Source organism: Protomyctophum parallelum, assembly GCF_964188405.1.
Source record: "Protomyctophum parallelum genome assembly, chromosome: 12".
Lineage (NCBI taxonomy): Eukaryota > Metazoa > Chordata > Actinopteri > Myctophiformes > Myctophidae > Protomyctophum > Protomyctophum parallelum.
The window spans coordinates 37,657,041-37,801,219 of record NC_139712.1 but is presented as its reverse complement, the minus strand read 5'-3'; the positions used below and the strand labels follow the sequence as shown (position 1 = coordinate 37,801,219).

General features: G+C 43.5%; 5 protein-coding genes across 12 annotated transcripts in view; 3 read left to right on the top strand and 2 right to left on the bottom strand.

Moving 5' to 3' along the window:
- The window catches only part of gramd1c (GRAM domain containing 1c), a 14,371-nt gene extending 8,225 nt beyond the window's left edge, over nt 1–6,146 (top strand). For all 3 annotated transcript variants that reach the window (XM_083777878.1, XM_083777877.1, XM_083777876.1), the window contains exons 11-18: nt 72–190; nt 314–456; nt 2,585–2,688; nt 3,145–3,315; nt 3,789–3,855; nt 4,037–4,156; nt 5,585–5,690; nt 6,013–6,146. In XM_083777878.1, the coding sequence (XP_083634004.1) occupies nt 72–190; nt 314–456; nt 2,585–2,688; nt 3,145–3,315; nt 3,789–3,855; nt 4,037–4,156; nt 5,585–5,690; nt 6,013–6,078 (896 nt within the window). In that variant the 3' untranslated portion in view covers nt 6,079–6,146. The remainder of the gene's footprint in view (nt 1–71; nt 191–313; nt 457–2,584; nt 2,689–3,144; nt 3,316–3,788; nt 3,856–4,036; nt 4,157–5,584; nt 5,691–6,012) is intronic.
- A 44,889-nt stretch (nt 6,147–51,035) lies between these two features.
- Nucleotides 51,036–60,170, top strand: zdhhc23b (zDHHC palmitoyltransferase 23b). 4 transcript variants are annotated; one of them, XM_083778188.1, is made up of 7 exons: nt 51,036–51,345; nt 52,073–52,286; nt 52,638–53,333; nt 54,631–54,798; nt 55,924–56,206; nt 57,234–57,316; nt 60,033–60,170. In XM_083778188.1, the coding sequence occupies exons 2-7, from the start codon at nt 52,147–52,149 to the stop codon at nt 60,055–60,057; spliced, it is 1,395 nt and encodes a 464-aa protein (XP_083634314.1). In that variant the 5' UTR covers nt 51,036–51,345; nt 52,073–52,146; the 3' UTR covers nt 60,058–60,170. The 4 variants fall into 4 exon arrangements, with proteins under 4 accessions (XP_083634314.1, XP_083634317.1, XP_083634316.1 ...); XM_083778191.1 differs by having other exon boundaries at nt 51,037–51,345; nt 55,924–56,114; nt 60,025–60,129; XM_083778190.1 differs by lacking the exon at nt 60,033–60,170 and having other exon boundaries at nt 51,037–51,345; nt 55,924–56,150; nt 57,237–57,567.
- Nucleotides 60,171–69,906: 9,736 nt separating this feature from the next.
- On the bottom strand, nt 69,907–73,405 carry ccdc191 (coiled-coil domain containing 191; the record flags this gene model as incomplete). The annotated part of the gene is made up of 4 exons (XM_083777781.1): nt 69,907–70,096; nt 70,234–70,363; nt 72,553–72,591; nt 73,328–73,405. The coding sequence occupies 4 exons, from the start codon at nt 73,403–73,405 to the stop codon at nt 69,924–69,926; spliced, it is 420 nt and encodes a 139-aa protein (XP_083633907.1). The 3' UTR covers nt 69,907–69,923.
- Nucleotides 73,406–73,960: 555 nt separating this feature from the next.
- On the top strand, nt 73,961–91,192 carry qtrt2 (queuine tRNA-ribosyltransferase accessory subunit 2). Of its 3 annotated transcripts, XR_014570068.1 has the most exons (10): nt 73,961–73,993; nt 74,577–74,787; nt 75,454–75,509; nt 79,327–79,403; nt 81,010–81,219; nt 81,848–82,047; nt 82,831–83,000; nt 89,489–89,600; nt 90,135–90,603; nt 90,710–91,192. XR_014570068.1 is itself a non-coding variant. In XM_083778611.1 (9 exons), exons 2-9 carry the CDS (start codon nt 74,585–74,587, stop codon nt 90,385–90,387), a joined length of 1,263 nt encoding a protein of 420 aa, XP_083634737.1. In that variant the 5' UTR covers nt 73,961–73,993; nt 74,577–74,584; the 3' UTR covers nt 90,388–91,192. The 3 variants fall into 3 exon arrangements, 2 of the variants coding, with proteins under 2 accessions (XP_083634737.1, XP_083634736.1); XM_083778611.1 differs by having other exon boundaries at nt 82,831–82,982; nt 90,135–91,192; XM_083778610.1 differs by having other exon boundaries at nt 90,135–91,192.
- A 27,763-nt stretch (nt 91,193–118,955) lies between these two features.
- Nucleotides 118,956–136,234, bottom strand: drd3 (dopamine receptor D3; the record flags this gene model as incomplete). The annotated part of the gene is made up of 7 exons (XM_083778054.1): nt 118,956–120,944; nt 124,161–124,533; nt 125,072–125,119; nt 127,110–127,297; nt 130,839–130,975; nt 134,426–134,538; nt 135,941–136,234. 7 exons carry the CDS (start codon nt 136,232–136,234, stop codon nt 120,748–120,750), a joined length of 1,350 nt encoding a protein of 449 aa, XP_083634180.1. The 3' UTR covers nt 118,956–120,747.
- Between the last annotated feature and the right edge of the window lie 7,945 nt (nt 136,235–144,179).

Sequence of the window (144,179 nt, the reverse complement as noted above, 5' to 3'; positions counted from 1 at the left end):
ATCATATTATGTTTATGTATAATATGATATGTTATGTATGGTTCATAATTTTTTCATGTACTTGTTATCAGATGCAAGCTTTAATCCATGGCAAAGAGAGGCCTCTGGAAACATGAAGAGGAGTCTAAATTACACTATAACGATCAGCAATCCTCTGATTGGGAAGTTCTCCACAGCTACTGAAAACCAGGTATGGTTACTTCACTTTGAATATGGTAGCTCTAGTTAAATGGACAATAAAGTTGTTTGAGTACATTTGAATACATTTGTGGCTCGCTCCATGTATATTTAAACTCCACCTATCTACTCTCAGACCTTGTACAAAGAGTCCAGGGAGGGTCAGTATTACCTTGTGGATGCTGAAGTGTACACCCATGATGTTCCCTACCACGACTACTTCTACACTCAAAATCGCTACTGCATCATGCGCAACTCAAAGCGCAAGTGTCGACTCAGGTAACGCAGTGCTTTGGATGTATTTGTAATTGTAATGTGTTGTCAATTAACTTAAGTAATATATTACTTTCAGTAATATTATTACTTTTGTCCAGTAATATGTAACTTAACCCATTTCACATTCACTTTGAAAGAATATATATTCAAAGATTTGCGCCACATTTTTACGATTTTTCAAAAATAGCAGACCTACAAGCTCGTAGCGCGCCACTCGGTGGCGCGCTATGAGCTTGTAGATCTGCTATTTTTCAATAGCTAAATTATAACGTAATGTTTAAAACACCAAAAGGGGTGCCCGCCCAAAATGGGTTAACTAGTTACTTTCACATTTTGAGTAATAATATTACATTTACTTTTTTCCAAAAGTAATATGCACCGAAAGGGAAATTCTTAGCGAAACCGAATACCGAATATAGGAAACAGTTGGCCGAAAACCGAATTCCGAATATGATTAATATTATACATCTTTTTCCTACCATTGCTGTCATGGACGTACCTTAAAGCTACCTGATTTATGGCAAAATAAATGGTTATGGCAAAACTTAACTTAATTAATAATCACTATTATGGGTCCATAAAACATGTATTCAGCCCTTTTGAATGCATTAATTGCATACACTATTCGATGATATATTTTAGGGCCGAAACCGAATAGGTCAAAAATGCATTTTTAGCCATTTTCTGCCGAACATTTTCTGCGGCCGAATATTCGGTGCATTACTAGTTAAAATATTATGTTTGTACAGAGTAAGTAAAGAATAAATAATCTCTCAATCACCTTGTAATGACTGTGACACAGTCCTGTAGCTGAAAGGTCAGAAGGTCAGTCCTTGCAACCACAATGTTTCCAGCCAGACAGGTCTAGTCCAGAATGCCACTATATACTTTGTTGTACAACAAATAGCGAAAATAGTTGACCTGAAGCTTGTAGATGTTTGGAAAATGTGAAAGATTTAGAAAGCTTTTGCCTATAATGCCATGTTGAGTGGTTATCACTTAACATACCTACACCCGCACAGTATAATTGGTATGAAGTGTAACTGAATATCGCTGTTTTAGTATCCCCACTTAACCCATTAAGACCTGAGTTTGATTCTACAAATGTTATGTTATGTTTATGGCAAAACTTAACTTAAATAATAATCACTGTTATGGATCCATAAAACATTTATTCTGCTCTTGAGAATGCATTAATTGCATACACTATTCAGTGATATATTTTCTGCTTATTTATAAACCGAATAGGCCGAAAAAGCATTTTTTGCTATTTTCTGCCAATGTCTTTCTGCGGACGAATATTTGGTGCATCACTAATTATTACTATTTTCACGAGCCTTGGTGGAACTGTGGGTTTGAGTGTTTATTCATAATGGTAGACTGGGTTGTGGTGGAGTTGCTTTGCAGACTGCTGATCCGCTCTAGATCTAGACTCTAGAGCGGATAGGGAAACAATGCACACTCGGTACGTCGTACAGTATATGTGTGAAGTATCGGATGCAGCCTTAAACCGTCCGGAACGCGGAACAACAACCTAAACTAGTGTGTGTAACTCGTTAGACTGCACTGTTAGAGAGAAGAGACGTAAACAAAATAAACATGGAGGTGGAGGAGACAGAGACACCGGCACAGCAAAGCGTTATAACATTCAATACTTGGAAGTATTCGCATTATTTTGAGTATATGTCCGCGATCAAGACGAGATGAACATTATTGTCCGCTGCAAGTTGTGCATAGTGAAGAAGCTATATTCCACGTCGAAAAAATCTACTTCAAATATGTGTACAAATGGACCCATCATCATGTGTACACTATACAGTACACTTCTTAGAGTTAAATAAACACTGCAGAATAGGGGAGGGGGGACTGCTAATGTTGAAAATGCAAAGTAAGACTTTTGGGGACAAAATATGCAGTTACTGGGGGTGAGAGAAAAAAGTAATAAGTAACTAGTTACTTTTCTCAGGGAGTAATAAGTAGTATAACTTTATTACTTAAAAAAAAGTAATAAGTAGTATATTACTGTTTAAGTAATATTTTGACAACACTTGTATTCCGTTGTTGCCTTTTCGAATTGTGTTGTACAAAATGTATGTAATTCTAACAGGAGCTTATCTTGTGCCGCTGTTAGGGTCTATACAGATGTGAAGTACAAGAAACAGCCATGGGGTCTGATCAAGTCCTTTATCACTAAGAACTCTTGGAGTGGACTAGAGGATTATTTTAGGCACCTGGGTGAGTAATGAGATTTGTTCCAATGTTTTACTAATTCATTGTCTTCTTGCTTCAGATAGTGGTTCTGCTGCATTTGCCAACAAGGAGATTATATTGGACAGTTTTGCCCACCTCAGCTCAGAGCACTTCCTAATGTCTATATATGAGCAGAGCAAGCACTTGTCCAAGCAAGCAACTTTGATCCATCATGATTATTTTATATGGTTTCCTTGCTGTTTAATGATCCATTAAATACACATTTCACAGTCCTGTGTTGTGAAATGTGTGCCTGAGGGAGGTCTTTGGGACCTTGAAAGCAAAGGGCTTATTCTTTCCCCTTTATGACTCTGGCCTTTTATCTGACTGACTCCTATGCCTCACCTTGTGATGCAAGGGTACTGAAACCGTGCCACCTGTCCTTGATGCCATGATACTGACTCTGTTGTACCCCCTGTGCATGTGATGCAATGGTAACAGAATCTGAACTACTGGAGGAGGAAGCAGAGATGAACCAAGGGGGTGGAGACTCTGGGAAGATGGGTGGGCTACGGAGGAGGAGGCGGACTTACAGCAGGACGACCCAGGAGCACATGATGCCCACTAAGCAGTATGGGCCAGACTTGGAACAACGCAGAGAGGCAAACATTGGTACAGTGATTATTTAACGCTTCTCTGTTTACATGTATATCAGCGTTCGGGTGCGACGGGTGATCCTCTAATGCCATATATAGTAAAGGGATGGGCAACCCTACCGGACTTGATATCTACTTCTCCATTTCTAAGGCAGTCAAATTATTATTGGATGTTTTTCTTCTGGGTTTTTCAAATTACTCTGTGATAGACCAAAATGCCCCTAGAGATTGAGCGGTCAATCTTAAAGACATGGTTGATTGCCAACCCCTGAACTAGTACGAAATGGATGATAAGTGTCAGTTTATTGCAAATGGTGAATATATTATTTACAACAAAACTGGAAATGTACCAATTTGGTTTCCTTTTCATACACTCAGTTATATGCAAACATCGTTTTGCTAATTGACTGATGACTACAATTAAACAAACATGACTTAAATGGTGCAATACATCCTTAACTGACCCGATTTGGACTTTTTGTGTTACAGGCCCTATAGAAATGAAAGGCCCATGCTGGTGGAACATCACTACCATAGTGGCTGGGATGAGTGTCGTGTAAGTCAACAGCCTGCTAATGCCAATTATTTCTTTTTTTTGGTTAGTTTTAATATGCTAATTAGAAAATATTGCACATAAGAACTTCATTACAATAATAATAAACTTTTCTTCAGCCAATTGGTAGCCAATACCAGCTTGTGTATTTAAAACCAGTGCTTCCTCTCTTTTTTCCCCACAGCCTGCTGATTCTGACACTGCTTAATCTGGGTTTATTCGTCAAGCTCGGGGCAATGGAAGACGTGGCTCACCGCATGTACCTGACCACCAAGCACCGACTAAGGGAGAAGCATGACGCTAGGTCAGTTTATCTCACTGCCGCTTGCATTGACATCGGATTCTGAATTGGTTCCGATGCAAATAATTGTGCCACCATAACAGTACTGCCCCACATACTCACTAATGCTCATTATAAGATGGCACAACGTCTACTCTGCTGGACTATGGATAGTTCAGAAACCTGACTACCAATGACATCATTGATGGAAATTCCAAGCTAATAGAAAATACCTCCCCTCTCTTCTGGAAAGTTAGCATGCTGAAATAGAAGCCACTGTTCTGGCATTAATAAAAAGTTTGAAATCCTTTTTGAAATAACCAAACCTGCCTACCAATGATTTGGAGACTGGTTTCTAACTGTTCACAGCCCATCTCTGAGACACAGAGCAAGTAGACAAAAACAGTGCCATCTTAAGGCCAGTCCACACCAATGCAACTCCTTCCAGCTGCAACTCCTGGAGTTGCATTGGTGTGTATTGGTCTTTATAATGAACAATAGTGAGGCACAACTATATGAAAACCAGGTTTAAAATGGGTGAAGTGGTCCTTTAATCTCTGATGCCATCTTCTCTGCTGTAGAAAGACAAATCTGATTCAGGTAATTCGTAGTAATCATGGTCACCTGAGTGCAGGGAAGAGCAGTGAGGTTGTTCTGTGGTATTTTGAACAGCATAATTAAAGAAAGCTCTTGATCTTATGACTCAGATGTTGAAACGGCCACTTTTAAAGAGGCTTGTCAACCTCAGCATGTGGCTATATGTAAGTGACTTGTATGTGACATAATCACCCATGATATTCATTCAGATCTTCCCTTCTCACTGCCCTACACGGCCCTCTGTTAAATGCACTATATTGCTCTTCTTTAAACACTCATTTCCTGCCTATAAATACCTCTTTTACCTTATTCATTACATTATGATATAATAATGTGATGATTTCATATGGATTACTAAGATAAATTAGAGACCTTTGACAGATGCCTGTTAACGGTAACTGTTGAGAGACTGTACTTGCTGTAGATTCACTGTATTGTACATGTATTCATCCAGATACTCACTGTTGAAGATCTGTTGACACTTGACAAACATTTTCATATTCACTGTTGATGTGCTGTAAATTATTGCCGTAATTATTTATAATGTATATTCATTGTTAGACATCATCTGGTACTCATTTGTAGCCTTTGCATATTCATCTGTATATCATTGACTGGCTACATTCATTCATTGGCAATATATTCATATACTATAGTAATAATGTAAGTAATAAGCTCTGTACATATGTATTCATATTGTACATAATGTTCACTCATTCATAGACCCAGTGTTTGGTTTTGACCCTTCCCTGTATCTCTCCTGTGTTTAATTTGTATTTCTGTTGCTACTATGACACCTGAAGTCCCCTCAGGGATCAATATCTTGTGATCATAATTCCATCTCTCCATCCATAGCCTAGCCTCGGAGTATGTGCAGAGAGAGCCCCATGTACACAGGACCAGAGAAGAGACGGAACTATTAAAAGCTGTCCTCCAGGACTCCATTAACCTTTTAGAACAGGTGAGTCTGACACGACATCACTAAGATTAATCAAAAGCATTTGTCCATACTGATTTTTTATTTGGGATATTTTCTCCCTTTTAATTTTTTATTGCATCAGACAAGGTGAAATAAAGCTCAAAGCTGTGTACCAAAATTCAGCGTTAATTTAAGCCTTTATGGGTCCATTTCTACACTTTGATATTTAAACTGGATTATGTATGAATTTCTAGCATATTCATACATAGTCAGACAATACAATTCTTCACTTTTCTAGGCTGCTTGTCCAATTAGGAAATCAGTAGCTTCTTTTTGCCAAGTCTCTCTCCTCCTTTTCCAACAGCTCCGAAGTTCTCTGGTGTTGCTGCAGGAGAACTTTATGACCAACAGATCAGCAACATTGCAGTGACGGTACCCGCTCGGCCACCTGGTGACCACTATTGAACAACACCCATCAGCCTTGTAACGGTGACATCTTTTATACCTAGGGATGTTGCCATGGCGGTGTGCCTCCAGACAGACTGTGTTGTTAATGGGTCCCGGGGTATTTTGGTATGTGGTGGGGTGTAGGTGAAAGTTATCGTGTGGAACGGTGGGTTTAATTTTCTGTTGCCAGCTCTTTTGCTGGCTTGTTCTTCACTCTCATCTTGAATGGTTGTGCTGCATTATTCCACCGAATTCAAAGGATACTATAAACCTGTACCAGAGACTTTTTTAATATTCTCATGAAAGTGTGCCATATGGCCCATTTACCATTGATTTGTCATCACCTACCCAGAGTGTAGTATGGTTAAGAAATGGCATGCAGACATGAGTCACATTTTATTTTTTTAAATGGCTTTGATGTTTTAAAGTGTTTATTTTATTTTGTATTTTATTTACATAAGGAATAATTTGCCATGGGTTTTTGTCATTAAATTTCTCAAAATATTTAACTCAGAAATGTGAGCTAGTATGCACAGTTTGCATGTGGATTTTTTCACTCGATGGTAGAATTGCACATTTATTATATTTATACTGTTACTATCACCGTTGGGGCATTTTCTTGTGTATTCTGTCGTGTACATTCGTTTGCAATAAAAGCGAATCTTTTTGCAGCCTGTTTTTGTGTTTTAGTTTCGTGAATAGGATTATCTGAGACGAGGTCTATAACTGTTCCGTGTATTTTACGGCCATTTGAATTCTAATTTCGTATTTGACAAACAGTATTCAGAATACGGTTTGGTGTTCTGAAAGCTGTTTGTCAAATATATAAATGGTGAATTTAAACATAGAATATGGTTCGTTTTCTGAATACTGTTTAGAAATTGTTCATTAAAAACTTAGAAATAGGTATTTAAAACGAAAATATAACCCGATTCTAGATTTTCGTTGGCGTCGTTCGAAACAGAATTAAGAATTCATTCAACTCACAGCACATCTCATTCAAGAAACTGAACTTTCAGATCTGCCATTTTTGCCATCCAAATGCGTTATATGGTTAAATGGGCCCTAAGAGATGCAGAAATTAACTAGAAAAAGTGCCCTTCTGGGCACAGGTCTCCACCAGGATGGGAATGTAGGACATTGCAGCTTGCCTTCATCTGGTGGTTGGATAAAAGGGCAACAAAAGTAAACTAGGGAGTAGGCATACAAAGTTATCCACAGATCCGTGCAGTTAGAGGTAAAAACACTTTTCGGCCAGTTATAGCGCCACCTTGAGGCTGAGTTGAAATTGTTCATGTGGCATTTCTTCCTCGGCCTAGTGGGAATGTGCGTGCAGAATTTCACGGAAATCACGCGATGTGTTCATGATTTGCAGCATTTTGTTTGAAACTGAGCACTCCTGTGAACTTTGGAAGCCAATCTTAACCAATCAGGATGGAGTCTGAGAAATCTGAAAGACCCGTTTCGTTGAATGGCTCTAGAGAGACTGTGTACCAATTTGCGCGATGTTTGGACAAAATCTGTAGGTGTACTGTGCAAAAACTTGTTTTGCACAAAGCGGCCTCCTGGTGGCGCTATAACAGGCCGTTCTGGAAAGTTTGGGGCAGAGGTTCATCGTTGGCATCCAGGGAGTGTGTGTGCAAAATTTGGCATCGACCGGGTTAACGGTGGCCGAGATTAGCTGCTCACCGACACACACACGGACGGACACACGGACGGACACACGGACGGACGGACGGAGTGCAAAACATACTCTCCCCCCATGCCTTCGGCCTGGTGGAGACAATAACAATAGGCCTATAGCCTACAATAGCACAGACTGAGGGGGTCCGGGGAACCCATGCAGTACCTACCTGTCAGTTGCTGCAGGTGTCCGGGGACCCCCCAGTAGGCCTACCTACCTGTCAGTTGCTGGTGTGCGGGGACCCCCGTTAGGCTACTGGCTGGGGGTCCCAGAGATAGAAATGCCACTAAATGGGGGTCCGCAGTCTAATGCATGTCAAACTAGCCCTAACCATAACCTCACAAAAACAAGCAAGCAAGATGGTGCACTCCATTGTTGTTGACATCATCAGCTAGCAACCCAATGCTAATGTGAGTAGCACCTCGATCAAAAGCACTAAAAAAGACCATTGCGCCGTGAATCTACGCCAATGGCGTTGGGCCAGACTAACGCCAATGACGCAAATTCACGCTAATGGCGGGCCTGAGTTAAAATACTGACTAGATATTAGATACAGTAATAGTGATCAAATCAGATTTTAAACTGGACTATATCATTCATTTCACTTCATATTTTATACAAAACCGTAATTCAAAACACACTTTAAGTACCGTGCTGAGGATAGTTTGTTAATGTAATCCAACACATTAATTATTACTTGATGCAAGTAGATCATAATTGTGAAAGCAACTTTTCTAACCGTATTCACTCTCAACAGCAAAGATATATTTTGAGGTAGACTTACCTTTCTCAGGTAACAGTTGACATATACCGTATTACTCTATTGGTATATGTACATTGAAACACTGAATACACTTGGAATAATTCTATACAGTGTTACAGCAGGAATATTGATCTTAAAGTGTATACTGTATATGTGTACTTTTCATGCTAATTTTAAGAATGTCGAAATATATTTTCCACAATTTTGCACATTCCATTTGTAGCTCATTCTTTACTAGCTAATGTTAAACACGTTTTACGTCCTGCAATATCCTCTGAGAGATAACAATAATTTGGAATGAGACAACAAAGTATAAAGGTATAATAATTACTAGAAATGTTTAGGCCTACTGCTGTATTTAAATTATGAGTTTATTGTTTTCAGGACAATAACAACTTTTACTTATTCAGAATTTACCATGTCAATCTTGAGCTGTCAAAACAAATGGAATATGGTACAATAATGGTACATTTAGTTAAATATATTATACTGTGCGGTTTTATTATACAGTATGTAACAATGCAATCATTTTATAAGCTATCTTGATACTTCAAAGTGTTGTGTGATGAGTGAACAATTAATTTCACTTTAAAACAGGACCTAGGTGACCAAATACTTCTGGGTTAAAAAAAAAAGAAAAGCTGTATATGCATATGAACATTTTGACTGTAACCGCCACTGTAGCCATTTATAGAAAGGTTGTTGTTAATTTGATCAACTGATTTATTTTAAATAAATATATATTTTTAATCGTGGTTAGTGGTTACCACCACAGTCTTTTGATGAGGACAGGAGAAAAATTGGTGGCCGTGACCCATAATGTAATCTGAATTTAAAAGTAGACCAAAATGATTCTTTCAATGTATTTTTAAAATTTTAAAAATACATAAAAATAGGTTGACTTGGGGTCTCAAGGGCTCTAATTCTCCTTTTTTTATCAGCTTGCAGAGCTGATAAAAAGCTCTAGTAGCGAAATTTTCATGATTGGCTAGCCTATAAGCCAATGGGAGACTAGCCCTATACGACCAATGGGATAGATGGCTAATTTCACCCTTCTGCTGGGCTCTCCTCTTCCCCACTCCCCCCCCACCGTACCATAACTAGAGACTGTCTCCTCTTCCCCACTCCCCCCCCAACCGTACCATAACTAGAGAATGTCTCCTCTTCCCCACTCCCCCCCACCGTACCATAACTAGAGACTGTCTCCTCTTCCCCACTCCCCCCCACCGTACCATAACTAGAGACTGTCTCCTCTTCCCCACTCCCCCCCCACCGTACCATAACTAGAGACTGTCTCCTCTTCCCCACTCCCCCCCCACCGTACCATAACTAGAGACTGTCTCCTCTTCCCCACTCCCCCCCCCCACCGTACCATAACTAGAGACTGTCTCCTCTTCCCCACTCCCCCCCACCGTACCATAACTAGAGACTGTCTCCTCTTCCCCACTCCCCCCCCCACCGTACCATAACTAGAGACTGTGTCCTCTTCCCCACTCTCCCCCACCGTACCATAACTAGAGACTGACTCCTCTTCCCCACTCCCCCCCACCGTACCATAACTAGAGACTGTCTCCTCTTCCCCACTCCCCCCCCCCCCCCACCGTACCATAACTAGAGACTGCAAATGCAACTACAGAAAGCCCCACTACGGTACAATATGCAAGAAATCTACCCCAAATCTCTTCACCGAAAATAGCACAATGTTTATCCCAGAATATTATACCAGATTTCATACGGTTAAACTGACAGATTTTAGTATGAATTTTGACATAATGATCTTTTCCTATAAAGAGAACAGCTCTCATCATAGCCAAGAATGAACTTGTCTCTAGCCCCTTGAAAGTCCTCCGACTAGCAGTAACCCTGCTAGCTGATCAATAATCCTGTCTGTTATTAATAACTACTGAATCTGATTGTACATTTACTTTGGTAGAATGTTTGTGATGGCTGCACTTTCACAACGGCACTAATCAATGTAAAATGAATCTGTTACCAGCCTAGCTGAATCTGCTAGAAGAAATGTTACAAACTGAGAAAGGAGTTCATGCTGTACACTTTATACCTGATGTATGTATCTCTTTTGAGAGTGCATCAATCTTTTTTGTATTTTGTATCTGGAAACCTGGAAGCTGATATGGAAAATAAAGTATGTTACTTTGTGTATTTGTTTTATTGTATTGACAAATGTCAGATTCAGTGTATAGCATATTTTCTGTGCTGGCATTTTACGTCCCTTCAATTAACTAATTATATTTATTCAAAACCACAAGTCAAAATTCAAATATAAAAATGTGTATATCCCATTGCATTTAGAAAGGCGATAAAAGCAAAAAATACCATACATACATACCATATACTATATGGTATGTTGTCTTTCATGGTTTAAAAAAGTGTGCCCTGGGACAAAAAAGTTGGGAAACACTGCCATATAGTATGCTGTTTTTCATGGCTTTTCGTTACATTTGTGTCTTTTTTAACCAAACAAAAGAAAAACATTTGAGAGAGAAAAAATCTAAACAGAACAAAAAACTATTTTTAATTCAAACAAATTAAAAACGCAATCAAAAAATATATTTGCAAGCAAAAAAAATAAGATTTGAAAGAAAATTACAATTACAGAGTTACCATTTGGGGGTCCCTGAACCTTGAGACCCCCAAAGATGCCCCCAGTGGGGCGACACAATCACAACGAGCCGTCCAAAACGGTTGAGAAATGACAGAGTTACCATTTGGGGGTCCCTGAGGGGTCCCGGGGGGTCCCCGAACCTCCAAAACCTTGAAAACGCCACCAGGGGGGGGGGGGGGGGGGGGGGGGGGGGGGGGGTGACACAATTCCAACAAGCCCACCGCCGTCCAAAAACGGTTGAGAAATGACAGAGTTACCATTTGGGTGTCCCTGGGAGGTCCCAGGGGGGTACCTCGGGGTCCCTGAACCTTGAGCCCCCTAAAGACGCCCCCAGGGGGGCGACACGATTCCAACGAGACCACCCCCGTCCAAAACAGTTGAGAAATGACAGTTACCATTTGGGGGGTCCCTGGGTGGTCCTGGGGGGTCCCTGGGGGTCCCTGAACCTTGAGCCCCTAAAGACGCCACCAGGGGGGTCCCGGGGGGATTCCAACGAGCCCACCCCCGTCCAAAACGGTTGAGAAATGACAGAGTTACCATTTGGGGGGTCCGGGGGGTCCCTCGGGGTCCCTGAACCTTGAGCCCCCTAAAGACGCCCCCAGGGGGGCGACACGATTCCAACGAGCCCACCCCCGTCCAAAACAGTTGAGAAATGACAGTTACCATTTGGGGGTCCCTGGGTGGTCCCGGGGGGTCCCTGGGGGTCCCTGAACCTTGAGCCCCCTAAAGACGGGGGTCCAAATGACATCTTCCACCCTATTTTGTTTTGACGGTAGGCCTACATTTTTTTATAAAATATTAATTTAATCAATCAATCAAACCCATTCATTATAACACAGATATGCTAAGCTATTCATGTCAACATGCTCTCTGAGTCTCAATAATAAGTATAACTGCTGTTTATTGTAGCAGAAGAGGCAATTAATTGAACACAGTTTGGCACAATTTTAACAAATATGAATCTACTGTGCTGACTGACTACAGCACATAGGCTATAGTTCTAATGCCCATTAGAGCTATGGACCACCGCCCCCCCCCCCTTTCCCCTCACGTATCTTTTCCCTTTTTGCTTCCTATATGATGAATTCCTGTTCTGTTCTTTAAACTACATAGAAGTGTCTATTTGTATGTCTCTAAATGTTTTGATGAATTGAACAATGTGGACCCTGTTGTAAACAAGTGTAATGCTTAATTGGGTCGTCCACTCACAGTTAAGTCTTTGTATTGAGTTTGTGCTTGAAATGTACTGTAATTCTACAAACTGTTAATAAATATTTCAATCAATCAATCAAACCAGAGCTAGACTACACCATGATATATTATTAGGAGTACAATAACTTTGCATTGTGAATAAAAAGGTATAGCCACAGTGGGGTTGCAGTGTAATGCTGAAGGTTTAATCACAGGGCTGTCTGCTTTATGTACTATGATTAAACGTGCATTCTGGTATTGTGAATCAATGATTGAGAAAAACATCAGAGGGGTTTGAACCCGTGAAGTTCTATAAAGTTTAATTCAAAGTCGGGTGTCTAAACCGCTAGACCACTGAGGACGCTGCCAGGAAGGGGACTCATGTCTGTATTGACTATTTATAAGCCGTGACGTAACTCGCTTCCGGGTCTTACTCAAGGAAGCTCCACGTCCTCGCGGGCGTGGCCTCACGTCATACCCGGAAGGAAGTGCCGCCCCCCCTCAAATCAAGAAAGCTCCACGTCCTCGCGGGCGTGGCCTCACGTCATACCCGGAAGGAAGTGCCGCCCCCCCTCAAATCAAGAAAGCTCCACGTCCTCGCGGGCGTGGCCTCACGTCATACCCGGAAGGAAGTGCCGCCCCCCCTCAAATACGGAAGAGACGCGTGGAGGGGGTTTTGCTCAGTGTTGTTTTGCCACGTCACCATGTCGGTCGTCGTCGTGTCCGCCGCAAGCAGGTACGTTCAATGTTATTTAATACTTAACGTTGTTGTTGTTCAAACATCTGTGATCACTTTGTTAACTTGTTGTGATGTTTATATATTATGTTCGTGCCGCTCAGTAAAACCGTGTTCCAGTAGCCTAATGGTTACTCTCGGCGCCTAGTAGACAACAGGGCCCGGGTTCGAGTCCCCATCGAGGACTGAGAGTTAGCTTCATTCTTACCAAACTAGCACAATTGTTTTAGCTTTTCTCGTCGAGGTCCATTATTCATTCAGTATTTGAGCCTAAAAATGGTGGTCCCGTGGCTCAGATACGGAATGAATAAAGGACCTCGACTTGATGCAAACAAACAGTGTTGTGTTTGTTAAGAAGAAAATAAACTCGGTCATCGACTGGGAAGTGAACCCGGGCCCGGATGTTCACATACCATCGGCTTAACCATTCGACTACTGGATCATGGTTTTATAAAGTAGTACTAGTAACATATATGAACACAACACAGTAGGAACAGAGCATTCTGGGATGCACGCTAGTTCGTTAGCTAGCTAGCGTGCTGCCGTCGTGAACGTGCACAATGATAGTCAACGGACCAGCGCGTTCATGTGTTTGGGGCCAGGCTGCAATACCTTCATTCGGCCACTATGTCCATTTCGCCTCAGGGTTTCCTCTGGGTGCCTTCTCTATTCATAATATACTCTATGCTCACAATGGTGGTCCGTGGCTGAATAAATAATCGACTAGAGGTGAACAGAGTAGTGTTTAGATGGTTCTGTTATGACTGCATGCTGTAGTGTTTAGATGGTTCTGTTATGACTGAATGTTGTAGTATTTAGATGGTTCTGTTATGACTTCCCCTCTGCATGTTGTAGTGTTTAGATGGTTCTGTTATGACTTCTCCTCTGCATGCTGTAGTGTTTAGATGGTTCTGTTATGACTGCATGTCGTAGTATTACTATTTAGATGGTTCTGTTATGACTTCCCCTCTGCATGTTGTAGTATTTAGATGGTTCTGTTATGACTTCTCCTCGGCATGCTGTAGTATTTAGATGGTTCTGTTATGACTTCTCCTCTGCATGCTGTAGTATTTAGATGGTTCTGTTATGACTGCATGCTGTAGTGTTTAGATGGTTCTGTTATGACTGAATGTTGTAGTATTTAGATGGTTCTGTTATGACTTCCCCTCTGCATGTTGTAGTGTTTAGATGGTTCTGTTATGACTTCTCCTCTGCATGCTGTAGTGTTTAGATGGTTCTGTTATGACTTCTCCTCTGCATGCTGTAGTATTTAGATGGTTCTGTTATGACTTCCCCTCTGCATGCTGTAGTGTTTAGATGGTTCTGTTATGACTTCTCCTCTGCATGCTGTAGTATTTAGACGGTTCTGTTATGACTTCTCCTCTGCATGCTGTAGTGTTTAGATGGTTCTGTTATGACTTCTCCTCTGCATGCTGTAGTGTTTAGATGGTTCTGTTATGACTTCTCCTCTGCATGTTGTAGTGTTTAGAATGGGGGTGGGCAACTTTGACGATAGAGACTATATTTCCACAGTCCACTATATTTCCACTCTCACTCCAGAGGGCCACGTTGCATATTACTGTTGTAGCAAAAATAGCCGATGTACAAGCTCAAAACGCGTCGCAGTGCAACGCGTTTGGGGCTTATTGATCAGCTATTTTTTCCCCAAGACGGTGGATTGTGGCCCATGCCTTCCTGCTGTTATTTGTCATGTTGGTGTTCTCTATATCTTTTCGTCCTGGGCATGACGTTAAACTGTTCCGTTCGAGAGGACCGGCGACCCTCGAATGTAAACAGCCACGAAAGGAAACTATGCGTGTGTGAGGTGTTCTCTATCATTTCATTCCAGTACTACTACTTTGGGTAGTGGCTGGACGTTTGTGTAGATATTGAAAAGGAGGGGGCGAGCAGGCTACCTTGTGGTAGGCCGTTCTTTTGGGCTTTCCATTTACTCCTCTGGTCATTTAACTGGACATAGAAGCGCCTGTTGTTGAGGAGGCTTTTCCTGACCATTGTGCGGTGTTGGACAGTGTCGTAGGCAGCAGAGAGATCTCTGAATGCTGCTCCAGTTATTTGTTTTCCCTCAAACCCATCCTCAATGTGTTGGTTGAGGTTGAGCTCTGTCCAGCACAGGAGCGGCCAGGACGGAAACCACCTTGGTCTTTAGTCAGCTTGGTGTCTATGAGTGGCAAGAGGCGTTGGAGTAGCAGCCTCTCTTCTAGGTGATGCAGAGGAGGGAAATGGGTCGGTAGCTCTTTGTGGATAATGGGTCTTTGCCAGGTTTAAGGATTGCAACCACTTTGGCCTTTTCCCAGACAGAAGGGATGGTTTTCTGTGCTATGCATGTGTTCAGCATCCCCACAAGCCAGGTCTTTGCGTTGGGTCCCAGGTGCTGTAACATTTCTGCCAGTAGGTCATCAATCCCTGCTGCTTTTCCGGGTTTCAACTTTCCCATTGCAGTTTCAAGTTCTTCTAGGTCGAAGGGTTTGGTTTGAGGGCTGGCTGATTGTGCTTGGTCTGATACCACTGCGCAATGGTATTCTCCTGTGGGTCGGTGGCGGTCTTGGTCACAACTGGTGGCCAACAGTTGTAACCAACACCGCCACCGACTCACATAGAATACCATCGCACAGTGGTATCAGACCAACCACAATCAGCCAGCCCTCAAACCAAACCCTTCGACTTAGAAGAACGTGAAACTGCAATGGGAAAGTTGAAACCCGGAAAAGCAGCAGGGATTGATGGCATACTGGCAGAAATGATACAGCACCTGGGACCTAACGCAAGGACCTGGCTTGTGGGGATGCTGAACACATGCATAGCACAGAAAACCATCCCTTCTGTTTGGAAAAAGGCCGAAGTGGTTGCAATCCCTAAACCTGGCAAAGACCCATTATCCCCGAAGAGCTACCGACCCATTTCCCTCCTGCATCACCTACAAGCTCTATGAGAGGCACTAACATTTCTGAACAGACTATATTTACATCAATATGTCTGGGTCCCCACCTACTCACTCAGGGTTGACGTGTCACACCTGCAGTGATGGGAGGGGTACCAAAATGTGGTGTTTTGATTGGTTGATGGGGGCACTCCCTTAGTATAAAAGTGTATGTTTTGTGTACACATGACCTGATGAAGATCAAATAGATCGAAATGTTGTCAGTATTTCAATACAGAACGTTTTTTTTATACCTGTGAAGTGCGGGCTCCATCCAATACCTACACCAGTTGTGATGCAACAGAGTTTGCTGTGACCGTTGTGAATTATGGGTGGTGTGGTTTTTGCCAAGACGGTGGATTGTGGCTCATGCCTTCCTGCTGTTATTTGTCATGTTGGTGTTCTCTATATCTTTTCGTCCTGGGCATGACGTTAAACTGTTCCGTTCGAGAGTACCAGCGACCCTCGAATGTAAACAGCCACGAAAGGAAATTATGTGTGTGTGAGGTGTTCTCTATGGGTTGGGTTTCAGGTGGTTGTATTGTAGTAGCTTGACATTTCTTGGAGGGCACTTTCAAGGACAGACTCAATCTTCTGGAAGTCTGCTTGTTGGGTCGTAATGCAGAGGTTGTCGGCGTAGATGAAATGCTGGCATTAGGCATTGGGTAGTGGCTGGTCGTTTGTGTAGATATTGAAAAGGAGGGGGGCGAGCACGCTACCTTGTGGGAGGCCGTTCTTTTGGGCTTTCCATTTACTCCTCTGGTCATTTAACTGGACATAGAAGCGCCTGTTGTTGAGGAGGCTTTTCCTGACCATTGTGCGGTGTTGGACAGTGTCGTAGGCAGCAGAGAGATCTCTGAATGCTGCTCCAGTTATTTGTTTCCCCTCAAACCCATCCTCAATGTGTTGGGTGAGGTTGAGCTCTGTCCAGCACAGGAGCGGCTGGGACGGAAACCAGCTTGGTCTTTAGTCAGCTTGGTATCTATGAGTGGCAACGAGGCGTTGGAGTAGCAGCTTCTCATATAGCCTTGTAGGTGATGCAGAGGGAAATGGGTCGGTAGCTCTTTGTGGATAATGGGTCTTTGCCAGGTTTAAGGATTGCAACCACTTTGGCCTTTTCCCAGACAGAAGGGATGGTTTTCTGTGCTATGCATGTGTTCAGCATCCCCACAAGCCAGGTCTTTGCGTTGGGTCCCAGGTGCTGTAACATTTCTGCCAGTAGGTCATCAATCCCTGCTGCTTTTCCGGGTTTCAACTTTCCCATTGCAGTTTCAAGTTCTTCTAGGTCGAAGGGTTTGGTTTGAGGGCTGGCTGATTGTGCTTGGTCTGATACCACTGCGCAATGGTATTCTCCTGTGGGTCGGTGGCGGTCTTGGTCACAACTGGTGGCCAACAGTTGTAACCAACACCGCCACCGACTCACATAGAATACCATCGCACAGTGGTATCAGACCAACCACAATCAGCCAGCCCTCAAACCAAACCCTTCGACTTAGAAGAACGTGAAACTGCAATGGGAAAGTTGAAACCCGGAAAAGCAGCAGGGATTGATGGCATACTGGCAGAAATGATACAGCACCTGGGACCTAACGCAAGGACCTGGCTTGTGGGGATGCTGAACACATGCATAGCACAGAAAACCATCCCTTCTGTTTGGAAAAAGGCCGAAGTGGTTGCAATCCCTAAACCTGGCAAAGACCCATTATCCCCGAAGAGCTACCGACCCATTTCCCTCCTGCATCACCTACAAGCTCTATGAGAGGCACTAACATTTCTGAACAGACTATATTTACATCAATATGTCTGGGTCCCCACCTACTCACTCAGGGTTGACGTGTCACACCTGCAGTGATGGGAGGGGTACCAAAATGTGGTGTTTTGATTGGTTGATGGGGGCACTCCCTTAGTATAAAAGTGTATGTTTTGTGTACACATGACCTGATGAAGATCAAATAGATCGAAATGTTGTCAGTATTTCAATACAGAACGTTTTTTTTATACCTGTGAAGTGCGGGCTCCATCCAATACCTACACCAGTTGTGATGCAACAGAGTTTGCTGTGACCGTTGTGAATTATGGGTGGTGTGGTTTTTGCCAAGACGGTGGATTGTGGCTCATGCCTTCCTGCTGTTATTTGTCATGTTGGTGTTCTCTATATCTTTTCGTCCTGGGCATGACGTTAAACTGTTCCGTTCGAGAGTACCAGCGACCCTCGAATGTAAACAGCCACGAAAGGAAATTATGTGTGTGTGAGGTGTTCTCTATGGGTTGGGTTTCAGGTGGTTGTATTGTAGTAGCTTGACATTTCTTGGAGGGCACTTTCAAGGACAGACTCAATCTTCTGGAAGTCTGCTTGTTGGGTCGTAATGCAGAGGTTGTCGGCGTAGATGAAATGCTGGCATTAGGCATTGGGTAGTGGCTGGTCGTTTGTGTAGATATTGAAAAGGAGGGGGGCGAGCACGCTACCTTGTGGGAGGCCGTTCTTTTGGGCTTTCCATTTACTCCTCTGGTCATTTAACTGGACATAGAAGCGCCTGTTGTTGAGGAGGCTTTTCCTGACCATTGTGCGGTGTTGGACAGTGTCGTAGGCAGCAGAGAGATCTCTGAATGCTGCTCCAGTTATTTGTTTCCCCTCAAACCCATCCTCAATGTGTTGGGTGAGGTTGAGCTCTGTCCAGCACAGGAGCGGCTGGGACGGAAACCAGCTTGGTCTTTAGTCAGCTTGGTATCTATGAGTGGCAACGAGGCGTTGGAGTAGCAGCTTCTCATATAGCCTTGTAGGTGATGCAGAGGGAAATGGGTCGGTAGCTCTTTGTGGATAATGGGTCTTTGCCAGGTTTAAGGATTGCAACCACTTTGGCCTTTTCCCAGACAGAAGGGATGGTTTTCTGTGCTATGCATGTGTTCAGCATCCCCACAAGCCAGGTCTTTGCGTTGGGTCCCAGGTGCTGTAACATTTCTGCCAGTAGGTCATCAATCCCTGCTGCTTTTCCGGGTTTCAACTTTCCCATTGCAGTTTCAAGTTCTTCTAGGTCGAAGGGTTTGGTTTGAGGGCTGGCTGATTGTGCTTGGTCTGATACCACTGCGCAATGGTATTCTCCTGTGGGTCGGTGGCGGTCTTGGTCACAACTGGTGGCCAACAGTTGTAACCAACACCGCCACCGACTCACATAGAATACCATCGCACAGTGGTATCAGACCAACCACAATCAGCCAGCCCTCAAACCAAACCCTTCGACTTAGAAGAACGTGAAACTGCAATGGGAAAGTTGAAACCCGGAAAAGCAGCAGGGATTGATGGCATACTGGCAGAAATGATACAGCACCTGGGACCTAACGCAAGGACCTGGCTTGTGGGGATGCTGAACACATGCATAGCACAGAAAACCATCCCTTCTGTTTGGAAAAAGGCCGAAGTGGTTGCAATCCCTAAACCTGGCAAAGACCCATTATCCCCGAAGAGCTACCGACCCATTTCCCTCCTGCATCACCTACAAGCTCTATGAGAGGCACTAACATTTCTGAACAGACTATATTTACATCAATATGTCTGGGTCCCCACCTACTCACTCAGGGTTGACGTGTCACACCTGCAGTGATGGGAGGGGTACCAAAATGTGGTGTTTTGATTGGTTGATGGGGGCACTCCCTTAGTATAAAAGTGTATGTTTTGTGTACACATGACCTGATGAAGATCAAATAGATCGAAATGTTGTCAGTATTTCAATACAGAACGTTTTTTTTATACCTGTGAAGTGCGGGCTCCATCCAATACCTACACCAGTTGTGATGCAACAGAGTTTGCTGTGACCGTTGTGAATTATGGGTGGTGTGGTTTTTGCCAAGACGGTGGATTGTGGCTCATGCCTTCCTGCTGTTATTTGTCATGTTGGTGTTCTCTATATCTTTTCGTCCTGGGCATGACGTTAAACTGTTCCGTTCGAGAGTACCAGCGACCCTCGAATGTAAACAGCCACGAAAGGAAATTATGTGTGTGTGAGGTGTTCTCTATGGGTTGGGTTTCAGGTGGTTGTATTGTAGTAGCTTGACATTTCTTGGAGGGCACTTTCAAGGACAGACTCAATCTTCTGGAAGTCTGCTTGTTGGGTCGTAATGCAGAGGTTGTCGGCGTAGATGAAATGCTGGCATTAGGCATTGGGTAGTGGCTGGTCGTTTGTGTAGATATTGAAAAGGAGGGGGGCGAGCACGCTACCTTGTGGGAGGCCGTTCTTTTGGGCTTTCCATTTACTCCTCTGGTCATTTAACTGGACATAGAAGCGCCTGTTGTTGAGGAGGCTTTTCCTGACCATTGTGCGGTGTTGGACAGTGTCGTAGGCAGCAGAGAGATCTCTGAATGCTGCTCCAGTTATTTGTTTCCCCTCAAACCCATCCTCAATGTGTTGGGTGAGGTTGAGCTCTGTCCAGCACAGGAGCGGCTGGGACGGAAACCAGCTTGGTCTTTAGTCAGCTTGGTATCTATGAGTGGCAACGAGGCGTTGGAGTAGCAGCTTCTCATATAGCCTTGTAGGTGATGCAGAGGGAAATGGGTCGGTAGCTCTTTGTGGATAATGGGTCTTTGCCAGGTTTAAGGATTGCAACCACTTTGGCCTTTTCCCAGACAGAAGGGATGGTTTTCTGTGCTATGCATGTGTTCAGCATCCCCACAAGCCAGGTCTTTGCGTTGGGTCCCAGGTGCTGTAACATTTCTGCCAGTAGGTCATCAATCCCTGCTGCTTTTCCGGGTTTCAACTTTCCCATTGCAGTTTCAAGTTCTTCTAGGTCGAAGGGTTTGGTTTGAGGGCTGGCTGATTGTGCTTGGTCTGATACCACTGCGCAATGGTATTCTCCTGTGGGTCGGTGGCGGTCTTGGTCACAACTGGTGGCCAACAGTTGTAACCAACACCGCCACCGACTCACATAGAATACCATCGCACAGTGGTATCAGACCAACCACAATCAGCCAGCCCTCAAACCAAACCCTTCGACTTAGAAGAACGTGAAACTGCAATGGGAAAGTTGAAACCCGGAAAAGCAGCAGGGATTGATGGCATACTGGCAGAAATGATACAGCACCTGGGACCTAACGCAAGGACCTGGCTTGTGGGGATGCTGAACACATGCATAGCACAGAAAACCATCCCTTCTGTTTGGAAAAAGGCCGAAGTGGTTGCAATCCCTAAACCTGGCAAAGACCCATTATCCCCGAAGAGCTACCGACCCATTTCCCTCCTGCATCACCTACAAGCTCTATGAGAGGCACTAACATTTCTGAACAGACTATATTTACATCAATATGTCTGGGTCCCCACCTACTCACTCAGGGTTGACGTGTCACACCTGCAGTGATGGGAGGGGTACCAAAATGTGGTGTTTTGATTGGTTGATGGGGGCACTCCCTTAGTATAAAAGTGTATGTTTTGTGTACACATGACCTGATGAAGATCAAATAGATCGAAATGTTGTCAGTATTTCAATACAGAACGTTTTTTTTATACCTGTGAAGTGCGGGCTCCATCCAATACCTACACCAGTTGTGATGCAACAGAGTTTGCTGTGACCGTTGTGAATTATGGGTGGTGTGGTTTTTGCCAAGACGGTGGATTGTGGCTCATGCCTTCCTGCTGTTATTTGTCATGTTGGTGTTCTCTATATCTTTTCGTCCTGGGCATGACGTTAAACTGTTCCGTTCGAGAGTACCAGCGACCCTCGAATGTAAACAGCCACGAAAGGAAATTATGTGTGTGTGAGGTGTTCTCTATGGGTTGGGTTTCAGGTGGTTGTATTGTAGTAGCTTGACATTTCTTGGAGGGCACTTTCAAGGACAGACTCAATCTTCTGGAAGTCTGCTTGTTGGGTCGTAATGCAGAGGTTGTCGGCGTAGATGAAATGCTGGCATTAGGCATTGGGTAGTGGCTGGTCGTTTGTGTAGATATTGAAAAGGAGGGGGGCGAGCACGCTACCTTGTGGGAGGCCGTTCTTTTGGGCTTTCCATTTACTCCTCTGGTCATTTAACTGGACATAGAAGCGCCTGTTGTTGAGGAGGCTTTTCCTGACCATTGTGCGGTGTTGGACAGTGTCGTAGGCAGCAGAGAGATCTCTGAATGCTGCTCCAGTTATTTGTTTCCCCTCAAACCCATCCTCAATGTGTTGGGTGAGGTTGAGCTCTGTCCAGCACAGGAGCGGCTGGGACGGAAACCAGCTTGGTCTTTAGTCAGCTTGGTATCTATGAGTGGCAACGAGGCGTTGGAGTAGCAGCTTCTCATATAGCCTTGTAGGTGATGCAGAGGGAAATGGGTCGGTAGCTCTTTGTGGATAATGGGTCTTTGCCAGGTTTAAGGATTGCAACCACTTTGGCCTTTTCCCAGACAGAAGGGATGGTTTTCTGTGCTATGCATGTGTTCAGCATCCCCACAAGCCAGGTCTTTGCGTTGGGTCCCAGGTGCTGTAACATTTCTGCCAGTAGGTCATCAATCCCTGCTGCTTTTCCGGGTTTCAACTTTCCCATTGCAGTTTCAAGTTCTTCTAGGTCGAAGGGTTTGGTTTGAGGGCTGGCTGATTGTGCTTGGTCTGATACCACTGCGCAATGGTATTCTCCTGTGGGTCGGTGGCGGTCTTGGTCACAACTGGTGGCCAACAGTTGTAACCAACACCGCCACCGACTCACATAGAATACCATCGCACAGTGGTATCAGACCAACCACAATCAGCCAGCCCTCAAACCAAACCCTTCGACTTAGAAGAACGTGAAACTGCAATGGGAAAGTTGAAACCCGGAAAAGCAGCAGGGATTGATGGCATACTGGCAGAAATGATACAGCACCTGGGACCTAACGCAAGGACCTGGCTTGTGGGGATGCTGAACACATGCATAGCACAGAAAACCATCCCTTCTGTTTGGAAAAAGGCCGAAGTGGTTGCAATCCCTAAACCTGGCAAAGACCCATTATCCCCGAAGAGCTACCGACCCATTTCCCTCCTGCATCACCTACAAGCTCTATGAGAGGCACTAACATTTCTGAACAGACTATATTTACATCAATATGTCTGGGTCCCCACCTACTCACTCAGGGTTGACGTGTCACACCTGCAGTGATGGGAGGGGTACCAAAATGTGGTGTTTTGATTGGTTGATGGGGGCACTCCCTTAGTATAAAAGTGTATGTTTTGTGTACACATGACCTGATGAAGATCAAATAGATCGAAATGTTGTCAGTATTTCAATACAGAACGTTTTTTTTATACCTGTGAAGTGCGGGCTCCATCCAATACCTACACCAGTTGTGATGCAACAGAGTTTGCTGTGACCGTTGTGAATTATGGGTGGTGTGGTTTTTGCCAAGACGGTGGATTGTGGCTCATGCCTTCCTGCTGTTATTTGTCATGTTGGTGTTCTCTATATCTTTTCGTCCTGGGCATGACGTTAAACTGTTCCGTTCGAGAGTACCAGCGACCCTCGAATGTAAACAGCCACGAAAGGAAATTATGTGTGTGTGAGGTGTTCTCTATGGGTTGGGTTTCAGGTGGTTGTATTGTAGTAGCTTGACATTTCTTGGAGGGCACTTTCAAGGACAGACTCAATCTTCTGGAAGTCTGCTTGTTGGGTCGTAATGCAGAGGTTGTCGGCGTAGATGAAATGCTGGCATTAGGCATTGGGTAGTGGCTGGTCGTTTGTGTAGATATTGAAAAGGAGGGGGGCGAGCACGCTACCTTGTGGGAGGCCGTTCTTTTGGGCTTTCCATTTACTCCTCTGGTCATTTAACTGGACATAGAAGCGCCTGTTGTTGAGGAGGCTTTTCCTGACCATTGTGCGGTGTTGGACAGTGTCGTAGGCAGCAGAGAGATCTCTGAATGCTGCTCCAGTTATTTGTTTCCCCTCAAACCCATTCTCAATGTGTTGGGTGAGGTTGAGCTCTGTCCAGCACAGGAGCGGCTGGGACGGAAACCAGCTTGGTCTTTAGTCAGCTTGGTATCTATGAGTGGCAACGAGGCGTTGGAGTAGCAGCTTCTCATATAGCCTTGTAGGTGATGCAGAGGGAAATGGGTCGGTAGCTCTTTGTGGATAATGGGTCTTTGCCAGGTTTAAGGATTGCAACCACTTTGGCCTTTTCCCAGACAGAAGGGATGGTTTTCTGTGCTATGCATGTGTTCAGCATCCCCACAAGCCAGGTCTTTGCGTTGGGTCCCAGGTGCTGTAACATTTCTGCCAGTAGGTCATCAATCCCTGCTGCTTTTCCGGGTTTCAACTTTCCCATTGCAGTTTCAAGTTCTTCTAGGTCGAAGGGTTTGGTTTGAGGGCTGGCTGATTGTGCTTGGTCTGATACCACTGCGCAATGGTATTCTCCTGTGGGTCGGTGGCGGTCTTGGTCACAACTGGTGGCCAACAGTTGTAACCAACACCGCCACCGACTCACATAGAATACCATCGCACAGTGGTATCAGACCAACCACAATCAGCCAGCCCTCAAACCAAACCCTTCGACTTAGAAGAACGTGAAACTGCAATGGGAAAGTTGAAACCCGGAAAAGCAGCAGGGATTGATGGCATACTGGCAGAAATGATACAGCACCTGGGACCTAACGCAAGGACCTGGCTTGTGGGGATGCTGAACACATGCATAGCACAGAAAACCATCCCTTCTGTTTGGAAAAAGGCCGAAGTGGTTGCAATCCCTAAACCTGGCAAAGACCCATTATCCCCGAAGAGCTACCGACCCATTTCCCTCCTGCATCACCTACAAGCTCTATGAGAGGCACTAACATTTCTGAACAGACTATATTTACATCAATATGTCTGGGTCCCCACCTACTCACTCAGGGTTGACGTGTCACACCTGCAGTGATGGGAGGGGTACCAAAATGTGGTGTTTTGATTGGTTGATGGGGGCACTCCCTTAGTATAAAAGTGTATGTTTTGTGTACACATGACCTGATGAAGATCAAATAGATCGAAATGTTGTCAGTATTTCAATACAGAACGTTTTTTTTATACCTGTGAAGTGCGGGCTCCATCCAATACCTACACCAGTTGTGATGCAACAGAGTTTGCTGTGACCGTTGTGAATTATGGGTGGTGTGGTTTTTGCCAAGACGGTGGATTGTGGCTCATGCCTTCCTGCTGTTATTTGTCATGTTGGTGTTCTCTATATCTTTTCGTCCTGGGCATGACGTTAAACTGTTCCGTTCGAGAGTACCAGCGACCCTCGAATGTAAACAGCCACGAAAGGAAATTATGTGTGTGTGAGGTGTTCTCTATGGGTTGGGTTTCAGGTGGTTGTATTGTAGTAGCTTGACATTTCTTGGAGGGCACTTTCAAGGACAGACTCAATCTTCTGGAAGTCTGCTTGTTGGGTCGTAATGCAGAGGTTGTCGGCGTAGATGAAATGCTGGCATTAGGCATTGGGTAGTGGCTGGTCGTTTGTGTAGATATTGAAAAGGAGGGGGGCGAGCACGCTACCTTGTGGGAGGCCGTTCTTTTGGGCTTTCCATTTACTCCTCTGGTCATTTAACTGGACATAGAAGCGCCTGTTGTTGAGGAGGCTTTTCCTGACCATTGTGCGGTGTTGGACAGTGTCGTAGGCAGCAGAGAGATCTCTGAATGCTGCTCCAGTTATTTGTTTCCCCTCAAACCCATCCTCAATGTGTTGGGTGAGGTTGAGCTCTGTCCAGCACAGGAGCGGCTGGGACGGAAACCAGCTTGGTCTTTAGTCAGCTTGGTATCTATGAGTGGCAACGAGGCGTTGGAGTAGCAGCTTCTCATATAGCCTTGTAGGTGATGCAGAGGGAAATGGGTCGGTAGCTCTTTGTGGATAATGGGTCTTTGCCAGGTTTAAGGATTGCAACCACTTTGGCCTTTTCCCAGACAGAAGGGATGGTTTTCTGTGCTATGCATGTGTTCAGCATCCCCACAAGCCAGGTCTTTGTGTTGGGTCCCAGGTGCTGTAACATTTCTGCCAGTAGGTCATCAATCTCTGCTGCTTTTCCGGGTTTCAACTTTCCCATTGCAGTTTCAAGTTCTTCTAGGTCGAAGGGTTTGGTTTGAGGGCTGGCTGATTGTGCTTGGTCTGATACCACTGTGCAATGGTATTCTCCTGTGGGTCGGTGGCGGTCTTGGTCACAACTGGTGGCCAACAGTTGTAACCAACACCGCCACCGACTCACATAGAATACCATCGCACAGTGGTATCAGACCAACCACAATCAGCCAGCCCTCAAACCAAACCCTTCGACTTAGAAGAACGTGAAACTGCAATGGGAAAGTTGAAACCCGGAAAAGGAGCAGGGATTGATGGCATACTGGCAGAAATGATACAGCACCTGGGACCTAACGCAAGGACCTGGCTTGTGGGGATGCTGAACACATGCATAGCACAGAAAACCATCCCTTCTGTTTGGAAAAAGGCCGAAGTGGTTGCAATCCCTAAACCTGGCAAAGACCCATTATCCCCGAAGAGCTACCGACCCATTTCCCTCCTGCATCACCTACAAGCTCTATGAGAGGCACTAACATTTCTGAACAGACTATATTTACATCAATATGTCTGGGTCCCCACCTACTCACTCAGGGTTGACGTGTCACACCTGCAGTGATGGGAGGGGCACCAAAATGTGGTGTTTTGATTGGTTGATGGGGGCACTCCCTTAGTATAAAAGTGTATGTTTTGTGTACACATGACCTGATGAAGATCAAATAGATCGAAACGTTGTCAGTATTTCAATACAGAACGTTTTTTTTTTTTATACCTGTGATGTGCGGGCTCCATCCAATACCTACACCAGTTGTGATGCAACAGAGTTTGCTGTGACCGTTGTGAATTATGGGTGGTGTGGTCTTTGCCAAGACGGTGGATTGTGGCTCATGCCTTCCTGCTGTTATTTGTCATGTTGGTGTTCTCTATATCTTTTCGTCCTGGACATGACGTTAAACTGTTCCGTTCGAGAGGACCGGCGACCCTCGAATGTAAACAGGAGTAGCAGCCTCTCTTGTAGGTGATGCAGAGGAGGGAAATGGGTCGGTAGCTCTTTGAGGATGATGGGTCTTTGCCAGGTTTGGGGATTGCAACCACTTTGGCCTTTCTCCAGACAGAAGGGATGGTTTTCTGTGCCATGCATGTATTCAGCATCCTCACGAGCCAGGTCTTTGCGTTAGGTTCCAGGTGCTGTATAATTTCTGCCAGTATGTCATCAATCTCTGCTGCTTTTCCGGGTTTCAACTTTCCCATTGCAGTTTCGAGTTCTTCTAGGTCGAAGGGTTTGGTTTGAGGGCTGGCTGATTGTGGTTGGTCTGATACCACTGTGCGATGGTATTCTCCTGTGGGTCGGCGGCGGTGTTGGTTACGACTGTTGGCCACCAGTTGTGATGCAACAGAGTTCGCTGTGACCGTTGTGAATTATGGGTGGCTCCCTGAGGTCCTTGATCGCCATTGGGTCCAACAGTGGTCATTGAAGCGTGCGCACACATGCACCTACACACGCACAGGCGCACATGCGTATGCACACCTGGACCTTTAAATGAACAACAACACAAAAACTAAGGCACTGGTGTCGGATTTCTGGTTTACCGGAACGGGGTTCAACTCCCTGCAGTGCCCTGCTCAATGTGTTGTATTTCATTCATTGGTCCATGGTCTCAGAGGTCATTGAGCGGCGCGCTATAGTGCGCGATTCTTCATCATTGTTGAGGATTTAAAAAAAAAGGTGAAAATCAAGGAAAAGCAAAAGGCTATAGTCCATGGTCACGGACCACATACTGGTCAAGGTCATTTATACTGGTGAAGATCATTTACTAGTCTTATGAAGGTCATTTATACTGGTCAAGGTCATTTACTAGTCTCATGAAGGTAATTTATAATGCCTTCCTGCTGTTATTTGTCATGTTGGTGTTCTCTATATCTTTTCGTCCTGGGCATGACGTTAAACTGTTCCGTTCGAGAGGACCGGCGACCCTCGAATGTAAACAGCCACGAAAGGAAACTATGTGTGTGTGAGGTGTTCTCTATCATTTCATTCCAGTACTACTACTTTGGGTAGTGGCTGGACGTTTGTGTAGATATTGAAAAGGAGGGGGCGAGCAGGCTACCTTGTGGTAGGCCGTTCTTTTGGGCTTTCCATTTACTCCTCTGGTCATTTAACTGGACATAGAAGCGCCTGTTGTTGAGGAGGCTTTTCCTGACCATTGTGCGGTGTTGGACAGTGTCGTAGGCAGCAGAGAGATCTCTGAATGCTGCTCCAGTTATTTGTTTTCCCTCAAACCCATCCTCAATGTGTTGGGTGAGGTTGAGCTCTGTCCAGCACAGGAGCGGCTGGGACGGAAACCAGCTTGGTCTTTAGTCAGCTTGGTGTCGATGAGTGGCAACGAGGCGTTGGAGTAGCAGCTTCTCATATAGCCTTGTAGGTGATGCAGAGGGAAATGGGTTGGTAGCTCTTTGTGGATAATGGGTCTTTGCCAGGTTTAAGGATTGCAACCACTTTGGCCTTTTCCCAGACAGAAGGGATGGTTTTCTGTGCTATGCATGTGTTCAGCATCCCCACAAGCCAGGTCTTTGCGTTGGGTCCCAGGTGCTGTAACATTTCTGCCAGTAGGTCATCAATCCCTGCTGCTTTTCCGGGTTTCAACTTTCCCATTGCAGTTTCAAGTTCTTCTAGGTCGAAGGGTTTGGTTTGAGGGCTGGCTGATTGTGGTTGGTCTGATACCACTGTGCGATGGTATTCTCCTGTGGGTCGGTGGCGGTCTTGGTCACAACTGGTGGCCAACAGTTGTAACCAACACCGCCACCGACTCACATAGAATACCATCGCACAGTGGTATCAGACCAACCACAATCAGCCAGCCCTCAAACCAAACCCTTCGACTTAGAAGAACGTGAAACTGCAATGGGAAAGTTGAAACCCGGAAAAGCAGCAGGGATTGATGGCATACTGGCAGAAATGATACAGCACCTGGGACCTAACGCAAGGACCTGGCTTGTGGGGATGCTGAACACATGCATAGCACAGAAAACCATCCCTTCTGTTTGGAAAAAGGCCGAAGTGGTTGCAATCCCTAAACCTGGCAAAGACCCATTATCCCCGAAGAGCTACCGACCCATTTCCCTCCTGCATCACCTACAAGCTCTATGAGAGGCACTAACATTTCTGAACAGACTATATTTACATCAATATGTCTGGGTCCCCACCTACTCACTCAGGGTTGACGTGTCACACCTGCAGTGATGGGAGGGGCACCAAAATGTGGTGTTTTGATTGGTTGATGGGGGCACTCCCTTAGTATAAAAGTGTATGTTTTGTGTACACATGACATGATGAAGATCAAATAGATCGAAACGTTGTCAGTATTTCAATACAGAACGTTTTTTTTTATACCTGTGATGTGCGGGCTCCATCCAATAACTACACCAGTTGTGATGCAATAGAGTTTGCTGTGACCGTTGTGAATTATGGGTGGTGTGGTCTTTGCCAAGAAGGTGGATTGTGGCCCATGCCTTCCTGCTGTTATTTGTCATGTTGGTGTTCTCTATATCTTTTCGTCCTGGGCATGACGTTAAACTGTTCCGTTCGAGAGGACCGGCGACCCTCAAATGTAAACAGGAGTAGCAGCCTCTCTTGTAGGTGATGCAGAGGAGGGAAATGGGTCGGTAGCTCTTTGGGGATGATGGGTCTTTGCCAGGTTTGGGGATTGCAACCACTTTGGCCTTTCTCCAGACAGAAGGGATGGTTTTCTGTGCCATGCATGTATTCAGCATCCCTACGAGCCAGGTGTTTGCGTTAGGTTCCAGGTGCTGTATAATTTCTGCCAGTATGTCATCAATCCCTGCTGCTTTTCCGGGTTTCAACTTTCCCATTGCGGTTTCGAGTTCTTCTAGGTCGAAGGGTTTGGTTTGAGGGCTGGCTGATTGTGGTTGGTCTGATGCCACTGTGCAATGGTAATCTCCTGTGTGTCGGCGGCGGTGTTGGTTACGACTGTTGGCCACCAGTTGTGATGCAACAGAGTTCGCTGTGACCGTTGTGAATTATGGGTGGCTCCCTGAGGTCCTTGATCCCCATGGGGTCCAACAGTGGCCATTGAAGCGTGCACACACACATGCACACATGGACCTTTAAATGAACAACAACACAAAAACTAAGGCACTGGTGTCGGACTTCTGGTTTACCGGAACGGGGTTCAACTCCCTGCAGTGCCCTGCTCAATGTGTTGTATTTCATTCATTGGTCCATGGTCTCAGGTCATTGAGCGGCGCGCTATAGTGCGCGATTCTTCATCTCCATCCAATAACTACACCAGTTGTGACGCAATAGAGTTTGCTGTGACCGTTGTGAATTATGGGTGGTGTGGTCTTTGCCAAGACGGTGGATTGTGGCCCATGCCTTCCTGCTGTTATTTGTCATGTTGGTGTTCTCTATATCTTTTCGTCCTGGGCATGACGTTAAACTGTTCCGTTCGAGAGGACCGGCGACCCTCGAATGTAAACAGCCACAAAAGGAAACTATGTGTGTGTGAGGTGTTCTCTATCATTTAATTCCAGACTTTCCTTCGTTCATTCCCAACTTCACTGTCTATCTCCTGTGTTCTCCATTCATCTTGAGCGATACACAGTCGTCTGATGTGCGGGGGGAGGTGCCGGCTAGCGCATAAAGGCACGGGACAGGTGTTGTCTTGACGCATCCCGTGTTGATGCGACAGGTGTCATTTAGGGCTGTGTCGACCAATTTGGTGTGACGTGATCGGCTCCAGCTTGAGCAGGCATACTCTGCTGTAGAGAAAGACAGGGCCATGGCAGTTGCACAGATTGTTTGTGGGTCTGCGCCCCTCTTGGATTTCACTAGTTTTCACAGGATGTTATTGTGGGTGTTGACCGTGGCTTTTGTGTTCTCCAGGTGTTTTTTGAAGAAGAGTGTCCTGTCCAGTGTAACTCCAAGATACATGGGGTGGGTAAGGTTGGAGAGTTTGTGACCATCCCAAGTGACGCTCAGTTCTTTTTTCGCGTCTCGGTTCCTCAGGTGGAAGCTGCATAGTTGGGTTTGTGTGTCTTTCTTTTTCTGTCTTTCTTTCTTAGGACGGAGATCAAGGTAGACGCCGTTGGAAGGCTCAACACAAGCCGGTGCCCCTAGAGAGCCATCCCAAAGCTTCCCTCAGGGAGCCCAGCAAGCCAGCTAGCCAGCAAGCCTGCCCAGTCAGCGAACGCAGCCAGTCAGCTCCGCCAGTCAGCCAGTGTAGATAGTCAGGCTGCCAAGCCAGAGCATATCAGCCCTTGCAGTCAGCCACTGCAGCCATGCCAGCCTTGCTCAGTCAGCTCAGCCAGGCCTCTCTCGAGGCCTGGCTCTCTGTCTGCCTGGCCCGGTCTGCCCCGCCCTGCCTTGCAGCAACAGAACCAGCCTTTCTGGCAAGCCAGCCAGCTCAGAATGCGAGCTGAGCAAGCCAGTGCAGCAACAAGCCCAGACTAGGTTACTGCAGCCTTACTGTGCAGCCACAGCCACTCAGCGGAGATCAGCAGGAGCTGGCCAGGCTCCAACCCTTGCAGCGCAGCCTTAGGCCGGATAGTCCCCCTGCCTGCACTTTGTTGCCTTCCTGGCCTGTCTGCCTGCCTAGGCGCCTCGGTCTTCCTGTCTGTCTGCCTTGGCCTGCCTGTCTGAAACTGGTTAAGACTAACTGCGTGCTTGCCAGCTGTGCTGGCTTGCTGAGCTCGTATTCTGAGCTGGCTGGCTTGCTAGCAAGGCTGGTTCTGTTGCTGCAAGGCAGGGCAGGGCAGACCGGGCCAGGCAGACAGAGAGCCAGGCCTCGAGAGAGGCCTGGCTGAGCTGACTGAGCAAGGCTGGTATGGCTGCAATGGCGGACTGCAAGGGCTGATATGCTCTGGCTTGTCAGCCTGACTTTCTACACTGGCTGACTGGCGGAGCTGGCTGGCTGCGTTGGCTGACTGGGCGGGCTTGCTGGCTAGCTGGCTTGCTGGACTCCCTGAGGGAAGCTTTGGGATGGATCTCTAGGGGCATCGGCTTGTGTTGAGCCTTCCAACGGCGTCTACCTTGATCTTCATCCTAAGAAAGACAGACAGAAAAAGAAAGACACACACAAAGTCAACTATGCAGCTTCCACATGAGGAAGGCAGGCAGGAAGGCAGGCACGCAGGCACAAGCTGCCTGCGTGCTTGCTTCGCCCTCCAGTTGCTGCTCCAGTTATTTGTTTTCCCTCAAACCCATCCTCAATGTGTTGGGTGAGGTTGAGCTCTGTCCAGCACAGGACGGGACGGAAACCACCTTGGTCTTTAGTCAGCTTGGTGTCTATGAGTGGTATGAGGCGTTGGAGTAGCAGCCTCTCTTGTAGGTGATGCAGAGGAGGGAAATGGGTCGGTAGCTCTTTGAGGATGATGGGTCTTTGCCAGGTTTGGGGATTGCAACCACTTTGGCCTTTCTCCAGACAGAAGGGATGGTTTTCTGTGCCATGCATGTGTTCAGCATCCCCACGAGCCAGGTCTTTGCGTTAGGTTCCAGGTGCTGTATCATTTCTGCCAGTATGTCATCAATCCCTGCTGCTTTTCCGGGTTTCAACTTTCCTATTGCAGTTTCGAGTTCTTCTAGGTCGAAGGGTTTGGTTTGAGAGCTGGCTGTTTGTGGTTGGTCTGATACCACTGTGCGATTGTATTCTCCTTTGGGTCGGCGGCGGTGTTGGTTACGACTGTTGGCCACCAGTTGTGATGCAACAGAGTTTGCTGTGACCGTTGTGAATTATGGGTGGCTCCCTGAGGTCCTTGATCCCCATGGGGTCCAACAGTGGTGAAGCGTGCACACACACATGCACACATGCACCTACACACGCACAGGCGCACATGCGTATGCACACCTGGACCTTTAAATGAACAACAACACAAAAACTAAGGCACTGGTGTCGGACTTCTGGTTTACCGGAACGGGGTTCAACTCCCTGCAGTGCCCTGCTCAAATGTGTTGTATTTCATTCATTGGTTCATGGTCTCAGGTCATTGAGCGGCGCGCTATTGTGCGCGATTCTTCATCATTGTTGAGGATTTTTTAAAGGTGAAAATCAAGGAAAAGCAAAAGGCTATAGTCCATGGTCACGGACCGCATACTGGTCAAGGTCATTTATACTGGGGAAGATCATTTACTAGTCTTATAAAGGTCATTTACACTGGTCAAGGTCATTTACTAGTCTCATGAAGGTAATTTATACTGGTCACAGTCATATACTGGTCACGGTCATTTCTACTGGTGAAGGTCATTTATACTGGTCAAGGTCATTTGTACTTGTCAAGGTCATTTATACTGGTCAAGGTCATTTACTAGCCTTATTGAAGGTAATTTATACTGCTCAAGGTCATTGATATTGGTCAAGGTCATTAAGTGGCACGCTATAGTGCGCGATTCTTCATCATTGTTGAGGATTTGAAAAAAGGTTAAATCGCAGAAAAGCGAAAGGCTAAAGTCCATGGTCACGGAGGGCATACTATAGTATGTTGTTTTTAATTTTTTGGTGGTGTGCGGGCTCCATCCAATAACTACACCAGTTGTGATGTAATAGAGTTTGCTGTGACCGTTGTGAATTATGGGTGGTGTGGTCTTTGCCAAGACGGTGGATTGTGGCCCATGCCTTCCTGCTGTTATTTGTCATGTTGGTGTTCTCTATATCTTTTCGTCCTGGGCATGACGTTAAACTGTTCCGTTCGAGAGGACCGGCGACCCTTGAATGTAAACAGCCACAAAAGGAAACTATGTGTGTGTGAGGTGTTCTCTATCATTTCATTCCAGACTTTCCTTCGTTCATTCCCAACTTCACTGTCTATCTCCTGTGTTCTCCATTCATCTTGAGCGATACACAGTCGTCTGATGTGCGGGGGGAGGTGCCGGCTAGCGCATAAAGGCACGGGACAGGTGTTGTCTTGACGCATCCCGTGTTGATGCGACAGGTGTCATTTAGGGCTGTGTCGACCAATTTGGTGTGACGTGATCGGCTCCAGCTTGAGCAGGCATACTCTGCTGTAGAGAAAGACAGGGCCATGGCAGTTGCACAGATTGTTTGTGGGTCTGCGCCCCTCTTGGATTTCACTAGTTTTCACAGGATGTTATTGTGGGTGTTGACCGTGGCTTTTGTGTTCTCCAGGTGTTTTTTGAAGAAGAGTGTCCTGTCCAGTGTAACTCCAAGATACATGGGGTGGGTATGGTTGGAGAGTTTGTGACCATCCCAAGTGACGCTCAGTTCTTTTTTCGCGTCTCGGTTCCTCAGGTGGAAGCTGCATAGTTGGGTTTGTGTGTGTCTTTCTTTTTCTGTCTTTCTTTCTTAGGACGGAGATCAAGGTAGACGCCGTTGGAAGGCTCAACACAAGCCGATGCCCCTAGAGATCCATCCCAAAGCTTCCCTCAGGGAGCCCAGCAAGCCAGCTAGCCAGTAAGCCTGCCCAGTCAGCGAACGCAGCCAGTCAGCTCCGCCAGTCAGCCAGTGTAGATAGTCAGGCTGCCAAGCCAGAGCACATCAGCCCTTGCAGTCAGCCACTGCAGCCATGCCAGCCTTGCTCAGTCAGCTCAGCCAGGCCTCTCTCGAGGCCTGGCTCTCTGTCTGCCTGGCCCGGTCTGCCCCGCCCTGCCTTGCAGCAACAGAACCAGCCTTTCTGGCAAGCCAGCCAGCTCAGAATGCGAGCTGAGCAAGCCAGTGCAGCAACAAGCCCAGACTAGGTTACTGCAGCCTTACTGTGCAGCCACAGCCACTCAGCGGAGATCAGCAGGAGCTGGCCAGGCTCCAACCCTTGCAGCGCAGCCTTAGGCCGGATAGTCCCCCTGCCTGCACTTTGTTGCCTTCCTGGCCTGTCTGCCTGCCTAGGCGCCTCGGTCTTCCTGTCTGTCTGCCTTGGCCTGCCTGTCTGAAACTGGTTAAGACTAACTGCGTGCTTGCCAGCTGCGCTGGCTTGCTGAGCTCGTATTCTGAGCTGGCTGGCTTGCTAGCAAGGCTGGTTCTGTTGCTGCAAGGCAGGGCAGGGCAGACCGGGCCAGGCAGACAGAGAGCCAGGCCTCGAGAGAGGCCTGGCTGAGCTGACTGAGCAAGGCTGGTATGGCTGCAATGGCGGACTGCAAGGGCTGATATGCTCTGGCTTGTCAGCCTGACTTTCTACACTGGCTGACTGGCGGAGCTGGCTGGCTGCGTTGGCTGACTGGGCGGGCTTGCTGGCTAGCTGGCTTGCTGGACTCCCTGAGGGAAGCTTTGGGATGGATCTCTAGGGGCATCGGCTTGTGTTGAGCCTTCCAACGGCGTCTACCTTGATCTTCATCCTAAGAAAGACAGACAGAAAAAGAAAGACACACACAAAGTCAACTATGCAGCTTCCACATGAGGGAGGCAGGCAGGAAGGCAGGCACGCAGGCACAAGCTGCCTGCGTGCTTGCTTCGCCCTCCAGTTGCTGCTCCAGTTATTTGTTTTCCCTCAAACCCATCCTCAATGTGTTGGGTGAGGTTGAGCTCTGTCCAGCACAGGACGGGACGGAAACCACCTTGGTCTTTAGTCAGCTTGGTGTCTATGAGTGGTATGAGGCGTTGGAGTAGCAGCCTCTCTTGTAGGTGATGCAGAGGAGGGAAATGGGTCGGTAGCTCTTTGAGGATGATGGGTCTTTGCCAGGTTTGGGGATTGCAACCACTTTGGCCTTTCTCCAGACAGAAGGGATGGTTTTCTGTGCCATGAATGTGTTCAGCATCCCCACGAACCAGGTCTTTGCGTTAGGTTCCAGGTGCTGTATCATTTCTGCCAGTATGTCATCAATCCCTGCTGCTTTTCCGGGTTTCAACTTTCCCATTGCAGTTTCGAGTTCTTCTAGGTCGAAGGGTTTGGTTTGAGAGCTGGCTGATTGTGGTTGGTCTGATACCACTGTGCGATTGTATTCTCCTTTGGGTCGGCGGCGGTGTTGGTTACGACTGTTGGCCACCAGTTGTGATGCAACAGAGTTCGCTGTGACCGTTGTGAATTATGGGTGGCTCCCTGAGGTCCTTGATCCCCATGGGGTCCAACAGTGGTGAAGCGTGCACACACACATGCACACATGCACCTACACACGCACAGGCGCACATGCGTATGCACACCTGGACCTTTAAATGAACAACAACACAAAAACTAAGGCACTGGTGTCGGACTTCTGGTTTACCGGAACGGGGTTCAACTCCCTGCAGTGCCCTGCTCAAATGTGTTGTATTTCATTCATTGGTCCATGGTCTCAGGTCATTGAGCGGCGCGCTATTGTGCGCGATTCTTCATCATTGTTGAGGATTTTTTAAAGGTGAAAATCAAGGAAAAGCAAAAGGCTATAGTCCATGGTCACGGACCGCATACTGGTCAAGGTCATTTATACTGGGGAAGATCATTTACTAGTCTTATAAAGGTCATTTACACTGGTCAAGGTCATTTACTAGTCTCATGAAGGTAATTTATACTGGTCACAGTCATATACTGGTCACGGTCATTTCTACTGGTGAAGGTCATTTATACTGGTCAAGGTCATTTGTACTTGTCAAGGTCATTTATACTGGTCAAGGTCATTTACTAGCCTTATTGAAGGTAATTTATACTGCTCAAGGTCATTGATATTGGTCAAGGTCATTAAGTGGCACGCTATAGTGCGCGATTCTTCATCATTGTTGAGGATTTGAAAAAAGGTTAAATCGCAGAAAAGCGAAAGGCTAAAGTCCATGGTCACGGAGGGCATACTATAGTATGTTGTTTTTCATTTTTTGGTGGTGTGCGGGCTCCATCCAATAACTACACCAGTTGTGATGCAATAGAGTTTGCTGTGACCGTTGTGAATTATGGGTGGTGTGGTCTTTGCCAAGACGGTGGATTGTGGCCCATGCCTTCCTGCTGTTATTTGTCATGTTGGTGTTCTCTATATCTTTTCGTCCTGGGCATGACGTTAAACTGTTCCGTTCGAGAGGACCGGCGACCCTTGAATGTAAACAGCCACAAAAGGAAACTATGTGTGTGTGAGGTGTTCTCTATCATTTCATTCCAGACTTTCCTTCGTTCATTCCCAACTTCACTGTCTATCTCCTGTGTTCTCCATTCATCTTGAGCGATACACAGTCGTCTGATGTGCGGGGGGAGGTGCCGGCTAGCGCATAAAGGCACGGGACAGGTGTTGTCTTGACGCATCCCGTGTTGATGCGACAGGTGTCATTTAGGGCTGTGTCGACCAATTTGGTGTGACGTGATCGGCTCCAGCTTGAGCAGGCATACTCTGCTGTAGAGAAAGACAGGGCCATGGCAGTTGCACAGATTGTTTGTGGGTCTGCGCCCCTCTTGGATTTCACTAGTTTTCACAGGATGTTATTGTGGGTGTTGACCGTGGCTTTTGTGTTCTCCAGGTGTTTTTTGAAGAAGAGTGTCCTGTCCAGTGTAACTCCAAGATACATGGGGTGGGTATGGTTGGAGAGTTTGTGACCATCCCAAGTGACGCTCAGTTCTTTTTTCGCGTCTCGGTTCCTCAGGTGGAAGCTGCATAGTTGGGTTTGTGTGTGTCTTTCTTTTTCTGTCTTTCTTTCTTAGGACGGAGATCAAGGTAGACGCCGTTGGAAGGCTCAACACAAGCCGATGCCCCTAGAGATCCATCCCAAAGCTTCCCTCAGGGAGCCCAGCAAGCCAGCTAGCCAGCAAGCCTGCCCAGTCAGCGAACGCAGCCAGTCAGCTCCGCCAGTCAGCCAGTGTAGATAGTCAGGCTGCCAAGCCAGAGCATATCAGCCCTTGCAGTCAGCCACTGCAGCCATGCCAGCCTTGCTCAGTCAGCTCAGCCAGGCCTCTCTCGAGGCCTGGCTCTCTGTCTGCCTGGCCCGGTCTGCCCCGCCCTGCCTTGCAGCAACAGAACCAGCCTTTCTGGCAAGCCAGCCAGCTCAGAATGCGAGCTGAGCAAGCCAGTGCAGCAACAAGCCCAGACTAGGTTACTGCAGCCTTACTGTGCAGCCACAGCCACTCAGCGGAGATCAGCAGGAGCTGGCCAGGCTCCAACCCTTGCAGCGCAGCCTTAGGCCGGATAGTCCCCCTGCCTGCACTTTGTTGCCTTCCTGGCCTGTCTGCCTGCCTAGGCGCCTCGGTCTTCCTGTCTGTCTGCCTTGGCCTGCCTGTCTGAAACTGGTTAAGACTAACTGCGTGCTTGCCAGCTGCGCTGGCTTGCTGAGCTCGTATTCTGAGCTGGCTGGCTTGCTAGCAAGGCTGGTTCTGTTGCTGCAAGGCAGGGCAGGGCAGACCGGGCCAGGCAGACAGAGAGCCAGGCCTCGAGAGAGGCCTGGCTGAGCTGACTGAGCAAGGCTGGTATGGCTGCAATGGCGGACTGCAAGGGCTGATATGCTCTGGCTTGTCAGCCTGACTTTCTACACTGGCTGACTGGCGGAGCTGGCTGGCTGCGTTGGCTGACTGGGCGGGCTTGCTGGCTAGCTGGCTTGCTGGACTCCCTGAGGGAAGCTTTGGGATGGATCTCTAGGGGCATCGGCTTGTGTTGAGCCTTCCAACGGCGTCTACCTTGATCTTCATCCTAAGAAAGACAGACAGAAAAAGAAAGACACACACAAAGTCAACTATGCAGCTTCCACATGAGGGAGGCAGGCAGGAAGGCAGGCACGCAGGCACAAGCTGCCTGCGTGCTTGCTTCGCCCTCCAGTTGCTGCTCCAGTTATTTGTTTTCCCTCAAACCCATCCTCAATGTGTTGGGTGAGGTTGAGCTCTGTCCAGCACAGGACGGGACGGAAACCACCTTGGTCTTTAGTCAGCTTGGTGTCTATGAGTGGTATGAGGCGTTGGAGTAGCAGCCTCTCTTGTAGGTGATGCAGAGGAGGGAAATGGGTCGGTAGCTCTTTGAGGATGATGGGTCTTTGCCAGGTTTGGGGATTGCAACCACTTTGGCCTTTCTCCAGACAGAAGGGATGGTTTTCTGTGCCATGAATGTGTTCAGCATCCCCACGAACCAGGTCTTTGCGTTAGGTTCCAGGTGCTGTATCATTTCTGCCAGTATGTCATCAATCCCTGCTGCTTTTCCGGGTTTCAACTTTCCCATTGCAGTTTCGAGTTCTTCTAGGTCGAAGGGTTTGGTTTGAGAGCTGGCTGATTGTGGTTGGTCTGATACCACTGTGCGATTGTATTCTCCTTTGGGTCGGCGGCGGTGTTGGTTACGACTGTTGGCCACCAGTTGTGATGCAACAGAGTTCGCTGTGACCGTTGTGAATTATGGGTGGCTCCCTGAGGTCCTTGATCCCCATGGGGTCCAACAGTGGTGAAGCGTGCACACACACATGCACACATGCACCTACACACGCACAGGCGCACATGCGTATGCACACCTGGACCTTTAAATGAACAACAACACAAAAACTAAGGCACTGGTGTCGGACTTCTGGTTTACCGGAACGGGGTTCAACTCCCTGCAGTGCCCTGCTCAAATGTGTTGTATTTCATTCATTGGTCCATGGTCTCAGGTCATTGAGCGGCGCGCTATTGTGCGCGATTCTTCATCATTGTTGAGGATTTTTTAAAGGTGAAAATCAAGGAAAAGCAAAAGGCTATAGTCCATGGTCACGGACCGCATACTGGTCAAGGTCATTTATACTGGGGAAGATCATTTACTAGTCTTATAAAGGTCATTTACACTGGTCAAGGTCATTTACTAGTCTCATGAAGGTAATTTATACTGGTCACAGTCATATACTGGTCACGGTCATTTCTACTGGTGAAGGTCATTTATACTGGTCAAGGTCATTTGTACTTGTCAAGGTCATTTATACTGGTCAAGGTCATTTACTAGCCTTATTGAAGGTAATTTATACTGCTCAAGGTCATTGATATTGGTCAAGGTCATTAAGTGGCACGCTATAGTGCGCGATTCTTCATCATTGTTGAGGATTTGAAAAAAGGTTAAATCGCAGAAAAGCGAAAGGCTAAAGTCCATGGTCACGGAGGGCATACTATAGTATGTTGTTTTTCATTTTTTGGTGGTGTGCGGGCTCCATCCAATAACTACACCAGTTGTGATGCAATAGAGTTTGCTGTGACCGTTGTGAATTATGGGTGGTGTGGTCTTTGCCAAGACGGTGGATTGTGGCCCATGCCTTCCTGCTGTTATTTGTCATGTTGGTGTTCTCTATATCTTTTCGTCCTGGGCATGACGTTAAACTGTTCCGTTCGAGAGGACCGGCGACCCTTGAATGTAAACAGCCACAAAAGGAAACTATGTGTGTGTGAGGTGTTCTCTATCATTTCATTCCAGACTTTCCTTCGTTCATTCCCAACTTCACTGTCTATCTCCTGTGTTCTCCATTCATCTTGAGCGATACACAGTCGTCTGATGTGCGGGGGGAGGTGCCGGCTAGCGCATAAAGGCACGGGACAGGTGTTGTCTTGACGCATCCCGTGTTGATGCGACAGGTGTCATTTAGGGCTGTGTCGACCAATTTGGTGTGACGTGATCGGCTCCAGCTTGAGCAGGCATACTCTGCTGTAGAGAAAGACAGGGCCATGGCAGTTGCACAGATTGTTTGTGGGTCTGCGCCCCTCTTGGATTGCACTAGTTTTCACAGGATGTTATTGTGGGTGTTGACCGTGGCTTTTGTGTTCTCCAGGTGTTTTTTGAAGAAGAGTGTCCTGTCCAGTGTAACTCCAAGATACATGGGGTGGGTATGGTTGGAGAGTTTGTGACCATCCCAAGTGACGCTCAGTTCTTTTTTCGCGTCTCGGTTCCTCAGGTGGAAGCTGCATAGTTGGGTTTGTGTGTGTCTTTCTTTTTCTGTCTTTCTTTCTTAGGACGGAGATCAAGGTAGACGCCGTTGGAAGGCTCAACACAAGCCGATGCCCCTAGAGATCCATCCCAAAGCTTCCCTCAGGGAGCCCAGCAAGCCAGCTAGCCAGCAAGCCTGCCCAGTCAGCGAACGCAGCCAGTCAGCTCCGCCAGTCAGCCAGTGTAGATAGTCAGGCTGCCAAGCCAGAGCATATCAGCCCTTGCAGTCAGCCACTGCAGCCATGCCAGCCTTGCTCAGTCAGCTCAGCCAGGCCTCTCTCGAGGCCTGGCTCTCTGTCTGCCTGGCCCGGTCTGCCCCGCCCTGCCTTGCAGCAACAGAACCAGCCTTTCTGGCAAGCCAGCCAGCTCAGAATGCGAGCTGAGCAAGCCAGTGCAGCAACAAGCCCAGACTAGGTTACTGCAGCCTTACTGTGCAGCCACAGCCACTCAGCGGAGATCAGCAGGAGCTGGCCAGGCTCCAACCCTTGCAGCGCAGCCTTAGGCCGGATAGTCCCCCTGCCTGCACTTTGTTGCCTTCCTGGCCTGTCTGCCTGCCTAGGCGCCTCGGTCTTCCTGTCTGTCTGCCTTGGCCTGCCTGTCTGAAACTGGTTAAGACTAACTGCGTGCTTGCCAGCTGCGCTGGCTTGCTGAGCTCGTATTCTGAGCTGGCTGGCTTGCTAGCAAGGCTGGTTCTGTTGCTGCAAGGCAGGGCAGGGCAGACCGGGCCAGGCAGACAGAGAGCCAGGCCTCGAGAGAGGCCTGGCTGAGCTGACTGAGCAAGGCTGGTATGGCTGCAATGGCGGACTGCAAGGGCTGATATGCTCTGGCTTGTCAGCCTGACTTTCTACACTGGCTGACTGGCGGAGCTGGCTGGCTGCGTTGGCTGACTGGGCGGGCTTGCTGGCTAGCTGGCTTGCTGGACTCCCTGAGGGAAGCTTTGGGATGGATCTCTAGGGGCATCGGCTTGTGTTGAGCCTTCCAACGGCGTCTACCTTGATCTTCATCCTAAGAAAGACAGACAGAAAAAGAAAGACACACACAAAGTCAACTATGCAGCTTCCACATGAGGAAGGCAGGCAGGAAGGCACGCAGGCAGGCACAAGCTGCCTGCGTGCTTGCTTCGCCCTCCAGTTGCTGCTCCAGTTATTTGTTTTCCCTCAAACCCATCCTCAATGTGTTGGGTGAGGTTGAGCTCTGTCCAGCACAGGACGGGACGGAAACCACCTTGGTCTTTAGTCAGCTTGGTGTCTATGAGTGGTATGAGGCGTTGGAGTAGCAGCCTCTCTTGTAGGTGATGCAGAGGAGGGAAATGGGTCGGTAGCTCTTTGAGGATGATGGGTCTTTGCCAGGTTTGGGGATTGCAACCACTTTGGCCTTTCTCCAGACAGAAGGGATGGTTTTCTGTGCCATGCATGTGTTCAGCATCCCCACGAGCCAGGTCTTTGCGTTAGGTTCCAGGTGCTGTATCATTTCTGCCAGTATGTCATCAATCCCTGCTGCTTTTCCGGGTTTCAACTTTCCCATTGCAGTTTCGAGTTCTTCTAGGTCGAAGGGTTTGGTTTGAGAGCTGGCTGATTGTGGTTGGTCTGATACCACTGTGCGATTGTATTCTCCTTTGGGTCGGCGGCGGTGTTGGTTACGACTGTTGGCCACCAGTTGTGATGCAACAGAGTTCGCTGTGACCGTTGTGAATTATGGGTGGCTCCCTGAGGTCCTTGATCCCCATGGGGTCCAACAGTGGTGAAGCGTGCACACACACATGCACACATGCACCTACACACGCACAGGCGCACATGCGTATGCACACCTGGACCTTTAAATGAACAACAACACAAAAACTAAGGCACTGGTGTCGGACTTCTGGTTTACCGGAACGGGGTTCAACTCCCTGCAGTGCCCTGCTCAAATGTGTTGTATTTCATTCATTGGTCCATGGTCTCAGGTCATTGAGCGGCGCGCTATTGTGCGCGATTCTTCATCATTGTTGAGGATTTTTTAAAGGTGAAAATCAAGGAAAAGCAAAAGGCTATAGTCCATGGTCACGGACCGCATACTGGTCAAGGTCATTTATACTGGGGAAGATCATTTACTAGTCTTATAAAGGTCATTTACACTGGTCAAGGTCATTTACTAGTCTCATGAAGGTAATTTATACTGGTCACAGTCATATACTGGTCACGGTCATTTCTACTGGTGAAGGTCATTTATACTGGTCAAGGTCATTTGTACTTGTCAAGGTCATTTATACTGGTCAAGGTCATTTACTAGCCTTATTGAAGGTAATTTATACTGCTCAAGGTCATTGATATTGGTCAAGGTCATTAAGTGGCACGCTATAGTGCGCGATTCTTCATCATTGTTGAGGATTTGAAAAAAGGTTAAATCGCAGAAAAGCGAAAGGCTAAAGTCCATGGTCACGGAGGGCATACTATAGTATGTTGTTTTTCATTTTTTGGTGGTGTGCGGGCTCCATCCAATAACTACACCAGTTGTGATGCAATAGAGTTTGCTGTGACCGTTGTGAATTATGGGTGGTGTGGTCTTTGCCAAGACGGTGGATTGTGGCCCATGCCTTCCTGCTGTTATTTGTCATGTTGGTGTTCTCTATATCTTTTCGTCCTGGGCATGACGTTAAACTGTTCCGTTCGAGAGGACCGGCGACCCTTGAATGTATAAACAGCCACAAAAGGAAACTATGTGTGTGTGAGGTGTTCTCTATCATTTCATTCCAGACTTTCCTTCGTTCATTCCCAACTTCACTGTCTATCTCCTGTGTTCTCCATTCATCTTGAGCGATACACAGTCGTCTGATGTGCGGGGGGAGGTGCCGGCTAGCGCATAAAGGCACGGGACAGGTGTTGTCTTGACGCATCCCGTGTTGATGCGACAGGTGTCATTTAGGGCTGTGTCGACCAATTTGGTGTGACGTGATCGGCTCCAGCTTGAGCAGGCATACTCTGCTGTAGAGAAAGACAGGGCCATGGCAGTTGCACAGATTGTTTGTGGGGCTGCGCCCCTCTTGGATTTCACTAGTTTTCACAGGATGTTATTGTGGGTGTTGACCGTGGCTTTTGTGTTCTCCAGGTGTTTTTTGAAGAAGAGTGTCCTGTCCAGTGTAACTCCAAGATACATGGGGTGGGTATGGTTGGAGAGTTTGTGACCATCCCAAGTGACGCTCAGTTCTTTTTTCGCGTCTCGGTTCCTCAGGTGGAAGCTGCATAGTTGGGTTTGTGTGTGTCTTTCTTTTTCTGTCTTTCTTTCTTAGGACGGAGATCAAGGTAGACGCCGTTGGAAGGCTCAACACAAGCCGATGCCCCTAGAGATCCATCCCAAAGCTTCCCTCAGGGAGCCCAGCAAGCCAGCTAGCCAGCAAGCCTGCCCAGTCAGCGAACGCAGCCAGTCAGCTCCGCCAGTCAGCCAGTGTAGATAGTCAGGCTGCCAAGCCAGAGCATATCAGCCCTTGCAGTCAGCCACTGCAGCCATGCCAGCCTTGCTCAGTCAGCTCAGCCAGGCCTCTCTCTGTCTGCCTGGCCCGGTCTGCCCCGCCCTGCCTTGCAGCAACAGAACCAGCCTTTCTGGCAAGCCAGCCAGCTCAGAATGCGAGCTGAGCAAGCCAGTGCAGCAACAAGCCCAGACTAGGTTACTGCAGCCTTACTGTGCAGCCACTCAGCGGAGATCGGCAGGAGCTGGCCAGGCTCCAACCCTTGCAGCGCAGCCTTAGGCCGGATAGTCCCCCTGCCTGCACTTTGTTGCCTTCCTGGCCTGTCTGCCTGCCTAGGCGCCTCGGTCTTCCTGTCTGTCTGCCTTGGCCTGCCTGTCTGAAACTGGTTAAGACTAACTGCGTGCTTGCCAGCTGCGCTGGCTTGCTGAGCTCGTATTCTGAGCTGGCTGGCTTGCTAGCAAGGCTGGTTCTGTTGCTGCAAGGCAGGGCAGGGCAGACCGGGCCAGGCAGACAGAGAGCCAGGCCTCGAGAGAGGCCTGGCTGAGCTGACTGAGCAAGGCTGGTATGGCTGCAATGGCGGACTGCAAGGGCTGATATGCTCTGGCTTGTCAGCCTGACTTTCTACACTGGCTGACTGGCGGAGCTGGCTGGCTGCGTTGGCTGACTGGGCGGGCTTGCTGGCTAGCTGGCTTGCTGGGCTCCCTGAGGGAAGCTTTGGGATGAATCTCTAGGGGCATCGGCTTGTGTTGAGCCTTCCAACGGCGTCTACCTTGATCTTCGTCCTAAGAAAGAAAGACAGAAAAAGAAAGACACACACAAACTCAACTACGCAGCTTCCACATGAGGAAGGCAGGCAGGCAGGCAGGCACAAGCTGCCTGCGTGCTTGCTTTGCCCTCCAGTTGCTGCTCCAGTTATTTGTTTTCCCTCAAACCCATCCTCAATGTGTTGGGTGAGGTAGAGCTCTGTCCAGCACAGGAGCGGCCGGGACGGAAACCAGCTTGGTCTTTATTCAGCTTGGTATCTATGAGTGGCATGAGGCGTTGGAGTAGCAGCCTCTCTTGTAGGTGATGCAGAGGCGGGACATGGGTCGGTAGTTCTTTGGGGATAATGGGTCTTTGCCAGGTTTGGGGATTGCAACCACTTTGGCCTTTCTCCAGACAGAAGGGATGGTTTTCTGTGCCATGCATGTATTAAGCATCCCCACGAGCCAGGTCTTTGCGTTAGGTTCCAGGTGCTGTATAATTTCTGCCAGTATGTCATCAATCCATGCTGCTTTTCCGGGTTTCAACTTCCCCATTGCAGTTTCAAGTTCTTCTAGGTCGAAGGGTTTGGTTTGAGGGCTGGCTGATTGTGGTTGGTCTGATACCACTGTGCGATGGTATTCTCCTGTGGGTCGGTGGCGGTGTTGGTCACAACTGGTGGCCAACAGTCGTAACCAACACCGCCACCGACCCACATAGAATACCATCGCACAATAATGAGAGCTGTGTAGTTTTCCTTTCTGGGGTGGGCGGGGGGGGTTTGTTTTTATTGTTTTTTGTCTTTTCTTTTTTGAGTTTGTCTTGTCTTGTTTAAAAAAAAAAAAAAGAAATCATGATTCTGTAACTCGTTGTTAATATCTGCATTTTCAATAAATAAATCTTAAAAAAAAAAAGAATACCATCGCACAGTGGTATCAGACCAACCACAATCAGCCAGCCCTCAAACCAAACCCTTCGACCTAGAAGAACTCGAAACTGCAATGGGAAGGTTGAAACCCGGAAAAGCAGCAGGGATTGATGACATACTGGCAGAAATTATACAGCACCTGGGACCTAACGCAAAGACCTGGCTTGTGGGGATGCTGAACACATGCATAGCACAGAAAACCATCCCTTCTGTCTGTAAAAAGGCCAAAGTGGTTGCAATCCCTAAACCTGGCAAAGACCCATTATCCCTGAAGAGCTACCGACCCATTTCCCTCCTCTGCATCACCTACAAGCTCTATGAGAGGCACTAACATTTCTGAACAGACTATATTTACATCAATATGTCTGGGTCCCCACCTACTCACTCAGGGTTGACGTGTCACACCTGCAGTGATGGGAGGGGCACCAAAATGTGGTGTTTTGATTGGTTAATGGGGGCACTCCCTTAGTATAAAAGTGTATGTTTTGTGTACACATGACCTGATGAAGATCAGAACGTCTTTCTTATACCTGTTGTGGTCTCAGGTCATTGAGTGGCGCGCTATAGTGCGCGATTCTTCATCATTGTTGAGGATTTAAAAAAAAGGTGAAAATCAAGGAAAAGTGAAAGGCTATAGTCCATGGTCACGGACCGCATACTGGTCAAGTTCATTTATACTGGTGAAGATCATTTACTAGTCTTATGAAGGTCATTTATACTGGTCAAGGTCATTTACTAGTCTCATGAAGGTAATTTATACTGGTCACAGTCATATACTGGTCACGGTCTTTTATACTGGTGAAGGTCATTTATACTGGTCAAGGTCATTTTGTACTTGTCAAGGTCATTTATACTGGTCAAGGTCATTTACTAGTCTTATTGAAGTTAATTTATACTGCTCAAGGTCATTTATACTGGTCAAGGTCATTTACTAGTCTTATTGAAGTTCATTTATACTGCTCAAGGTAATTTATACTGGTCAAGGTCATTTACTAGTCTTATTGAAGTTCATTTATACTGCTCAAGGTCATTTATACTGGTCAAGGTCATTTACTAGTCTTATTGAAGTTACTTTATACTGCTCAAGGTCATTTATACTGGTCAAGGTCATTTACTAGTCTTATTGAAGTTCATTTATACTGCACAAGGTCATTTATACTGGTCAAGGTCATTTACTAGTCTTATTGAAGTTCATTTATACTGCTCAAGGTCATTTATACTGGTCAAGGTCATTTACTAGTCTTATTGAAGTTCATTTATACTGCTCAAGGTAATTTATACTGGTCAAGGTCATTTACTAGTCTTATTGAAGTTCATTTATACTGCTCAAGGTCATTTACTAGTCTTATTGAAGTTAATTTATACTGCTCAAGGTCATTTATACTGGTCAAGGTCATTTACTAGTCTTATTGAAGTTCATTTATACTGCACAAGGTCATTTATACTGGTCAAGGTCATTTACTAGTCTTATTGAAGTTCATTTATACTGCTCAAGGTCATTGATATTGGTCAAGGTCATTAAGTGGCATGCTATAGTGCGCGATTCTTCATCATTGTTTAGGATTTGAAAAAAGGTGAAAATCACGGAAAAGCGAAAGGCTAAAGTCCATAGTCTCGGAGGGCATAAAAAAATGTGTGGTGCTATACAGGCCGTCCTGGAAAATTTGGGACAGAGGTTCATCGTTGGCATCCAGGGAGTGTGTGTGCAAAATTTGGCATCGACCGGGTTAATGGTGCCGGAGATTAGCTGTTAACAAACTGACGGACACACACACAGACACACACACACACACACACACACACTCAGAGTGCAAAACATACTCTCTCCCCATGGCTTTGGCCTGGTGCCATACCGTAATTAATCATTGCCTACAATGTAAATTGTGAAATTACTTTACTGTTAAAATGCAAAATTTACATTTCAACGAATGGACCTCGTAAAACAAAACAAAAACCAAGGCACTGGTTGTGGTACTTCTGGTTTACCGGAATGGGGTTCAACTCCCTGCAGTGCTCTGCTCAATTTGTTGTATTTACATGGTTCATTTGATTCAAGGTTCATTAATGTGCTCAGTGGCGTAAAGTACATTAAAGTACACTTTTGAGGGAAATTGGACTTTTATACTGGAGGGTTTGCAATAGTTTTCACTACGTACATCTCAGAGACAAATATAGTACCTTTACTCCACGACAATTATTTGACAAATTTAGTTAGTTACTTTGCAGATTTTTTATTATTATTACAAAACATACATTGACCACTTCAGCCCTTCAGTAAAATATACATTTTGGCCTTTTTAAAATACCGGACCTACAAATGCATTGTGAGCTTGTAGATCTGCTATTTTCAAAAGATTTGTACACATTGAATACATTTGAAAACTTGTAAAATGGGACTTTCTAATCTACAAAATGAGTATACTTTCTATACTTTTGGCTCCACAGATGAACTTTGTTTTCATAGTCAGTAGACATGAATTATAACACAAACACTAGCATCTCTATATACCAGGGGGGCGAACATTCAACCAATTATAATACAAACACTAGAAAAAGTGCCCTTCTGGGCACATGTCTCCACCAGGATGAGCAGATGTGAAGAATTCCAGGCAAAGGTTTTTCCTTGGCCTCTAGGGAGTTGGCATAGAAAGTTATCCACAGATGTGCAGTTAGAGGTAAAACACTTTTCGGCCAGTTATAGCGCCACCTTGAGGCTGAGTTGAAATTGTTCATGTGGCATTTCGTCCTCGGCCTAGTGGGAATGTGGGTGCACAATTTCACGGAAATCACGCGATGTGTTCATGATTTGCAGCATTTTGTTTGAAACTGAGCACTCCTGTGAACTTTGGAAGCCAATCTTAACCAATCAGGATGGAGTCTGAGAAATCTGAAAGACTGGTTTCGTTGAATGGCTCTAGAGAGACTGTGTACCAATTTGCGTGATGTTTGGACAAAATCTGTAGGTGTACTGTGCAAAAACTTGTTTTGCACAAAGCGGCCTCCTGGTGGCGCTATAAAGAGCAGATGTGAAAAATTCCAGGCAAAGGTTTTTCCTTGGCCTCTAGGGAGTTGGCATACAAAGTTATCCACAGATCCGTGCAGTTAGAGGTAAAAACACTTTTCGGCCAGTTATAGCGCCACCTTGAGGCTGAGTTGAAATTGTTCATGTGGCATTTCGTCCTCGGCCTAGTGGGAATGTGGGTGCACAATTTCACGGAAATCACGCGATGTGTTCATGATTTGCAGCATTTTGTTTGAAACTGAGCACTCCTGTGAACTTTGGAAGCCAATCTTAACCAATCAGGATGGAGTCTGAGAAATCTGAAAGACTGGTTTCGTTGAATGGCTCTAGAGAGACTGTGTACCAATTTGCGTGATGTTTGGACAAAATCTGTAGGTGTACTGTGCAAAAACTTGTTTTGCACAAAGCGGCCTCCTGGTGGCGCTATAACAGGCCGTTCTGGAAAGTTTGGGGCAGAGGTTCATCGTTGGCATCCAGGGAGTGTGTGTGCAAAATTTGGCATCGACTGGGTTAACGGTGGCCGAGATTAGCTGCTCACGGACACACGGACGGACACACACACACACACACACACACACGGACGGACGGACGGACGGACGGATGGAGTGGAGTGCAAAACATACTCTCCCCCCATGCCTTCGGCCTGGTGGAGACAACTAGAAAAAGTGCCCTTCTGGCCTGGGCACAGGTCTCCACCAGGAGGATAGGAGAGTGTGTGATGGCAAAATGTTTAGGAGTAATTTAAACATGTTTGTGTGTGTGTGTTGTAGCGCCACCATGAGGCTGATTTGAAAACTCAAGTGGCATTTCTTCCTCAGCCTATAGTGGGAATAGGCATGGTAAGCCGTGGATATGCACGCTTGGGATATCCGTGGATATGCACGGCACATCAGCGTGGGAGAGGAACAGGCACTGTCAGATCAGTTACGCAACTTTTGGGAAATCAAATCCCTTGGAATCCACATGAAAGAAATGCATTCTGAGAAGGAAGACATGGCAGTGTATCCCAAGCCGTGCATATCCACGGCTTCCCAAGCCGTGCATGCCTATTCCCACTATAGGCTGAGGAAGAAATTACACACACACACACACACACACACACACACACACACACACACACACACACACACACACACACACACACACACACACACACACACACACACACACACACTGACACTTTTTCTAGTTAATTTCTGCGTCTCTTAGGGCCCATTTATCATTTAACCATAGGCTATAATGCATTTGGATGGCAAAAATGGCAGATCTGCAAGTTCAGTGTCTTGAATGAGATGTGCTGTGAGTTTGCATATCTGTTATTTTCCAGCATAGGACCGTTGCACAGTGAAGTATAAACAAGGCTTTGGTTTGGGATTTATAAGTCGTTTTTAGGGGGGGGGGGGGCGTGTAAGTAACCAAATTGCGTTCACTGACACTGACTTCAATGAAATCAAATGTCCTGGTGGTTTCAGGAAAGTTGGTGTTTTACTGTTTTATAGATTTTAGGAGCCAGTGGTTCTCAAAGTGTGGTCCTTAAGTGCATTCTCAGCAAAATTACATAAAAATCAACCACTGTATTCTAAACTTGTATGTTTTAAAATATTTCCATGTTTTTTTAATGTTTATGTGCCTTTATGTTTAACATGGCTGTATAAATGTTTTCATTGTAACTTTTTTTTTCCTAATAAAGAAACAAAATTAAGTATACATTTGCTGCTTTATTATGTTTCTATAAATATGTGGGAGGGAGGTGAGCATGGGGGAGAATCGAGGGGTGCGGGTCGCAATATATATGGGGGGGGGTGTCATAAGACAGCTTCACGCTGTCCTGCTGCTGCTGCTGTCCGTAGCTGACGTTCGAGTCGCGGCAGAGAAGCGGGGCGCCGGCTACACGCGCGTCGGGGCGCGTGGCCCACGCTGATCATGAACGACTTGCCCACGGCGCGTCACGCGCCCGGCGGAGGACACGATCCGCGGCGCGCGGGGACCGCCTCACGTCGGCGGCGCGCCATGACTTGCTAGCTGGGTAGTTGCTATACTGTTGTATCTTTATGTTGTATCATTCAAGGCGGTGGGTGGGGTAAGAAAAGCGTTACAGATTTGAATTTTGACGTCAGTAATACTGCCATTGCCGTCCCGTTTCACTATGGTTGGCTCAATGGTTATCGGTAGCCTACACTAAACAGAACAAGATTAGCTAGCAAGAAAAGAAGCATTCATGGACGGATGGACTCGAGTAAAAGCGTTCTGACAAGGCATCGGTCCTCCCCAGGTCCTTACCCAATAGCTGTCGGATACATCTATGGTCGCTAGGTCGGATACAGCTACAGCGACTTCCGTGACACAAAACACAACAAATGTGACGTCTGTCTTGAGAAATTATCCTGGGCTGGCGGAGCTTGTGTAGTTGTGAATTCCGATTCATGAAAAAGTCTGTTCTGCAGGTATGTTACGTATATTATTTAAATTCGCTTTAAAGTAAAAAATTTAGGTTAGGGGAGTCGTACAGCGCTGGAAAATGACATGAGGAAGTTCACACTCACTGCTGAGCCACCATGTTTCACTTAATAGGGAGGTTGGTAGGATATTTTAAGAGGCATTTGGTTTTTATTTATAGACATTATTTGTTTTACCAAAATGGGTAGACAGACACAGACTAGACACATGATTCTGTTATTGTGAATTTGTGACCCCCCACACTAGCCCAAATTTAGACCTGATCCATAGCCCTAATGCCCTTTTCTGCCGTTGCATTAAGCCAGGCATTAGTGCAATGGATCAGAGCTAGCCCAACTTCAGCTTTTTGAACAATATCAAATGGATCACAGATCACATAAGATCTTATGAGAAAAACACATTTGGGTTCCCCACTTCAGTTTTATCGAGCAAGTTCTCAATGGAGACATTTTATTTAACTGAGCTGTCCAGCCTTAATAGGTGGGATGGGACAACATCACTTGCTGGGGGATGTTTAACCTGTCCTAAGAAATCTTAGGAGGGTCAAGCCATGCTTGTTGTTGTGGTTTGGATGTGTTTGGAAACACTCCATCCACTTAATCAAAGTCCATGGAAATGTAAGCTCAGCTGCTATTTTCAATGGTCAGTCTTGCTACCACTGCTTCATTGTAGCGGTTTTCTCACATGTTGAACTTTTGTCTGTCTTTGCTCTAGTGATAAATCCTTCTGCGCCGCCACGCTCGCATGCAAGGAGACCTGCTGACCGATTAGCTGCAAGGCTGTCTGTCATGAAGAAGCGAGCTAAAAACCTGGTAGCGGAGGAAGACGATCACCTGTGCTGTTGTGAGTATGTGAACAGCCATGGGGAGCGGAGCCACTTAGCAGCCTGCTTCTGTGACTGTGAGGACCTGGATGAGGCCTGCGACAGGTGAGAGGCATTAGACGTGACATCGTACCTCATTGTTGTTGAACTTGAAGCACTATCCGATAATCAACTCGGCGTGCTGTAATAGATAGCACCTCTTTTTCAAGGATAGGCCTACTGTTCCACAACAGCCTCCAGCTCTTGTGTAGACGAAAAAAAGCTCCCCTTTGCTGTCACTGATGGGCAATGAAAGGATTTTAGTATTACTTCTGGACAATGTTGGGTAATAATGTGTAACCTATTTTTCTGTGTAATGAGTGAAACTGTTGGGGGGGGAAATGCTCTGAAATGATTGGGTCCTAAACCCCTAATCCAATCAGACACAGGCCAATAATACTTCGTTCCTCTTTTCAGATGGCTAAAGAGGGAATCACAGAAAGCCGACTCCATGTCACGGCTGTCTGCCACAGTGTCAGACCGCATTCGCATACCCTGGCTGTGGGGCGGAGCCCAAAGAGTGGACCTGTCCGTGATCCCGCCTCTTTTTCTACTTCCTGTCCTGCTGCACGTGGCAGCCCTTCACGCCCTCCTTGGCGTGGTGGTTCTGACAGCGCTGCCGGCCCTAGTGGTGTGGTACTACTACATTACCCACCGCAAGAAGGGACGCACGCGCTTCTTCCTCAGCCTGGCCCTCTTCTCGCTGGGCTACATGTACTATGTGTTCGTCACGGAGGTGTTTCCGCACGGGGAGGTGGGGCCGGTGCGGTTGGTGGTGGTGACCGCCGGGACAATCCTCACCCTTTTGGCCCTCGGCCACACCAGGAGGGAACCAGGTGGCGTGCGGTCGAACCGGGGGAACATCCACAGCACCGTGACCTACCACGGCCCTTTGGCTGAGAGAGATCCCGCCTTCAACGGCCCTAGGCAGGAAGTGGTAACCACTGTGAACAACCGCACAGGTTCGTCATCATCGGAGCAAGCGGGTGCGGAGCAGAAGGAGGGCGGCCTGAGGAACTGGTGCCTGGCATGCAGAGCGGTGTGCCCCCCCAGAGCTGGACACTGTCGGATCTGTGGAGTCTGTGTGCGGCGTCTTGACCACCACTGTGTTTGGTGGGTTTGATTTGAATGCATTGAATGCCATTGACAATGAATGGTTAGCTTTGAGTGTTTGTGTAAACACAAACATTGAAGACGAAGGTGAGGACGCAAATTGTGATTGGCTGGCATGAGATGATTTATGATGATAAGAGCGCCCCTCACTTCACACGGGTGTGATTTCATTTTTCTTCATTCTTTTTTAGGCTACATAATTTCCGCCTTTTTCATCTATATTCAGGGCTATATCTTGCGTGGCGCAAGATATAGCCCTGAATATAGATGAAAACCCCTTACCCCTTATCCCTAAACTTATTTGCCATTTTCTACTATTTAAAAAAAACCTTTTAAAATAGTTCAAATAGCTAATCTACTAGCTCACAACATGTAGATGTAGATCAGCTAGTTGAACTATTTTAAAATGATTTTCAAAATAGTAAAAAATGGCAAATAAGTTAAGGGATAAGGGTGGCGCAAGATGGAGCCCTCAATCTATTCAGTAAATTAGAAGCTTGACCGGCCGCTCTAGCATAAAAATGGTGTAAACTAGGTCTGGACGCGTTTTTTGGAAAACCGGCGGAAAAATGCTGCTAAAAATCCGTGGCCTGTAGAATGGCCGTTGAGGGTGTTTGATGACATTGTGTAGAGTGGTCCTAATGGGCAAAAGAGGTGGCTGAAATGTGCCTGAATAATGTGTTTTATATTAACTGTACAATATGTGAAGACATTGAGGGCGGGGTAATACATCTAGGGACCAAGGCAGAGAGTACTTACTGTACAGTATGAATAGTCTGGGGCAAGTTGGGAGGCAAGTGGAGTGCTGGTAAGCTCGATCCTAGCAACCAGACACCACATCGACGCTATTCTGATTCTTGTAGTGGGATTCATAAATAAAAGGAAAAAGTAAGAGATTAGATTTACTGAACTCTCTTTTTTTCACATTATATTATATATTATATTTTTTCACCTGTTGCTGATCAGCAAAGATTTAGTCGATACTCAATAGTTCTTTGTAGCTGTTATGCATTGAGAATCTTGGAGTATTGATTATTCATACACATTTCCATATTATATAGACTCACAATTATAATTGAACATCTGCTAACTTCCATTATTAGCTTCCATCCAAAGTATGCTTGTGAGTGCATCATGTGTACCTGTATATGTGGTATGTGGGTTGTAGCACTTATAATAATAATACATCAGAATTATATGTCGTAGCACACTCGTAGCATCATTATAGAGACACACACGACGAGGTGTGTGTGTGTCTTTATTCTATAATCATTATGCATCTTCTCCGCCAATGCAGGATAAACAGCTGTGTGGGGCAGGCCAATCACCGCAGCTTTCTGCTGATGCTCCTCCTTTTCCTGTTAACCTCACTGTATGGGATCAGCCTGGTGCTGCAAAGTGTGTGTGCCCAACAGAACCTCTTCACTGCCCTCTTCTACTGTCCTGGAGTGTACAACCAGTACAGGTAATGCAAGTACACACGTACAGACATCTGCTGAAGTACCCAAAGAGCCACTTTCTCAGTAATTAAGACTCAAGTCAGTTTGTGGTGATAGCTTATCACTGTGGTGTAGTTTTCTGTGGGTTAGAAAACTACAACATTATGTCACTCGCTGCGATCAGCTATCACCGCGGACCCCGACACATCTCTCTGTTTTTACTTCCCGACAAGTCCTTTCACTCTGGGGCTATCACTGACTGGTCTAGAAGTTGGGTGGGCAGTCCCCTTGGTTTTGCAGGCACAGAGAGAGGAGCAGAAACAGAGCAGAGAGACTGGATAGAGAACAAAGTAATGGAAGAAATATGAATAGAGACAGCAACAGAAAGCCACGGCATAAAGCAAGAGAAAAGGACTGAATAGAATAGAAAAGCACAGTTGAAAGAACCTCCTCCTCTCAAACTGTTCTCCTCTCAAACCTGTCCTGAACGAGAGTCCAACAGTGGGGGTGTTATGTGCGTGCGTGCGTGCATGCTCCAGGGCTACCTATTGTGGTTCTTAATTCTCGTGTCTGAAAATAGACCTAGCTCAGTCTGCTGAATAGCCGTTCTGTTAAATGATTATAATAACAAAAATATGCTGTTTGAAATTATGAATACATTTTAATGTTTCATAAATCAATCTGTGTATCTCATCAGTTTGAGTCTGTTCCACCTGAAGAGGGATTGGATTAGCAGCATGATGCTGCTGTTCATCTCAATCCCTCAGAGAACTTAAAGCCTCCCTATTGGTTTACATGCAGGTCCCATTCTTTAGGGATTAGGGGTTTTAAAAAATGAAATGTGTGCATATGTGATTTATTAGACTCCAGAACTGCAATTGTTTTAGCTTGTTTGATCTTTTTCCCTTTTTTATCATTTTAGCGTTCAGTTACAGATTGCCATGAAATGTTGCGATGCATTCTGTATTTTCACCATTTCTGAAGTGGTTAAGTGTGTCTGTCTGTGCTATACATATTGAACCAATCGGAAAAGTATTAACAAGAGCTTGTAATTAAATAATAATTGTTGTAGCAACAGGATGTCCTTATTTATGTGTGTGTGTGTCTGTCTGTGTGTGTGTGTGTGTGTGCGTGGTCCTTGTATGTTCCAGCACTGCACTATGCTTCACCTGTGCGTGGTACAGCAGTATGGTGACGGGTGGGCTGCTCCACCTCTTGGTCCTACAGGTCATTAACATCAGCTTCAACGTGACGGAGCGTGAGGCCCGCATCGCCCTACGAGAGAAGACTGCCCGTCGTGCCTACTGGGGACTCGTTGTGGACACGGGCGTCCACTCTCGAGGTTTCCGCAGCAACTGGGTGGAGTTCATGACTATGGGTGACAATCTGTACACATCCTGCCCGAATGACAGCCCTTCATGCGATCCGACTAAAGTATGATTTGCAATGGCTATATTCTTTATGGCCACTGGATGACAGCAGAGCTGCTCCTTTTACTTCAGACTTGTCTCTGCCCATGACCTGGCTGCCAGGGAGCAAGACTGAGATTTACCATGAATTTAATCAGCAGACCTTTGTTAGACGCTCCTGAACAAACTGATACTAGAGTCACGCATCGACTGCTATTAATGTCAATGAGTGACAATCCCTTTGTCCTCTGTATATCTATTCTGTAACTCTTCCACATTGACCTCTCCTCCCCCCCCCCTCTCCCCCTTGCTGCTGCTGCTGGCACAAGTGAAGTGTGTAACCAATTAATTTCAAGTCCACGGTACAAAAAACATCAACAAGATCTCTGCAGAACTGGAAAAGGAAGATCCAAATCCAGTAGCAATCCAAAACGGTCCATATGTTCCCACGGCATTGTTGGCATTTTGAAAAGGATCAGGTGTTGCCCAGCTTTGTTTTTAATGGATATTCAAATGGTCATGGATATTTCTGCACAATTTATACCAAAGCATTTTTGCACTGAACATTGAAAGTGAAAAATAAATAAGTCTATCCAACTTAACTGCTTTCATTAGCCCAGATGCACAGTATTTGTAGCACTTTTGCGATATAATCTTGGTTCCTCCACAATTTTGCATACTATGAGCTTAGTGTGATGTGCTAGTAGGCTAAAACCCTCAATATTATGAGTAAAACAGTTACAAAAAAATCCCTCATGGGTGAATACATGTTCATTTTGCATATTAACCATCAATTGCTAGAATAGCTTATCTACATGCTCATGCTTCATGGTGTTGTGAGCTTATAGATCTGTTATTTCAAATTGAACATTTTCGCCTATAATGACATGACCAAAATGGGGACGCGCCACTGCATGCCAGGACGTAAGTGGTTAAAGTAAGGGCTGTTCCCGGAGGCGTTCCAAAGGGGAGGAGTGAAAATCAGGCAGAACTTCAGCTACTCTTCGTCTCAGTTTCTCCCTTCGCACTTCTCTCTCCCTCTCCATGCGCAGCAGACCTGGAAACTGCCGCCAGGCCAGGAAACAGCCTCGCAACAGCCGCCTGAGTTACAGAGAGAGAGAGAAGACAGAATCCAGTGAGTTCTGAGGAAATACATTTTGTGGGCAAAGCCATACCACTTATCTTGTAGGTAGTTTCAAGTGCCATAATGCTTTATTTTTACTTGTATCGCACAAAATGGCAGATCTACAAGCTTGCAATGCAACACGAGCTTGTAGATGTGCTACCTCTGGTGCACGACACCAGCGGACAACAAAGTATTTAATCATGCTTTATGCCCAATACACACCAGCAAGCGCCATCGCTAGTCCACAGTGCTAAGTGCAATAAGTGGGGAATGTCCGAGGTTATGAGCGACAGCTCTCACCGTGGGTCGACGTCAGTCTGCTGTCGAGGCAAAGTGTTGGACTGTTTGGAAAGTAGCACGTTTTGAAACCAAAGATTCATATTATACTAGCAGCTGTAGATGGTTTTAATTATCTGCTAAAATTAAAAGACTTTACAAACAACTGACATTCAATTGTCCATCGTCATATAACTGCTAATCACTGTTAAGCCTGATTTACACAGATCTATAATGATTTATGATAAGTTAAGTAAAGATCTAAAAGCTATCTCCATTTCACCTGTCTACACTGTATGAGTTCTCTCTCCTCTCTCTCTCTCATTGGAATCGACAGTATAACTCATTGGAAGCTTGTAGTATTTCAATTCTCAAATAGAATCAGAATCCGCTTTATTCCGCTATATCAGTTTACAGAAGTAAAAAATATATTGTGCAGGCAATTTAAAGAGGCAATGGCCAGCAAAACTATTTTTTCTTTATTGAAGTTCAATGGTACGCTGCTCTGGTAGAGGCTGATGCAAGCTGCTCATCGTCTGAAGAGGACTGCCAAGATATGGAGACTACTTGTAGTGTGAGCAATGTAGGTGGTTTGCCCTGGGAAAAACGAATAGTACACAGAGAGGAGCATCTTGTCTTCTAGTTATTAATCGATTATATTATATTATGAATTGATCCGATGGCAAACCCACACCTACTCCCCCACATCATTAGAACTACAACTTAACTCAGTAATTCCCCCAATGACTGCTGTTTCAACAGCTCTAACACAGGGGTGCCCACACTTTTTAGACTTGAGAGCTACTTTTAAAATGAACCAGATCTACACACCAAAAAAATAATTGTCCCATTGCTGAAAATAGTTACATATTAGACAAATGCACTAGGAATGGGAAATAGAGTGGGGAAATGGAATTGGTAGGGTTTTTTTGTACATATATTTGAAATACTGATGATGGTGCAAAACACTCTTGAAAAGATTATTGCCGTTTTTGCAGTTGCAGAGTTTGAACTTCCCATTTTGATGTCAATCAAGTGAAGTCACATTAATTCAAGTGGCAGATGCCAAACATAGTTTATTAATCTATTTAAATTATATATGTTTAGGGGCATGTCATGTGATCTACCTGCACAGCCTGTGTGAGCTACTGGTAGATCACAATCTACATTTTGGGCACCCCTGCAGTCTAACATGTTCCATCAACTAATAATTCAAGATTTAGCCACATTCATTTTAGCCACTCTGCGAGCCTTTCACGATGTCACCAATAAATTGTAATTTTGTGCAATCTGTATGGTAGAGTATGTTTGTTAATACAATATAACTTATAATTTTAGGTGGTTGTATTTTGCCTCCCTGCTCTTCTATTGAAATATTTAGATTCTGTCAAACGTCATGTCTCATGTGCTGCTTTAACATTACTCGGGAACCAGCACTCATACAGTTCATGTGGGGAAGGGTGCTGGTACGTTTCCCATACCTGTCACTGTGTTCCTGAGCCAGCTCTTGGCGGTCCCACTCTGTGAGCCTTTCCTGGGTCACATGGTCTAGCAGTGCCAGCAGAATCCTCCTCAGTGTGCGCATGCGATAGAAACGCTCGGCCCGCGCTTCCTGAATCATACGCCAATCCTTTAGCTGAAAGAAGCGACATTCACTCAGTTCAACTTAAAGGGCCACTTCACCCTTTTGCTACCAGATTATGATTATGATTTGAATGATGTTTGGGAGACAAACACTTTCCTGAGGTTTTTATGCGGGTAATACAGTATGTGTTTTTACTAGATTAGTATTTCAAAAGTGTCTGTGATGTCAGAGACACTGGTCTCACTGTGCTGAATTATTACAAATCCATAATGCTTTGCTGCACTCACCCCACCTTGTGGAGAGGGGGAGGGCTGTCTTACTGAGACAACATGTAAATATAATGTATATAATGTATGTAATATATTAAAATAAGATCTGGTTGCAAAAGGGGTGAAGTGGCCATTTAAGAGTTTATATAAGATAATACATTTGTCTTATGGCATTTATGCAATGTTATCAAACTTGTTCATTATGTAAGCTAGTGTTGAAGAAATGCAAGGGATCTTTATACGGTAAGTGAATTAGAATTATCCCATGTAAACAACAAAACTTTTACTCTTGGATGAAAACACATATTTTTCTAAGATATATTAGATTTAGAGAGAGAGATTTATTTTAGTGGTGTAGTGGAGGTAATTGGAGGAAAGTTGGAGGAAAAACTTTTCAATCAATGGGATGGAAAGTGATTGCTGTCTTCAGGATTCCATTTGTAAAAGACCTATACGCCCTATACTTATTTGTATGACAAATGACTATCATTGCTGGTTGAAATTGGTGCTCTGACTTGAAAATGTGTTTTATGAGCTGGAGACAGGCCTGTGTGTGTGTGTGTGTGCTTATGCATACTCTTTTCCAGCACCGTAGGCCTCTGCGCAGCAGAAAGTGCTGATGCAGTCGGTCAGCTGAGGCACATTTCTGAGCGTAGGCATGGCTCGCCAGTCGCTGCCATGCAAGGACACACCGACTCATCACGGACAGATTATGATGACCGTCGGCCAGCTGGAGCAGAGTGAAAGGAAAACCGCCAGTGCATAACGGTGAACAACCGTACAGGTGGCAGGTAAACAACAATGGTATTGGCATGAAAGCATGAGGCATCTGGCCTTTGATTGATAATACAAGTTACATTAAGTAAACACATGGAAAAACCTCTCATATTATGTGTTTGTTTGTGTGCATGTATGCTGGGAGGATAGGCGTGTGTGTGCGTGCGTTGTAGTTATGGACTGGCTTGGGGTGTCTCATTTTGTTGTTGTGTGGGCACATCAGACTCCCAACACTTTGCTCACAGTCCACAGCTAGGACTCTATGTCCTCTGTGGGTCGGTCATTACCTGGCCGTTGGCCTGGCTGAGTTGAAGGAGACATTTCCATGGTAACAGTCCACGCCGTACTAACAGGGTTCTGTGGTGGTGCAGCCGGGCCAGTCTCTGAAGCACCTGAAGCCGTTCAACTTGCTTCCGACGTTCCTGCTCTCTCTGCACACACGCGCGCGCACACACACGTTGTTGTTAGGCTAGATTTATGCTATGGTACAAAGCAGAACCTCCAGTTTGTGAGCAGGGCTGGACATCGTGAGATTGCAAGAGAATCTATTCATTGAAAAATGGGAGAAATGGACTGAACTGGACTTTGTTGCTTGATATTGAAATATATGAACCCTTGCAGTGACTGTAAAGGTCCCTGCACACTGCTGCGTTCTTCCGTCGGTTTTCCGAAAAACACGTCCAGTGTGCAACCACCTTAACTGTGTGATAATCTGCAAATAAAAATGTTAAAAATATATGTACCCAGTAGATAAAGTTTTCAAATAAATGTAGTGGAGTAAAAGTACAATATTTGGATCCGAGATGTAGTGGAGTAGAAGTACAAATACCTCAAAATTGTACTTAAGTACATTTTAAGTTCCGCCACTTGGAAGTACATCCCACCTCTCTTTGTAGCCTTCTCTCCTCTCTCTTCCTCTCCGCCGCCCTGCATTTCTCTTCCTCCTCTTCCCTCTGCCTCTGCTCCTCTGCAGCTTTCATTCCAGACTGAAAAGATTGTGTTCATGTGAATTAATCGCTATGCATTCTGAACACAATGAACACCCATATAGACGCTACACAATCCATAGCCCCCGCACACACACACACACACACACACACACACACACACGTTATTAGCTTGGTCCTTACAGTATAACTTAAACTCCAACTCTCCCCTGAGTGTACTCAAAAGCCGGTAGCCAAATTGACTTCATTTCTTAAACTCTCACCAACTTCTCCCTCTCCTTCTTTCTCTTTAGCTCTTCCACCTCGCTCCTTCGCTCTGTGCGCTGACGAGCACGTTCCTCCATGGCTTTAGGGAGAGATAAAAGAGAGCCCTTAATAACAGGTGAGTTGGGTACAAGGTATCTCTCCAAGCGGACGTGTGCACGGTTACTAGTATTCTAACAGTTCAGCTAAGCCTCAGTGCCTGGCTGCCTCGCTCTTGTTTATTTCCTCAACCAAGTTTCATATTCATCCCCTATTCACAAAATCCAGAGCCATGAAATTACATTTCACTTTTTACAATTGTACTCTGTGACAACAATGACAAGACTTCTGTAGCCGTCTGCAAGGAGGAGTCGTGTTTTGTGTGTGTGTGTGTGTGTGTGTGTGTGTGTGTGTGTGTGTGTGTGTGTGTGTGTGTGTGTGTGTGTGTGTGTGTGTATGTGTACACTGCATAACCACAAATCAGACTGAAGTGTTATGATGACTGACCCATGACAATTGGATGGGGGCTAGGTCGGCGGATGATTGCCTTCCTGAGAGCCATGCTGGGCTCATCCATTCCTTCGGGGATACTGTGTACCCTGGGACAGTACATGCAGAGAAAACATTGTGAAATCACTGTGTGCATAGATAGATCCACCTTCAGAGAGATATGTTTTCAACCCCGACACTATTAAATAAAATAGTGTTGCATTTCTTTTTACAAAAAATCATGATCATGATTAGCATTAATTAACCCATTTAGACCTGAGGACGATTATACAAATGTCTTCTAAATCCTGACTGTTTTCTGAAAAACCCATGTGTCCCTTCTATGTCAGTCGTTCTCAAACATTTTCATTTTCATATCAAGGACCCAATATATGTATTTGGCCGCTGACCCCCATTTGAAAATATGTCGTTTCAGGGACCCCACAGAAACAAGTAAAAAATGTTTGCTCTGCGTTTGCGATTTACATAGAGATTGTGCATTACATTCACCCATTCACACACACATTCATACACCGATTGCAGCGGAAGCCATGCAAGGCACCAACCAGCACATCGGGAGCAATTAGGGGTTCAGGGTCTTGCTCAAGAATACGACATATAGACAGGAGGAGCCGGAATTTTAACAGCCGACCCATGGATAATTGGACGACCTGCTCTACCTCCTGAGCCACAGTCGTGATTGGGATATTGTGGCACACCCTGTGGGTGAACGTGTTGGCCTGTTCATTGCAGCAGCAGCAGTAATAATAGTACTATAATAATAGTAATAAACAAATAAAAATAAAAATGAGAGACAGTAGGCTAAAAATAATAATGGAATAAAATAAACACACTAAATATATCTCCTGAGGTTCAGATCCCAATGCCCCCAACCATTCCCAGCCAGGCAGCCGACCCGATTGTCAATGATTCTCTTTCAACTAAGCTTGACAATGCACTGCTGAATAGCAGTGTGCAGTTATTACTGGAATACATTTAGAATGAGTCTCCAGCAAGCGGTTGGGTGATCCCTCAGGGGAATGTGGCAGATTATTTTAATAAAGCTGATCTTTGGTCCCCGCCTCAATTAAGTCAATTATTGTTGCAAATGACTATCCCACGTAATTCTATTTCTATCCAACTCATCCACAACTTCCCCCACCCCGCTAAGCTTGAAGGGTAATAGTAAATTAATACTGTATATGTAGCATTGCACGGAAACTGTGACTTTGGGGGATATTAATTCTTCCAAACAAACGGAAATTCAATTGCCTAGTTGGAGAGACAGATATTAATAATAATAATGGCTTCTCTGTTCATAGACCATGCATACGCCCATTCACTTTCCCTTAATTACATAAGTTTACTAGTTTGTTATATTGCATGGAAGAATCACTTTTGGGTGCAATTTCTTTTGCATCGTGATTTTGAGACATGTTTGGTCATTAGTGAAATCGAATGGAATGACTACTCCCTGTTTCTTGCTCAGAGCACAGAAGCAGCATCAGCATAAAGGGGATTGCTATTGGGGGGATTTAGCTATTGAAAAATAGCAGATCTACAAGCTCAGCGTGCCACCGAGTGGTGCGCTATGAGCTTGTAGGTCTGCTATTTTTGAAAAATCGACGAGAATCGACATGGAAACATAGCTTTTTCAGAAAACTGTCAGGATGTAGAAGACATTTTTAGAATCTGATCTCAGGTCAGAATGGGTTTAAGTCACGGCTGTTCAAACCAAGGTTCTGCCAAAGTTTGACATTGCTTTAAATGTACTGACTGTACAGTACACCAATGTAACAGTACTTAATACTCCCACACAGTCTGAGACTAAGAGGCTGTACCTCTGCTCCTCGAGATCACGGTCGGGCCCCCCAGGCTTAGAAACGGCATGGAAAGGGAGCAGGGTCAATTCCGCTGCTCCCTGTGCCTCCAGCTTCAATCCAACGATGCTGCGTTCCTCTTGGAGTTGTGCAATTTGCTGCTGCTGGTCTCTGAGCAGCTTCCTCTGTTGTGCGATGGTCTGCTGCTGGGCGGCATGCCTGTGCTCAAAGCGGCTAGCTCCTGCGCTCTGAGATACGGTTCATGGATTAAAATGTATTAAAATTAAAATGTTTATGACCAAGTCCTAATGTATGATTGTGTGAAACCGAGTGAAAGGAGCCCCCCCACACACTAGCGCTGGTTCCTAAAAATTACGTAAAATTATTTTTTATAATATTGTTGTTCTGCTGTTCTACATACTGCCAACCAAGTGAAGAAATCACAAATTGAGGCTTTAACCTTTCTTTTTATATGCAATAGCCGAGACGATTAAGATTTCATGGAAGATGCTTGGGAAAATATTGCTAGTTTGACCACTTCAAATGCTCTAATCTTAAAATAATAACCAAAAAACCTCTCATTGTGTTGCAGACGCATTGAGAGCTTGCAGATAAGCTATTTTCATGACATGATTCCATAGAATGTTGGAACATTCTATGGAACTAAACCAAACTAAAACTTAGCCTTCTCACAAAACTAAGAAACGTAAAACTTCAATAACCTTGCTCTGAGCCGGCACGGTGGCGCCAGCATGGTCACCTCTCAGCCGTGCCTGGTGGAGCTCGCCTTTGGTCAGCGCTGCGTGGCGTCGGGTCACCTGCCATGGCTGTGTGGGCCTGGCCACAGCACCCACCGGGGTGTTATCTGGATGGAGTTTGAGGGCTCTGGTGCCTGACCTCTGATGATCTTCCTATGTGGACACAGAGATAGAGCAGCACACAGGGGGAGATAATACTGTGGAATCACACATTTTTATGAATCAGAAACCAATTCACGGGACAACTTTATTGAGGACAACATTTCAACCACTACCGGGTCTTCATCAGGTCTTTTCAATAGATTTGTTCCTGGGAGCTGTTACACAGTGTGCGGATATCTTCTTCTCTCAAGCGTACGTATTATACACCTGCCCCCCACACCAAAGTTCTGAACTTGTCCCCATTGTTCATTGCGGCTAAGTTATTTTTCTTTTGCTGCAAATGCTGACAACATATGAAACAAACACTTTGCAGATAGAAAGAGGATAATTCAAGCTTTTCGTACAGCTACAATGTTGGTGAGTTTGACGTTGTTTAATACAATCAGATAGGACTTTTCTGTTGGATGTGTGGACTATCAATGGGAAATTGCATCTAGTTACCAGCTTGCTGGCAAGATGGCGCGGTCTGCTTATATATGGTCAATAAGGCATTAGTATACCTGTGTGTCTTTTCTGACGTGTGGTTGTGTTGTTGTTGTGAGTATTTCTTTAACTTCCTCTGTGGTCTCTGGTTGGTCGGTCATCTCTGGTGTAGCTGCCATCGTCTCTGGAGCTGTGGGTTCCATTGTGGTGTTGAGTTTACCCGTTGATGCCGCGCTGAGCAGGGCGGCCATCTTGCGACGGGTTTTATCTCGCTGACTTAGAAGCTCCCGTTGTTCCTTTTGTCTCCGATTCCAGAGTTGCCATTCATTAAAACATCGCTTCATCTGCCGCCTGCGATCACTCTCCATGGCGATCTGGCATCCCCTGAAGGACACAACCATATTATTTACTCTCAATCAGTGGTGGAATGTAACTAAGTAGGCTACATTTACTCAAATACTGTAGGCCTACTTTACAATTATAATTTTTTACTTTACTGGAGTATTTCCAATATTCAATACTTTTTCTTCTACGCCACTACATCTCAGAGGCAAATATTGTACTTTTACTCTGCTACAATTTTTTGAAAACATTATTTGCCAGTTACTTTCAAGATTCAGCCTTATAATTTGAAAATAGCCTATTTACAAGTTCAAAACGTCTCTTGTGAGGTTGTAGATTTTTAAATTTCATTTTAAAGTTCATACATTTTTGGGGAATTCAATCAATCAAAGTTATTATACAGAATTATCGTTCAGTCAACTTCATTGACATCTCCAGGATGTGCTGTGATTGGCACTTGCCTGTTGTCAGCTCGGAGCTCCTCCTCCATTCTCTGCGCTTCCCGCTGCCGCGTCCCCGCCCAAACCAGCACTCGCCAGGCTCGCCATACTCGCATCTGTCTCTTCCAATCACACAGGGCTGCAGCCTTACCCAGTCGTATCCTCTGCTGCAACAGCACTGAATACCAGCCTGAGAAGTGCTTCTGCAGAGACTACACACACACACACACACACACACACACAAATGTATATATAAAGCACATTCACAACAATCGTAACAGCTAGACAAAACATCAACAAGACAATATGCAAGTGCAACAACAGCAAAGTCACATTTCACATACATCGATCAAATTGAGAGGGAGAGAGACATATACTCATGTGATTAAAAGCTAATGGAAAAACATAAGGACTTCTAATGTGGCTCATGCTGTTCCAAAGCCTAGTAATAATAATAACTTGGATTTATATAGCGCCTTTCAAGAAACCCAAGGACGCTTAACAAGAAAAAAAAAAAAAAAAGAAACTAGTTGCCAAAAGCCAAAGTGAACAAATGTCTTTTCAGTGCAGACTTGAAAGAGTTCAATGTGGGAGTCTGGCGGATCTCCAAGGGGAGAGAGTTCCAGAGGGCAGGGGCTGCCACGTAGAAGGCTCTATCGCCGAGAGTCCGCCGTTTTGCGTGACGGATGGTGAGGAGTTCCATGTCTGAAGACCTCAGGTTCCGCTCAGGGGTGTAGTCCTTGAGGAGGTCAGTCAAGTACTGTGGGGCAAGGGCATGGACGGATTTGTAGGTGAGGAGGAGCAGTTTGTAGTGAATGCGGAACTTAACCGGGAGCCAGTGGAGGTGTTTGAGGGTGGGGGTGATGTGCTGCCAGCGTTTTGTGCGGGTGAGCACTCTGGCAGCGGAGTTTTGCACGTACTGCAATCTGTCAAGGGACTTCTTAGGAGTTGCAGTAACAAAGGCATGGTCAGTCCTACTCATCAGTCTGGTTTTGTGAACCTCCAGGGGCAACTTGTCTTCATGGTGTTTGTTTTCAGAGCACCACCTCACCTGGTGTTGTACCCATAGATATATAAAGGTAGACGCCCCTTCCAGCTCTGGAGCGTATGTGCTCAAGGGAGGGCAACATTTTCCTTGCGAAGCATGAGTGTGTGTCACAGAGCGCATATTCGAGTCTGCTAAGTTCCGGAAAAGATGTGATTGGCCAGTAATCACTTGAGTGGCAGCGTCCCATTTTTTGAGGGCCCTCCTATATACAGGTTTAATGTTTGTTTTTCCTTAACAAGCATTCAAAACGCCATTGACATGGACAGAGTTTAATGTTTGTTTTGTCACTAACACAAACATTAAATGCCATTAACAATGAACAGAGTTTAATGTTTGTTTTGTCCATTTTTGTTTTGTCTGATAATTAGTAATTACGTCATAAAATATGTAGTACATCAATTAATATATATTGACACAGACTTCTATAGAGTAAATAAAAGTAATCTATTATGTTGGATGTTAGAAGATGATAACAGTGCCCCTCACTTCACACGGGTGTGATTTTTATATAATATCTATGGTTGTACCTCCTCCGTATCGTATAGGCAGATTCATTTTTGATTTTGATGAGGCCAATCACATACAGTACAGGTGTTCAGTCAAAAGTGTGTTTGTGTGTTTTTTGTGCCAATAAGGAGGTAGTATGCCATGTTTTGCACCAGCTGCAAGTGTGAAGTCAGAGATTAAAACCTTGGCTAAAAGTTGTAATTGACAACTTTTAAAGTTGTCAAACTACTTTTAACAACAGATTTTACAGGAACTGTTTATCAAAGGTGAAGGAAAGGTACTTTCAAAGTGACACCAATGTCTTTCATTTTTAACTGCTGAAGTGAGTCATTGGCAAATCTGGTATTGACTGTGAGGAGCAGAGATTGTGAGGAGCAGCATGTAGGAAAGAGAACACACACACACACACACACACACACACACACACACACACACACACACACACACACACACACACACACACACACACCATGTACGCATCATGTACAGTACCAACCTTGAGGTGGACCATCTGTTTCCTGGCCTGGATTTGCTGTTCTCTGTATATATTCTCTTTGTCCTGGTCCTGCTGCTTGGTGGGGAGTGGAGGGCCTGACTGAAGGCAGCTGGCTGCTCTCTCCCTATCCCGTCTCTCCCTTTCCCTGTGGGGGACATACACACACGTCGTGACATGGTTACACATGCATGCACACTGCCTTGGTCCCATTAAATGCATGAACCCTATTGTCGCTATTCTGGGCATGTCATACCAGGCGAAAACGCAAGTCTAACTACCAACCTTTCCTTCCGCAGGTTGTGATAACAACTTCTATTATTGTCACGTTCAAAACATTTACAACAAGCTAGTGAATCCGGTTGGTTTGACATTGGGCCAGTGACCCAATGTCACTGGCTAATTGGCCCTCCCCAGATCATTACAATCACCATAACCAAACCAATTCCTAAACGTACCGGTACCAACCTCTAACCTAATACCTATACTCAACAATGTAACGTTGCCACATTGGCCACTGGAATGGTTCGGTTCAATTCTCTTGGCACTGCCAAGTTGGCAGTTTGTATTCTGCTCATCATAAAACATACTACTCTAAAGATTCTACATCTAATTAATCCGTTTGGAACAATGATTACGAAGCAATCAGTGGCACAGGGACAGGCTACAGTTAGTGTGATTTGAGTGATTGGCGGGGTCATACACCTCCCATATACTGTACATACCTTTGTCTAACCTTCTGTTCCAGGTCTCTTTTCTCCTCCATCCGGCGACGGAGTCTCACCATCTCCTGCTGCACCATCTCTTCTTGCCTGTGCGCCTCCTGTTTTCTCCGTGCCTCCGCCACCCGCTCTCTGCGTTTGGCCTCCTCTCTGGCCTCCCACCGAGCTTCCCTCTCCCTCTGCTGCTTCTCCCTTTCAGCGTCCCGCTGGGCCCTGTTCTCGCGCACCTTTAGTCCAATCAGAAACAGTTAGTGTGATTGAGCGCAAAGCTTCGGACCCCATGTGGGGCTTCAACTTGATTCAAAAGCCTCCCAAAATAGGATTCTAGGGTTCATGTGGTTTTAATTTAACTCTGTAAGTGTAACAATTAACCCTTTCTGGGTTACATTAGCGCTGAGGATTTCACAGAGTGCTGTGCTCAAATCTATATTGATCATTAAAAAAAAAAAAAAATCTGACATTATTTAGATGGTACAGTGGAGAGAGCGAGGAAACGGCGAGAGAGTCGAGGAATGACATGCAGCTAATCCGCCACCGGGCTCTGGAATTGAACCTGGGACACACTGAGGCATCAACGTCTGTGTGGTACGCGCCTTAACCATCTGGTCATCAGAGCCCCACTCTACCTACCTATCATTGTGATGAGGTACCTGTCTGTGTCGCGCCTCCATGGCGATTGTCGGGTCCCTGATTTTCTTCCTCTTCTTCCGTTCGGTGTCCAGCGCCATGTCCTCAGCTACTCCAGAGTCCAACACTTCTAGCTCCATCAGGTCTTGTAGGAAGCTACTGACCGCACAGTCCTCCTTCTCCTCAGCCAGGTGGTTGTACATTTCTGAGTGAGTTATTTGTATTTGTATTTGTAGTGAGTGAGTGAGAAAGTGAAAGAGCTTCTGAGATATTCAATCTTTAGTGCTGGCGCTTAGGCCAGTGTTACAGTGAGCGGAAAACAGCATATACAGTAGGTAATCCATAAGCATTAAAGGACGACTTCATCCATTTTCAATCTATCTTCATAGAATTGGTCCTCACTAATTATAATGATGATATGGTACACAGACCGACAAAAGTCGTACCATACCGTATTATAATGAGCATGAGTGAGGACGGGTTATATGAAGATAGCCTGAAAATGTTTGAAGTCGTCCTTTAATATAATGATTACTAGACATATTATATACTGTACGTATGCTAGACGTATTACGTATGCGACTGAAATATATTTTCTGCGCCACCTGTGAGAGTACAGTACCCTCTGTGTACATTCTTGATAATGATGTCACATTTGTCAAGGATAGTGGGGGTAAGGTGTTCTCCTTCACTGCCTACTACCATTAAAGTTGCTGTAGTCCAGGGCAGTAGTAGGAGCCGTGTCGAAGGCATCACCAGGACCACTCGTCTCAGTGGAGCCCATCAGATGGTCATCATCCTCCCCCACCTCCAGCTCCAGACGCAATTTACTGTTCATCCAATCACTGAGAAGAGCCTGAGCTACAGGACAAAAGAAAACTCGAACATCAGCAGGTCAATGGGTGCACCTTCCTTCATAGGCTAAATTGCTATTCTCTGTGGATAATGCAGTCTGTCTCCAGGGGAATTACTGTCAGCATTTGTCTCGGTTGACCTACCTTCACTGTAAGCATTGTCGTGATCTTGTAATTGGTCAGTGCGTTGTAACGCCACCATATGGCTGCTGATTCCCGACTTCTTGAGATGAAATACTTCAGACACTGCAACCTCAGAAGCCATCTCCACACGCTGAGGGCAAAGAAAATTCATCAGTGGAGTGAAACTGGTCAAACAGACACAAACAAAATACACATATTGACTATATTTACACTAATGCCAGCGAGCTCTGCTGCCCTTTGGATTTAGCGATCACAATAGCTAGAAAAAGTAAAGCATTAAAAGGCTGGGCCAGCCAAGGATCGTGTTTCATAGATCACATGAATCCTTTTGTGAAATTAAGTTTATAATCCGTATTCTGGGCATGTTACTGCATAACATTCAGTAAAAAATAGTGTTAGTGAGTGAAGAGTGAAGAGAGAAAAAAGGAGGGGGACCATAGACCTATGGGGGACCAGGGTCAATAAAGTATAGGGTTTAAGTAATGATCAGTGGAGCAGAGTATACACTGTGAATGAAACTGGTGTTGCACTTGCAGATAATTGTTGCAGATTGTTGCAGATAAACACGTTCCAACAAAATTACGTTTGCCCCTTGTTCCCTTGAGGTATTACTGCTCACTGGGATGAAATGAAACGTTTAGAAATAAAACTACTACTACTACTCACGGGACAGTGCACATTAAACATTCAAAACAATTGATTGACTCTATTCACTGGAGCAAATACTGTGCACAAAAAAAGAAAAGGAAAAAAGAATAGACAAAAAAATATGATCAATATCAAAACAAGAATGACCAACTAATATAATTATAATTATGTGGAATACTTTTGATGATCAAAAGCACGATTATCTTAACCGAAAATGTTGACAGTGTATCAGAAACACTAATAAAGTATGTAACACTACCATTTTGGCATCAGAATCATCTTGTCTTATCATAATAGGCTATCTTGACTGTATATTAGTGACAATGATTATGATTATTATTATATTATATTATGTTGAACACATTGCAGAACCAGTATGCCACACTTTTTATGTTAGCCCATATATTATAGTAAAGTGTTTTCACTTTTCCACTTTCCCAAATCTGGGCAAGTCCGGATTTTGGATATGTGGAATGTAATAAAATCAGGAGGGGCTCGCAACTCACTTTAAGATGCTCCAAGGTTTTATTCAAACACAGCATGCAAAATAATTATACAACACTTCGACCGTGAAGTCTTTGTCAAGTATACAGTATACCTCACGGCCGAAACAGATAATCTTTGCCTGCTGTGGGGCTGGATAAAACTTTAGAGCACCTTGAAGTGAGCCTTTTTCTACGTTGTCTGTTTTAACAGTTTGGCTCAGCACCAAGGATGAAGGATGTGCATTACATATCTTATTTTGAATGTAAAAAAATCGAACATTGGGGCGCCCACTGGCCAAGTGGTCCAGGCGGATGCCACATATAAGCTTTGGCCTGACAGCGTGTCGCGTGTTCGAGTCCCGTTCATTACGACCTTTGCTGCATGTCTCTCCCCTTATCTCTTTCCTGTCCATCTTCACTTGATACTATCAATAAAGGCAGAACAATCGAACATTTATATAGCGCCTTTCTCTAAAGAGCTTTTAGGCTATAACATGTGTTCCATGCGTTGGAGGAAACAATGCTCAAGGACACTTCAACAATAACCCTTTAAGGACTGTTGACGCAAGTGGCCACTCTATCTACTGAGTCACTTCTGCCCATTTGAGTAAATGTTTGCGTGGGTGTTTTGTGTTATAATGTGTGGATCCTAACACTATTACAGTATTGTTCCATCATCACTATGTCTCATGTTTATATCAACAGGTTCTGTCTTTGTATTTTCATAAAATTGTCATCACACAGACTATCATTCTATGCAAATTGAACAGACTGTACACTTGGACACTTACTTTGGTGCGGGAGGGGGGAGGGGGGGGTTACATATGTATGTATGCATATACATGCATATAGAAAAATGGGGGGGGGGGGGAATGGCACATGATTTACTGTGATTTTTTATTTTTTTTAAATGGAACACAGAGTGGGGAGAGTTAATGTATGAAAGAAAAGAGAAAAGGTACAATAATGCTGTAAATGTTTATGTTCACTCTCCTCCCAGTTCTGTACAACTGTGTAAATGAGTGTGCTTTTCAATAAACAGAATTAAAAAAATTATAATAATAATGTGTGGATCCTACGAATAATAGTTACTGTACTACACACACACACACACACACACACACACACACACACACACACACACACACACACACACACACACACACGGATGTCGAAGAGTTCTTACCTTCATCCATTGATCAATATCAACATCGTTCAACTGCACCTGATATTGAAAAACATGAGTTCAAGCTTAAAGATTTTTGTATTTTTTTCAGTTTTTCCTGCGTGTTTATGAGGTGACAGTACTTCATAATAGATCCCTTGGTGTGGTTGTTATGTGCAATGATGTCTTCCCTTTGTATTTAGGGTTTCTTCCTGGAGGCTGAAACCTTAACAGTCAAACGTGCCAATGAAAACAACTGTAATATCGTGACATCACAATATCACCCTCTCCCCTAACCCCTCCCCCTTTATCATATAACAACAGCTGTGGCCTGGTTGCGGCTTAAGTTCAGGTGGATCTGGTTTGCCCGGTGGATGGTGATGGGTTCAGTTCACCCTAACTGAAGCTGCACCCACAGCTGTAGTTGTATGATAAAGGGGGAGGGGCTGATAGTGTGATGTCACTATATTACTGTTTATTTCATTGTCCCGTTTGACTGTCAAGGGTTCAGCCTCCAGGAAGAAACCCTAAATACAAAGTTAATACACCATTGCACATAAAAACAACTCCAGGGTGTCTAAGTACTGTCACCTCATAGACATGAAAAACTGGAAAAATTGTGGCACTCCATCTTTAAGTACAACACACCCGCTCATCATCATCATAGTTTATTAGACAGATATGTTAGACAGATACCATAAAATTCTCCATTCATTGTCAATGGGAATTTAATGTTTGTGTAAGACGAAAATAGACACTAACCCAAAAGCCCAACCCAAACCCAAGAAAAACATACCTTCTTCTTTGCAGGTGTTTTACTGGTAGTGCATCTCTTCCAGTTTGAGAGATGGCGATTGTGTCCTGGCAATGACATTTTCACTATAGTTTTAATCCTCTATTAGATTTACATTTCCTGTAAACTGTTCTTCATTCTATCCTACTCACAACAAACAGTTTACAAAACCTATCCGCAAAATAGGTTGAAAACATGCAACACATTCTACACCCGCTGGTGCGCGACGGCCGGGTGTTTTCTTTAGAGGGTGCAGTAATCTGGGTATTGTAGTAAACGCATTTTAACTTCAATACCGGGTCGATCTAATCAAGCACGTGTCTGCACTACAAGTCCCGAAAGCATTGATATGCACCTAAAGCGTCTCTTTGGTAACTATGGTAACAGACTTTGTTGCCCCTCCTCTGCCCGAGTGCCTCCGTAAAATAGGAATAAAAAGGTTTCTATGGTAAAAATTCAAATAACTATTTTACGATACTAAATTACAGTATTTTTTATATAGCAGGCCGTCAGTAGTACAGAAATTGTTTCAATTAAATTAACAGGATGATCATTCATGACACACGAACAGCTGTTTCTTTTCCAGAGGCAACGACAGTGACGTAGTATTTTCGCGACACGTAGTTCTGCTTCATCTTATACCAACAGCAGGCACTGCAAGGTTTGATGGTAAGTGAAAAAGATGCTAACATTTGACATTTTTAAAATATTTTAAATAAATGTACATTCTTAAACATCATTTTTAATTCTTATTCAAACCCCTCAAAGGGCCATAATGTCTGTATCAAGAGCACACGAAGCTAAGCATATAGCACGTGATTGTGAAACTAACGTGGCTAAATTCAAGCACATTTGGGCCATGCATTGTAACAGCCAGGACGTTGTTGTAACGTCATTGTACTAACAGCATACCGTTGTATTGTAATCGCGCAGCTAAACTTGGGTACTTTACTGCAAATCTTTTCTGCTAATAAAATATTCAATTAATTAATTAATTAATCAATCAATCAATCAATTCATGAGATCTGATACTATCTTGTATAGTATTGTACTGTATGTCTTTTTATGTCTTGGTGAATTGAATACATAGGGACCACAATGGAAACAAGCCCCCAGGGCTTTTTATGTTATCCTTTTAGCATTATTAGTGTGGTTGCCCGAATGGGCAACCAGACTCTAGTTGTATAACTGTACCTCTGTTCTTTATAATTAAATTAAAGTATTAAATCAATCAATAAATCATGTGTTTCAGACAGCAGGATGAAACTGGAACTGTCCCGTGTGATTCACGGTGGATGCCGGCTTGGTGTTCTGACAGGACTGGGCAGGGCTGGGCAGCACTCACTGGAGGTCCCTGGATGTTTACTGTACACACGTTGCGGGACAGTGCCTCACCTCACACAGGACACCCTACACACCCTGCCCAATCTGCCCTCTGTCACTCAGCTCACCCTGTCCACAATGTAAGCACTTAGCAACCCATTTTGTGTGTGTGTGTGTGTGTGTGTGTGTGTGTGTGTGTGTGTGTGTGTGTGTGTGTGTGTCTTTGTGTGTTTTCTTCTCTACATGTTGCTCCTAGAATCAAATTTCGCCAAACAATATTTATTTTTGATGTCCAAATCTCTATCCCTCACAGTCAATGCCAATGACTCACTTCAGTGGTTACATGACTGCTTAGTGTAAATTAATGAAAAACACGTATAGTGTAGAGACGTAGAGTCTGTGGGGGCCAGGGGGCCACGGCCCCCATGAGGAATTGGACCTGATATTCGCCTCAGATCTACAAGCTCAAAAAGCGTTGCTTCGCGCTGCTGTAGGATGAACAATTAGCTTATTAGGGCATTAATCTACGAAAAACTAAAAGAAAAGTTTGTTTCTGCCCGACAGCGGTTCTGTGCATCTTTTATAAGATATAAATGTTTTTCAAGGAAGGAGAATATTTCTCCTTCCTTGAAAAATTTGCCAGGAGCCACTACTGTATATCTTATAAAAAATGCACAGAACCTCTGTACGTAAGTCCGTAAAATACATGCTGTACTGTATGTGTATAGCATGTATTCCCATGTGTTGTCATGCATAGCTGAGTCCTTCTCCCTTACATGTTTTTGTCTCTATTTCCTCTCCTCCAGAGCAGAACACCAGGAAGTATTGGAGGAGTTCAAGAATGGATTCAGGACATTTTCAGGTAGTTCAAGCACACGCTCCAATAGGATTTATTTTAATTTACCGGTATAATACTGTAAATCACTAGAGGAGATATAATTTTAATAATACAACATTGTTTGAATATTAACTAGGTTTGGGGTAGGTATGCTCTATCCTTCATATATCCTTTTTGATAGAGATGTCCCGATACTGTATCGGTATCTGAAAAGTATCGGAGCGGCCCTTATTTGGTCATATTGGGTCATATCGGTATCGGTGAATATGCCAGCCTAAGCAGAGATCCAACACAGGGGTAAGGGGTTGACACTATGGCAGGTGAATGAAATTTTGGGGCATGTGGAGTTTGCTTTGGAGTTGCCCAAACTGCAAGTGCACATTGAGTGAGGAGTCTGCTATAAACACAATACGAGATATATGATAGCTATAAACACTATTCCCGGTTGGTGGACTTCAAAATAAGATATATTTTTATTTTTGTATTATTATAAACATTATTCTCTGGTATCGGTATCGGCTAACACAGAAATGGTGGTATCGGGATCGAATCGGAAACGGAAAAAGTCGGGACATCCCTACTTTTTGAATGACCACCGCTACCGTAGTTAAGTTTGAAGAGAAATGCCACATGACCTCATTTACCTATGCTATAGTAACTGCTCCTCAAAGCAGTATGCTGCCCAAGGCAACCAAAGTTGAAATTACAAATATAATTGCCATCCCAAGCACTTCATCATGGACAGAGTTATTAAATTGTTGGCTCCAGGGGCTAATGAGAGTGGGAGCTGTGATTGGCTAGTTTGGAAACGTGAGGTGTTTGCTGTTGGGCTTTGTCTGAAGTTCACAGCTTAGTTTAATCACCACCTCACTTTGTAAAGTCTATTTGCATACCGTATAAACGTTTATATTAGGGATGCACCCATATGGAAACTGTTTAAAATAACTATTTAGCTGATACTGATACCGATATTTATTTATAAAATTTCTGGTACCAGAGAGGGTTGTGTAAAAATTCCTGGCTTTGATGGAATCTTAGATTAGGGCTCGTTTTATTTTGCGTCCGAGCATAGACATGGTAACGCCCCGCCTGTCTCTGATTGGCCTACTGACACTGCCGCTCTTGACTGTCCTTAGGCCAATCAGAGGCGTTACCATGTTTATACTCAGGTGCTATTTACACGAGGATGGTGTTCATAGAAAACGGCAAAATAAAGTACCGTTTGCTGTGGTTGTTTAGACGAGAACCGTGTTCTCATGAGGTGAAAACGCAACAAAGTGAAACCACCTTCCAGAGTGGAAATCTTTGAGAACGCCGTTTTATCCCTTCTCCGTGTAAACAGGCAAAACGGTGAATCCGCAAAACTTATGACATCATGGCTCACGTTGGCTCACAGCGCATATGTTTATTACATTGATACAGAGCCATATAATTATGATATAATGGAGTTCCTGAACAAGCCTCCCTCCTCGCCTACAAAGTGCTGCTCATCAGCGATGGTGAATGTAAAACCATGATGTAAATAAAAAGCCTTGTGATAGGCGGCAGCAGCAGCGTTCATGTAGCCTCATCATGGACAGAGTTATTAAATTGTTGGCTCCAGGGGCTAATGAGAGTGGGAGCTGTGATTGGCTAGTTTGGAAACGTGAGGTGTTTGCTGTTGGGCTTTGTCTGAAGTTCACAGCTTAGTTTAATCACCACCTCACTTTGTAAAGTCTATTTGCATACCGTATAAACGTTTATATTAGGGATGCACCCATATGGAAACTGTTTAAAATAACTATTTAGCTGATACTGATACCGATATTTATTTATTTAATTTCTGGTACCAGAGAGGGTTGTGTAAAAATTCCTGGCTTTGATGGAATCTTAGATTAGGGCTTGTTTTATTTTGCGTCCGAGCATAGACATGGTAACGCCCCGCCTGTCTCTGATTGGCCTACTGACACTGCCGCTCTTGACTGTCCTTAGGCCAATCAGAGGCGTTACCATGTTTATACTCAGGTGCTATTTACACGAGGATGGTGTTCATAGAAAACGGAAAAATAAAGTACCGTTTGCTGTGGTTGTTTAGACGAGAACCGTGTTCTCATGAGGTGAAAACGCAACAAAGTGAAACCACCTTCCAGAGTGGAAAACGCCGTTTTATCCCTTCTCCGTGTAAACAGGCAAAACGGTGAATCCGCAAAACTTATGACATCATGGCTCACGTTGGCTCACAGCGCATATGTTTATTACATTGATACAGAGCCATATAATTATGATATAATGGAGTTCCTGAACAAGCCTCCCTCCTCGCCTACAAAGTGCTGCTCATCAGCGATGGTGAATGTAAAACCATGATGTAAATAAAAAGCCTTGTGATAGGCGGCAGCAGCAGCGTTCATGTAGCCTAATGTATTATAAAATATATACCATCCCGTGGCGCTTTTGCCTGTCAGTGTCAGCCCAGAGCAGTGTTGCGCCGCTTGCACTGTTTTTTGGCAAATCTAAGCTAGCAAATTTAAGACCATCTCTTCAAAATAAGAGTATCCCCAGAGTATTGAAAAAAAGTTTAATTTGCACATTAAAACTACAAATTAAGCATTTAAATGATGCTACAAGACACACATTATGTTTATGTGTTATTTAATTACTTATTTTTACACAGAAACATAATTTGTGTCTTTACAATAGCTGTAATGTAATAATAATACTAATAATGTAATGTAATCATTATTTAATTTACGACTTATTCTGAAAGCAACCGGATGTCTTAAATTTGCTAGCTCTCAAACAGGAAGTTCTAGATTTGCCAAAAAGACGGAGCCGTGTTTGCGAAGGGGTTCTTCTTCTTGTACGTGGGTGACCTGTCTATTTGGCAGCCCGTTATCGCCACCTAGCGACATTATAGCATAATAGCACATTATAACATAACGTGTGCGTTCTCGTGTAAAGGGTAAGAAAAAATGAGAATGCAACGGGACTTTGCCATTTTCTATGAACACCATCCTCGTGTAAATAGCACCTCAGACGCAAAATAGATTCACGCATCGGGGAGTCATCAGGTCGTTAAGTATTTCACACCACAGGAGTCTCTATGAAATCGTCTTGTCATTATATCACTGTGGTTTTCACATACTGTAAGAGTTCACCAAGATGCGATCCAGACCCAATACATGGGCTACATTTGTTTTTATTCCAATTCGTCTTGCGTACGTGCAAGCTCCTGTGATACATGCGCGAGAACGATACAGGATGCTTCTGTCTCTCTCTCTCTCTCTCTCTCTCTCGGCTCTGTCTCTCACACTGCACACACACACAGGAATACACAGGGCGTAAAGTATATGTGATAGCCTATACGTGCGCTAGAGCGACACTAAATCTAGAGCGATGCTAAATCTTGAGTTTCGGCCCAGGCCGTAGCGTAACGGTCTGGGCACCGGACTGGTGATCCAGTCGCGGTGTGCCGCGGGTTCGACTCCCGAACCCGACACGGCCTTTACCGCATGTCATCCCCCCATCTCTCTCCCGTTTCCTGTCAGCCTACTATCTGTCCCTTAAAAAATCAATAAAAGGCGTAAGCCGCAAAAAAAAAAAAAAAAAAATCTTGAGTTTCATTAAATAATTCTGTCTCTGCGTGTCTCTCTCTCTCTAAGTATGAATTCTGATTAAATAATTGATGATTATTGAATCAGTCAGCGTCTTGTGTTGTTTTGTTGGAAGCTGTTGCTGAATGAAGGACTTTTTCAGATGGAATAATGTATTTGGAACAAGACGCAAACACAGGTAGGATGAATAAGCTGTGTGGGAGTTGGGAGAAGTGTTTTTGATAGTATTTTCTTGTTTTTCGGTCCCACAGGTCTTCATGATACAGTGGTGTACTGCTCTCTCCATGACCCTGCAACACAATGCCCTACAGGCCACACCACTAACAAGGTCAGGGGTCACCTCTACATATTTATTCATCAACACAGAGATGCACACACAAATATGACCTTTTACACTCTTATACAGCGAGGAAAAGTCACTAAGTATATTTTTACACTTTTCAGTACTTTTACTCCTACTCTACTACATCTCAGAGGCAACATATTATACTTTTGACCCACTACAATTATTTATTAGTTGCTGCTTTTCACATTTCCACCTAAATCAAAATCAAATAAAATCACATTTATTTATGAAGCACATTTAAAAACAATTTTCATTGTACCAAAGTGCTGTACAGAACATCTCATCAATATGACGGGCACAGACAATAGACCTATGTGGTCTTCATCAGAGTCAGACTCTGATGAAGACCACATAGGTCGATAGTCGTTAGTCGCTCTGTAAAGGCTTGGTCGGGAACCCCTTTTGGTGTTTTAAACATTATGTTATAATTTAGCTATTGAAAAATAGCAGATCTACAAGCTCATAGCGCGCCACCGAGTGGCGCGCTACGAGCTTGTAGGTCTGCTAAGTAATCTTTGAATATATATATTCTTTCAAAGTGAATGTTTTTAACTCGGTCTAAATGAGTTAAATGTCCGTGCTGCTCCAGTGTCCTCTCCTCCTTCTTGTTCCTGTGAAGCACCGGACCGGCCGCTACAGGCTTGAGGCGTGTTGGTAGACTCCCCTTGTTCCTTAACATAACTATAATTAAAGGCATTTGAAATTAAATAAAAAAGGTTACTTTTTAGGATTCCAATTCAAAAATAGCAAAATATAATTAAAGATTTCAGTTCAAATAGCTAAATCTACTGATCTACAAGCTCAAAACGTTTTGAGCTTGTAGATCGGCTATTTTTGCTACGACAGTAATATGCAATGTGGCCCGCCTCTGGAGTGAGTGTGGAAATATGGTGGCCCTCTTCATCGTCAAAGTTACCCACCCCTGCAGTAGATGTGCTTTAAATTAAAGGTCACTTGGTTACTGGAGCAGCAATGTGAAAAATTGTGAAATGTACCCAAATTCTATAATGTCATCAAAATCTTAACAGAGGGAGTCTACCAACACGCCTCAAGCCTGGAATGGCTGATCCGGTGCTTCACAGGTACAAGGACATCATGAGTTGCATAAGGAGAAGAGACTGGAGCAGCACGGACATTTAGAGCCTTTTATTAGGTGCTAAAGTATACAAAAGACTAACGTTTCGACCTTGTGTTCTTCATCAGAGTCATGACTCTGATGAAGACTCAGAGTCGAAACGTTAGTCGTTCTTTTTGTATACTTTAGCACCTAATAAAAGGCTCTAAATGTCTCCAGTCTCTTCTCCTTATGCAACTCATCAAAATCTTACTTTGTAGAATTCGATGATTATTACAAAACCACTTCAGTCCTATATATATTTCAGCCTTTTGAAAATGGTCGATCTACAAACTCAGAACGCGTCATTATGCGACGCATTTTGAGTTTGTCGATTTTCAATATTCTTATACATTGAACACTTGTGAAATGGGACATTCTGCAGAATGAGTACTTTCAGCTTTTGGTACTTTTTTAAGTACATTTTCATACCAATACTTTTGTACTTTTACTCAAGTAAATGTCTAATTCCAGACGGTGTCTGTCTGGGGGAGTGGTGGGCGCATAGAGCTGACGGTTGCCAGGTTCATGGTGCTCCAGAAGGCAGTGCTGCCGGATTGGTACCAGAGCATGGCAGACGGAGAGACCTGGCAGTGCAGTCCCTCTCGTAAAAGGGTCCGAAAGTCAGTGGACCGAACTTTGGCCCACCTGGACGAGTGTTTGCTGTTGCACCACGACATGCAGGTACACACAACGGACCACTGGTCTCTGACCTGAAATCAGATTAAAAAAATGTCTTCTAAATCCTGACAGTTTTCTGAAAAAGCTATGTTTCTATGTCAGTCGTTCTTCGATTAAAAATAAGAAAAATAGCAGATCTACGCCACTGAGTGGCGCGCTACGAGCTTGTAGGTCTGCTATTTTTCAATAGCTAAAGTATGACATAATGCTTAAAACACCAAAATGGGTTAATATTGCGTTGTATAAGAATTGTGTTCCAATTCCAAAATGAAACAAATGAGCACGGCGGATTGACTCATACTGATAGCATTAAGCCATTGTCCTTGAACCACTTAACCCCTGACTGTTCCCAATGAGCAGGTCGGTGTGCCTTGCATGGATTCCTCCACCCACACTGCGTGAAAGTGTGTGTCGGTGAATGTAATGAACATTGTAAAGCGCTTTTGATAAAGGCGCTTTATGCACCATTTACCATTTATCTGACTGTGTGAAGATGAAATGTGTCGAAATGTCATTACTTATCCATTGCCTTGTGTTCACAATTGATTCTATGTTGGATTTGTTAAAGTGATACACCTGTAAACAAGAACCGTGTCCAATTTAATTATCTATCGATTCCCATTGTTGCCAGGAGCTACAGGGGGTGGAGGTCTTTGGAGTGGTGGAGGGAGGCGACATCCTGGAAGAGAGGTTGCGCTCAGCCAAGGAAACGGCCAAAAGGCCTGTGGCAGGTTTCTGCCTGGACGGGCTCCAGTCTGGCTCCATGGAGCAGGCTCTAAGGAGCCAGCTCATCAGTGCTGTGGCCAAGGAGCTACCGGAGGATAAACCCAGGTGGACATTGGCTGGCTTATGTTTTTGTTCTCTCTCTCTCTCTTTTTTATAAAACACAGTCAATTACAGTCTATTTCATTATTAAACATCTCTAGTTTTTAATAATGTGAGAACTGAGAACAATTAAGTGGAGCTTCGATACCAGTGTGCGGATTCTATTTTTATTTTTAGCCTTGTTATTCATAGAAAACACACTTGACACGTACTTTTAGCTTTCATCATAATTTCTTTTCCCTTAAATTGATAACATTATAATCATGATTTAAGACAAAACTCTTTACAAAAAAAAAGAACAAATCTATCGTGGCCTGTGCTGAACTATTGCTACTGCCATTTCGCGGTGGATGAGTTAACCAGAATAAGACCAACCGAGCATGACCAACCGAGCATGACATGCCATTTATATTGTCACACTCTGGTACAGCTGTGGTCATCTATGTTCTGTCCTCACCTCAATAATAATCTAATTAAGAAAACAGCTGTGTCCTTTACGGGGGACCAGCCCAGCCAATTAGGCTCAATCGCACAGAGACGCCCTACATTACTGTTGTGCTCTTTTTGCCATGTGGTGCAACACCTCCCGTTCATACCGTGTTGGTACTGTCATTATTCTCCTTCTCGTCTTGACCTAGAGACTGCTCAGAAGCCCCCCCCCCCCCCCCCCCCACAATGTTCAACTTTTAAAAGTGCTCGGCTCGGCCAAAGTACCTTTTGGTCATGCATGAGTTCCTTTCATTTTTGATGCCGTTTGATCCCTGTGCTTGCTGTGTGTCATGTACGTAGGCTTCTCCAGGGAGTAGGGAGGCCTGACGAGGTACTGGCATGTGCAGAAGCGGGAGTGGACCTGTTTGAGAGCTTCTTCCCGTTCCAGGTGACAGAGCGAGGCTGTGCTCTCTGGTTCGACTTCGACATCTCCTCAGACCCGGAGCGTGCAGGTAGAGCGCCACCTACAGGTGTGGTACATCTGTGTTCTGACATGATATGAAGTGACATGATAGAGTAGCTGATAAACTCTGACGTAGAACAGTTTGGTACTTCGTTCCATTATTAAAATGATACCTATTAACATGGCCTTTGGGGGGGGTAACACTGCTGAGCAATTGGCGAGTGTGCAAGTGGAGTTTGACTCACAAATGTGGAACTGGTTCATCTGGTGTTATGGAAAGATGGGCCAAATAAAAAGCGACAACCCACCATAAGAAGTAAGTGTATATGTGTGCATATGTGTACTTTATGTATACAATCTCAATATATACAGTTGAGTGCAGTGTAGAGTACTGTAGACCTCTACAGTATTGTTTAATGTACAGAGCTTGTCAGGGAATGACAATCAAATTCAAATCTGCACAATGCCCCATCTGTCAATCTCCCTTCACTGCTTACAGGCATACTGTACACGTACTGTATATCTAATGCCACAATCCCTCATTTTGACACTCTGCAGAACCAATTCTTATAGAGAGAAATTGCTTTTCAGACATTAATTTTGATAGCTGCCGGCCAAGTTTAGTTGACAAAGCATTTGAGTTAAAGCACACAAGGAACAATTTAACAAGTATCTCCTCCCAAGGGTCTGTTTTGTGTGCACAGCAAGACCCATATGATGCATTATGGTGCAATATACCGTAATAAGTTAATAACCCATTGACGGCGACACTTGACGTAAATTTAAAGCAAACATATCCCTGCAACTGTGTGTCTTACACGCAAGTTTGCTCTCACACAAATTAAATTTGCACAACGTAGCCTAGAGTGCATGGTGGACCCACTTCAATGAACTAAAAAGTTTATAAGAAATGACACGTCGGCCAAACAGTTCCAAGTAGATCCTTGCAGGCAGTGACGGTAACAGTACTGTACTGTAGCCTACCTAGCCTACCTGTTAAAGGTTTTTTTGGGCAGCTGTTGATGAGGATTTTACCAGCGTGCTGCGTGATACTTGTACAATTAATTAACTACTCACCTAATGCCGCCGCCGTAGAGGTTCGTACCATGTTTAACGTAATTCCAAAGTGTGTACATTGTTTAAGTCAAAGATGCATGATTTTCATATGGTAAATAATATGAAGTTTGGCTAAAAGAATGTTGTGTTTAATCCACCACCACTTCACTTGTTGTTTAGAGCCAGCATCTGTAATGTGTGTGTGTGTGTGTGTGTGTGTGTGTGTGTGTGTGTGTGTGTGTGTGTGTGTGTGTGTGTGTGTGTGTGTGTGTGTGTGTGTGTGTGTGTGTGTGTGTGTGTGTGTGTGTGTGAGATTACTTTCTGTCTCGTGGGAAAGTGGACATTTTATTAAATGCACGTTTTCGGCTATTAATGTCAAATTCCATATGAAACTAGAGGATTAGCTGACTCCAAAGTTAATTATTTAAATTAACTTTAAATGCAGTCGCGATGACTCGAGTCCCCTACCCAGGAGGGCATGGACATGTTCTATGGCAGATGTATGCTAGACTTTATACATTTTCACTATTGTACACTCAATCAGTCAAACTTTATTTATATAGCTCGTTTCATTGCACAGCAAGTGCAACCCAATGTGTTCACAGATAGGTAAATGCAATGCTAAAAAGGTGTGTCTTAACATTTATTTTAAAACTGTCCATGGATTCAGAGAGCCACAGGTTCACAGGCTGTTCCACATTTTAGCACCTAACAGCTGAAGCCAGGGTTCTTCTCCGTGCCGTTTAGTTTTAGCCTCTTGAACATCTTAAGAGACCACAGACCAGTGCCAGAGGACCTGAGAGCTCTACCAGGCACATACCCAGAGAGCATTGCATTGGAACATGGAATATAATTGTCGTTGTTGCTCAATGTTGACTATGGAATTCAGCGCAACTGCTTCCTCCTTGTTGTTGTTGTCGAGAGAGAGAGAACACAGAGAGAGAGAAAGAACAGAGAGAGGAAATAGATAGACAGACAGAGAGAAAGAAGAGAGACGGGATGTCGTCACGACTACCTAGTCGTTACGTCACCTCCTCCTTTTATAAGGCATCGTGCCAGAATCATTCTTTGACTGATTATAAACTACAAGTCCGTATAAGAATATAAACCTAAGCCTTAAAACTAAGCTTATCTTTTAACTTGTCCATCTTTAAACCCGAAATCTCATCTACTCGGCAAGCCTTTAGTCAAGACTATACTCCTCCCGAAGCTAGGAGTTACACCTGGTCAGCACTTCCGCTCTTGTGACCGCGGACATTCTCAACCCTTACACGGGAGGGAGAGATAGAACACAGAGAGAGAGAGATGGGGGAGGGGAGTCAGTAAACTTTAGAATCAGTGTTTTGCTGTGTTTGCATCATTAGCTATTCATTATTGTTTACAGACAGTGCATGTAATTGCTGTTATTTACATCATAAAGTTGACCATGTGGTCCTTAAAAAATCACACTCGTGTGAAGGGAGGAGTGCCCACTCTATTTATATCGGCCTCATGTCATCATTTAGTGCCCTAAACAAACATTAAAGTCCATAGACTTGGCTGGCAAATGATTTACGTCATAAGTCAAACCATACATTGGAGGGGCTAGAGCCCCTCAAAAATATATAAAATAGTCCATTACCCTCCCCCATTCTCGTAGCTTTTATAGTTTTATAGCATCTGTGTATTTACGTGCGCAAGCAGAGCGCGCAAAAATATATAAAATAGTTGGTCAAATAGTCCATTACCCTCCCCCATTCTCGTAGCTTTTATAGTTTTATAGCATCTGTGTATTTACGTGCGCAAGCAGAGCACGCAAAAATATATAAAATAGTTGGTCAAATAGTCCATTACCCTTCCCCATTCTCGTAGCTTTTATAGTTTTATAGCATCTGTGTATTTACGTGCGCAAGCAGAGCGCGCAAGTATTGTGGTCATACTGGCTTTTTTATGCGTATGCTCGGAGGTATACTGATGTTGATGGTGACGTCATTAAGATATGTTTCAGTGTCGGGTGAATTAAAGGCAATGTCTGTATGTATACGTGTATGTAATCTGAAACCTATCTTTATTACGTCACCATCGAAAGCCAGTTAAACTCCGGCATTGATACATATCTTCATTACGTCACACTCAAAATCAGTATATATACCTCCGAGCATACGCATAAAAAAGCCTGCCGACCACAGTATAGTATTTTTCAACTTACAACTTACATAATTATGTTAGCTAATATGTTAGCTAACCAATATTGAAACATAACATAATTACGTCACCATTGACGGCCAGTTATAACTTTGTTGTTTTACAGAGAGGCTGAGATGTGAAAGTTCGTAGTGGCCGACAGTACTAAAGGCCATTTGTGTGCGCAAGTAGGCACTCGATAGAGTGCAGTTCTAGTCGTGTATTGTGATTTCTTTTTTGTCTTTTTAACCACTGCACAAAATAAGTTTCCGTTAAAGGAAATATAAAGTACTTTGAAGTTAAATGGTTTCTGGTATTGACCAGTTTGTCCTCAGGCAAAAAAATCTCATTTTGACGAAAATGTCTACCACCAGATCTGGCCTGGTGGTGACCCTCGGCTCTTCACTTGCCTCGGTCAGTTCACATAATTGGTTTGAAAGAAAGTCTACTGGTGAAAATCAAATCAATGCAGTGAGAGTCGTGGCATCTATTCAATTGGAGGTAGCTACTAGCGATTAAAGCCTGCCCTGGACTCTGTTCGTACTCCCCAGCAAAACAAGCAGAGAGAAACATCATTATTAGTGTGCTATCTGGAAGGCAATGACAGTGTCCTCTGTGGCCTCTGTCTGATTTCTTTTTTTTGAGTGGTGCAACCACTCCTACAACCAGCTTGCAATGTCCTCGTACCTGTTTGTTTGTTTGTGTGTGTGTCTGTGTAAGCACGATTATGTGACTTAATAATAGCAGTAGGGTTCGCCAGAAACAGTGAGAGGGGTAGTGACTCTAATGAGAGAGAGAGAGAGGGGGGGGGGGGGGAATTGCACCACTCAGTTCACACGTGTGTGATCTTTTGTTAACGCAAAGAAAGTTATTTTTAAAGTCATGTGACAAAGTGAAGTTCAGTCAGTGACTCTCTGATGTCAGACAATGCTAATCAGAGAGTGGGATGAAGTTCATTCGAGGTGAGAACAGTGCTCTAGCAACCAGCCAACCCAGACGAGAGATTCCCCTCTTGGGCCAATTAGAAGACCCTGTGGGGTGGAGACTAATCAGTCTCTATACCAACACAGCAGACCATAATGCTAACACACCTGCCTTCTCTCTTCCTTTGGCTACACGCCTCCTCGCTCTCTTTTCCATGCTCTCACTTTCCACTCTTCCTTCTCGCCATCTATTCGTGTTTTTTATTTGTATAATTTTTTCATCTATTTTCTTCGGTGATGAATAACGTTAGCTGCTTTTTTTTGGCATGTATTTGTGTGTAATACATGTAAAGAATGTATGTTTTATTGTTTTATTTTTGTTCATGTATATTGTTATTGGACCTCAGAAAGACTACAGTAGCTCTCGTTTAGGCGACCAGCGCAATACATCCGACGTCATTCCGAAGTTTGGATGGGCGGTTTTAGGACTTTTTCTCTAAGCTGCACCTCCAGATGTCGATGTCAGAAGGAGTACGTACTGTATGGTTCTAATAGATCTTAGTATAGCAGTAGTGGCTCAAGATCCTCTGGCGGATGACCAACAAAAACTCTTAATTCTTACGTAAGAACATGTTTGAAAACCACTGGTCTACATTGCTCAATGCACTCCCCCTCCTCTTCACTTTCTCATGTTTAATTCACGCTTTTCCCTTTTTTTGGACTCATACATATCTCCCATTCCCTTGTATTGCACCACTTAATGATCGATTCCCCTTCATCTCCATGTGCGTTCCTGTATCTCATATTCATTGCTTCTCTCTCCCTCCTTTCCTTCTCCTTTATGTCTTTGTAGTTGACAACTCTTATAAAGATCCCTGGCCAATATGCCTTAATAAATTATACTTTCTCTCTATAAAAAAACCTAGAAATTAAATATTTTATTTATCTTTGAAATAGTACATTTTTCAATATGGGCCACTCGCGTCGGAAGTTGATAATGGCATAATTATGCCCATGTGTGGTCCAGCAGTATGGAATGCATGTGCTAATAAAAACAACGTAATGCTTCCTAAGTTTAATATGAGCATTAAAGCAATATTTTTAATTGAGAGAAATTGAAGTCCTGTCTTCACTTATAGCAGTAGTTTATTATGCTACTGGAGTTACAACGTTTCCGTCTATTACGACCTTCATCAGGTCTCTGGGATACCTGATAAAGGTCGTAAATTTAGACCGAAACGTTCAACTTGCGACAGGAGTTTTCTCTATTTAGTAAAAGATGAACCATTTCTAAGATAAATACATTGTTTAAGGTATTTTTTATTTTTTATTATAGTTGTATAGGGCAAGTAAGGCATACAAGTGTTATTGGCCAGGCATCCTATTAAAGGACTACCTGAGCCATTTACAAGTCTTCATAATGTGACTGTGTTTGACTGAGACCCTGCCATCGCGCAACCTCCAGCTTTTCACCAAAATGAGTTTATAGCACATGCACACTCTTCACATACTATAGCATGTCTGAAATCAGTGTCAGAGCTGAAATAGACATGTAAATACTGTATGAAATAAATGCTTAAACATGTAGCTTGGTGTCACAAAAGTGAACCTTTCAAGCCTGTTTTCTCAACTCGCTGTTACTCTATAAGCCAGTCCAAAACTGGTGGGTCAAACTGAACAACCAATATGTCAATTTGAAGCTATGATTCCCTGCAGCTTTCATATGACATGAAAACATTTAAATTAAAAAAATCCAATGGCAGTCTCTCAGTCAAATTTGGCCACATATAATTGGTCCTCACTAATGCTCATTATTATGGTACCTTTTTTTTGTTTTTTTTGGTCATAGCATGCTAGCTTTTTCAGGAATAGAACGCCTGCAGTTTCATTCACAAAAATTGTACCATAGTATAATGAGGACCAATTATATGAAAATAGGTTGAAACTGACTGAAGTCGTCCTTTAAGTTAACCTGAATTGAATGTAAGTAGCGGGGGGTTGAGGGTTGTATCTTTGGTTCCCCCCCCCCCCCTCTTCTAGCCGATAATCAGGCATTTTTGACGCTCGGGGGTTGCCCGACTCAATCGGGCAGTGATGCTCGGGGCCGCTTACAACGCGATCGGGATCAGCCCGATCAACATCAAGAATGTTTGATATTTGCTCTGCCCCCGCAACCCCCCTCTCCTCCCCTCCTCACTCCCTCGGGGCCGAGAATCCTTGGGTATGCTGCAACGAGTTTTAAAACCGTGTAGTGTGTGCTGCATAAAATAACCGGATAAAATAATCGGCTAGTGTAAGGCCACCTTAAGTGTGATATCATTTTGGGAAAATATTTCTGTTTAGCAGGGGATGAGATTGCGCTCGGTGTTTACGGATTGTTGCATTGATGTGACTATAATGCGTCTGTTGGCAGAGCTGAATGAAGAGATAGACACTGTAGGGGAGTCACAAGAGAACGGGGCTGTTGACACTGAAGACCAAGCACAGCTGATGACTCCCTTTGAGATCAACCTGAATGACAAGAGGTTTGTCATGTTAAAATATTCCTGGTGATTTGCAGCGATTCTTTTTCTACAAATACCTTCTAAATCCTAACAGTTTTCTGAAAAACGTATGTTGCTATATATATATCGTTGCTATATAGTGTATGTTGTTGCTGAATCTGCATATTTTTACATTTTGTGTTTTTTGAGGGGCGCTAGCCCCTCTATGCACAGCTTTGTGTGTATGTGTGTCTGTCTGTCCATTTGAGCACAGAATTTGCTCAGCTGATTGGCTGAGTACGAATGTGATAAGAGCACCCCTCACTTCACACAAGTGTGATTTTTATTTTTTATATTTTATTTATTTTATTTTTTAATGAATGCCTTGACCCATATACAGTGTCCAAGTAGCAGAGGTCGAAGGTCGAAATGCGGCGCGAATCCTGAATAGTAAAAGTTGTGGGCCCGGACCACTGGCATAGCGGTCCTGGCATTTAGGCTACATTGTAAGTGTTCTGTTGACCTTTGTTACTCCGTAACTGACTTTGCCTCTGCCCTGCCTGTCTTTCTGTCCAGATACCGGGAGGACTTCAGGCCCCTGGTGGAAGGGTGTGGCTGCTACTGCTGCAGGAACCACAAGAGGGCGTATCTGCACCACCTCCTGGTGACCAATGAGCTCCTGGCAGGAGTGCTGCTCATGCTCCACAACACGGCCCACTACCACGCATTCTTCAGGGCCCTGAGAGAGGCTCTGGCCACCGATAAACTGGACCTACTCAAGAAGAGAGTGCTGGGACAGAGAGGTACGGACACGCCAGCTAAAGACTAGCACGAATAATCCCATAAGCCAAATTCCAATACCCAAAATCTCTGCCACTCACTCACACTCGGTCACTCCAGCATGGAAAATTATGGTGAAATTGGTGACCTGCTGAAATATGTGACCATCTTGTGGACTTCACAAAACTTACATGGAGGTGTTTAAATACCTGGACTAAATACCGCTAGGTTGAACTCTGCTAATGAACAAACTGCAATGATTTATGTTCGGACATTGATATTATGTGATTGTCTACTACACGATTGTGACATATTTCAGCAGGTCACCAATTTCATCGTAACACCACCATGCTGGAGTAACCGAGTGTGAGTGACCGAGTGTGAGTGAGCGAGTGGCCGAGATTTGGGGTATTGGAATTTGGCTATAGGGATTTCAGATGGAGAAATGGAGGGTGCACTTTGTAATAATGCTTCTCCTCTGAAAGTCATTGGACTACTTGACTCACTCTGCCAGAGGCTCAAACAAAGTACACTGTCTTCCACTTTAAGTTCAACTTTAGTGTTTTATTTGTATTGTTATCTATCTATACATTCCAGGAAACCGTTTGTCCTAGGCATGTCTTGAGAACTGTTCAATCAACATTCAATCAACTTCACCCATGGCAGGTGTATTGCAAGGAAGTGCATTGTTGACAATGTTGAGTGTAGAAGTCCATCGGTTCAGCAGTTCTCCAGAACAAGCCCGGCCCACTCCAAAGTCTAAACAGGCATGGCCATCTTGCAAACCGCTCTCAGAACGGAACCACTCTGTTGCAATAGTTATTACAGATACAATTAAATGCATACGCTCTGATAGCTCTGGTCCATAGTTCTAATGTGTTTGCATTTAGAGCTATGTTACTCTCTACTTCCGCCGCTCGCATGAATGCAGACCAGCCTCTCGCCTTTAGCGTAAATAAAAATAACGTTTTTGCTACTCACCAAAACAAAGGCGGGTTGTGTCATTAGTATTAGAAAGCCTACTTTCCTTAGTGGGAGCACTCTGAGCCCCCCACCACACGTATAAACGGTACTTTTTGGCCAAAAGGGGATTTTGTTTCCACCGGGAAAAAAATACTTTTAGTTACTCCGCTGCACCCTCTACCGATATTGCCCAGAGAATTGCCTCATAGAGAATATCTTTCCTCCGGCTGGTCTGCATTCTTGCGATCGGCGGAAGTCGAGAGTAACATAGCTCTAAATGCAACGCATTAGAGCTATGGAACAGAGCTAACGCTCTGACTGCCTGCAGGGGGGAGGGGGGGGGGGGGATGGCCAGAGGTTATTCTCCGAGAAATTGAGTTGTTTGACGCAGGGCCAATCCATACAGTCCATACTTGCTGTATAGCTAGGCTCCTGAGGAAAAGGTCAGGAGACGAGGTGGGTGAAGGGTATCTAAAAAAAAGGGGATGATGAGGATGTCAAACCGGCACTATTTCCGTCCTGTGATATCCATCCAGGTCCTTTCCTTGAACCTATCTTATTGATTCTAGCAAATTACAGGGAGACAGAATCCATGGCAGGTGACGGACTGAGGATTAGAAGGGAGGAGTCATATACGTGGAAAAAAAAGAGCGAAAGAGAGAGACTGAGGGTGTTTGAGAGAGGATTCCACGTATACAAAGGAGGAGGAGGATTGGAAACGGAGGATAAATCACGACTGTGTCCTTCTGTGCCTGTTAACATGGTCTAGTTCCAGGTCAGCGGATGACTAATGCGACTCATTAACATACCAGTATGTCTAGGACGGCGGAGGGAGTGCAAACAGATCGATCATGTTCTGTCTGCCCGGACAACAGAAAAGCCTTCCTGTGAAATGTGTTACACAGTCATCACCACAGGTGACTCACCATGTATCCAGTGAGATTTTCTTTTACGCTACGCTTGTGCCTTTTTCCACAGAGACTAGGTGGACGCTACCTGGCTACCATTTAATGTGCCGTTCATGCTTTATCGATTTATACAATCTTTGCTTTTTGTCTTCAGGATTGATCATGTTTTTGTTCCAACTCGGTTTATCATCACTTGTTTTTTTAAGAATGAACTGCCATGTGTAATAAATTGAAATGTTAGATTTTTTTACCTGGTGAAATTATCTTTACTTGTGCAAACATGCATGCACTCACGCACATACTGTACATCGAAGCAACTGGCATATAATGGAAAACTATCTATGCATTCATATAGAGGTGATGGGATGGTCCCTTCCTGTCTGTTCTTTTTGAGTGGTGCAACCACTCCTACAAGCAGCAATGTCCGTGTACCTGTGTGTGTGTGTGTACCTGTTTGTATAAGTGAGCACGAGTATGTGACTTAATAATAGCAGTAGGGGGCGCCAGAAACAGTGAGAGGGGTAGTGCTGTGTCTCTAATGAGAGAGAGTGAGAGAGAGAGAGAGAGAGAGAGAGAGAGAGAGAGAGGGGGGGGGGGGGGGGGGGATTGCACCACTCAGTTCACACATGTGTGATCTTTTCTTTAAAGCGCAAATAACATGCATTTTAAAACTGCTTTTAATATTTAATAATCATATTGTCTATGTCCCTCAAAGTTATTTCTAATGGTTTGAGCCTCAATCACCACTCTGATATAACCAGGCCTTGTCAATTCTTTCTGGACTTTGAAAGCAGTTTTAGCTGCAGTACCACAATGTCCTGAGGTGGAGAGGGTGCTGATATGCAGATTATTTAATATTTGAGTCATTATAATACTCATGCTAGATAAAACCAGGCTTGTTTCCATTCCATGCCAGCTTGGAAAATCAACAATGGTGGACATTGTAAACAAAGTGGAAATGCAAATTTGCAACTGAAGACTGAAGAAAAGGAGGAATTATACAAAGTAGGGTGACATTGATGACATCACGATGAGGCCAAAATCAGTCGAGCTGTTTCTGAGAGCAATTTCCATTAAAACACCCATATGACATGAAAGCCTGATTGTTCAAAATTGGTTATTTGTGCGGATAGAAAACACACATGGGAGCCCCAAAAATACAAAAGAAATTGAAAAAGTTGAATTTTATGTTATAGGTCCTTTAAGGAAGAATACTGTTGACTGCATTAGAATATACTATTGCATTATTTCAGTAAAGAACGGCATTCCCCACGATAATATAGTCAATCAATATACTGTAGGCATACTAGGCATAGATACTAGTGGAGATTCAGTTTGATTCAATGAATGGATTCATGGAATGTGTGCTTGCTTCTGTGTGAGCACACAGCATTATAGAGAGTATTGCTCTGTGTGTGTGTGTGTGTGTGTGTGTGTGTGTGTGGTCATTGTGGTGGGGTCATTCAGAGAGCACTGCATCGGGTACAAGTGGAAGTAAAGAGATGGATAGTATTGTCAGAATTTATCACCCAATTACTGTGTTCAGTATGGCAAAAGTAGATTGTGTTTTCAGGACAAGTGTAGTAGTATTGTGTGGATTTGTTGGCACATGTATGGACACATGAATTGATGTTACAATGATGTACAGTGTGTATGTGTATACTGAAACATTGATTATTTTTTTCTATTGACTGACAGCATATGGCAACAACTGATTGCACATTTTGGTCAAATGAATGACACAAAAAAAGCCAGAAGACTTATTTCCTTATAAGTGACAAGGGGAGAAAACACCACACAGTCAAAAAGCAATAAAATACATTCAATGCAGTTACAATCAGGACCAAGTGGTATTAAGACAACTCTTTAAATATGGATGGTTGTTGTGACAGCTAATTAAATAATGGCTTTGAAATGTTAGCCAACACCAGAAACCCAACCTTAGTCAATTTACATTAAAGTTTAAAAACCTTTAACCTTTACCCAAGATATGAAAAGATTCAACCTTATGAAAAATAGAGGTTGAAAGACCCTGAAAGAATTGGACACGCTGACACCGATAAGTATAGTATATCAATCAAGTTGAATCTTTAGTTCAGATTCAGAGAGTGTTACAGTTGCAAAGAGAACGAGAGAGAGAAGTATCCAAATAGTTCATGTTGAATCTCTGAATTATATCAATAATATAATAATATTAATATAATAAAAAGATAAAGATAATAATAAATAATTAATCAATAATATAATGAATAATATCAAGCACACAAGCATTTTATATACCAAGAAAATGTTCAACATGTCAGTCCACAGTTGTCAAATGTTCATAGGTTGGAATATCATAACATAAGCGTCCATAGGATGATATACTGTATCATCATAGACCTCCTGCGCGCTCAGATAAGCCAAAGCAGGGAAACTGGAGGTACCTTCGCTAAAAACACCGGGACAACGCTCCAAAACTATGGCATGCACTTCCCATTGCAATCAGAACTGCACCTTACAGGCATACGCAAAGGCTCAGCGTATGTAACTTGGTTAGCATTTTATGTATAGCATAGTATTTATATATAGTTCATTATATAGATATTCCATTGTTCTAAGCATGCGTATGATTCATGATGACTATTTCTATGTATTCTGATGTATTACCATGTCTTTTGTTCCTGCTTACTGTAAATCGCTCTGGATTAAGAGCGTCTGCTAAATGCCGAAATTGTAAATAGAGAGTTGTCATAGTGCTGTCATCCGGCGACAGTTGGCTTGACTAAAACAATCATTTTCATACTTTTCTCTAATGTTTATGTTGTTCTCAGTGGGCTGGTATCTTCAAAGTTAACTTTTCCAAGCATTTCCTTTTTCAAGCTCTTTATTGGCATTTTCCCCACAGGCTGTTATCTGTAGTGCCAGTTGTAATCTGAAGTATGAAGTGTGCGTGCGTGCGTGCGTGCGTGCGTGCGTGCGTGCGTGTGAGTGACTCCTGCAGTGTGAGTGACAGTGGGGCACCATTTCAAAGAGGCCTGAATTGCACACAAATCTGCAGGTTGCCTGCTGTGTAACTTGTTTGATCCAATTCTACAGAAGTTGTGCTCCTCCAGCGGATCATTAGAAATGTCTCTCTTTCCTCCACTCTCCTGCCTGGACAACTTTGCTTTGTGAGTAAAGCCTCACCTTTATCCCACACATCAAGATTGTTATTGACTATTACGGCAGCATGAACAGACAACCTTCAAACAATAAAGTAGCACTTCAGAAGAGCCAGAGGTACACGTCACGATACAAGATTATTTATTGTTGCATCACTTTATACAATTAGAAAGAGAGTAAAAGACTTTTACTAGTATTGTGTTTTGACTCCTCGACATTGCAGCAATATGAAATAATACCCCAAAAATCCCAATGAAATAACTGCAATTGCAACCATGTTGCCTCCTGCTCTCTCCCCCTCTCGCCATGTAGTTTGTGTGTGTGTGTGTGTGTGTGTGTGTGTGTGTGTGTGTGTGTGTGTGTGTGTGTGTGTGTGTGTGTGTGTGTGTGTGTGTGTGTGTGTGTGTGTGTGTGTGTGTGTGTGTGTGTGTGTGTGTGTGTGTGTGTGTGTGTGTGTGTGTGTGTGTGTGGCCTAACTACATAGATTTACTCTGATGACAGGCATCTGACGGGTTCTAAATCCATTGCCTGAAAATGTCAATTGTCTGTCATTGGCTAACTCAATCAACAAGTTGCTGCCATGTATGGCTATGCAGTCGCGGATGTACAGGGAGTGGAGGAGGGGGCACAGGACACTGCCCTGGGAACCTCCTGTGTTGAGGGGACGATCGAGTGCCTTCGCCCCAACCTCACCACCTGGCATTGATTCCACAGGATGTTTAGGATCCAGGGGTTGAGTCGTAGGTTCCTGCATTTTGCTGTTGAGTCTAGATAGGAGGAGTTCAGTCAAATGCTGAACTGTAGTCTACAAACAGCGTTCTAAAAAAAATCATGTTAAACTCTGCCCAACTGCGTGCGTGCCTTGCCGTCCTTGATGTAAATGTTGTATTGTGCTAGGGGTACAGTCACATACTACCCTCACCCGAGACAGGGGTCTTTACAGGTTTGGCTGAAAATCTTTGATAGTTCTAAAAGTCAAGTGGATGGCAGAGTCCACGTCCACACCACCAACTCTAACAATACAATGCTGAACAATATAATTCTAGTTGTAGTTCTCAGTGTGATGAACAGCCCTTTACTCTGGGGCAGAATACTCTGTGCCTCTGCCCCAGAGGTCAGAGAAAGTTTAATGAATGGTCAGCTATATATTTTGTTTAGTAGGACAGAGGAATGAACAAAAAGATCATAGCCAGATGTGACCTTTACTTATGAAACACTGATGAAGGCCTTAGTGGCAGAAACGTATCCATTTGTCAGAGACTGCTGCTGCTGAGGTAAATAATAAAATTAAAAGAAAAATCACCTTGAGTGTTTCTGTAAACCTTTACGAGCATTGTCATAATGTAATTCTGGAGCTGTAGTGTGAGCATCTTCATAATGTAATTCTGGAGCTGGGAGGGAGACTTTCTTTCAGGATCACTGCCCTAGAAATTAGACATGCCAGTGAATTAAACTCTGGACCTGGTAGACACTCCCTAACCTCATGTCACCAGGCTTGACAGACACTCCCTGAGCACTGAGCAGGCTTCAAGCACGCTCTTTAAAGGTATATTCAGTGATTTCACTTAATTCAAATATCACTTTATTTTGAATTTTTTATAATGCTCCTGAGTTCCTCCCTGTCCTCAGTTAAACCCTGGGGTGAAAAAAAGCATAGGTTTCGTTTTTGGCTAGAGGGACCAGCTTTCCTCCAATCATGATCTAGTGGGGGTGGGCCTTGGTGCACATGCTGTTGGCCTGTTGCACGTCCTCCCACTGTAGAGCGTGTGCATGTGCAGTTGTGCACATCGGAAATGTTGCACTTCCTCCACCACTGCTCGGTGTGATCCATTATGTGTCTTTGTTACCATTGCTTGACACGTACGTCATCTAATGATGCTGTGATTGCAACTAACCTCAACACAATGACTGCTGATTAGGTCAATGAAAATGATGTGCAGCGACCTCTGGTTAGAGGCCCTCAGTAAGTAGACAGTTGGATATAGCAATTTACTATTTATCTGAATTATGGATACAATGTATGTAACCTAGATACCATACCCTGATGGAAAATGCTGTTTTACCTTTTTTCTTAAATTTTTCTTCTTCTTAATTTCTTTTTCTTTTTCTTACTATGTTCATTAGTACTTCCACCAGGCCAAAGGCATGGGGAGAAAGTATGTTTTGCACTCCGTCCGTGTGTGTGTGTGTGTGTGTGTGTCCGTCCTTCCTTCCTTCCGTCCGCCCGTTACCAGCTAATCTCCGGCACCGTTGGCCCGATCCATGCCAAACTTTGCACACACACTCCCTGGATGCCAACGATGAACCTCTGCCCCAAAAGCCCAAATATCCCTCATCGGCCTGTTATAGCGCCACCATGAGGCCGATTTACTAGGCAAAATACATTTCTGTAGATTACTCGTACACATTTTATCCATACATCACACAATTCGGTATACACTATCTACATAGTCATGTGATCAACACGGATCTGCATAATTTCCCATCTTCCATCCTGATTGGCTAAGATTGGCTTCCAAAGCGCACATGATTGGTCCGTTTCGAACAAAAATCACGCACAGTGTGCAATTTCCGTGAAATTATACACGCACCGATCTGTATACAACTTACGTATGCGCACTCCCTAGAGGCCATGGAAAAATATTTTCCCTGCATCCCTCCACATCTGCCGGTTATAGCGCCACCATGAGGCCGATTTCTGCAAAACACATTGTTTATGTTAGTCGCACAGATTTCATCCAAATCTCACACAAATCGGTACACATGATCTCTGTAGTCATGTGATCAAGACGAGTCTGTTGGACTTCTCAGATTCTACACTGATTGGCTAAGATTGCCTTCCAAAGTTTTCAGGAGTGGCCCGTTTTGTACAAAATGCTGCACATGTCCTGCTCATCCAGAATTCTATCCTCAGAGATGCTATGAGTGATCTGGCTCTGCATTTCCTCAACAAAATGAAGAAAATTGTTGCAAAAAACTAACGAACAAAAAAACATGTTTCTATTACTCCTAAACATTTTACACAACATCACAAACACTCCCATCTTCCTGGTGGAGACCTGTGCCCAGAAGGGCACTTTTTCTAGTTTGTCTTGTTCTGACCTTGATTGGGGGGGAGGGGGGGATATTTACATGTCGGATACAGCAAAATGTACAAAAAAAAAGTGTTTAAAAATGTGCAGCCGTATATATCATGCAACCAAAAATGTAGTATGGTGTTTGTACTGTTTCTGGGACAATCATTATATATATATATTTATTTAAAAAAAACTGCTGCTAGTATTGCTTCGTGTGTATAGTGCAATGTGGAATGTAAATTCGTCATTTGTCATCCATATTCATGGACAGCTTAGCCAACAACGCCTGGAGGAAATGCCATTACATTTGCCATCTGACATCTAATTAGAATTTTTATTAATTCAAATCATGTCACACAAATGTGTCATGACAACATTCTGGGTGGAACATTCACCAGAAATAGCAGATCTACAAGGCCACAACACGCCACACTGCATATTGAACTGCATATTGAATACTATATGTAGTGGAGGTCCCTGCTTCATCTCTCTCTCAGCTAGGGATCCTCTGAAAACATTGGAGAGCCCTGGAGCCATAAAATATGAACACAACATCCATTGAATATAGAGTGCACCTCCAAACAAGTCATAGAAATTCTGTTTCCCCATGCAGCTTCCTCAGGTACTGATGGCTGCAATGGGTTAGGTTTATGGTTAGGTGTTTAGGGTTCTGGTTTAAGGACTTCAGTGTTCTGTACCATACAATTGTATGTATAAGTACAGAACAAAGAATGTTTGCTTTCGCCATCTTTGTTGAAGAAGAGTCTGGGCAATTATGTTTTAGTCTTACTAGAATTACTAAACGTTTCTAAATCTTATATTTATATTTAGTCTGGCTTAATCTAGTCGCCTCATGAGTTTACTGGAGGTGACCTACTGTACCTACCGACCGACCTACCGACAATCGGCGGGACCGTCGGTCACCAATTTGATCTTGCTGTCTTACAATCCACAACTTAAGTTACAGTACACAAGCCTTGGCTAAGGCAACCTGGCCTGGCGGAGATATGCGCTCTGTAGAGTGCCCCTCTCTAGTTTCCATTGAAATCACTTTAAACATGAAGCAGAAACATGCAAATATAAACACAATTCCAATGGAATACATAGCAAAGACATGCTTTCTTGTGAAATAAAACAGGCCTATAATTAACAACACCTACTGGAATAGTTTGCAAAGTCTCGATAGATATGAAGTATGGGGGCTGGCGCTTTTGAGGAACTTTGAATCACTTGAAGTCTTTCTTAACAAAGAAGTTTGTAGAAGGAATTACTGTTTTGAGAGAGCACTGTACTTTTGTTTTGTCATTCGACTGGTATTTGTGTTCCACTTGACTCGGATCAATTATCCATGGCCTAGTACTGTGTCTTCCCTGCAGACAGCTACTGTAAGTGGAAGCTATTCCTCTTGTTATCACTCTGTGATGATACCAACCGTGTGTGTGTGTGTGTGTGTGTGTCTGCGTGCGTGAGATAATAATAATACATTTTATTTACAAGGCGCCTTTCAGGACACTCAAGGTCGACGTAAAACAAGTTAAAAACAGTTGATACAAAACAAGTTAAAAGCAAAAGCAGACAATAATGTACAGCTTGCAGCTGTACATTCATAAGCCTGCCTAAAGGGGGGTTTTGTGTGTGCGCCTGTGTGCGCGTGCACGTGTGTGCGTGCGCATGCTGAATGCTTTTTTCCCCAATACAAATGAGTGTTCTGGAACGCGTAGAATGTTCTGCCTGATTCCATCTCCTTGTGTACTGAGGCATGCAGTATTGATCCAGGGGAAACCAAGCGATAAATGACATGGGACTAACTTGCAATACACATTCCCCATATGGTGCACTGTAATTACAATTTATTTAGAAAATACGTAAAATTTCCTTCATAATGTAATATATGCATATTAATTTAGGGATGTCTTTGGAAATAATAATCACACTATACTTTACCCTAACCCTAGAGTCTAGACCATTGCAGTGATGTAAATAGGTTTTCAATGTAATATGGGTCCCAGGACCCAGGGGTGGTCTTTTAATTGAGATAGTTCCCAGACTCCCAGGGACATTTTATGAGTCCTACTTCAACAACATTAGAGTACAGTACTGAGTACAGTATTTCATCCCAGGACCCCCAGAGGGTGACATGATTATTTCTCAATTTTGTGAGTCTAAAGTCCATTGAAGCAAGGACGCCCACACGACTCCAATCTTTCTTAGTTTCTCTGAACATTCTTACCGGGTGCGCAGTCGAGGAAAGTTAACTTTACAATAAATTCTCTAAGGAGAGAATACCAGCACTCACGGACATGTCATTTGGTTTTAGGCACTTTTTATAATTTTATATTCGCACAGTATGCTGCAGAGCAGACAGCACAACGTACGCGTTTCGGCGTATAGCCTTCGTCAGCGTTATACTATGCTGTCAACAGTCAAAAGTGTCACATTTTATAGTGTCCGTAGGGTGCGACACCTTCCTCTGTCCGTGTTGATGCAAATAACATACAGCCAACAAGAACCCAAAAGTGCAGTCATAGTAAACGAATTCACATTATTATATATACACATTCCTTTGAAAATCAATAATGCACTAAATGGCAATCTGAGTCCTTTAGTACGTAGTAGAGAATGTAATGTTCTTTCCTTGATGAGAAGACAGGTTGGGTGGGGGGGGGGGGTGTGTGTGTGTGTGTGTGTGTGTGTGTGTGTGTGTGTGTGTGTGTGTGTGTGTGTGTGTGTGTGTGCGCGTGCGCGTGCGTGCATGAGCGAGCAGGCTTAGTGCTTGGATTTGGGTTGTGTTGTTACTATGGATTTGGCCAGATAGGGTTGGGTTGTTCTCGTTGTGACTAATAAGGCCAGATACTGAGATTAGCTGGAGGAGGAAAAGAACATCTGGGGAATGGGGCCATACTGGCAGCTGCTGTCACTCGTCCTCTTCCTATAGTTAACATGCAAACTCATGCTGAATGATCCCTGCATAATCTCTTGGTGGAATGTCATTTGGTCTTTTGACAATACAATGATGGCCACTGATCAGGGCATCCCCACGAGACTTTACTCATTCTCACTCCAGTTTTCCACTGACACTTTTCTAGTATATTGTACTTTCAAAGCTCCTGTAAGTGTTTTTTACCGATTTCAGAGCACCAGTCCCTCCTCACCATGGGATCCCTTGTAGACACCCTACAGCTATGTATGCCTCTAATGGAACAATTTACAAAGGTCATTTGGTCATTTGGTTTATTAGTATTCTCAGTTGGTTCACAGGTGTTGATAAAGTAATTTCAGAACAATTATCTATTGTTCTATTCATTATCATTGCCATCAGGAATGTCCCCCCTTGCACAGTCTCCACCATAGCATTTGCAGCGAGGAGTCCAAGGCAGGTGATTGTTAGAGCACGTCCCTTGATGAAGGTATATCATTATACGACAACCAGCAGGAAAAAAAATCCCTAGAGAAATACTCAAGCAATCCCTGGCTTCATAAGGGAGGGAGTTGTTTGATGCTGGACATGATGAGCTACACCTTCTTCTTTCGTGTATCTTCGTCATATGTCCACTAGCTCAGTGTCAGAAAGCCACGCCATTGTCTCTGGTCCCACGTGGAAGAGGCCAGCCTCTGAAGGAGGTCGATGATGATGAGCTACACCTGATTTTGTATTTGACAGAATGTAGTCACACTCTACAGTCAAGTCTTATTTTTCATTAAGACCTGACATTTATCTACTCGATCCATATATCGAATAAAGACAACGCGACTCTCATCATAGCCAGCCATCATCGTTTTGAAAACTGCTAAAATCCACTAGAACAGCCCGGATGGCTGCATGGCATAGATGTTCGGGCACCTAGGCTGCTAATCCGATATTGGCAGAACGACATCTGAGATTGCTTAACTCGAAGAATAAGACCAGCATGTCTGAAATTAAACAAATGGAAGGAATTAACAAGGATTCTGCTACATTGGCCATATTTCAATCCTTGGTTTTTCGGCGTTATTATGGATCCCACAGCAGTTCTAGGAAATACCAACCCCCTGCTGCTCAGAACCCCAGGAAAACCCCCCCCTCTGCTGCTCTGGCCTTGCCTCCCCGCAGACAGCTGATTTATCCCAGGTCCCAGCTGTGAAAACTGCACGCACGCCTTAAATTCACACGGCAAAACCTTATATATAACTCTATAGGCAAAATGCCATGCTCGCCTTCAGCTCTTCACTCGCGTTGCCCTAATGGTTTTGCACTCAATGCACTCTTGTTCGGTGGTGTAAAAAGTACTCAAATGTTTTACTTAACCCATTTAGGCCTGACCTCAAAATAAAAAAAGAATCTTCTAAATCCTTCACGATTAAAAGGAAATAGCAGACCTACAAGCTCGTAGCGCACCACTCGGTGGCGCTCTATGAGCTTGTAGATCTGCTATTTTTCAATAGCTAAATTATAACATGTTTAAAACACCAAAAGGGGTTCCCGCCCAAAATGGGTTGTGAAAGTATCATGCAATATAGAACATAGAAATACTCTGCAAGTCCACAATTAAAAAAAGTTATTCGTAGCAAAATGTAAAAGTACCAAGTCCCTTCAAGATTTCAAATGTAGCTTTAAAAATCTTTTGAAATGGCAAATTGTGAGCTAATCAAAATCTACAAAGTAACTGTTCTATTTTTTTAAATAAAGATCCTAATTCTGTACACGTGTTACTTTATGTACTTATTTTTGTGACAGATGTTACACTAATCAGTTCAGCCCAATGGTTCTCATGGACCACTCATCCCTGACCAGTGACCATGCATGGACTCAGTATGGACTCAGTCATACACCAACGTATGTATTCTATTGTTCGTTTGATTGATTGATAATTTATTAGACAATAAAATGCAAACAGTAACAATCTAGGGTACAGTCAAGTACAGCATTGGTCCAAAAGGACAGCACAGAAGAAAGACCTTCCCATGTATTCATTCACCATAACAACAGTGACAACAAACAATTCATATTTCTCAAACACATTAAATCTACATGTACAGGTTGGAATAGAGATACATTGATAAAAAGGGGGGAGGTTGACCTGATGAAAGTGACAGGTGAATGTTCAGACCTCTTTTAAAGGAAACCAGTGATCTGCTTGTTTTGAGGGAAGGGGGCAGGGCATTCCACCCTTGAGTGGCAGTGCTGTGAAAGGTGAATGTATCCATTATTTTGTTCTGAAGACGGGTGGCACCAGATCATTATTTACGCTCCCTCTAGTATTATGGCTGTGGGAGTTGCTCCCCTTTTGAGGTAATCGGTCAAGTAAATGGGCACTGAGGGCATGGAGGGTATAGAGCTGCATTTACAATCTTGAATGCTAGTCCCATTTTCAGTTTCTTGACTCTTGAATGTCCTGAGAGCACTCTTGTTAACAAAGGAGGAGATTCTGCCCAAGAATCTTGTTCTTTGATTTACTCTTTTGATCGCTCTTGTTGCCATGCCTTCACCCGTCAGTTTATTGTCCAGGATACAGCCCAGATATGTAACTTCTTCTTCACTATAGTTTACTATGTCATCAATTCTGACCTTTCAAAATAAAGGTAGTGGGTCGCACACACCAAGACTTCAGTTCAAATTGTTTATTTCATATTTGTCCTGTTCAAATATGAAATGTTGTATGTTTTGAACGGGTAGCACACCTACAGTCAGAGCGCGGTGGTCACATGAAGAGTAATCAATTCTGACCTTGAAATCCTTTACATTTACCCTATTAAGGGAATGGTTGAACCCCAAAATAATGGATTCTGTTTTACCAAGATTCAATGAGAGTTTATCTGTAAGCCAAGTTCGGATTTTGGTCAGTTGTGTTTTGTCTTCACCCGAAATCAGGAGTGCTGAGTCGTCGGCAAACAGGAACAATTCACAATTACACGCAGCACTCATGTCATTAATGTATAATAGGAATAATAGCGTCCCTAGTATGCTTCCTTGGGGCACCCCACAGTTCACTGAGAGGGGGGAGGACATGGTTCCATTTATGTCGCGCTTGATGTAGTCGTTCAAATACAATAGGCAATAGTCAGTGGAGTGGGATGTTCTGAATCCAGCTAGACTGGAACTCGAACAGGAGATTGCGTTCGCCTAGGTAGCTGTTGATCTGTTCGTAAATTAGTCTCTCTATGGCCTTTGATGTGGAACTCAGTATTGAGTTGTATTATTTAAGTATCATGATTCATGTTCTTTATTGCTTTTTGCTTGTGGATAATCAATGAAACCACTCACACTTGGTTATGCAGTATTTCAACTAGTAGACCTACAAGCTCGACACAGCGGTGTCAGCTGAGAGAGTGGGCTCTAGGAAAGAGTGGGCACCGATGTAAAATTTGCCATTTGGTCAAAAATGTTAAAAAATAAAACTGTATTTAAAACTGTATTTAAATAATAATTGAATGTCACTAGTGAGGGACATTCAAGGTGGCAAATGCTATCATGTTTTTTTTAAAGGTCTATATCCCTAGATAATATTTCAACATGATAGCAGGTCCCAAGTGGTAGCTTAGTTGCAGTTATCAGCCTTCAAAGACATCAAAAATAGATTCTGTCTTTCACTCACTTTAACCAATGAACATCATCATAATCATCACTGTCATATCAACATCAATTATTCAGTATTCATCATTATCATCATATAATTTCTCCTCTTCCTTCTGATTGCTGCAGGTTTGTAGCTTGCACATTTCTGTGCACTTTAATTTGTTGGCAAGACAGGAGCAATCTGAAAGCTTGCAGGTCCGTACACACAAGTTCCAGCACTGCCATTTGTGCTGGTGGCCCAGCACGAATCCAAATCCAGTCTAAAATCAGCATACCTAAAAGAATAAGAGATGTCATACTGTATGTCATATCAGTTAGGAGCCCAAATTACTATGAATTTCAGATTGCTGGGCATGGGGGGTCAGATCAACATGTGGAATAAATTCTGTACTGGCCATATATGGAGCATGCATGGACGCGAGCATGGACTGCTACTCATGCTCTCAACCAGCTGCGCTGACTCTGCATGAACCGTTCTGGTTGGGAAATAGGACTGTTTTCATGTGTGCTTCTACAGCCCTATTCTTGTGCTTTGCTTCTAGTATATGCCTTGTTGTGTTAGGGCCATATACTGTACATGTGCCTATTTCCAGGCTCCATCAAGCCAACTATCTTCTATCTATGGTGTTGGGTCCAAGCTTATCGGTCTTCCAGTGATCATGCAGTTGATCCCTTGTGTCTGATTCAAGACAATGCAATCAAATGCAAAGCACAAAGACCTTCTCAGATGCCAGGATTGAGCTATATGCTGACCAGATAGGGATATTCGGGTGTGGTGGAGGTAGGACTGCTGTTTCCTCAGATCTTTCAGAGGGCAACTGGTCATTTCAATAAGTAGTGACTGCTAAGCCCTCAGGGACATCTAGAAACCCCAAGAGAGTGACAGGTCATCTGTTGACATGGTGTCCACGACAGGGACATCCTCAGCTTCATTTGTGCGCATGAAGACTTGAAAGTAGCCAGACCAGTCATCAAGGTTACATTTAACTTAATTATGACAAGACATTATTTTATGTACTTCAAAACAGACTTAGACTGTAAGATCCTTCTAAAAAAAATGTAAAGCAAAACATATAATAGCTATTTATGGGTTTCAGCCTAATTATTTCATAATTTGTGCAAATATGCTAAATGACAAAAGGTTGAATAATTTAGTCATGGCAATATATGAATTTCAGGACATGTAGCCTATAGACTCAGAGTCTAAGAGAGACTAAGATAATCCTTGACTAAATGTGTTTTTTTTTAAACTTTTTGACCTCATTTCTTTGACGACTTATGCAAATTATGCAAATTAACGGCTTGGGCTGGAAGTTTGTAAACGATAAAACTTTCCTTTGTCCATATTGCGGTTATGTTAATTATACATGTAGTCCAGATGAGAACGGTAGAGAAAAAGACACCCAGAGAAAGCTGCGTATATTATAGGCTAGCCTAGATGCATATGTGGCATAATCATTCAGTAGGCAGGCATGGGCATAATCAACTGTAGCTGATGTTTTTCTTTCTTTTCATTCCAAATCATTACAATTTTAATGATTTTATATAGGCCTACTAATATTCTCATATCCTCTTCTGCCAGAAGTAGGCTACAAAGTATACATAAGCATGAGATTAATAGTTTGCAGATCTTAAAACTCACAACGAGGGGCATTGTGAATGCATTGTGAATTTATGAGTTTGACTTTGGAGATTGAATATATATTCGCTGGTGCGCAACACCTCTGAATGTCAGATAATTGCTCGTTTAGATTGATTCCACCTGCTGCACAGCACATCCCTAAGGAATATGGACAGTAAACAATGTGCTTATCCTACCTGGGGTCTCTCAATGCAAAACCGTTTTGAAGTTACACAAAGAATGTTTAATTTCCACCCAAGAAGAGAAGCACTTTTATGAGGTCCATGCATGCTGTGCAGTGTGCACTGCAGTCAGAACTGCCTGAGAGGAATGGATGGAGAGACTATCTTGTATAGCCTATATACTAATCTATTATACACTACACCATTTAATAGTAACAATAATGTAGAAGATCATCTGTTTTTTTCTTGTCTTTCCAGATTGGTAATCACCATAATTTAGGCTAAATCTCCTAAAATAGCTCATCTACAAGCTCACTGCATGGCTGCAGATCGGCTATTTTCTGAGAAGAGATTTATAGGCCTATTTGCAAATATAAAATAGCTGTGAGTGATACTGGAGGTGGAAAGCCTGGTTACGTGAGGTTAGTTTGGAGGGGGCGAGGGGACAATTGCATCACCGTTTCAGCAAATAGGCCGCATTCTTTGTACACATGGAGACGACACATTTGCGTCTCCAAACTTTCCCACTCTGGAAGTTGGTTTCAAAATTAGGGTTAAGTCCCCCAAAACGCTGTCTCTGTGTGACAAAATGGGCAGATCGGCTAAATACTTGCCTGAGTAACGCAGAATACGTCCTCGTCTGGACAGCACCTGACTCTTAGATCACCTTTCTAAGTTCAGTAAAGCAAAGTTATAGCCATTTCTTGTTTCGGGGAATAATTAGCTAATTATGCTAATGTATAACTATTGTAGGCCTACATGTTTATATACTTTTATAACGTACTTTTTATGCCATAGCATTTGTGTGTGTGTAATTATAAGTGTGAATCAAACTTAATTGTATACATATACCATCTACAGTAAACTGCACAAAATCCTACTCTGCATATAATGGGAGTTAATGGAGAAACAATGATCGTCCCAAAAAAGTATTAAAACTCATTTGAAAATGCTATCATGTCTGAAAGTACTTATATGGACCCAACAAACAAAATGGTAGCCAAGAGATTTTGCCACCAAAAATGTCTCTCACTTCTGGTCTGGCCCATGGACTATTGTCAATTCTGTTGAAATGTCAGCTTGTGACGTTCACATACTTTACAGTAAGTGGATTAGCCAGTGCACGTACACAGCAGTCAATAAACACACACACAGTCTTACCAACCAATACCATTTTCACACAATCTCTAATGAGATATAGATATGAACACAAGCAGGCAAGATTTAACGATTCAGGTTGATTGACATGGGATTATAAGTGAGCATTAGGGGAAGGAGGGTGGCAGTGGAAGACAAAGGAAAATAAATACACTGCGTAGCCTCAAGACTATTGCTGTTCACCGCTGACGACTAATGCCTAGACTATGGCTTCACCCATGCAGAGAGGGGGAGGGAGTTGAAGATGGATGCAGGAGGTGATGGTAAGCACCAAGGACAGCAGAAACCTTTTAGAAACCAAAGGTTTCTGCTGTCCTTGGTGCTTCATCTGTTGGAGTAGTTTAAACAGACAGAATACAGGATAGGTAGGCACTAGGGACATCTAAGCACCTTGGTGTAAAATGTACTATTTTGTCCAAAATGTCAAAACTATTTATATTTGAAAAATGGTCTTAAGTAATGTAAAGTATACTACATGATGTGAACATGCATGGTATTGGTATTTGGTATCAGACTTAATTCTATCCTTCAACTTTTTGTTAATGCCCCAAAATGACTGGAATCACTGGATATACAGATTTTGTAGCAATTAGAAATAGTAGACCTTAATTGTAGAAATGTTTAAGCATGCTCTAATCCCATATACTTTACATGACTTAAAAACATAGCCAATTTAACACTGAGGTGTACACTCTGCCTTGGTGCCCACAGCTGTCCTGTATACCGTTTAAACTACTCCAACAGCTGGTCATGCATTGGCACTGACGTCATGAGACAAAATGAAAACTTGGGCTCAGTATCAGACCTCCTCAACCCAATGTCTCTGAATACTGTTTAGGACCCAGCGTAGCAACGATGGAGAGGAATGGTGCCTGGTAGGGTTTGTGTGTTCTTCTGAATGTGACTGGAGAAGAACAATATAGGCTACTGTACATCCTACCTCTATTTGTGGGTACGAGAATGAAATGTGTAATTAACGTGTCTTCATCACACTTTTTGGACATACTTTTAATGCAATTAGATGTTATACAGTATGTGGCACTGCCGTCACTCGTCCTCTGCCAGTATAAAATAGACGAACACGCCCCCTCTGTCTAGCATATCTCTCACACTGACACATTCACATTCACTGAGGGTCTCGCTCCCCCCCCGAGGGTCTCGCTCCCCCCCCGAACCACAACCACTGCCATCCCAAGGAAGGGTTTAGCTTTAATTGCTCGACAGATTGACAGAAGGAGGGAAGGCTAGGTGCTGCTGAGGGCTCAGAGTGAGACAGGTGTGACCGTGCACAGAATGCATTACTTATGAATGCCTGTAGTGATGAAATATTGACTATGTTTCTAAGAGTGCTTATCTGTGGCAAAAAGCAATGTCCTTCCATTTGGGTAAAATTGTAATTTTGTGGCTGTAATTTTCTCTTTTTATCTGCCTCTGCATCCAAGGTGAATGAAAATGAATCTGTTCCCTCGGGAAGTATGGGCAGGCTCCCACTTGCTTCCAGTAAAGAGGGAGGAGGACTCTTTAAGTCTGATTCATCTGCTTTCTCATTAACTCTTAAGATTCTTTCTTTGTGATGCTAATTCTTGGAGCTTGGCACCTCTAATCACTTTTAAAAGAGATTATAGATTAATCAAAAAAAGGATCAAAATGAAGTACTCATGCTTTTAAAATACAATTAAACTTTGATAGAAGTTTGGTTTGTGTAGTTACCTTGCCATGATGTGACTCAAATATTGGGAACATATTTAGTACTTTCGACCGCTGTAGGTGTAACTATTTGTTACCTACCTACTTTATGCATATAAACACCTAGTATTATTAAGTATGGTTCAAGTTTCTATCTATATAAGAAATACAGTTTTAAGAAAAATAAATCATGTGATGAAAAAAAAGGTATATAAATTATAAAATATGTTATACAGTATAATTATTCTGTAAACGGTGGAATCTCAATATCTCTGTGAAGGAACGTTTGAAATGTCTAATTATTAGGTGTAACTATTTGCTACCTATCTACTTTATGCATGTAAACACCTAGAATTATGAAGTATGGTTCAAGTTTCTATCTTTATTTTCAAAGAAAAATAAATCATTGATATGTGATGAAAAAAAGTATATAAACTGAATTCAAATATATTATACAGTATAATTATTGTATTACTTATTGTAAATTGTCAATTGTTTTAAATGTATTTCATGTTGGACTATAGTGATATTAATACTAAATCATGATCAGAGTAATATGTGTCTAACTTCAATTTCTGTAATAATACTTTCACATTTGTTAAAATATACATGATCTAAAATACTTCCGTAATCTGTAGTTGGATTTGTATTTAATTGTTTAAAGCCTAATCTTGACATGTAGGTCTTTATACTTCTTTCTATCTCAGTATTATGGTCTTCATTGAAATCTCCTATTATCATAATTGCAGAAATATCCTGCTTTAAGTTTGAATTATTTCAATGGAAATATCTTCTTTTATAGCAAACATAACTCCCCCACCTATATATTTTTCTCTGTCATTCCTGATTGTATTGTAATTCGTGTTCGTAGTTTTTAATTTAAAAGTAATGTTATTATTTTTCTTTAAGTGTGTTTCAGTAAAAGCTATTAGATCCAACATTTCGAGTTTATATCACACGTATACTATATACATAATCAGTAAAAAATAAAATAGCAACTTGTGCCTGATCTGCTGGGACCAGAGTACGTGGTGTGTATATGTATGACTAGCTCTCAATGATGACGTAAGACATACGTATACATATACGTATACATATACATATACTATATAGAGTTTGTAGTTGTAAATTGATTAGCGGTATACTGTGGTTACTTTGCACCAAAAACCATGACAGCCGTCCCGCCATTTGATGTTTATGCAAGAAAACAGCAAATCTGTGCCTGGTTTGCTGGGACCAGATTACACAATTGACCATATTTCTTACGTCATCATTGAGAGCTAGTCATACATATACACATTACACAACACGTACTCTGGTCCCAGCAGATCAGGCACAATTTGCTATTTTATGTTATACTGATTATGTATATAGTATACGTATGACTAGCTGTAAATGATGACGTAGGACATACGTATACATATACATATACTATATAGAGTGTGTAGTTGTAAGTTGATTAGCGGTATACTGTGGTTACTTTGCGCCAAAAACCGTGACAGCTGTCCCGCCATTTGATGTTTATGCAAGAAAACATCAAATCTGTGCCTGGTTTGCTGGGACCAAACGACCACAAATGACCATATTTCTTACGTCATCATTAAGAGCTAGTCATACATACAGTATACACACCACGTACTCTGGTCCCAGCAGATCAGACACAATTTGCTATTTTATTTTTACTGATTATGTATATAGTATACGTATGACTAGCTCTAAATGATGACGTAAGAGATATGGTCATTTGTGGTCGTTTGGTCCCAGCAAAACAGGCACAGATTTGATTTTCTTGTTTTTCTGCATAAACATCGAATGGCGGGACAGCTGTCACGGCGGAAGAGACCGGGCGAAATTATTACTTGCGCGCTCTGCTTGCGCAAGTAATTATTATTATTATTATCGCTACTGCAGGTCGCATTTACTATGAAATCGTACGTCAGTCAGTCAGTCAGTGTATCACTCAAAATCCCCATACATGGTGCCCAGGTCTCGTGACATCACATGACATCATCAGTGATGGAGATGCCTGATGTCATAGTAAATGTGACCTGTTGTCGCAATTAAGCCCATATATGGAGATCCCTGATGTCATCAATATTGGCCAGCAACTCTACATCTGACCTCAAACCACAAACCCTTTGATCTCCATATATGGAGATCAAAGGGTTTGTGTAATGTCAGAACCTGTTCTGACATTACATATGTTGAAAGTGAAACTAGCTCTTTCAGAGCCTTGCCATAATGACAATAAAGGCACACACACCCCCAGCAGAAGCTCTGCTGTCTGTGGTGTAATTTAAATCTCCAAATCTGGGCACGCTTTCAGCCACAAGCCTTAATAATAATGTTTCAAAGACATAAAGTCATGGAGTCATTTGTGAGTTTATGAACACAACAATTGATGGTGGAACTGTCTGAAATGGAAGAGCTAAACTCGAGCACCAAATTGGTCAGGGACAGGTGTCCCAAAGCACCCGCTTCGAATGTGATCAACCGATAATCACCAGTAGGTTACATATCAAGACGATCTTATCGACCTACTGCATTTAGTCTGGGAGCCTACTGGCTGCGATTAGGAAACACGGAAGTGACTGCGCTGCTCTGTGCTTGCGGTTATGTTTAGGTCCTGTTCTGTTCCTGTTCTGACATTCCATATGTTGATCTGACCTCATCCAACTCTGTACACTCAAGACACGCTCTATATATGCAACAGTACAGCTGTCTGCAGTCTGCGTGCACGTTTCTCGCCCTCAGGCGTCTTACTGGTGGTTATTACTTGCGCAAGCAGAGCGTGCAAGTAATGTTTTTTGTCCGGTGCTCCAATGCGTATGTCCCGTGGCAGCGTATGACGTAATGATTAATTTGTGCTTGATATGTCATTGGTGTCAGATTACATACATACATGTATACATAGGAGCATTACCTTTAAACAGTCTATGCCTTTAATCCACCCGACACTGAAACATATCATTATTACGTCACCATCGAGAGCCAGTTATACCCTGGCATTGGTACATATCTTCATCACGTCATATGCTGCTACGGGACATACACATCAAACGACCCAAGTAACCACAGTATACTGCTAATCAACTTACTTGTGCAAGCAGAGCGTGCAAGTAATGTTGTTTCTCCAGTGCTCCGATGCATAAATCCAACTACAGATTACGGAAGTATTTTAGATCATGTATATTTTAACAAATATGAAAATACCATTACAAACATTGAAGTTAGAGACACCTATTACTCAGACCATGATTTAGTATTGATATCACTATGATCCAAAATTAAATACAATTAAAGCAATCTTATTGAAAGTTTAAAATAAATAATATTATACTATACGAGTATACGTCATAACATATTTATTTACTAAAAACTAATCTAAAAAAAATCATCTGATATCCATGTTTTCTTTTTCTTTGAGAAACTACAAGTTGATCCTGGACACTTCTAAATTGATGGGACTGTATTTCTTTTATAGATAGAAGCTTTTATCATACTTCAAAATACTATTTTTGACCTCCAAAACCTAGGTACGTAGCACATAGCTAAACCTAATAATTAAATATTGAAACCGTTATTTCACAGAGAGGCTGAGATTTGAAAGTTCGTAGCGGTCGACAGTACTTGCTTGCTCTGCTTGCGCACTAGTAGGCCAGTAGGCAAGACTGCAAAACAACAGCAATACAATATTATACAAGATAATAATTACTTTTTTAGTGTACGAAAAATAAATAAATTGATAAAAAAAAAAGATTCATGAATAAAAAATAAGGTTAAAAGTGCAGGCAAGACACATTCTAACCTTTTGTTGAAAAACTGGAAAGACGTTAAAAATGTCATTCGCAATGTCAAGCGTCTAATCTACAGTGAAGTCCAATTGCTCCGTGTTTGGGGGAGGGAAGCTCCTACCTGTCAGCAGGGATTATTTAGCGGGAAGCGCAGTAGGGCAAATGTTCTCTACACTCCTCACTGGTGGCAGGTGAGTCAGTAAGATTCAATAGAAGAGAGGGGAGAAATCAATTGGCATAATGACTACCGGTAAATTAGGGAGAAAAGGGTAAAAAGAAAAAGAGGAAAAAATATGTAACATATTCACAACACAAAAACATATAAAATAGACAAAATAAGTTAAACATTACAGCGAAGAAGAAGAAATAGAAGAAGACATCTCAATGCAAGGCAGCATGTTTATTCATGCAGTATGATTCATGGGGTTCCTCTGAGACTTATCTTGGTTTAGAACAAATTGAGCTCTGGCAGTGCAGAGCACTTTACACACTTTTCGATCTCATTTACACACTGCAATCGATACTGCTAACTAGCTATAGCTCATTACAAATGCAAAATCACAAAACTTTCAGCCCTCGTTTAGGTGTTTGTCATTGAGCCCTGAGAATGGTTTGTTAATTAATCAGGGGACATGACACCTCGCAGGGGACACACAAACTATGGCGGAGTTGCAAATGAGTGTGGGCTCAGCTCCACATGCTGTATTTCATGGGTTGATTGTAGGAAGGGATGTTTAAGCTTTGATGTATTGCATGAAGAGATTTGCAACGTTATCAGAGGCTGTCCGCCATGATTAATCAACTGCCGAGGAAAATGCACTGGAACAGCCAATTAAGAGTCTGGTCACCTTTCCACAATTTTACTACTTCTGCACTGGCCAATCAATGGACTAAACAATCCATAGCCATCTGTAGCATAGCCAAGATTAGTTAATTATGCAAAAGCTCTATCTATTGGTAGCTTTTGATGAAGGAGCTATCATGCAGCTCTTTAAATGTGTTTTCCTTTTTGGATTATCTGTTATTGTCTCTGCCAGACGGTAGAGCTGTCTGAGCTAATCTCCAGCACCGTTAGCCCTGCCCAATTGTAGCAAAACTGCATGTGCACACACTCTCTCTGGATGCCAGGGGTACAGGCTTTATTTCCGACATACTATTGATTCGAAACCTCAATCCCTAACCTAACCATAACCACAAGCACGGGAGCAGCGCATGTCGCACCATCGCATTTTCGCATCGCATGTCCCTGCGCTTCAGACCTTTGGTGGATCTTTGTGCACACCCTGGATGCCAGACCAGAACCCCTGCCCTAATTTTCTTCAGATCTGCCTGTTATATTTTATGAACAAAATGCCTCAAATCGTGAATTGTCCGATTGTCGTGAAACTTTGCATGCACATGCCACTCTTTTCACATTGTGCTGTTACAGACTAGAGCCACTAGGAGGCAGATTATTGCTAAACAATGTTTTTTATATTACTCCTACAAGACTGATCTGTCAGATTTTTCATATTCCATCCCGATTGGAGAACTGCTCGTCCACAATAACCTACCAGTAATGGTAGTACCTGACCTGGCTGAGACCTGTGCAGATTTTTTTGGTTTTGGTTTCAATGAGCTATTTTCACATAATTCAAAATCTGATTTCAGAGGTGAAAGGTCAAATTGGCAAAGTTGTTAAAGGTTTTATGACATTAATTTTCATTTATTTTTCTTTTTCTTTTAGGTTTTATGACCTCAATTACACCCAAAAAACCTGAACTTTGAACATTCAGTGGATTTTCTGTGGTCTGAAGTTTTCTTTGGGGTTTTTTGGGCCTTTTGAGCTACAATGAAAACAGGCAACACAGTGAAACAGTGACATCTGCTGGCAAATCCCATTGACATATATGGGATTTGCAGTAAGTGATGTCACTTACTGCCGGCAAATCAGAGCACCTGTTTGAGCCAGAAAACCCCAGATCACAGAAAATCTACTGAATGTTAAAAGTTCATGTTTTTTGGGTGCAATTGAGATTAGAAAACCAAAAAAAAACAAGAACAATTCCAAAACCTTTTTTTTAATGTCACAATCCCTTTAAGGGGACGGGGACGAAGACGACGACGGCTTGAGATCTATTAGTGATTGTAAGACTTCAGTAACCGATCGAGGGCTTACATAGACGCAATTTAGAAACATAGCATCCATTGGGTCACAGTAAAACAACAAAAGACGTGTGTCACCAGACTTTCCACCTCACCTCGGAGTGACATTTGCAGCCCCTCACCTCTGTACAAAGTGTGCATGAACTTTCTGTTGTAGCCAACGTGTCCAAAATCACACCAACCCCAGCAAGGCGCCTTTGTTTGGTCCCCCATTAGTAAGTCGGCAAAACCGGTTTCACCCATTGGCTCGAGTTGCACGTCACTGCCCCCGCTCGTGATGCTAATTGTCCAACAAAAAAAATCCACGCTACGTGCCATATGTGTTGGGAGTCTGATTCCATGAAAATTTAATACATTGCCAATACTTCAAGCGGTCCCTATAGTAGATGCATGAGGCTTTTCCCGTATTTCAGTCACATCTCTCTCGCTCTCTCTCTTGCAGATACTTTGCAGGTTAAACAGTGTGTAGGCAGGTTAGGGGGCCGAGGCTGCAGTCATTAATCCAGACGGGAAGAACGTGGCCTTACCTCTTGACATTCCATCTGCTGCTGCTCCCCTAGTACCATCTCCACCCGTTTCCACTCCCCAGTGTCTCAGAACCCTAATTGTCTCCACCAGGCCGAAGGCATGGGGGGAGAGTATGTTTTGCACTCCGTCCGTCCGTCCGTCCGTCCGTCCGTGTGTCCGTCCGTGTGTGTGTCCGTGAGCAGCTAATCTCCGGCACCGTTAAAACCCGGTCGATGCCAAATTTTGCACACACACTCCCTGGATGCCAACGATGAACCTCTGCCCCAAAATTTCCAGAACGGCCTGTTATAGCGCCACCAGGAGGCCGCTTTGTGCAAAACAAGTTGGTCGATGCCAAATTTTGCACACACACTCCCTGGATGCCAACGATGAACCTCTGCCCCAACATTTCCAGAACGGCCTGTTATAGCGCCACCAGGAGGCCGCTTTGTGCAAAAGAAGTTTTTGCACAGTACACCTACAGATTTTGTCCAAACATCGCGCAAATTGGTACACAGTCTCTCTAGAGCCATTCAACGAAACGGGTCTTTCAGATTTCTCAGACTCCATCCTGATTGGTTAAGATTGGCTTCCAAAGTTCACAGGAGTGCTCAGTTTCAAACAAAATTCTGCAAATCATGAACACATCGCGTGATTTCCGTGAAATTGTGCACGCACATTCCCACTAGGCCGAGGAAGAAATGCCACATGAACAATTTCAACTCAGCCTCAAGGTGGCGCTATAACTGGCCGAAAAGTGTTTTTACCTCTAACTGCACGGATCTGTGGATAACTTTGTATGCCAACTCCCTAGAGGCCAAGGAAGAACCTTTGCCTGGAATTTTTTACTTTTGTTGCCCTTTTATCCAACCACCAGATGAAGGCAAGCTGCAATGTCCTACATTCCTATCCTGGTGGAGACCTGTGCCCAGAAGGGCACTTTTTCTAGTTCCATTATGAAGTGGAAGTGTTGAGCCGCGAGGGGGCTGAGCCTTTTATAGCCTATTTGTCTTTCCATTAATCAGAGTGAGCAGGGGTGTTTATTATTATTTTGCTATGGTGTTGCCATAGTAGCAGTCAGCTGTTTTCTGTTATTGCCGCTACCATTAACCACTTAATCTCTCGTCGTACGACAAACAGTGGAAATAGCCGCTCTACATGCTCACAACATGTCGCATGGCGATGCGTTGAGTTTGTGGGGTTAATATGGTTAATTGATTTGGTCCAGATGTTTTTGCATATCCGTGTCAGCCAAAATAACCAAGAAAGCACCTGTTTGCACTTGCACAGACATGCATACACCTGCCATCATACATCCCAAGATGCATGATGCAACAAATATGCCACTATACACAAATACAGTAAGCCTTATACCAAATGTAAGGGATAATGCATTGGGGGCATGTCCGTTATGAGAAAGTAGCCTATCAACAGGGCAACAGCCCAAGTGCTGCGCTCTATAGCTCGCTATGGGAAGAACTCTCTAGGCGGGTGATCATACAGAAGCATTACGTATACACTCACAGGCAAGAATTGTCATGTGGACAAAAGGCTCCAGGCGGCGGGATCTAGGCGACTGTCCCGCATGACTTACCTCATTCCAAGCGGACTTCGCTCCAGAGGATTGACTCTTCTGAAGAGATAGATCAAGTTTTTTGTTTTCTCTCTATGAGCATGATTGTGTGCTCAAAGTAGCTATAGCTAACCGCTCGAAGCTCGACGTGCGGTACCCTTGCATCAAAGGTTCCGTGAACAGATCTCTGCAACAGGCTACCCATGTGGACCGCGTACGATGTCATCAACCACCACGGCCAGTGTTCGTTGTGTGAGTAAAGGTGTCAAAAGACGATCTTGGCGGCGAATGAGTTGGTGTAACTTAACATGGTGGGATGTTATGTCCTGATCAGAATGGAAAACACCACGACAATGTGCTACATCAACAAGCAAGTGGGACTCCGGTCCGACTCCCTGTTCTACCACGCAAGCTGATCCTGTGGGACCTGGTCCGTGAGTGGTAGAATCTGGTGCTCGCCCGGGCGAGCACCGTCTGGTGCATCGCTTTATACGAAGGGCGGCAGTTGCCTTCATAAGGAGGAGCCCAAGACCCTGGTCCCTGCATGGAACCTGGCAATGGTACTGGACGCCCTGTCCCGACAGCCCTTCGAGTCCCTCGAGGGGATCTCGATGAAGCTGCTGTCCCTTAAAACTACATTTCTTCTGGCAGTTGTAACCGCCAAAAGGAAGTGACCTTCATGCACTCGTGGGAGAAGAATTCGAGGAACTATCTTGCCCCTTGCGTCCCGGTGGAGCTCCACGACTACACCTCCTCTTCTTTATTCCACTATTGCAGGATCTCTGTGTAACAGTGGCTTCTGTCTAGGAATATTTTTTTTCTCCTCCATGTGTCTTCTTCCAATCTTCAGCCACCCCATAGTCTTTGTTTTTCTTTCTCCCTTCTGCTTTCTTAACGCCTACACACTGTTTCCACTGCTTTAGGCTTTATCATTATACGACATTATTTCCTTTTTTCACTTTCGATTCAATCACCTCTTCACCCTGCTCATGTCGCTCATGCTCTCTTTCATACTCGGCTTCCTTTTTGATCTAAACCTCCCTCTTCTCTTTACACGTCGCCCCGAAGGCCAACTGTCTCTCTAATCCACTATTTCCCCATGATATCGCTGAACACACATAGCGAAAGAGACAAGGTCTGTGTGAGAATGTACATACTGACAAGCAGCTTATGAATGTTCTATATAACTTTATTCACAACACAAAAGTATAGCATATGCCTGCCATTTTCAGTTTTTACACCCCTGCCTGAATTTTTAAGAACACAAATTCCCACCCACAGCTGACATCAAGTCAACATTCTCAGATCTTGTTGCAAGCACACAGCAGGCAGCTCTAAATCACAAGAGAGCATCATCGATAAGCTGACATGAAAGTACAAAACAAACAATTGAAATGCCTCCAATGGGTACATCACAGTCTCACATTTGAAATGAAAAGACGCCATGTTGAGCACAGTGCCTTTACAAAATACATGACAATCTTCAAAAGTCTCATCAGGGACTTGGTTGACATTTTTCCCCTGCACAATGCAAATTAATAGCATGGTATTGTGACTTGTGCATGCATTGGTAACTAAACATGATGGGGGCTGGTTGGCAGTAGCTGGCTAGGCAGCCTTAGGGTAGTATTGTCTCCCAGCCTCAGATCCGAGGCCTATTCATCCTTCTCAAATCTCCATCTCAGCTACTTTTGAACTAGTTCAATTTTGTGTCAGAACCAAGTGGGAAACATATTTTTTTGAGGGGTGCTAGCCCCTCCTATATTCAGCTATAGAGGGTATGCTCATGCATAAAGTGAATGGCAAATCGAGTGGAAAAGAGTTTAACATTGTTTAACGTTGTTTAATGCAATCATATTGGACTTTTCTGTTTGGATGAATGGGCTGTCGATGCCAGAAAGTCGTTCCATGTCACGCGCATACCCTAGTCTATAGTGTAGATTCTTGTCCTAACACAAATATTAAATGCCATTGACAATGAATGGAGAATTTACGTCATATGTAGACGAACAAATCGGCTATTTTGTCCTAACACAAAGGACTGATATCATTGACAATATCATCATAGATCATGAAGATGTATGATGATAACAACACCCCTCATTTTTATTTTATTTTGAGTCGTTATGCCAACTCCCAAATTCCCTACACATTTCTGTGTAGTGTTGACATTGTTTCCCCTCACCTGCCACTGATGAGTCCCCCACCGGGAGGACGTATAGCACATCGCGTTACTGTACAATATGCTGGTGCAGTGCATAGAATTATAATATACCGGTACTGTATCTAGAGGGCGGACTGCCCTTCATTTCAATGAAAGTTGCTCACAAGTGCATTAAGCACCCGGTAGTACGTCTACTGCCTGGTTTGACTCCAATATTGGAGCCAATAGAGTAGGCGTACTAGCATTTCAGACGATAGAAGCATGCTCTGTAGCGTCCCAAATGCGGAAGTCCTGCAATACCAGATTTAGCCACCAGGCTTCTGAGGCTTCAATGATTCTCCGCGATTCTGGGGGCTTGGTGCAGTGTCTGTCAACGATTGTGCTCCCCTGCTTGGCTTCCCTCCTGCGAACACTGCCAGTTGTGTTTGTATGGCCGCTTAACCAATCCAGACAGAAACTTCAAACCTGCATTCTATCTACAGGTAATGGCGAACAACAGGGAGGAGAACAGAAAGCATTGAACAGTAGAACCATTTAACCGAGCAGTGCACATATATCACGTCTACATATAAGTCCACACACTGTTACATCAATAAAACAAATTTGAATATAAACATTTTGAGGAGTTATGCCATTCGGAAGGTGACTCAGCCCTCTTTAAAAATAAATCACTTGAATTAGTGGAGTCTTGTTTCAGAATGAATCTAAGTAACATTTGTTCGTCGGCGGCATTTATTGCACATCCCGTTATGAGATAATTTGCATGCTTCATGTTGGCACCATGCTATGTCTTCATATGGTCTGAAACAGGTACCTACAGTATGTGTGTCTCTGACATGGCCACCATGTTGTTCTATGTGTGAAGCAAATGTCCTACAGGCGCAGAGGAAAGAAATGCATTTCCATATCAGCTTCAAGGCACTCCCTCTGTCCATCAGCAGCTGAGGATCTTAATGAAGGCCCGTCTGAACTCGATGTTGAAGGTGGTGTAGATGACGGGGTTAAGGGCGCTGTTCACGTAACCCAGCCAAGTGAAGGCGCCGTAGAGTTCTGGGGGTATGTAGCATGTCTTGCAGTGGGTGTTCAGGATGTGTGTCACGAAGAATGGCAGCCAGCAGATGAGAAACACCCCTGGAGCGTCCAGAGATAGAGGCGGATGGTATGGAGAAGGGTAGGCGAATGGTGCAGGGGACAACACGGTGGGAATTAGAAATGAGGCAAAAATTGAAGGATGGTAAAAAAGCAAATGTGAGTGTGAGTGTGTCCGTGGGCACGCATGTGTGTAGTGAAACAAAAGAGGAACACCGTTTGAAAGTGGAGAGTGGAGAGGAGAGGAAAAGAAAGAAAAACACATGAGTCACACTAATGAAATACTTGCATGCTTTTGCTATATCTACCACCTTCCTTTTTTTCTCTGTACATTGTTAATAGGGTGTGTCATATACTTTATGTTCATGTAGCAGGCCCGGCTCCTCTGGGGTGCCAGAGGGGTCCTGGCACCTTCAGTTGCAAGTTCTGCCCCATCAGTTTAAGTTGTTGTTTCACTATATAGAAATGATGTGTGTCCCCACTCCCCCAGGACCCCCACGCCATAAATCAATATCCAACTCCCGTTCCCTGCCGGTGCTAACCTTTGAAGAATCACAGCGTCGCAATTTTAACTCCATGTATGTAATGAAAATCCACCTGAAAATAGTCCCATCGTTTGTGTTTGAATCCACCATCGTGGCGATGCGAAACATAAACGAGGAACAGATCAAGCAGGAAGCGGCCGACACACAATGCATTGAGCCTCGGTTTCCCAGAAGCCTTAAGGCCTATTCATTTGGATTTGGATTTTCGGTGGTGAGGTGACCACCGAAGCGGTGGTTTGGATGTCGCCAATGTTGTGGTTGGATGAGCAGTGGTGAGTGAAAACGGAGAGAAGGGCTGGGGAGAGCGGTGGTTTGCTCTTCACCGCGGCTCAGTGATGTCATGTTGTAGTTGCGGTGGTCACCTCACCACCGAAAATCCAGACTATGAAAGAGCCTTTAGGAATCGAGCGTCAATGTTTTTTCGGTCACGTGATCCAAACGTGTGACGTGTCACGGATGTCCGACGGAAACCCTGTATGTCTTAAAATGACAAAAGGCGGTTTAGCGTGTTCCGCATGGAAAGACGATGGGAAAAAAGACGGGTTTAGCATGTTCCGCAGTCAAACTGGTTAATTTACTTATATTGACAATTTAATAGGCCTATAAGTATGATTTTGCGGTGCCTCAATCGACTTGAGTGAGCGCAATTACGTCACCTAACCACAAAAGCAGCTAGGCAGTGGTTCAGGGTTAGATTCGAGGTTGATTTGCCAGAGCCATGTAAAGCGAGACTCGTGACAACAGAAGTCCAAAATGCTCGATAATCACGTGATTCATGTAGGCCTCAGATAGTTACAGTAAACTTGCAGACAGACTGCTGCGTTTTCTCATCGTTTTCAGGCATCGACATGGCTGATAACTGAAGCATGTGAGAAGCAGTGTCAGGGCCTTCCTCGTCTAGAGACTCCTCACCCCTGAATGTGTTAAAGAAAGCATGGCATTTCAGTTTGTTTCCCCTCTGCCACTGCAGAGATGTGCAGCAAGGGATATAAGCATGTAATGACATTGTGGTGAGGGTGGCGGTTGATTTTAAGCAGTCACACATGGCCCGAGGCCAATTAATTACACTCAGGGCTACACCTGTATAGTGACTGTGATGAAATCGATGCACAAGAGAATGGATCAGCAATCCCCACGCACACTCAAATGAGATGTCATAACAATATTTCCATCTGCTCATAGCTTTTGCCATCTTTTCTCAATCACATTCTCTTTGAAATGCATTGGCCAGATGTCCTGCTGTGGCCAGGTTTATTGCGTGTGCAATAAAGGAGGCTTTTTTGGTGGGTTTCAAGCATTAGGCTTTGGCTGGGCATTCTCCCCATGCAGCCTATATGGTGTGATCAATCTGGGAACCCATTCGGTTAAAAAAAACATTTGACCAGCTTGTGGAGCAAGCTGGTCTATATTCAGTTGCTGTGCTAATATCTGACAACATTGTCAGCGGTCTATCTAAATGGTAAATAAATGGTGCTATTATATAGCGCTTTAAAATCCAAAGCGCTTTACATAGATTGTGCATTACATTCACCCATTCACATACACATTCATACACTGATGGCGGAGGAAACCATCTTCTTTGAAACATTGTTCAAAACATCTGAACATTTAACAGAGATTAAAATAGGGTGCATTTTGCATCCCAAAATGCAGTTTATAGTTAAGTGACGCAATAAAACAATGACCTCTGCATCCACGGGATGCACTACTCACTACTGTACTACTGTACTGTTTTTTATTCTAGTTTATTTTGCTAGCTTTAGTTGTAATAATAATTTATTCTTCTGTTTTCTACATGACACATTCCACATTATATTATAACCATATAAAATGAAATGGGAGTTAAATGCTGCAATTTGTAAAATAAATATGACTCCTAACGTAGTTGAAGTGGGACCCATAAAATGTCCCTGGGACTCATCTAAAAGACCATCCCTGCATCCCGGGGCTCATTACATTGAAAACCTATTTACATCACTGATTTAATACTGCAGTTTTTATTCAAAGTCGGTTTATTAGTGTCAGTTACATGTTGGATTGTTCTTGCCTGCAATAGTGCATGTATATCGCTTCTTTGTCCGCTATTCTTTTATTTTCCCTTGCTTTAGTTTGCGTTCATTTAAATGCTTGAGTGTAAAAAGTAGCATGTGTCTGTGTCTACTACTGTAAGTTAGCAATGGTAAATAAATTAGTGACTGTTTTAAATTTGGTGACTTACTAGCAAATTCTTCATTTAATTCTTGAGGTTTCTTTTTTGGTACAATGTAACAGTCAAGACAGTACTTTTCAAGGGTTTTAGCTTGGCACAAGCTGCATTATATTATTAATTAGACAAATCAGCCATCTGCACAGTGCACACACACTCAGGAGAACGCGTCTGTCATGACAGGGTGTTTCCATCTGCTCTGGCTTGTACCATCTTGCCCTATCTACTACAAATGTGAGTGTTTGTACTTTGTACCATGTCCCTGTGTGTCAAACCCCATCAGAGCCACTGAGGTGGTGTGTGGTAGGAAATTTGCCACAGCCATCATCACAGACAACCTGGTGGACATGGCTTGTGACCAGCTGCTGATTCTAAGTATTCTAAGTAAGCATATGTCAGTGCAATAACAGGTGCATTAGAAAAAAATATTTAAAAAGACAATATAATATACAAAATGTGGATAGTTCTGCATGCTTCTTTTCTCAGCACATTGCAATAGACACTCACCGAGCACAATGGCCAACATCTGAGTCGCCTTTTTCTCACGCGTGTATAAGCTCCTGAACCGTGGTTGTTGGATGGAATGGAGCAGAGGTATGGGCCGGATGGCGGTGTGTGTGCGTCCGTTGGACACCTCCTTCACCTCACAGCTCCTCCTCCTCAGTGGAGGCTGCTCCTCCTGTTTGACCCCCTCTCCTTCTTCCTCGCCCTCTCTCTCCTGGTCAAAGTCAGTGCGGCCACAGGTGGCAATGCTGCAGTAGTTCTGCATGTCCACTTTGGGAAGTAGGGTGTTTTCCACAGGGCCTGTCCGTGGGCGTTTCCGCCTCAGGCATCCTGGCAACAGTTTGGGCTTGGGGGGCTCGGAGGGCTCCGAACTCTCCTGTTGGTACAAATGACACAGCAAAGCTACATAGGATAATAATAGCACATCCTCAGAACTGCAGTTCGAGAGCCCACAGCATTCTATTAAGTTAACACACAACTGAGACAACTCAACTCAATTTATTTGTATGTAGCCCTTAGTCACTGTTACAATCTCAAAGGGCTACACAGGCCCAATTATTTGTATATAGCCCATAGTCGCTGTTACAATCTCAAAGGACTTCACAGGCCTGCATTTAACAATGGAAACAAAACAACAAGTCCTTGCAATATAGGATAGTGTGCAATATCCAAATGCAAAACTATATCCATGCTGGTAAAGTGGTAGTAAAAGTAACAAATATTACACAATAAATACTGTAAATCACTGAGGACTATTAAGGGAGAATAAGTTTCACAAGATAATTGCCATAAAATAGAGGCTATGACACTAGTTGTAACAATATGTGTTTGTGCATGCGCACGCACACGCGCTCGCACACACACACACACACACACACACACACACACACACACACACACACACACACACCTACCACTTGAATCCTGGTTGGTGATAGACCACTCTTGACTTTGGGGGTCTCCTATGTGACATCAGAGGGTTAGTTTTTTTGTTTCCTATACATACAAATAACAGTCCAAGTCCACACTAATTATCCATAATGTATAAGGGGTCAGGACAGCTAGGCCTTTTCGGGGAGGGGTCAGAATAAATTTTTGACTTTTCATCAATTAAAAACAATTCCAACATGTCATAAATAAAGTAATAAATAAATAAACAAACAAACACCAAGCGACACATTGTGAGCTGGTAGATGTGCTATTTTCACTAGTTTGGGTCCCGGGCCAAACGTCTAATTTCTCTTTTGGGTCTTGGAGCTAAAAAGTTTGGTTTTGGAACCACTGGCGTACAGTGAGAAAAAGTGCAGTTGTAACTCAGGTCCATTTTACTAAGAATATGGAGTATGGAATACCGAGTGGTTAAATCCAATGGTGCTCTCTGGGCCCGAACGCCTCCATGCAGGCAGCTTGTGTGAATGAATCCCAAAACAAATATCAGCTACAACAATTACTTTGCTATTACTGTGATAAAGCCAAACACAAATGTCAGAATTCCATAAACTCTCATGCACTTCTCAGCAAATTCTGAAACTGTATCGAATACTAGATACAAAAAAAGCTTACCACTAGCTTTCTAATGTGTTCATAAAGGTGTCTACAATCACATATAAATTTGTTCCAACCTAACTCCCTTGGGAAACTTTGTGACAGCTGCTGAAAGTTATAGTAGACACCTTTATGAATAAATATAATTAGAATAGAATAGAACACATTTGTGAAGAAAGCTAGTGGTAAGCTTTTTTTTTCAGATTTGCCACACTATATTTTCAACAGATCTTCAGATGTTCTATAGCCTACATTTGAAAACAGTGAAATGGGACAATGACTACTTTTGATGGCAATACTTTTATACTTTTTACTTGTATAGAATATTTTGACATTGATCTGCTACTCTCTGGGCCTAAATATCCTTATGGGCTTTTTACCTTTCAAGATGGGAACCCATTTTGGGGTGCTTGTTGCCTTGTGTCGTGAGTCGTGACTCGTATATGGTCTGGCTGTGTCTCAGGGGATCTCTACCACTACACTGTATCCATACTCAGTATGAATATAAAATATAAGAAAATATATTTTCCATCACTGGTAGCCTCTACCTCTTGATTCTTCACCTCCATTTTCTTATCGCAGACTGTCGAACGAAGTTCTTCAGCGATCATGCCTCTGTGTAATGGAAGGGTCTGTGGGAGTGGATAGATAGATGCAACGACAACAGAGGAATCAGGGCAGGCTTCAAGCTCCACCTCACCTTTCACCACCGCAGTGATCAAACTCACTAACGGTACAAATTAAACCAAATCAATTTGGCTCCTAACTCATCATCATCACCTTTATTTATACTCGGAAATACAGTTTTGAGGGCAAGCCCTCATTTTATCAAACATTATAAATCTAATTACAAAGGAACTTATGCAGAACAACCAGAAAAATAAATCAATTGAAGCAGGAGCAATCACGGTGAAAAATGTTCTGGAGCATTAATTTGAACTGACAGAAGGATGGCAGGGAGCTCAGTTTTAAGGAGTTTTGAAGTTAATTCCACGAGGTTGGGCCATTGACAGAAAAAGCTGTCTTGCCCAACTCTGTCTGAGCCTGAGGAACCTTGAGCCTTAAAAAATCACTAGAGCGTGTCTGATACGTGCTATTGTTCAATTCAAATATTAATCATTTAGCTGGCCTCAAGGAGCCCTGAGGCCATGTTGAGAAGAACCAGTGTGTAGGTAGCTTACAGCAGCAACACATTTGTTTGGACTGCACACAGCAGGCTCTGAATATTGAAACATTTAGCAGCCTCCTACTCACATCTTTTTCTTCTTGTCTGTCACAAGCTGGCTGAGCTGGCTCTCACAGGCAATCACATCCGATTTGTGAGCTTGTAAATCTGCTATTTTCGGCATTTGACACCGTCGTACGACGGAGTGTTAAACCTGGTTTTGTAACTGTAAGTGGTCTCACCGCAGATGTTGGGACTGGCTGGACTTTCCCGCTGGCCTGGCGGAAGGTGATCCTCTTCCGTCTCATCCTGAGGAAGATGTAGATACGTATGTACACCAGCAAAGTGACAAGGAATGGCAGGTAGAAGGACACCACCGATGAATAGATCACGAAGTCAGGGTTGGAGATGGAGCACACAGTGGGATCATCTGAGAAAGGGGGAGGGAGGTATACCACAATGTCAAAATCTCACATGGAAAACAGTCCTTGGCAACTATAGACTTTAGGGACTTTTGGCACGCGTATGTGCTGATGTAAAGAGGAAAAGCGGGTTCGCTTTTGGAATCATGTTTTGCTGTGCCTCTGCTCCATTACGCAGGTGTGTGTGTGTGTGTGTGTGTGTGTGTATGTATGTGTCCCAACATGGACACCCCCACACCCTAAAGTGGCCAGTAGAGTACAGTACAGTACAGTACAGTACAGTACAGCGTAAAGTAGCACAGACTACACTACAGTACGAGCCCTGGGCACGTTCGTTCGCTACCGTTTCTCCACCGTTTCGGACACGGGGAGGCTCGCCGGTACCTTGACCGTGTTCATGGGCGTCTGGATGTTTCAAAGACTTTCAAGACTTTTTCCAAAAATAATTACAGTACAGTACAGAGCACAGTACAGTAACTAGAACAATGCACCGCTCACTTCACACAGGTGTGATCATTCTACTATGATGAACAGGCTCAGGGAATGGGTGGGTGTCACAGCGAGTGCCCTTGACTGGTTTAAGTCAATTATCTCACAGGTGATTGATTGTTGCAGTGGGCCCTCGTACTGTATGTCTAAGGGCCGATTCATACTCCTATTTTACCGCTGTTTCGGCGCTGTAATGCCGAAATGATTTCGGCTCGTCAGAAATTTTCAGTAGCACCGAAGAGCCGACTTTACGACGGTACCCGCCCCCCCCGAACCTCAAATGACGTCAAATTGTAGGCTCTACAGCGCCGGACCGACATTTATTCGGCTCTAAAATAGGAGTATGAATCGGCCCTAAGTCTGCCCCCTTTCCTGAGGGAATGCCAGTGTTTATCTGCTATACGGTCTGGTTGGCAATGGCAAGTAACTTTCTCCAACGAAACGAGTCTGAAACCATGCTCATTGTGGCCTTGGTTGCTTCTAAGGTGGCTGGTTGCATTGGGTCCTTCAAAACTAATGTGCACTCCAACCTCAGGAACCTTAGGGTCAATTTTGATCAGGCCATGCACCTCAACAACACGCACAACAAGTTGGTGACCCGCTTTATCCACCTCAAAAATATTGCAAAGGTCGATTGTCTCACATATACCGGTGAAATGATTATCCATGCCTTCGTTTTCGCCACTGCAAGGGTTTTCACATGCCTCAATAAAACTTCCATTAGACCACCGCAATTAATTCTAAATGCTGCTGCATTATTAACTAGGATGAGCAGTAGGTGTCACATTACTCCAGTTCTGGCTGAAATAATGTGAAGCACTGGAGCTCACTTACAGACCTCTGCATGGCCAGGCACCTGAATATGACCGACTAAAATGATGTATGTACTGTATGTGCTCAGCAGGACTGTAAAGTCAGCTGACCAGGGTCTATTGGTCATTCCTCAGACCAGGTTTTATTACCAAAGGTCACAGACAGAACCTTTCAGGTCCTGAGAGCTGCAGTGTTTGGGGCTATGATTTAAGAACCACTTAAAAACACTACTGTTTCAACAATGTCCATGAGCTTCTCCTCGATGTGTGAAATGTGTCTGCTGTTTTGTTTCCTTAATGTAAAGTTTTGTATTTACTAGTATTTAATATAGGGCTGTATTTTGCGTGGCTTAAGTACCAGGTCTTATTACTTAACTTAAGACCTGGAGGCGTGATCAATGCCATTTGGCTATTCTGAGTGTCCAAAGAGCATTGACCAGTTAAGTAATAAGACCTGGTACTTAAGACACGCAAAATACAGCCCATAGGGTGCAATGTGCAAGGCTACAGTAGCTAAGTACCCTTCAAATCGTGGTGAGTACTTGATGAACTGACAAGTCGCCTGCCAATTTTTCTAAAACTTCTAGCTATTGATAATTTACAACAGTGATTGATCATTAGTTTAAGCGGGTTCCAAAATGACAAGATTTTTCCCCTTGTGTGTACATTTGAACTAATCAATAAAAAATTGTCTTGTGAGGATGTCTCAAATGGTTTGAATTTAGTGAGAAAGATTTAGATGGAGAATAGGCAAGACACAACTATTTGCATAATTTATTTCTGGGGCAGATAGCTCTAGGTACATTACATCAAGTACATTATTCAAGTACATCAAGTACATTATTTTGTCTTACAGGTGACCTGTCACAAAAATATGACTGCTAATGTTTCTGCCAGCAGTTTATGTGCACTTCATTTTGAGTGGTATCTACCGGTACTTGTAGCTGACGGAAGCCTGTCTCTCAAAATGATGTGTTTGACGCAGTGACTGATTGTATTACAGGTCGGTGAGAGAGATTTGACAACGATAAAATGAAGATAGATGACTGCCCGTGGCAGATTATTTGCACCATTTGTTATTAGAAATGTACTGTGGTGTCCCGCCAGGCGGCATGCCTCAGGGCATGCTTTATTTGTAAATGTTCTATTGTTGTGTTGTTATCGGAATGCATTGGAGGGAATTATATAATGTGATAAACATAATTGGTTCATGTTCATGTAATCATTTATTTTATGGTATGTGATTTGGGCTGATGCCAATGACGCCATGATTGAGAGGAGTATTCATGTTAGCATGTATTTATAACCACCCCCAACAAATGAAATGGCATGCTTATTGAGCCCACAATTTGTTACAGTATTTACATCCCTTGACATAATTTCCCTTAAAGATACAATGATACAAATATACTATATGTATCGTCATCCACTAGAAGTGTGTGGCAGTGTCTGTATCCTCATAATTGTCCTCTGTGCATCAACCTTTGGGCAGTATAATAATTTATACAAATATTTTTTGTAAATCTCTATGGTAGTTTTCAGTGGGTCCAGAAAACCACGCCCTTCAACCATTTTCATATCAAGGTCCATTATTTTTTCAGCATTTGAGCCACGGACCACCATTTGATGACATTTAGACTAACCCCAAACTAACAAATGTTATCGTTGGATAGGATTCCATTCTCCATTTATGTAGACTTCTTGTGAATAGAAAGTAATGCAGATGTTTTAACAATGATTTAACTCTTGAGAGTTACGGGTCCGTTTGGTTTCATTTTACTCAAAAGTTAAAACTAATAAGGGTCCATTTGGTTACAAACTCTCCATCATTTAGCTGGGGACCACCTGGATCCACATCAAGTACCACTGGTGGTCCCCGGGCCTGCTACTGTACAAAGAACCCGTTAAGCCCCTGGCCTGTACATCGCTCTATTCAGCTATAGTATCTCCTACGATTACAGGCCAAAGAAGCTATTTTAGTGCATTTTAGCACCATTTCTGTTTAGATTAGGTATGTGCTGTTGGTGTTGTTGAAGAGGGGCAAATTGTGAAAGTTGTGTTTACTAACTGCAAGTGACAAATTGTACTTAGTTATACAGTACCTTTAATTCCCGTTTTGTGCAATAGCATTACTAACGGTCAGAGCTAGCCAATGCCCTTGTCTCACTACCTTACGGGTCATTTACACTTCAGATGTTGTACTTGGTTGTACTTTTTGCTGTGCAGTGTGCGCCACTGGTCCACTGACCTGTGGTGTTGAAGCCAAACAGCAGGGGGCAGGATACAGAAAACGCCAGGACCCACACTGTGGCAATCATTAAAGTTACCCTCTTCCTGGAGCTCTGGGTAGTGTTGTACAGGACAGGCATCACCACTGCTGTGTACCTGTGTGCATGCACGCAGGCACGCACACACACACACACACACACACACACACACACACACACACACACACACACACAGGGGAGGGAGAGAGAGATAGAGAGAGAGAGGACATAGACATCAGCATTAAAACAATACTGACAAAGGGCTTGTGGAAGACATCTAAATTAAGCAAAGTAACTGCTGACATAATTGAAAAGGAGTATTAAATAATTAGAGAAAGAGAGATAAAGTAAGAAAGAGAGACCAAGAGAGAGAGAGACAGAAAAACACGCATGCATGCATGCACACACACACACACACACACACACACACACACAGAGACACACAGAGACACACACACACACACACACACACACACACACACACACACACACACACACACACACACACAATTAAATTGTTAAAAGAGGAGTGTGATTGGGATGTCAGATAAATGGGAATAATCAGCAAAGTAGCAGCTGGTTTGCCTTTTTCAACAACCATGTGTATGACACATTCATAATGAGCCTGCGGGCAAAGTGTTCAGAACATGTACAGTAGCCATGATGTTATAGACGTGAACTACTTAATTACTCTTAAAGACAACGCCTGCACTCATCCGTGTCACGACAAGTCAAATTCTGGTCTAACTCTGTGACCGAACATTGCCCGAGGACTCGACGCTTATTCCTATGATGATTACCATAAGCAACATGTCTTCATATTGATCACATGCATCACGGGGGCCTCCAAGGATTGATTAATTTGTCTTCTCTGTCTGACATGTAAGCACAGACTTGCTATGAATGGAAATGATCTGTTCAATGGATATTTCTATCCATCGCCAAAACCATTGAGGGAGGGAGGAGGGACAGCTCATTGTGCATGGTACCATCCTATAGTATTGCCATCGTTTTCTGTATTTATATTGAATAGTGTGACATAGTATATTGTATAGTATATAGTATATTGTATTTGTATTATGTTGTTTCACAATGACTATATGGATAGAAAGGCATGGCTATTTTTTTTTTAATACTGTTTTTATTAGGCATTTTTTGTATGACATCAGAATATTATCGACAATGATAATGAGTAGTTGTTAAATAAAATGAAAAAAATAACAGGCAATGTAAATGTTCCATATACAATACAAAATAAAAAAGACATAAATGTGATAAACATGAAAAAACAAAAAACAGTTAAACAATGACAAGTGTGAACAGACAAACAAAACAGACAACAGGACAGACACTCTTGCTCTCAAACTTTCCCAACATGTTGTTGTAAATTAAGTGAATTACAGACATTCTTTTTTTAAATGAGAAAAAATAAAATAAAGAAAAAATACTCAGTTCCTTTTTTTTTTGCTTTCCAATTTTCTATTGTGCTATCTATTGTGTAGGAGGGGTTAGCGTGCACCTATTGAAATATTCAAGGCATGGCTATTTTTGTTGAATTTCTGCGGAGACACAATAAAGTGAACTGTAGTCCGTGAACTCTTCAGCAAAAGGAAGAATAAGTCTGCACACCTTTTGAAAGCTCCCCAAAAACGTTATTTACCAAGGCGGGGTAAAAAAACACATTGTTCTTCTCTGTGGCCTTCGTCAGGTATATTGAATAGCAACGCAGAGGTATAAGTGGGCAGACACAAATCAATGACCGTGAAATATTGTCATCATTGTTACTGTAATGAAGAACAGCACACACAGATCACATACATACGTGCACGTCCGCACGTGCACACACACAAACACTTGCGCGACACACACACACACACACACTGTGTGTAATATATATAGTATACTGTCTTGTTTGCATTACTGCATTAATTCTCTTAATTTCTCTGAATGTTTTAGAGGTCATGATGCCTGCTCAGAGACCCTGGGGAGACGTATTAAATATTAAATATAACATTAAAAGGAAAATAAGTAGATACTGGATGTACTGCATAGTAGTATCAAGATTAAACATGCTAACTAATGCACAGCACCCGGCATTACTAATATGCCAGTGGACAGTGGAGTACAGTTATACAGTATGCCATAGTCACGCAATGTATACACCAGGGGTGCCCACACTTTTCTGACTTGAGAGCTACTTTCAAAATGACCGGCTCAACAAGATCTACCCACCTAAAGAATTATTAAACCATTGCTGAAAATAGTTTAAATATGTACCTGAGGTGGCTTTGGAATAGCAGAGCTGGTGTTAAATAATTATAGACCATTGTACTTGGAATGGGAAATAGAGGGAGAGAAATGGAATAGCGGTAGGTAGGGTTTTTTGTATTCAATTTGTAATGCTACCGACCTTTGTGCACAGCAACACTCTTGAAAACAAAAGATTGCATTGTGGGTTTGAGCTGAAAGGCCCTTTTTGATATCAATCAATCAAGTCACCTTAATTCAAGTGGTAGATGCCAAAAATATCTATATCTATTATTTATATTTCAATTAAATATTCTTTAGGGCATGTCATGTGATCTACCTGAACAGCCTTTGTGATCTACTGGTACCTTTTGGGCACCCCTGTTCTCTCCATGTCTCTCTGATTCAGAATCCAGATAGACAATTGCACAAGCACACACCTGTCAAGATTGAGAACTTAACACAGTGGAAGAGAAATGGCCTTGACACATGACACCTTCATACAGGGGACACAAGCACTGGAAATGTCATGGGAGAATGGTATAAATATGGTATAACTAGAGGGACTAAGACTGCCAAGAGAGAATTACTTCCTATACGTAATGAAGAGGGTACTGGAATCAGTCTAGTTTGTTTGTTTGTATGTTACTAATACCTTGTGATGGTACTTTTCCCCTGTTTATTAATGTAGTTTAGATTGCTTTTCAGCATTGAAGTTGCTTCACCAGAAGTTATTGAATGCATTTAACTTGCCAATCCCCTCCAGCAGCTCCCCAAAGAACCGGCGACTCAATTTGAGTCGCCGGTTCTTTGGGGAGCTGCTGGAGGGGATTGTATGGACTATATGTTAGGTTGTGCTATATTCAGTTGAGTTCTGTTTAGTTTGTATAAGTTGCACCTCATTTGTTTTGGGCCTGACTTTTTGTTATTTGTCATTTTGATCATCAGGAAAAGGAACATTTTATTTAAACAAATCCACATGTTTACATGTCTCTCCAACTCGGTGCCAAACCAACTCGGCCCCTGACATACCTTGATTCGATTGTCATTTAGCTGCTTGAAGACATGATTAACATTTGGGTCCAAGAACAGATGGTTGGATATTTATGAATTAGTCACTATTTCATAAATATCCGACCATCACTAGGCTGCCCTGACTAGCAAAAAATAACACCACAACTGATGTGTGGATTTTTATTTGGTGGAGGCTGTTCCAATTCTGACAAACAACATCAGACTTTCACACACACACACACACACACACACACACACACACACACACACACACACACACACACACACAGAATATATACCCACTCACCTGTCAATGCTAATGGCGCACAGGTTGAGGATACTAGCGGTACACATCATCACATCCAGCGTGACAAATATGTTACAGTAGAGCCGACTGAAGAGCCAGGCACCACCAACTACCTGGACAGGAGGATATACAGACGCATCAAACCACACACTCAGAACTCCTCTCTCTCTCTCTCTCTCTTTGAACCAACACACCAGCACATACAAAGGGATCACTTGCATGTACGTGTGCCAAAAGACTGTGCCACCTGCCACCTGCCCTCTTTATATTCCACACTCCCTTGAGTCCCCTTACTTGTCTCACACACATACACACACACACACACACACACACACAGACACACACACACACACACACACACACACACACACACACACACACACACACACACACCTGAGTGGCAGGATCTGTGTGAGATTGGCTTTGGGTATGGTGCGGGAAATTGGACCTTTGTGATGTCTTGTTCAACTGGCATTCAGTGTGGGTGAACAGTGTGTGACTGTGTGACTGTGTGCGTGCATGCATGTGTGTGTCTATGCACATACACACAGTCAAAGAATATCTCTTGTGTATTTGCAATTCTGTACCATTGGTTCAACAAAAGAAACGTTTGTTCTTAACTTCTTAACTAAGTTTCAATTCATTTTGCAAGTCACACTGTCCTAAAATGTCTTGAATAGTGAGTAGTCCGTAGAAGACTGGAATACCAATAATGTTGTAAGTTGACTGTCTGGCTCAAATAAAAACAAATGTAATGAAGTGACTTGCAGTTGGCTCACTTTGCATGTTGTCAACACTTTTTGGCCAAATCAATTATTTCATGTAAATATATATATAACAATATAACAGTTTGACTTCGGAACATGCTAAGCCTGTCTTTTTTCCCATTGTCTTTCAAACACAAACGATGGGACTATTTTCAGGTGGTTTTCATGAATTGGAGTTACAATTGTGACGCCGTGATTCTTCAAAGGTTGTTAGTGTAAACACCGGCATGGAACGGGAGTTATATTGATGTATAACGCAGTAAAGGTCCCTGCACACTGGACGCGTTTTTCGGAAAATGCGTCCAGTGTGTGTTAATAATTATAAGTCTGTCAGTATGTCTACAGCAGTTAGTCAGTAGGCCTACCATGAATCAGGGGCTGTTTTACGCCACACTTTTGATAAAAGAACAGGTGATAACTGTTATCAGTTCTAGGGCTGGTATGGTCACCAATCCGTGCAAGTTATATTGCCAGGGCGAGCAAGGAACCGAGGCCAAAGCAGTTTACGACAATTTAACGTGGTCTAATATGGATTCAATTCACATAATATGAAGTTACATCAACATGCACTGATGTCATGTCAAATGCACATACTGTATATGGAGATCAACATGCAGATTGCACAAAATCAGATTGGACAAAATTACATTATACTAATTCTAGAAAAGTTACAGTGTCACTTTAATGTGTCAAATGTGGACCCAAGCCTACTGAGAAACTTTGAGAAAGCAGGCTGTGAAGCCCTCACCTCCAAGTAGACAGCCCAAGGCATGACCAGCGAGGCCACCAGGAGGTCAGCCACAGCCAGGCTGACCACCAGGTAGTTGGTGGTGGTTTGTAGGGAGCGCTCCCTCAGCACAGCCAGACACACCAACACATTCCCAAAGATGATGGCCACGATGAGTAGGGAGTACAGCATGGCGTAGTAGTTCCGCTCCGTGTCCTCCTGACTCCCAGCTTCCTCCAGGCTCCCGTTCCCTTCATCTCCTGCGAGGCGGTCGGATTCATTCCAGAGTAGCTCAGCGCTGCTAAAAATCGCCATGTGGACGTCCCGCTGACATGGGAGATGAGACCTGTCAGAGAGGAGCAGAGAAGGATCTTTGTCTTCCCGTCATAACCCCTTTCCCCCAAAGAAACATTACTGTATGTACTAACATAATAGGATAATCCCTTCCTCATCTCTTGCCTTACCTCTCTTCGTACACAAACACATTATAATAACTAGAACTGCACTCTGTCGAGTGCCTACATGTGCGTTGCACACAAGTAGGACCTAGTGCACAAGCAGAGTGCGCAAGTACTGTCGACCGCTACGAACTTTCAAATCTCAGCCTCTCTGTGAAATATTGGTTTCATAGAGGCATTAACTTGAATCCACCCGACACTGAAACATATTGGTTAGCTAACAGGTAACATATGTATGTATATGTAAGTTGTATATGTAATTCGTAAGTTGAAAAGTAGTATACTGTGGTCACTGTGGGTTTGTTTTATGCGTATGCCGTGGTATTGATTTTGAGAGACGCCCCTCAGAACATACGCGACTTTATGGTCATTTTTTTTATTAATGGGACCATAATTTTCCAAAAAGAATATTATGACATTATAAATTAGACTTTAAACTAGTGACTGGAAGCAGAAAGTATTCATGACCATGTTTATTAAGGTATTACAGTCTAGGTGAAGTTGGGCCCCCAAATACATGGACTTCTATGGGGCTATGGGTTTTTCTGGGTCCAATGACAGCGCCACAACAGGCCATTATATGAACTACGATTTCCTTAGTGGCTTCACAAAATATCTGTCTGACTGCCCCCCTGGTGTCCATGCAGTCATTGTTTGGCAGCAACAACAACTCTACCTAAGATCCCTCTGTCCTGGAGCCTCAGGCCTTGGTTATGTGTCACTGAAGTGAGTTCAGTTTGTTCATGATGATTTGTAATTTTGTATATGTTACATTTTATTGGTTATTTGTGAAATGTAATCCTAATCTGTTTTCCGAGAAACTGTAGAGAATGTGTGTAATGTGCAGTGCACTTAGTCACTTTAGTATCCCTTGAAAATTGAAATGCAGTAAATCTGTAACTTATATTAGATAATATTGAATGTTTGTATTTCCCATGTTTGGGTACTCCTTTTTTGTAGTCGTGGTAGGCCTACCCAACCCATCTAAAAAACATAACTGTGAAGCCTCACCACCTCCTTGCTCAATCAAATGCTTATCTGTGCAAAGGAAAATAAAGGCTTAAACGGAACTCTCCTTGTCTGTATATTCTGACCGATGTACCATGGTGATGTGACTAGTCCATGAGCCAGTCTAAAACCAAACCCTACCCTACAATATGTAATTGTGTATATATGTATATGTAATTTGTAAATTGAGAAGTAGTATACTGTGGTTACTTGGGTTGTTTTATGCGTATGCCGTGGCTGATTTTAAGTGTGACTTAATGAAGATATGTCGAAGTGCCGGACAAAATATTACTTGCGCGCTCTGCTTGCGCAAGTAACAATAGAGGACCAAGAATTGAGCCCTGTGGAATACCAGAACCGTCGTGTTTGTCTGAGTCAAACTCAGCTAGATTGACAAAATGACTCCTGCTTGTTAGGTAGGAGGAAAACCAGGACAGGGCCGTACCAGACAAACCTATCCAGTACTTGTGTAAAATGCAGCCGTTAGATCAAGAAGTAAGAGAACGGATACAATTCTCTTGTCAGAAGACACCCTGAAATCATTAATTACTTTTACAAGTGTGTTTCTGTGCTGTGACCTTTGCTAAAGCCAGATTTGTTATGTACCTTATTGTTCTGTATCATCCATTTGACGAAAGATACATTTTTCTAAAACCTTGTCCTGAAAGGGCAGATTAGAAATAGGTCGATAGTTACCCAACACAGGGTCACACACTCGTCTTCAGTGAGTCTGGAAAGACGCGATTGTAGAGAGCTGTTTAGAATTTTTAGGGTATCTCCAATCACACTGTCTAAAACCTCTTTGAGAAAGGTGGTGGGAATTGTATCTAATGAACAGGAGGATGCATGCCATGCACACACGCTTGCATGCACACTTTCTGAGATTAATGGCAGGACAGACATTTTAATGGGAAAGAGTGGTATGGCTCCTGAATATTTGAATCCCACTGGCTTAGAGGTCAAGTGAAATTAAATTAATTTCAGTTCATAAATAAGATAATCGTATTGTTAAGTGGTTATAAATGATCAATAATTTATAGTCCACTATAAAATGGTTCTGAGATAGGCATTCTGCAGCATGAGTCATTTTACAGTTGCACTTTAAGTATTTTGTTTGTACTTTGACGTAAAGTAAGACTTTTACACTATATGGTATTTCTACTTTTACTCAAGTCCAAAATCTTATACTTCTTCCACTGCTGGCTATCAAACACTTGCTAAACCACCTCCCGAGAGAACTGTATGTGTTCACCATATCAGCATCGACCATCTCTTGCTGAACATATATAGAAATTGACCTTTATTGGAACCTTTACAGGAATGGCATGGGTTTTGGTTCAAAGTGATAATGTAATTACTAATTAACTTTGTTCGCTGCAGAGAAGCTGATATTGTAATAATAAAGGTGGGTGAATGGGAAGGGTTACCGTTACAGTGTGGCTGTGCATCAGTGGATCTCAAAATGGGGTCTGGGGCCCCCAGGGGTCCTTGAGGTCCAAGGGGGTCCCCAGCTCAAATCTAGCATCGAAATTGTTTTACCACTTTAACCTACACTGTGTATATGTAGAATATTAAAAAAGAAATAGCCAATATAGTCTACACGCTCACAACTAGGCCTAAATACTTCCTTAATGTAAACGAAGTCCACACCCACAACACCAGAGGGAGTGCAACAAACCATGTACAACCCAGATTCGGCACAAACAAGGGACTAAATTCTTTTCGCTCCTATGCCACCAAAATGTGGAACGCCCTACCAACAGTCATTAAGACATGTGAATCCCTTGACTCCTTCAAAACCGCTCTCAAAGGGCACCTACGGATGGCTGCAATTCGAAACTGGCCTCTGTAAAATCTGAATCCCCCCCACCCCCCCCACCCCATTTTCCCTCACTGTATATTGTATCTTTTCCCTTTTTTGCTTCCCATATGATGAATTTAGCTACATAGAAATGACTATTTGTATGTCTCTAAATGTTTGTATGTCTTTAAATGTTTTGATGAATTGAACAATGTGGACTCTGTTGTAAACAAGTGTAATGCTTAATTGGGTCGTCCACTCACAGTTGACAGTCTTTGTATTGAGTTTGTGCTTAAAATGTACTGTAAATTCTACAAACTGTTAATAAATATTTCAATCAATCAATCAATCAATGTGACTCATTGTGAGAATGAGTTTGGAGATCTTCTTTTTTTTTTTTTTCGTAAAATCTTTTTTAAACATAACACACTTTTTATGGGGGTTCCATCCTGGCACAGCCAAATACATATTTGGGGGGTCATTAACATGAAAATGTTTGAGAAACATTGGTATACATTGCATGGTGGCTGTTTGTTTATGTGGAATTTGCTAAAAGATTTAAAAGCATAATTTATGCCCAGTCACTATACCTGAGATGTTCCTTTTTGCTTAGACCAAGTTTAAAATAAGGATTGAATTCACAGAATATCAATACGAAGCAACTCGAAAATGTTATTGTTAACCCCCAGAGTTTCTTCCACTGCAGAAACAGGGCATTGTAAAAGTGGGTCCAAATGGCAGGGAAAGGGGTTGAAACCCCCTCTGAGCTTTGCACTGTCAAGACAGTGGCATAGGATAGTCCATATGACCAGGACTTCAAGGAGATATGATATCGGAGCCATGACAGCCATCACAACCTGCAGGACTTCTAGGAGTGACCAGAACCCGCACAGCCAGGACATCCCAATCAAACTAGCATGTGTGCTTCAGTAGTATGATCCCCTCCAACAGTTCACCTGCCAGTGCATCAAACAGTTTCCCCAAAAAGTCGAGCCACATGAATATACAGGAAAGGTGGGCAATAGTCTGTACTTTTGACCGCAGTATAGCCTACTATTTTGGCAAATAAACATAGAACATATACATTACACACATAGAAATACAAGACCTATCCTATACACTACAATCAATAATACAAAAGTCTCATGTGATTGTGACACAAGGGTTAAACGCCAGGTTGCTGTTTTCCTGTCTGTCTGTAAGAATTTTGCCAAGAATCTCAATTTCCAGTTCGACAACTTAATCATGCTGCAGGATATATATGTAGTATAGCCTATAAGGCTAATCAAGAATATAGGCTACATTTAGTCATCCATATATCAGCCAATTAAAGACACGTGGGATTAATTATTATTTTACAAAAAATATCATTCTAGATGTTTAATATAATTATTATGCATGCTTTCTATAGTCTTTTCTACACATGCAGAACAAGGTGATAATAATGAAGTTCCATACCTGTTACTCTTATCCACTGAGGAATTCATGAGGTGCCATCGCAGCTATAGCAGGTGCGTTATGTTATGTATCCATTTCTATTTCAAAGTTGACCGGTTTTTGCAAACAGACAGCGGAGGCGCGCTCATCCTCTGTGCGCACAGGAAAAGCGCACCGAATGCATGGATCGAGCAGCTCTGTAGGGTGTAGGCAACTGAACTCACTCTCCGCTGATTTCGTGAATTAGTCCTATAGGAAAGTCATTTTCCACTTTTATGGATGTCGTTTACCTTTTCCTGTTGTTTTGAGCTGCGGTGGAGAGGGGCGCATAGTAGGCTTCCCGTTGCGCGTTCGAAGAGTGAGTCTTTTGAAGAATGTAATATACATTCAACAATGTATATGTTGGGCTCGGTCGTCGCGTGAAGGAGAAAAGTAAACTCCGTCTAACTCTTAAATTATTTATTTTAAACAAATAGATATTAGTTTCCACGGATGAGAGACCTGGCTGAGACCATTTTCTGTTGGAAATGAATGAGCGCTCACTCAGCGCTGCGCTCCTCAAGTCCGGATCCTTGTGAAAATGTAAAGAATAACATATAGGCCACGTCCTACGTCACCGTTATGTTCTGTAAAGTAATCCCATTTGGCTCCTTATGTTATACCTGGCAATAAAAGCCTGACAGTAAAAAGCTATGCCGATAAAGAGATAGGCCTAATATAAATCACTTTCACTGTGGCACGTTTGCAACACGCCTTGCGCCATAAGGTTACTCAAATTCTCAAAACATGATAAACATCCCGACCAATCGTTATTTTTAAGTTTAAATGTGGCCCAGTGGAGTTGGCCTTAATTGTTTAGGATATGACCTGCACAATGTTACCATAGTTACACGGTATAGGGCTAGGCTGTTTATCTTTCAGAAATTAAAGCACCCCATACGGACCTCAAAGCAAAGCAGTCCTTCAAATCCACAAAGCAGCAATGAGCAATGGGGAGGTGGTGAAATGTGTTCAATAAACCCCACAGCATCCGACAAATAGCTTCAGCGAGCCATTTCTAAACGAGTAAAGCTAATGATTTTGTGCCACTGTGTGTTAAATGCGAATACCTCCCGGCGTCCTTGAGGATAATAGGAAATGTGATCGGAGGCTATTCCATTCTATAAGAGCTGAATATGCCTGGCAGCATGGGGCTATCAGTTCTGCAGAACTGAACTTCAGATCATTTCAGTTTCAGATATTATGTGGATCGTTTGTTTTATGATTCACTTCTCAGTCAAAAGTGAATCATAAAATGTGATATTATAAAAAAGTATAATAAAAGTAAATTCCAGAAGAGCTGTAATTTGTCACAAAACAGATTTTAACTAAAAAAAGGTTTAATCTTGTTATTTCAGTTATTTCCAAGTGAGAACCTGCAATTTCTCAATGAATTAAATATAGGACGTCTGTATCTTCTTTGCATTACATGCATGTTCTCAGAGGATCATAGAACTGAGAAAACTGTTGCGCCTTTCCTTTTTTCAAACTTGACGGTGGTCTCAAAAACAGAGGAAAACTCCTTAGACCGAGCACTTTTAACATGCTCATAAAAGTGCTCTGAGCTCAAAGTGCAATTAAAAGTAGCAAACATTTCGGTCGTGAGCAAGTCTTTTTCTGTCAAGTTTTCCTCAGAGGATCACTGAATGAAGGATGTGACCTTGGGCTGACCCCTTACGCTATATTGGCATGTTGTTCAGTAATCAGTGCAGTTATCCTACACTAATGCTGGAGTAAATGTCAGCAGTAGAGGTCAGCCCTAAGATGACCCCAACAAGAACAGTGTTGAGAAATGAAAATGTGAACCTAATCAGGGCTGGTGTGCAGAAGCTCTGCTTAAAATGTGCTGCCATCTATTGCCTTGATGCTTGCAGTGCAGCCCTAGACAGATTTCTGCCTACAGAAAGCAGCACTCTACAACGGGTGTCTGGCGGCGGGTACCCCCAGGCCCAGGGGTCCTTGAGGGGGGTCCAGTGTTGTTTTCGTTTTTCGTTTTTTAGATGATAAATGTTCGTTGACTATCTTTTTCCACTGCCGAAAACTAAATGGAAACTAAAATTATGAAAACTAAGCTATGATGACTAAAACTAAGACTAAAATATACTGACAATTTAGTCAACAAAACAAAACTATAGACTAAAATGTTAGGAAGTGACTAGTGGACAAGAGATCCAGTATAAGTCATTTTACACTTGAATGCTTGAATGCTTAAAATAGCTACAAGCTACAAATATCTACAAGCTCAACGCGTTGCACACTGCTATGTGTTGTGAGCTTGTAGATCAGTTATTTTCAGCAAGTGACAGCATCAAGGCCCGCCAAAATACATTTTGTTCGACTAAATCAACTAGATTTAGTCGACTAAAATCTTATATTTAGTCGACTAAAACTAGATTAACACTAAGACATTCCAGGTGACTAAAATGTGACTATTCAAAAAACAACACTGGGTGGGTCCCTACTCCTATCTAAATTAGTGGTATAGCATCAAAATCAGTTTAACCACTTTTAATCCTATTTTATAATTCTGATATTTAAAAAAGAAAATAGCCAATGTGATGCGTTGTGAGCTGTATATCTGCTATTTTTGAAAATCTCTTTGGTCTCTGGACCCTGTCCCTGGCACAACATCTTTTCAGATGGGGGGCCCACCATAGAGTTATAAAGGATAGAGGGCGGACTGCTCCGCCCCCCTGCTATTCATTTTTTTGATGGAAGTTGCTCAGTGGCGTTTTGAAGCACCCGGAAGAATGGTCTACTTCTGCATTTTTTCGATTTGGACACCAAAATTTGGTGGGTCAGGACCCCCAGCGGGTCCCCACATGATTTTTGGGGCGTTTCCAGATGACAATGAAGTGACAATTTAAGAACTTTGACCTTTTTAATACCTCAAAAAATTAAAAGAATACCATTACTACCTCAAAAGTAATCAACAAACTATAGTATAAACTGTTCAAAAGTCAAATAATTTAAGAAAGAAAATAGCCGATCTACAAGCTCACAAATCTGTGGAACCGAGTCAAATGAAATGTAATGCCACAACTCCTACAATCCCACGTGCTTGTCAGGGTGGGGGGCTTGAAAAGGTCGAGAACCACTGACCTTAGACGCACGCACGCACGCACGCACGCACGCACGCACGCACGCACACACGCACACACGCGCAAGTGCCCATGCATGGTTTGTAACAATGTACAAAGACATTATGGGCTCCATCTTGCGCCACCCTTATCCCTTATCCATAAACTTATTTGCCATTTCTTATTATTATTTTTTTTACTATTTTGAAAATCATTTTAAAATAGTTCAACTAGCCGATTTACATGTTGTGAGCTTGTAGATCAGCTATTTTAACTATTTTAAAAGGTTTATTTAAATAGTAAAAATTGGCAAGTAAGTTTAGGGATAAGGGTTAAGGGGTGGACTTCACGCAAGATATATATATATAACCCTACATGTTCATCCAGTTTCATTTAATACACTTTAAAGATTTACAGTTCTTGGGGTTTGTGTTATG

Excerpts from the sequence above, each read along its gene's own strand:
- zdhhc23b (XM_083778188.1), top strand. The coding sequence starts at position 52,147 with ATGAAGAAGCGAGCTAAAAACCTGGTAGCGGAGGAAGACGATCACCTG. Across the intron at positions 53,334-54,630 it reads CTTGACCACCACTGTGTTTG|GATAAACAGCTGTGTGGGGC; the intron begins GTGGGTTTGATT and ends CCGCCAATGCAG. Across the intron at positions 57,317-60,032 it reads GAGAGAGAAGACAGAATCCA|GCCTCTGCGCAGCAGAAAGT; the intron begins GTGAGTTCTGAG and ends CCAGCACCGTAG.
- qtrt2 (XM_083778610.1), top strand. The coding sequence starts at position 74,585 with ATGAAACTGGAACTGTCCCGTGTGATTCACGGTGGATGCCGGCTTGGT. Across the intron at positions 82,048-82,830 it reads CTACCGGAGGATAAACCCAG|GCTTCTCCAGGGAGTAGGGA; the intron begins GTGGACATTGGC and ends TCATGTACGTAG. Across the intron at positions 83,001-89,488 it reads AGGTAGAGCGCCACCTACAG|AGCTGAATGAAGAGATAGAC; the intron begins GTGTGGTACATC and ends GTCTGTTGGCAG.